The sequence below is a fragment of the Thermobia domestica genome, chromosome 10 (genome assembly GCF_964235325.1).
Source record: "Thermobia domestica chromosome 10, izTheDome1.hap1.1, whole genome shotgun sequence".
NCBI classification, from domain to species: domain Eukaryota; kingdom Metazoa; phylum Arthropoda; class Insecta; order Zygentoma; family Lepismatidae; genus Thermobia; species Thermobia domestica.
Window position 1 is genome coordinate 229997910 of NC_137463.1, and position 130374 is coordinate 230128283.

The 130374-nt window shown below is 35.0% G+C and overlaps 2 protein-coding genes across 2 annotated transcripts; both read left to right on the top strand.

Moving 5' to 3' along the window:
- The first annotated feature begins 3384 nt into the window (after positions 1-3384).
- On the top strand, positions 3385-58270 carry LOC145661831 (vesicular glutamate transporter 3-like). The gene is made up of 8 exons (XM_081727169.1): positions 3385-3403; positions 13915-14144; positions 47828-47912; positions 48230-48450; positions 50244-50390; positions 51669-51801; positions 55148-55233; positions 57719-58270. Exons 1-8 carry the CDS (start codon positions 3385-3387, stop codon positions 58268-58270), a joined length of 1473 nt encoding a protein of 490 aa, XP_081583295.1.
- Positions 58271-69615: 11345 nt separating this feature from the next.
- On the top strand, positions 69616-120664 carry LOC145663048 (sialin-like). The gene is made up of 10 exons (XM_081729206.1): positions 69616-69803; positions 82975-83204; positions 95028-95258; positions 100821-100905; positions 101102-101322; positions 106819-106965; positions 110070-110202; positions 112541-112696; positions 114917-115002; positions 119194-120664. The coding sequence occupies exons 1-10, from the start codon at positions 69776-69778 to the stop codon at positions 119704-119706; spliced, it is 1830 nt and encodes a 609-aa protein (XP_081585332.1). The 5' UTR covers positions 69616-69775; the 3' UTR covers positions 119707-120664.
- The last annotated feature ends 9710 nt before the right edge of the window (positions 120665-130374 follow it).

Genomic DNA, 130374 nt, shown 5'->3' on the forward strand with positions numbered 1-130374 from the left:
GCAACTGTCAAGCATAAGTAATGGAATTATGTACATGGGAGAAACTTGTAACAGATTTTCCGAAGATATTCATAACGGGTAATGGTAGACTCTGTTAGTTTAATCATTTGTTCTTCTATATAGTTTTGTTTGTCCCGCATTTTTTGAGAGTGGTCTTCTTCTCGCTTCTCATTTTAACATAAGTTTCAGTCTGAACACCTTTCAATGTTTCTATCAGGTGGAAAATGTTTGGATGGGGCGAGTAAAATTGAGTGTTCAGTTTAGAGTGAAATGCTTCGCAACAGTTAGTAGTTCGTTCAGAACTACTATTAAAGTCGGCCCATATTATGGGTGGGAAGTCGCTGTTTGCAAGAATGTAGTCTCAAGTAAATAATAAAAAAATTCATCCAGTTTTTTATGTGTAGGTTTGCGGGGCATTAGATCTTCTACGAAGCAGTCTTCAATTTGATCTGGTGGGAGAAGAGGCAGTCCAAACAAGGTTTTGAGAAGTGCTCCTAGTTCAGAGTCTTTTGATTTAAAATCATTTGACAGTCCCAAGGATTGAATTTTTCTCCACCGTGGCGGACCGAGATGTAATCTGCAGCCCTTAATAGTCGTTTGGGGCCAAACGTAAACAATTGCTTGGTGGATTGCGGTCTCAAAGTCAACGTATATAATGTCTGGATTGGTGAACTGGTTCCCGCAAGTGAGTAGCGACACCTGCAGGAACTGTGTGTAAGCAGCCTGGGAATCAACACGGACAGTGAGGGTTCGTAGTGTTGGGAATCAACTCGGATGTTATCGTTAGACAAACTTTTCGAATGCGGGAATCAATTCGTACACGACCAAAACCCCAATGGACGCAAAACGGCAGCAGCAGTTGAACAGCACTGCCAGTGTCGTTGGAGCTTTTTGATTGGCAATTACTTGTTAATATTGTGCTTGTGTGTTGATGTTGAGTTGGGGAAGTGCTCGAAATTGTATGGAGTCTGACTCCGCAACTGTCGCTTTAGAAATAAATAAACATTTCGTAAATATTATTCTAACAAATTGTAGTTACATTCTGGTTCACTATTCTTTACTTAATTTTTGAAGAAATAAACTGATTATATAAAATAAAATAACTGACTGTTAATGAAAAATAGGGATGGATTCTCGCGTCCTAATTTGAGTTGAAAAGAAGTTAGGACTAGTGTCACAAAATTTCCGGAAATTTTGAACTACCAGAATTTTTGTTCATTTTTTTTCGGGAAAATTAGAAAAGTTGAGAAAAATGTTTTGTTTGTATATTATTTGTCTCTATATACCCTACCTTTAATGAACTTTAAAATTTAATATTTCCTGCTTCAAATACGACTATTATGATAGATACAATACTCTTAGTCAATAATAATGAAGCTGAATGGAGAAAGAGAGATCTTGATTTGACTTTCAAATCTACGAGTAAAACTACTGACTTACTCACTGGATCACTTACTGTTAGGAGTAGAGCCTTGAAATTTTGTAGAAATAATCTTGTATCCTGGATTCCAAATAAGATGGAAGTTTTTTTAAAAAAAATGTCCCCACAGTCCTTTTTAAAAGACTGTATTCTGAGGGCTATGTATGAAATTATAGTATTTTTGTTTGAAATGAGAATACAGGATATAAATATAAGAATACAAGTACACTCTCGACTCCAGCGCCCTCCTCAAAGCACACTAACGACAAATAGTCAGCTCATTATTATTATTATTATTATTATTTAAATTTATTTAATAATAATGAAAGGTCAATATTTTAGTAGGTTACATTCAATGAGATGAAAATGAACGGTCAAATCAAGAAAGACGCAATATAGCGAATGTGAAGCTGGAAAATTTCGTCACTAGGCGCAATTTTGAGTTAATGGCTTAAGGTGGGAGAAATGGAGTACCAAGATTGCCAAATCTGTCTTTCAATCAAATTATTTTCATGTTCATGCAAAAAGTGCAACAATTGTGTTTCTTCTCTGTTTCCTATAGTAGCTAGTTTGGCAACTAGTCTAAATACGTGTGAGTTAGTCCTCTCTTGGGTAGTCCTCTAATTCAGCTGTCTTGAAGGCAAGATATTATGGTGGGGAATGGCCTATATTCTGAGAGTTGACATGCTATTCTGAAAGTAGTCTCGGGTTCCCGGTGGGAAAGAGCAAAAAAATTAATTTCACAATCATTCACATTTATTAACCATCTCTCTCTTTTAACACAAAGACATAATCCTGAGACATTTAACTAAAAAAAAAAAAAGTTTTTGAAAGTGGTCTTGCATGAAGGTTCCTGCCAATTGCTTACGTTTTCTACGGCCGTGATGTGCTTCGAAATAATAATCATAGGCCCTATCCTTTATAACCTTGTTATTTATAGTTGCCTGAGGCAAGAGCTTGTGTTGTTTCATCTCAAAAACGTGTCGTGAAAATGAAGTTGCTCTTTACGCTGGTACAGTGTGGGTGGCTAGCGCGGTCGTCGGAACACGTGGTCCAGAGCTCACTTGTGACTTAGAGGTTAGCGAACGCGTCTTTTGCGTAGGACATCTGGATTCGATTCCCGGTGGGAGCTCATGTAGCTCGGATCCCACGTTAAACTGTAAGTCCATGTCTCATATAACGTCGCTGCTGAAAGGGACGCTAAACTCAAAATCAAACAAAATCAAATGCACGTGGTCGAGGGTTCGATTCCCGGTGAGGGAGCGTTGAAGTTTGAACACACGGCTCATGTAACCTCTATGTCGAAAAAGAATGCTAAAAATTCGAATAAACAGAGTGATGTCTAGTCTCGAAAAATGTATCTGTTTTCATTGGAACAGTTCTGTGTTGTTTCACATCTCATCACGAAAATTCTGTCTCGTCTCGTTTCATCTCGCCTCATATAAATCTACCGAAGATGAATCAGAACGTAAAACACGAAAACTCAACCGATTTCTTTTATTAGAAATATTCCATATGCACTAGTGTTGTTGCTGTTTCAGTGCATAAATATAATTCTTGACTCACATAAAGACTTCAACCAACCAGTCTTGCCACTTGGCTGAAGCCAAAACATCACAGCAGAAAAGCTTTCAGACGTAATCATTGTTTCTTCAATTCGATTAGCATAGACCTAGTTCCGCCGGGTTCAGTGTGTAGCAATTTTAGCCACCGCTAATACTATAATAGACCACTTAAATCTGTTGGCAATGCCTTTATGTCATTAGAATTTAACAAATCGATTCTATTAAAAGAGAAGACAGAGAACCGACCTTCAAATCCAATTGAAATATGGCATACAACCAAAAAAAATAAAACATTTGACGGCAGTGATCCAGTATTTGTACCCATAAGAATAATATGCGAGTGTGGAATGATATATGGCAGCAATTTTGTGGTGTGGTAACGTTTTATTTGTATAGAATATGCAGACACCAAGATGCGGTAAGTAAATACAATCTAACCATCAAACTTCTCGTAAGAAGGTGCATACTGTAGTTGTGTACGTGCACTGACCTCAAAGTGCATCAAACGTAGATTTGATGTACCAATAATGTCAATTAGTACACGTTGTGCACAAGAAAAGGAGAAAAAATTTCCATTCCGGTAGTATGACGAGTCTCGATAAAACCAACAAATATATGTAAACAAAATATTTTGATGCTTTAATCAACCAAGAGAAGCAGTTCTGTAGCAAATTTGGTACGCACTAAGAATACAGCAAAACGGGTCCTTCATCACTTTTCAAAATATGATGAGAATTAGTATATATTTGCATGCGTCTTTTGAAAGAGTTTCTCTCCTTTTGTTTCACTGCATTAATAATAATAATAATAATAATAATAATAATAATAATAATAATAATAATAATAATAATAATAATAATAATAATAATAATAATAATAATAATAGGATAAAGGCACCGAATATGGAATACTTTTTGTTTCTTCTTTATTTCTCAGAAATGCGTATTCCAGAATAAAAATATTATGCATCATACTACTTGTGGTACCTTTGCAAAACAAAATACAAGTATGAAAGTTTGTTCCTGATTAATGATTTTTTACAATATTACAAAATTGAAAGAAACTCAATTTCCCATATTAGGCACACCCCGCTCCTAATATGGAACACTACCTGTTCTTAAAATGGAATACTAGAACAAAACATGCTCATTTGTCTACAATGCGATGTTTGGATAATTCGAGGATGGGCACGATCCCTGCTCAGACCGCCTATCCTGGCGCCTGCCTTTGGTGAGGTTTTCCCTGCTTTCCCTCAGTATCATTAGGCGTATTCCGGGATGATACTTTTTTCTTAGGCCAGGGTCGAGTCCTTTCGAATTCATAGACTTAATTTAAAGGCCGATGTGATCTCGGAGTTCGCGGCCCGAATATTTCCTTTGTTCCTTTCCTTAAGCTAATAAATTTCTTTCTTCCTTTCTTTAAGAGTAGTAGTAGTAGTACTAGTAGTAGTAGTTATTATAATTAGGAATATTCCAAATTAGGATCCTGCTACTATTCCATATTGGGAAAATCACCATTTTGGATAGTTCTCTTCCTACACACGCTTACGTGATTCTCTGTGTACTGAATCTTTATGCCTTTATGGTACACTATATATGTAATCTAAATATCACAAACTCAACAATAATACATAACTCTTTGCGTACATTCAGCAGTATGGAAAGATACGTTCGAAAAACTCAAGTTCTTCGGAAAAATATTCTGCAACAAAAGAAAATGGCTTGTTATCGTTCGGCAGCAAACCACTCATGCGCAGATTAAGGCCGCCACGGTGTACAAGTTTACGTACAGTCCACTCAGTGGCAGAACATAGCAGACAAAATAATCTGGTATTTCATATTAGGAACGTATTCCATATATGGCGCACCCACCCTAATAATAATAATAATAATAATAATAATAATAATAATAATAATAATAATAATAATAATAATAATAATAGTGTGTTTATATAATATATGTTTAGAACAGGTTATTATCCACTCAGTTAAAGATAGTAGTCAGTGGCGGATCCAGGGGGTGATCGGGGCAATGGCCCCCCTCAGAAGAGATAACTTTTTTATTTTATATATATAAATAAAACCCATTCCAGAGTTTGAAGCTCTTAAAAGTAGCTCTAAGTAGCAGTATGACACCCCCCCCCCCAGAAACCGTTCCTGGATCCGCCCCTGATAGTAGTGATCATTCGCAAAACACAACGAAAGTTGAGTTAGTTTCAGATAAACTTTCACAGCTATAGGCTTCAAATTATAGACAAAAAGTTCGTTGCGCTCATCTCTGGCACGTGGGATCCCTGCTTCAATACCAGCTATGGCGAAGTGGGCTTTGTAATGGACAAACGCTGTGTGCATGGATTTCCTCGAGTTCTCCCGTTTTTTCTGAATTTCATTATTCAATTTATTAGAATCATTTACCTTCATCCTTACCATCTGCCTTAGCCTTGATGCATACCTAATCTTAGAATGTAAAACTAAAAAAAAAAAAAAAAATCATTAACCTCTTCACTTTGGGAGAGGGCAACATGATAGAAATAATACAAATCATTATTGCTATTATACCGGGTGGCGCACGAAAAACTGGCCCGCCACAGACAGGGAGACTGCGCATTATTCTATTGTCGCGACAATTTTTTTTTCAATCTTGTATTGTTGCGACAATGTGTGTTATCAGTTTTCAGTACGAAAGCCATGAAGACTTTGTTAAGACGCATGATATAAATCTCAGCGAGATGTATTCTCTACAAGAAAGAATCGCAATAGTGGTGACGTACGTGTCTACTGATTCATTTAAGGACAGGATTTGGTAAAGAAGTGGCGTACTACAGGTGCAGTGTGGAACCAAAAAAGGAATCAATCTCCTTCTGTTCGTACATCTGCTGTGATCGTGGATATTCAAGCACGAATGATCTAGAGTCCAAAGAAGTCAACAAGGAAGTTGTCGCAACAAGTGAACATTTCGCATAGGTCTTGTCAACGTATCTTAAAAGATCTACGGATGAAGCCGTACAAAATGACACGTGTCCAAGAACTGAAGGATAGAGATAAGCAAAAATGTGTGAATTACTGCACGTGGTTACTTGAAATGATTCATAATGGAATGTTGGACCCAATGCTGTATTTTATGAGTGACGAAGCCTGGTTCCATCTGACAGGACATGTAAACACTCAAAACAGCAGATACTGGTCAACAACCAATCCCCATAAGATTCATGGGGAACCTCTTAACGATCAGAAAATAGAAATCTTGTGTGCTGTCGGATTGTAGGTCCCATATTTTTTGAAACAACAGTAAACAGTGATGTGTATATGCGAATATTTGAGGAATTTTACGCGCAATTGACGGCCCATGAACGTTCCTATGCCTTCTTTGAGCACTTCACGCGAGTCGCTACCATGAATTTATGAAAAATTCACAGAAGCAAGGACTGTCAGCAAAGGATTGTGGCCACCGCGTTCGCCGGACCTGACCAGTTGTAACTTTTATCTGTGGGGTAATCTAAAAGGAAAAGTGTACACAAATAATCCCAAAACATTAGAAGACTTGAAGGACAATATTTGTAATGAGATTTTGGCAATTGATGCGCGGGCAGACTTGCACAAACTGTATAATAACCTGTTACAAAAATGCTCGCGCAAAAATGCATTGAAACACAAGGCGGTAATTTTTAGCAGTGGAGGCAGACCTATGGACCTTCGGTCTCGGAGGTCTTGGTAGGTGGCCATCTTATAGGTGGCATTTTTATTTTTTGTCAAAAAGTTGGGGGGGAAATGCCCCCATAACTCCGCCCATGCCTATAAGCATGTCTGTAGTGTCCCCAATCATTGTGATGTAATGTCGATTAGTTCTTTTTTTTTTGCCAAAAGATACAAACTATAGAAATAGTCAGTGAAAGAGATTTAATTTTGAAAATCCACTGTAATTAACATCTTTTGTTCTGGGAAATATAATTTAAGTTCAGAAACGCTCAAACCTATCGAACATTAGAATCTCAAAGTTGCATCAACAATCCATTTAAGTTCTATTCTGTTCAGCCTTATCAGGTATTTAATTATTACAGTTACAGTCTTATAGTCAAGTCGATTTTATCACTAGAATTGTTATTTTGTTATAGTTTTAGTAGTTACGATATGAACTGTTACCCAAAGGGCTAGGACATAATAGCCTCGTCTAAGTTGTACAGTTTGCCCTAAGATATTGTAATAAATAGCGTTTGTTGATGACACGAGACAGACACGTACGCAGGAATTTATTTCGAGAGGAATCCAAAATTTTTGAGAGATTCAAATTCAATATGAAGATAAATTATATGAAAAGTTGTAAAATTATCCCTAAAATTAGGGTAAATTGACAGAAATGTCAGTATTTCGGGCGAGGCGGGTTCGGATCCAAAGGATCCTCCTCTGTGCGCTTCCCTGGGGACAGATATATTTAAATTGTTCGGAGTAACCTAAAAATCACACCAAACTTTAAAAAAATGTTTAAAAGTAAAGTTGTTAAGAAAACTAAAAGTGAAAAAATTGAGAGTTTTGAACTCATATATTCATCTGGCTGTCATCTTGTCCTCGTTCCTCCATTTAACAATTACATAACTTTATTCCTGGAAATGTGAAAATTTTGCAAGTACTTTAAAATAGTAAATAACATTTTGGAAGAGGATCTTAAGTCCGAAACCCCCCTTAAATACGTCACTACTGCCATTGTTGATTTCTTTTTATGATTATTCAGGGGTGCCCACAAGGGGAGGCTATGACGCAAAATGCATCATTGAAATATTTGGGGGGGTTAAAAATCTATATAAATATGTTTGAGGAGGTGTAAAAATTAATCGAAAAGATTTTTTTTCATGGAAGAACACCTATGGATAGACAACTGCAAGGGGGGGTGCGTCATGGACATAAGGGGGGGGCACCACTGGATTATTCACTGGGAAATTCAGTACATGGCGGATTAAAATTAGTCATGCGAAAATACTGAAACCTACATCGATTATGAATGAGATATGGTACTGAAAAAGATTGCCTAAAATCATTACTGGTTACTGCATATAATAACGGAAGATTTGTGGCATATTGCATTATTCTCTCGCGACATTGGATGCTCATCTTCGATAGAATGCAGTCAAAGTGATGCGAATGTGGACTCGAAGGCTCCAGGAAGGCAATACACAATACATGGAGAATCTCAACAGCCACGTCATACCACACGGTTTTGGAAAATCTCACAGCGACATCCTGAACCCCGACGCACGAATTCGGGGTTTCAGTGCAAACAAAGAACACTTCCACGTCGTCTAACGTGGCGGAGTATATTTGCATGGCCCCATTACTGTTGCTTCTTTGGCTTCGCACCATAGTCGTATGTGGCTCCGATGGTACCGTGAACGTCGTTCATAGAGAGTTAAATGACACATCCTTTCCCATGTTCTGAGTTTGTTTGGTTGTACCATAGCAACAAACTGGGTGACGCCCGTATTTTACTTCACCAATAGGTCTAGAACAGGACGATATGGTATGGAATGCTACTGGATTTATGTAATGCGCATTGACATTCCTTTTACAATCCAACGGTACATCAATGAAAATTCGAGTTCGATGTTGGACTCTTGACTTGAAGTCAAGAATGAAACCACGTTGCAATAAAGTAATGCCGTACGACCATATCTGACGCAACGTTCTACATTTCCTGGACGGATTTGATTTTATTTTGCTTCATTGACTTGCTCTTTACTAATTGAATACGTTCAGTTCATGATTGTATATACAATGCCTCATATACCAGACTTCTCTCCCCTACAGTTGATAAGCTTTGGTAACATGTCGCAGACGTATAGTTTGCTATACCTGAGGAGAATACCCAAGGTTTCATTCTCTCCATGCCTCGTTTTGTCTCAAGTCAGTTCTACCGGTAATGTTACACATCATACCTCACTTTAGAATTGTAACTTGAGCTACCTATCTGCCACACTTCGGGTTACTACCGTTATCCTTTCTTGGTGCTGCACTTTTAATGTTGAATTATGTATTTTACTGTACATAACTTCAAAAATCTCAACAAACAACGATATAGCACTATAAAAATGATAAAATGTCATGGCTTGCGCCAACTGCGTCCCTTCCTATTGCCAGACGCCCCTCTCTTCTTGCGACAGCGCCCTTTTAAACACTCCAATTAGTTTCCCGTCTTCTCTAGGAGTAAATCCACTAGATGCGATAATCATCAAAAACTACCAATTATAGAACAATCTCATTTAAATCTATGATAGAATAAGGAAAGAGATGTAATTGAACTATACTAAGTATCTCAAGAATTAACTATTCTCCTGAATTACCTCGATTCCTCTTCCTCTCCCTCCTTAACCTTCCTCTGTACTATCAAGACAGTACTCACTATGAATTTATAAAATGATCTATCGTCATTACCATTACTCTTGTGGACCTCCTTCTTTTTTCCTTTAACTCATCGAGAAACAGGTTTTCGCATTTCGACTCGCTTATTTAGAAATATACTAAAATGTCTAGGGGAAATTTATCTATTTATCCTATTAATCTTAAGCTCTTGGGAACGATTTTTAGAAACAGAAATCATAGAACACCTTTTTGATTTACTAGTTTATTTACTAATTAAAAGAGTGTTTAGGATTATGAACTTCTCTAAGATAACTCTTAATTGTTCCTGACTAGAATTCTCAAATTAATCTTTATCTCTAATTTATTTATAAGACACTAAATTGGGGTGGGGCTATGCAGTTACTAACCCGCGTTCTCTTCCAAGCTGTTAACACACTCCTGAATTAGTTTCTATCAGCACTGCTAGTCACTTATAGAGTGCTTCACCTAAAACCCTGTTGTGGAACTCATCGGATCTAGATTCCGTTTCACTTAAGGAAAACTAGCTATTTATTCAGGTGAGGTGTAGGCTAGGAAAGGTACATTTTGGAACCATACATTGAATCCCAGGGAGAATTCTTAACTAAGGAATTATTCTCCATCAGCTTCGTTTGTTTCGAGACTATGTCTCAATAACATAAATTCGCGAATATACCTAAGTAAAATTCTTACTCTTAATTCAAAACGAGCACTCGCTGTGTGCTCTATGGAACATCACTTATGTTTAATTTCCACTAAATCCCCTCTCTTGGGAATCGAGAAATTTAATATTAATTACTCCCTAGCTAAAATTTATCTAAAACACTTCTAAAAAATTTCCGTCCCACATTTCGAACAAATTTAATATTACGAAACTCAACCTAACTAAAATAACCAGGAACTAACGGATTTATAACGAATTAGCTCACTAACTTTGTTTTTTTTTTAAATTGCAGCCTTGGTTCTCACTCAGAACCAATCCTTAACAGCACAAGATGTGCTAGGCATGTGTCATTTAGGTGTCCCAGCTACTTTTTAGCTACCCGACACTTGGCACATATGATATTCATGTGTTAAGTATGTACTTCAGCTACCTATAGTTTTAGGTACTTGTTACACCTAATTGATATTTGCAACTATGTACCACAAATATAGCATTCATATGCCTGCCTCAGTTTCGTACTCTAACAGTCATCTGTTTTTATCTCGTCACTTGGGACATATATCTGTCATGTTCTAGGTACGTCCTTTAGGTACATAGTGTTTCAGGTACCCTAACAGCACAAGATGTGCTAGGCATGCACCATTTAGGTGCTCTAAATTTAACCCCCACATTTCATGCATTTGTTGCTTCTTTTTCTAAGCGATTGTGTACTAGAAGCAATAAACACATCAACTTTATTAGATGGCAACTGTCGCCGATCATATGAAAGTGAATATGGAAGAACCATGAAATAAAGTAAATAGATACTCGTCATTTTGTTATAAAATTCATGGCGAGCAGATTTTATCTAATCCCAAACGGTTATCGTCGAATATACGCGGTTAAAGGAGTTCTCTGATTAGCCAAATTCAAAATATCTCAACAATTTATCCCTCTACAAGCGACGTTCTCTTCAGCGCCTCCGTGGCCAAGTCGGAAGAGCACGCGGCTAGTAATCCAAACGTTGGTAATCCAAGTGTTTTTTAGACTCGCCTTAATATAAACACATTACGCATATAAGCGATTTAACATATTTTTGGGGAGTAAGTTTGTGATTCATTGACGCTTGCGGTATGGGGAACATAACTAGAACATACTAGGCACGTTCTCCAGGTACATGTCAGGCATGTGTCTAGGGATGAACATAGATTGTGACTATCACTTGCCATCCATGCGATTTTTCTCTCAGAGGTACATAAGGCACATACTGGACACATTCCCATGTACCTGAGAGAACATGATAAGCATATGCTTGCTATGTAATTGTGCTGTTAGGGTAGTATCATTTGAAAAAAATATAAGTTTATGTTGGATTGACAACACTGTTTACCTAATGGTACTATAATGTCAAAAGATGTCCCCCAGCTCATAACGGTATGTTACAACAGTACAACGTTTTTTGTGTATTAGTTTTAAAGATATCAGTGACGTCTTGTCGGGGGGGAGGGACGAGTGGGGGCCCGGAAGTAACTGGAGAAAAAGAAAAGTAATTCGGGAGGAAAAAGAAAAGTAATAAAAACTGCTTAAAATCAAGGAAAAGCAGAGTTTATATTTTAACGGTTTTTACGGTTGCGCCAATCATGGTGGTGCTTCGTGGCTGGTCTGTTGACTTCACTCATAGGTACGGGGGCACCGTGGTATATTCTCGCCCGGGGCACTGATTTTCCACGCACAACACTCTGTATCTTAATATAGTAAATGTTTTTTTTTTTTTTCATAATATATTGTTGAAGAGGGATTAAAATCTGGATCCCAGTCTGCGTATGCCACTGACACCATGTAAAGCATATTTATACTAAACTTGTTAAAAATAAACATCAACAATAATAGGAAAGAAAGTGAATGAAAGTTGCCTGTGGCGCATATATTAAAGGGTTTAATTCAGGAATGCAAATAACCACTCGCCCGGGACGAGTGGTTCGTCGTTGCGGGCGAGTATTTAATATCATACCGAAGGTAAGTAAATTATTTCTATTGTGGGATGTAGGCTAGTAGCTTTCTTCTTGGGCGAGTAAAATTTTGTTGTTTATTTGCATCCCTGGTTTAATTCATCATTCCCCTGTTAAAACTGAAAGAAAATACTCGATAACCTTATTTAGGTTGACCGGCCACCGGCTTCGAAAACAGGACTTTTGGCTAGGAAACAAGAATAATAACCAGTAGCTTACGCCTGTAATCTCAAACTACATCTACCTTTCAAAAACGACTTTTATGGAAGGAAATCTAATCTCTAGAGAATTTATAGCAGCGGTTAACTTTGTCCCATCGGACTTGATTGAAAATAATCTAAAGTTAATAATATTTATGTTAAATTTTTAACGAGCATGTAAAACTCATTCATTTTCTGCTAAATCACATTTTTGAAACCCAGAGTGATAAAAATAATTGTAGTAATATATTATTCTTATTAGTTACTTACTTTAGTTAAAACATTGCAATGTGACATAAGTCTTTTAAAATGTCTCTTTTTCTTCTGTGGGGACCAATATAATCCAAAAAATTAATTATTCCTTATATTTTTGAATACATCATAATGATAATTATACCAATTAAATGAAGGAGAAAGAGCATCACAAGATAATTTTATTAATTGTATATGTCCTAGAATTATAATTTATGGTCGACTTGCTATCTCCACGCATTTTTGTGTTTGTTCTAGTGTTTGTAATGAGATGAATGTTGCAAAGCTGCTTTGGGATTAGGAGGGGAAAAGTACAGAAAAAGAATTTAGGTCAACGTATTTTTACTCTTTAAACATTAAGATAGGGAATCACAATCGAGTTCTTTCCCAGCCAGGTTTTCTTTTTTCAGTAACATCGAAATACAATTTATCAATTTGATTACAGTTTTCAGTAACATAAATTCTCTTCCCATGTCAGAAATAATTGATTTAAATTGGACAACTTATACGGAAGTTATTCTCCAAAGAGCTAGAAGTACAAACTTTCGACTGCATTAATAGCCAATTATACCTTCCCCTAATGGTCTTGCCTTTGGCGCGATTAATCCATTGTTCGATTCCCGGTGGGGACATTCGGTCGAAAAAGTCTAACATCATTTTCAGGACAGTCATCCTGAGTGAGATTTTTCCTCATCCTCATTTGCGTTCCGCCATCTCACATAGTTCTCCTGTGCTGGCTTAACTGAGGTTGAAAAAACGGCCCTCGTACATGAGTAATGGAACTAAGTTAGCATTGAATTCCTCACCAGGAATCGAAATATGCGCATATAAAACATGTGAAATAATCACACACAATTTCATCAAGAAGGGGGCCGTTCAAGCTCCCAAGTTTCAATGTTTCAGGACTTTTGTATAGGCTCTACATATCTTAATATTGTATAAGGTATACTATCATAATACAGTAGTTTGTTCTAAAGCAGGGATGCAAATAACCACTCGCCCGGGGCGAGTGGTTCGTCGGTGCGGGCGAGTATTTAATATCATACCGAAGATATGTAAATGATTTCTATTGTGGGATGTGGGCCAGTAGCTTTTTTGTTGGGCTAGTACAATTTTGTTTCTTATTTGCATTCCTGTTCTAAAGGGAAGGTTCAAACTCAGAAACCTACCCTTTGCGTACACCACTAATCACGTGAATAGATAGAAATTCTTTGTGTTTTCTTCAATGATAAAGATAAAGATTGATGAAGTGCATTTTGGATTTACATTCGCTGAAGTGTGAATAACAATTGAAGTCAACTGTTTGAAGCTCAGACCATACTTGTAACACATACCGAACAATAGTAGTCCAATTCGATTGCTTCATTCGTATTCGTAAATCCTTTATATACGATTATTTTTAAATACTCAGTTATTATTATTCTATTTTGTAACAATCGATATTTCTCTCTTTATTGTAGAGTGGATTTCAGCGAAATCTGTTCTATGGATTTTAACATTTATCGGATTCATTGTCAACTACAATGTAAGAATAAACGTGAACATTGGAATTATTGCTATGGTTAAGAGACACCATGATGTTAATACAACGCATACGATTACGCAAAGTGAATGTTTTCAACCATTGGGAAAGGAATCTGCAAGTGGTATTGGAAACGACACACGAATTTTCATAGATGGACATGATGAGGTATGTAAACAAGTAATCTTTTAGAAAGTAGGTATATATTTTTTTTAAAAGAAAGATATAAATTCCACTATCATTCTAATCTAAAGGGTATAATGATTTAAACTAGGTAGGTGTTTCAAAAGGTTTATCATTGTTCTATTTGATTGATCCTATAGATATAAAAATTATGTACTAATAAGCCCTCAACTAAGGTTTGTGTCATCCGGGACAAACCCTAGTTGCAACCCTGTGTACTAAACATATAAAGGAATATTTTATTATGAAATTTCGAATCAAATAATTAGGACGGTTTGTTGTAGCTAGTAGTCCCGGTTTCTTTTTCACAATAAAATTAGTTACTCTTGACAAAGAAAAAAAAACTATAAAATAGAAAATGGTTTATTTTTGTCTTGATTCACATGTTTAGGATTAGGCTATAAGATGTTCTGCCTAAACATACTACATTGCAAATACATTAAAAGCTCTTTATTCGCGGGGTATATGTTCCATAAATATGCCGCGAATACAAAAACCGTGAATACGGAATGGTAATTTATATGGGATTATAGGGCATACGTTCCTAGGTGACAAAATAAAAAAAATACATATATAAAAAAATCAATTTACTGTAATTGAAGTTTTTGACCATATTGATTAATTATTTTCTTCAGGCTTAGGCAATGGTTTGAAGAATTTTGTAATTTTTTCTTGCTTGGCAGTTTTTAAAAGTTCCTTCAATTCAGGCTGATATTCAGCAGTGGCATTAGCAATTTGCCTCTTAAAAATAAGACTTCGTTCCATAGACGGATCAATTTTCATAAAGAAATCACAAAGCTCATTTGCCATTCTTAAACCTTCACTAAGGTTTTTCAAATTAAATGTCACGTTTCCAGTGCTTGTTGAAGCCTCTTCTTCAATGGGCTGTGAATTTACCATTTCCTCCAAGTCGGTTTCAGTCAAATCTTCATCTTGCGATTCAATCAATTCCTGAATGTCACTTGATTCTATCTGTTCGAACCCATCTCGTCCTATTCCATTCGCAATTTCGGCTATGTTTGCAGTCAAAGTTTTAATTTGCACACATTCTTCGTCATTTTCCGCAGTCAAAGCAGGCCACAGTTTTTTCCAGCATGACTTCAATGTGTGTGGCTTCAGTTCTTCCAATGATTCTTTTATGTTTACGATACATTTTGCTATGTCAAATTTCTTCCAGCATTCCATAATATTCATATCAGGATTACATTCCATCGATTTTGAAGGTTCGTCTAATGTAATAGAGCTTAAAGGCCTGGATTATTCCTTGATCCATAGGTTGAAGCAAAGCCGTCGTGTTGGGAGGTAAAAATGTCACTTTTATATTTGGATGCATAGTTTCAAGTTCGCGAGGATGACCTGGTGATTGTCCAAAACTAGAACTGCTTTAAAGTCTAAATTCTGTTTTTTTAAATAAGTTTCAACTTCAGAAACAAAACAATTCCGAAACCAGTCACAAAAAATAGCCTTTGTAACCCACGCTTTCTTATTAGCACGCCAAAACACTGGCAGCTCGTTCTTGTTTTGATTTTTTAAAGCCCGAGGATTTAATGATCTGTAAAGCATCAGTGGTTTAATGACACAATCTCCAGATAGTGTTGTAAATAGAAAAAAAAAACGGTTCGTATTTTTTCAGAAATGTACGTTTTTTTTAGAAAAAAAAACATTGCCTCTCGTTTTTTTTCTAAATTTCGTTTTTTTTTTCAAATAGTCATTTGTAATGCATCTTACGTCTATTTAAGTATGAAATATTTCTATGTAGGTGTAATCACCGTAAAATGCAACATAAATTAAACGCTAGATACTGATACGCTACAAATATTTTACAATTTACATGAATACCATACCTATTAACAATTCGGGTTTCAGCAGTTTTCATCAATATCAACTAAGAAATAAAAGTAGAAATGAAATTTTGTTTTTTCGTGAAAGCAGACCTTTACTAAGTACGAAAATAATGTCACGAACAGTATAAAATTCCAATAACTTGTCTAAAGGTAAAAACTAATACTAATTTGCCTAATAGTATTTTTCTAAATGTCATATATAAATAATTTGTCGACTAGATATATATGATATACAGAGCCGGCTCTACCATATATGCAGTGGCGTATTTACGATTTTGTTTCGGGAGGGGCTTTGCTAACTTTCGGGGGGGGCTTTGCCTGAAAATGTGAAAATTCTGCAAGATAGTTCATATACTTTACTATAGTAAGTACGATTTCGGGGGGGGGCTTAAGCCCGGAAGCCCTCCTAAATACGCCACTGTATATATGCAACACGTGCATTTGCGTGGAACGGCAAGCTTGGATGGTCCGGCAAAATCTGTCATAAGTATATTATTTAAATTAAATATTTCTTGTTGGAAACAGACTTCATGATGATGGTAATTACACTTACTAAGCTGACCTTCTATTTGAATACTACATTCATAAATTATGCTTAGGTTGCATTAGTTTAAGGCCACATGGACAATGCTAAAGCAAATGATCGAATAAATCCGAGCACAAATTCCTTGATTGTTCTCAAATGCAAGAATTCAATTCTCGAATAGTAGTGAATATCTGTTCCATTTTGTAGGTTATCAAAGTTTTGATATGAAAGTAGTCTTGTTTTTGTCAGAAGCAAGTTCCTTATCATTGAAGATAGAAATAAGTTTTTTAAAAAATGTTAGAAGATGTAGAAGAAAAATCAAGAAATAAAGATAAAAGAGATAGTTGCACTGGAATTGCAAACTGATACATTGAGATTGAAGCTCGATAGTGAAGTCTATAAAAAGGATTACCATCTTTCCTCTGCAGGTGTGTTTGTTTTATCTTTCACTATCATAATAGATTAACATTTAAAGAAAAAAAAACAGACACAACGGAATTGCATTTTTAGTAAGTATTTAAGCCTTTCTGAGTGCGACTGCATTTACCCTCACCTTTGTTGTTCATGCTGGAGTAGCATACTTAAAATTATGACTTCTAAGATTTGTTCTTTCTGGAGAAACGGGGAGGCGGCAAATTATGCCATTGCACGAGGCGACAAATTGACTAGGACCTGAATATAGGATGACTCAATTTGAAGTAATGCAGGGTGTTTCAAATTTAATATTAGGTTTTTGAAACTTTGTAGTATCTATTACAATTAACTTACAATTATAAATTTTATATAAATGAAAGAGCAACTCAAACAGTTTTGTACGCACGCATGCACATGATTTGTTTCTTCTGTCTGTCGTTAGAAAGAGCAAGTAGCAAAGATGGATACTAGAGAGCAGAAAGCTTTTTGTGTTTTAATAAAGACTGAACCTGTACAGTGCAACCGTCTGTGTGAAGAATATTAAGGAGACGCTTGCAACTACGTCTTTATTGTTTGCAGTTGCTACAGGTCTAAAACCTACAGACTACGGTTTACGTGCCAATTTCGCAAGTGAAATATTCCTGCATAACAATGAAGATTTTCTGGATCGTGTCGTCTACAGTGATAAATCGACTTTTCACCTAAGACCTAATGTGAACAATCATAATGTTTGCATCTGGCCGTCAGCAAATCCTCAGAAGATGGTACAATTGAAACGAAACTCCACTAAATTGAATGTGTTTTGTGCCATATGGCGGAAAGTTTATGGGCCTTTCTCGCCTATCGACTAGATGTGTGCCGTGTGATGAATGAATCTCACATTGAACACTTGTAGCAAAGACTGTTTGAGGTGCTCTTTTACTTCATGCATTGCTCATAATTGTACCTAAAATGTAATAAGTACTACGAACCCCAAAATTTATTTTGAAACACCCTACATTTCTCACCAACAGTGTTGGAACTAAGATGTAAAAAGGAGAGAAAATTTTCCTTATAAAGTTATTGTTTACAACGATATTATTATTAGTCGAGACTATGACTACAACAACAACACGAGTTAGTAGTCAAAAAAATGTAATCAATTGTGTACTCGGTGGGCCAGGTGGCCAAAGTGGCACACACAGGTGTGTCACTTGTTTAATCCGCTCCAGTGTGGACACTAATTAAGATATCGGGATATTATTCTTGCAAAATATGGTTGGACTATAGTTTATCATATTAATTTCTTTTTCTTCTGGTGTCGAATTTCACCCCAGTAAAAAATTCGAGAATTTTCTAATTTCGAATTTCCTTTACTTTTTTTTTCCTTGTAGCTTCCTTCGTTGTAGAAAGACATCCTTAAGACTTGCCAGGTAGATACCTCGGATGGATACCTAACTGTTGACATCAATTGGACGGGCCTGCGCGTAGTGTTGCCAATTAGGGAATTTAAAATTCTCCTATATTTGGGCAAAAAATTAGAAATTTTTGTTTATAAATCCGTAGCTATACGTCCGAGTGCAAGTCAACTTACGCCAATCGAACATTTGTCCTTACTTAACAAACGAAAGTACAGATCGTTACAATGGGGTAATTAGGGGACGCACGTAAAATTCGTATTTAGGTTCTAGCCCTTGATTTTTCTAGTTTTTCCTTACTTTTCTGTTTACCGTAATATATTTTTGGTAATTAGAAGCTTTGTTCCTTAAATATTCCCATAATACTTGTAGGATATATTAGTGGTGTACCAATGTTTAATTTAAGATAGTTTGCGTCTGTCTGGTTGCAGTGTTGCCAGCTACAGAATATTTTAATTCCAGATTTTATGGGGAAATTTTGGAAAAATTATATGTTTTGTCTCTATTATTTCCCTCTTGTTGGCTATATCGGAACAAACGTACCAGTATCTGAAAGTCTCGTCTTTGCTCTACACAACGCACTATAGAAAGTTTCAATAATATGAATAGGGGAAGTACAGTTGAGGTTTACAGTGGACCTTGTTCTCTAATTGGAAAGATAACTGATTTTTTTTAAGGTAGAATGAGATATTTTTTATTGACATGCTTAATTTATTAGATATCGTCACAAAACTTGTAGGATATATTAGAGGGATACCAAAGCTTATTTTAAGATAGTTTGTGTGTGTCTGATAGTAGTGTTGCTAGCTACAAAAAAATTTAATTCCAGATTTTAGGGGCAAATTTTGGAAGAAATTCCATTTTTTATTTCTATTATTTCCTTCTTGTTGGCTACATTCGAACAAACGTACCAGTGTCTAACAGCCTCATCCTTAGCCTACACAGCGAACCATAAAAAGTTTCACTAGGATAATTAGAGGAAGTACAGTTGAGGTTTATAATAAACCATGTTCTGGAAATGGTAAGAAAATGGTGAATTTCTGAGGTAGAATGAGATTTTTTTTTTTAATTTCATGCTTACTTTGTTATATATCGCCATGATACTTGTAGGATATATTCTTCGAGTACTACGGTTTATTTTCAAATAGCTTTTGTCTGTCTGATGGCAGCGTTTCCAGCCAAAACAATTAATTCCCGCTATTAGGTGAAAAATTCGGAAAATTTTCCTTTTCCCCTCTATTATTAGCCTCTTACTGGCTACATTGAAACAAACGTACCACTACCTGAAAGCTTCCTCTTTGCCCTACAGAACGCACCATAAAAAGTTTCAATAGGATAATTAGAGAAGCTGTACCCCGGCATATTTGATTTTTGCCTCTGAGGCGTAAAAAGTGTCAAAATTTCATGTGTATGACAGAATTTTTTCTTTCTCCCTTTGGATAGAAGCCAGCGACTTCAGAATTTCACTGCATCTTGTCAACACACCAAAGATTTGTTTAGGTGACTTGAACTCATATAGCAGCAGTGGTGCTAGATACAAAAAATTTTTGAATTTCGGTTGGGGAATTTTTTGTAAATTTTCACTCCTACATTTCCCTCAATAATTTCCCACCCGTAGGTAACACTGCAATGCAACTTACACCAAAAAATAGCCACATCCATTTTCTTAAAAACAAGGCCTTAACCATATCAATCGAATGAATAGTTTTTGAGCAATAAGTCACTAACTGGAAATGTAGGAAAACGCCAAAAATGACCTGGGACCGAAAGGAATAATCACACAATTTTGCTCGTATAGGTTCAAAGAAGCAAACGATTTGTAAGTTACGAGGGCTTCGACTCAAGTTCTGTTGATTATTTCAATAATCTGCAACATAAATCAATAAATAGTAGTTGCCAGAAAAAAAACAGACTTTTGAAAAAAAACATGAAAAAGAACGATGTTTTTTATTGAAAAAAAACTTCACAGAAAAAAAACCGTTTTTTTACAACACTGTCTCCAGATGCATTAGAACATAGCAGCAGTGTAACTCTATCCTTTGCTGCCTTAAATCCAGGAGCAGACTTTTCGCTTTTAGAAATGAATGTTTTGTTTGGCATTCTCTTCCAAAACAGTGCAGTTTCGTCTGCATTAAATACTTGCTCAGGTTTGTATCCTCCATCAGCTACTAAGTTTGCAAATTCTTCTGGATATCGTTCTGCTGCAGCAGTGTCTGCAGATGCAGCTTCTCCAACGATTTTAATGTTATACAATGATTGTCCCACCTTAAATTTATTGAACCAACCTTCCGATGCTTGAAATCCTCCATCTGTACATTCACCACTACAACTACCATCAGGTTCTTTAAAATGAGCGTAAAGACGCTTTGCCTTCTCCCGGACCATTGGACCACTCAGGGGCACCCTTTTTTGGTTGTGGTCTTCGATCCATAATGACAACGCCACTTCCATTTTTTCTATTGCTGGATCACGAACAATTTTCGCTGACAGTGAAGTTGAAGCTACAGACGACCTTATATTATCTTCGGATTTTTTTATCGATCGTACAGTCGATTCGTTGACATTGAATGAGCGTGATATGGATGCAAACGACTCTCCAAGACGTAAACGATCAAACATTTGTATTTTCACTTTAAGCGGTAACACAGATTTTGTTCGTGTCGAAACTCGTTTCTCATTTTTTTTAGTTGACATTACGTACTGTATAAATTAGAAAGACAGCGGTAGAGACGTGTTACTCAATCACAATTTTTGTAACGAATGGAAAGACGAAACAATAAAACACGCAAAGCGGCTCTTACCAAAGGACGGAACGTCTAATAATGTGGCGGCATTTAAAAATATACTTTATTCATTGAGTAATAAGGTTGCTTTCATTCTGTTTGTTTACATTCTTAAAAACACCGATCGCGGCGAAGGCGACTTATGTCAAAGTCCGAACCAATACAGCGGTGGTATCATTTAACAACATACTTTAGGCAAAGTTGTAATAAGGTCTATTTTACATTTTATTAGTCCATTTGACGGCGTTTACTAAGAATATTGGGTTGGATACCTATTGGAATCCTTTTTATTATTATGTATGTACGTACTGATTAGATCCGCGAATATAGGAATTGGGTAGCATTTTTTAAATCCGCGAATAGTGAGAACGCGAATGAAGGAAGCGCGAATAAGGAGCTTTTACTGTAATTATAGAAAGTTATTAATTAATACGAGGTAGGATCAGAAACTAATGTTACAAGGCCGATATTTCTGGAGTTTCGTCTATTATAAGGAAATGAGAAGCATCCGGTAATTTTAATACATGTAGTTAGGAAACTGTGAAGAGTTTCAGCCACCCGCCACCTGCGGCGCTAGGTGTAGGTAAAGAAATGGCGACTCATTTGGAAAACTGGCCTCGCGAAGCCCGCTCAGTTATTCGATTTATGTGGGTGAAAATGCAACCGCGGCTGAAATTCACCGGTAGATGGTAGATAGAGGTTTATGGAGGCTGTGTCTCTGTAACATGTAGCAGAGTAGTGTCAAAATTTTGCGGCTGGTAGAGAAAACGTCACCGACGAGGAGCCCAGAAGACCCCTCGTGTTAAAGCAATTTCACTGGGACATCATCGACCATCCTCCTTACAGCCCGAACCTCGCTCCAAGTGACTTTCAAGTGTTCCGACACTTGAAGGAACACCTAGGAGGCCGTTTCTTCACTTCAGACGAGGAAGTTAAATACTTCGCGAGACTATGTCGAAAAATAACTCAATGTATCTTTCATTGGTGGCTGTATTGGTAGTATGAAATAATATATAAACGTTTCACTGCAGGTTGTAATCTTACTTTCTGATTACTCCTCGTACAATAAGAGAAATAAAGGTTACAAATAGGTATTTGAGCTCGCCCTTAAGATGAGTTCAGAGTAGCTCTAACCACCAACAGAGGGCAGTACGTATCCCCTATCTTCTCAATATTTACTTTGCACGAATGTGATGATCAGGGATGTGCCTCGGGAAGGGGGGGGGGGCGACGGCCCTGGGCGCCGAAGTAAGAGGGCGAAAAAACAGGAGAAAAGGAGACAAAAGAAAGGAAAAATTACTTGGAATTTTGTATGGGGTCGCCGTCGTATATTCTCGCCCCGAGCACTGATTTTCTACGGCACGGCACTGGTGATGATACAACAATTGAATCAACTACAAGAGATGAATATTCAAACTTGTTTCAAAAACAATTTGAATCACTAATTAGAGAAAAAAATCCGTGCACTTTCGAGATATTTTGTTTCTTCCATTGTTAGGAGAGTTTTGTTGTTTAAAGCATGCTTCTGAAGAGAAAAATTAAGTGCTCTGCACAACGAAAATAACTAAATAAATAAATAAATGGAAAGTGCACGAATTATCCTCTGATTATCTATTCTACTTTTTTAAGACAAAGTTTGAATATTTAACTCTTCAATTTTATTACATTATTGTGAATAATGTTGCACTCTGGAAACAGAGTTGCCAGATTTTTTTAGAGAAGAAAAAGAAAGGCTGTACGACATTTTTAAAAAAAGAAAAGAAACACATGTGAATTTGCATTCACAATGGGTTTCAAAGAGGGCGTGCATGTGCATAGGAGTGTAGGATATATATATATATATATATATATATATATATATATATATATATATATATATATATATATATATATATATATATATATATATATATATATATATATATATATATCTTACGAGTGTTTTATAGTTCTTTATTTCTCACATTGGCCAGATGTGTATATACATTCAATTTATTATTAAAAAACATTGAAGTTTACTGTAAACAGTTAAAAATGTGCATATAATCCTTTAGTAAGATGTCTTGATAAACAATTGGCGATCACACATTATCTTATAGAAACAAATATTTTACAATTTATATACAACTCAATTTCACTTATTATTATTTAATGATTTGCTACTTCAAGCAGTATGACATTTTGTTCATGCTAATACCAATATAAAAAAATGTGCTAATTAAATTCAGAATCAATTTTCAACAGGCGCATTTCCTTTTATTCAAATGGTGGCGGTCAATACTTCAAATATGAAAGAAAGACAATACAATAGCACATGAAACAATTACAGTACATAGCAATTTTGAGACCCTTGTGAACCTGGCCCCCCCACCTCTCGGTACAAACGAATTCCGCATATCAATAAAAAGTACTTCGTTTGTACCGGTTTGTACCGCAAATATTTTTGTTTGTACTGTACTGCAGTATGAGAAATTAAGAAAACAAAGTGGGGGGGCCAACTTCACGCAGCCCCCCCACATTGTCCTAGGATCGATTTAATTGGCTCATTTGAAAGATTTTCGTTTGTACCGGATTGTACCGTAGTTTGTTTCGTTTGTACCGTTCTGGATTATGAAAAATTAACGAAACAAAATGGGGGCCCAGATCAAACAGGCCCCCAAATCACGACTTAATACACTGGGTACACATGATTTTTGTATGTCATACGAAAGTACTTGGTTAGTACAGGATTGTACCACAAAGAGTTTTATTTTAGCCGAAATAGATTATGAAAAATTAAGAAAACAAAATTGGGGGGGCTGTGTGAACCTGGCCCCCCCACCACGTAGTACAAACGATTTAGTTGGCATATTTGAAAGATTTTCGTTTGTACCGGATTGTACCGTAGTTTGTTTCGTTTGTACCGTTCTGGATTATGAAAAATTAACGAAACAAAATGGGGGCCCAGATCAAACAGGCCCCCAAATCACGACTTAATATACCAGGTACCCATGATTTTTGTATGTCATATGAAAGTTCTTGGTTAGTACATGATTGTACCACAAAGAGTTTATTTTAGCCGTAATAGATTATGAAAAATTAAGAAAACAAAATTGGGGGGCTGTGTGAACCTGGCCCCCCCACCACGTTGTACAAACGATTTAGTTGGCTCATTTGAAAGATTTTCGTTTGTACCGGATTGTACCGTAATTTGTTTCGTTTGTACCGTTCTGGATTATGAAAAATTAACGAAACAAAATGGGGGCCCAGGTCAAACAGGCCCCCAAATCACGACTTAATACACCGGGTACCCATGATTTTTGTATGTCATATGAAAGTACTTGGTTAGTACAGGATTGTACCACAAAGAGTTTTATTTTAGCCGTAATAGATTATGAAAAATTAAGAAAACAATATTGGGGGGCTGTGTGAACCTGGCCCCCCCACCACGTAGTACAAACGATTTAGTTGGCTCATTTGAAAGATTTTCGTTTGTACCGGATTGTACCGTAGTTTATTTCGTTTGTACCGTTCTGGATTATGAAAAATTAACGAAACAAAATGGGGGCCCAGATCAAACAGGCCCCCAAATCACGACTTAATACACCGGGTACCCATGATTTTTGTATGTCATATGAAAGTACTTGGTTAGTACAGGATTGTACCACAAAGAGTTTTATTTTAGCCGTAATAGATTATGAAAAATTAAGAAAACAAAATTGGGGGGATGTGTGAACCTGGCCCCCCCACCACGTAGTACAAACGATTTAGTTGGCTCATTTGAAAGATTTTCGTTTGTACCGGATTGTACCGTAGTTTGATTCGTTTGTACCGTTCTGGATTATGAAAAAATAACGAAACAAAATGGGGGCCCAGATCAAACAGGCCCCCAAATCACGACTTAATACACCGGGTACCCATGATTTTTGTATGTCATATGAAAGTACTTGGTTAGTACAGGATTGTACCACAAAGAGTTTTATTTTAGCCGTAATAGATTATGAAAAATTAAGAAAACAAAATTGGGGGGCTGTGTGAACCTGGCCCCCCACCACGTAGTACAAACGATTTAGTTGGCTCATTTGAAAGATTTTCGTTTGTACCGGATTGTACCGTAGTTTGTTTCGTTTGTACCGTTCTGGATTATGAAAAATTAACGAAACAAAATGGGGGCCCAGATCAAACAGGCCCCCAAATCACGACTTAATACACCGGGTACCCATGATTTTTGTATGTCATATGAAAGTACTTGGTTAGTACAGGATTGTACCACAAAGAGTTTTATTTTAGCCGTAATAGATTATGAAAAATTAAGAAAACAAAATTGGGGGGATGTGTGAACCTGGCCCCCCACCACGTAGTACAAACGATTTAGTTGGCTCATTTGAAAGATTTTCGTTTGTACCGGATTGTACCGTAGTTTGTTTCGTTTGTACCGTTCTGGATTATGAAAAATTAACGAAACAAAATGGGGGCCCAGGTCAAACAGGCCCCCAAATCACGTCTTAATACACCGGGTACCCATGATTTTTGTATGTCATATGAAAGTACTTGGTTAGTACATGATTGTACCACAAAGAGTTTTATTTTAGCCGTAATAGATTATGAAAAATTAAGAAAACAATATTGGGGGGCTGTGTGAACCTGGCCCCCCCACCACGTAGTACAAACGATTTAGTTGGCTCATTTGAAAGATTTTCGTTTGTACCGGATTGTACCGTAGTTTATTTCGTTTGTACCGTTCTGGATTATGAAAAATTAACGAAACAAAATGGGGGCCCAGATCAAACAGGCCCCCAAATCACGACTTAATACACCGGGTACCCATGATTTTTGTATGTCATATGAAAGTACTTGGTTAGTACAGGATTGTACCACAAAGAGTTTTATTTTAGCCGTAATAGATTATGAAAAATTAAGAAAACAAAATTGGGGGGATGTGTGAACCTGGCCCCCCCACCACGTAGTACAAACGATTTAGTTGGCTCATTTGAAAGATTTTCGTTTGTACCGGATTGTACCGTAGTTTGATTCGTTTGTACCGTTCTGGATTATGAAAAAATAACGAAACAAAATGGGGGCCCAGATCAAACAGGCCCCCAAATCACGACTTAATACACCGGGTACCCATGATTTTTGTATGTCATATGAAAGTACTTGGTTAGTACAGGATTGTACCACAAAGAGTTTTATTTTAGCCGTAATAGATTATGAAAAATTAAGAAAACAATATTGGGGGGCTGTGTGAACCTGGCCCCCCACCACGTAGTACAAACGATTTAGTTGGCTCATTTGAAAGATTTTCGTTTGTACCGGATTGTACCGTAGTTTGTTTCGTTTGTACCGTTCTGGATTATGAAAAATTAACGAAACAAAATGGGGGCCCAGATCAAACAGGCCCCCAAATCACGACTTAATACACCGGGTACCCATGATTTTTGTATGTCATATGAAAGTACTTGGTTAGTACAGGATTGTACCACAAAGAGTTTTATTTTAGCCGTAATAGATTATGAAAAATTAAGAAAACAAAATTGGGGGGATGTGTGAACCTGGCCCCCCCACCACGTAGTACAAACGATTTAGTTGGCTCATTTGAAAGATTTTCGTTTGTACCGGATTGTACCGTAGTTTGATTCGTTTGTACCGTTCTGGATTATGAAAAAATAACGAAACAAAATGGGGGCCCAGATCAAACAGGCCCCCAAATCACGACTTAATACACCGGGTACCCATGATTTTTGTATGTCATATGAAAGTACTTGGTTAGTACAGGATTGTACCACAAAGAGTTTTATTTTAGCCGTAATAGGTTATGAAAAATTAAGAAAACAAAATTGGGGGGCTGTGTGAACCTGGCCCCCCACCACGTAGTACAAACGATTTAGTTGGCTCATTTGAAAGATTTTCGTTTGTACCGGATTGTACCGTAGTTTGTTTCGTTTGTACCGTTCTGGATTATGAAAAATTAACGAAAGAAAATGGGGGCCCAGATCAAACAGGCCCCCAAATCACGACTTAATACACCGGGTACCCATGATTTTTGTATGTCATATGAAAGTTCTTGGTTAGTACATGATTGTACCACAAAGAGTTTATTTTAGCCGTAATAGATTATGAAAAATTAAGAAAACAAAATTGGGGGGCTGTGTGAACCTGGCCCCCCCACCACGTAGTACAAACGATTTAGTTGGCTCATTTGAAAGATTTTCGTTTGTACCGGATTGTACCGTAGTTTGATTCGTTTGTACCGTTCTGGATTATGAAAAATTAACGAAACAAAATGGGGGCCCAGATCAAACAGGCCCCCAAATCACGACTTAATACACCGGGTACCCATGATTTTTGTATGTCATATGAAAGTACTTGGTTAGTACATGATTGTACCACAAAGAGTTTATTTTAGCCGTAATAGATTATGAAAAATTAAGAAAACAAAATTGAGGGGGCTGTGTGAACCTGGCCCCCCGCCACGTTGTACAAACGATTTAGTTGGCTCATTTGAAAGATTTTCGTTTGTACCGGATTGTACCGTAGTTTGTTTCGTTTGTACCGTTCTGGATTATAAGAAATTAACGAAACAAAATGAGGCCCAGATCAAACAGGCCCCCAAATCACGACTTAATACACCGGGTACCCATGAATTTTGTATGTCATATGAAAGTACTTGATTAGTACAGGATTGTACCACAAAGAGTTTTATTTTAGCCGTAATAGATTATGAAAAATTAACAAAACAAAATTGGGGCGCTGTGTGAACCTGCCCCCCCACCACCACCACGTAGTACAAACGATTTAGTTGGCTCATTTGAAAGATTTTCGTTTGTACCGGATTGTACCGTAGTTTGTTTCGTTTGTACCGTTCTGGATTATGAAAAATTAACGAAACAAAATGAGGGCCCAGCTCAAGCAGGCTCTCAAATCACGACTTAATACACCAGATACACATGACCTCTGTATGTCATATTAAAGCCCTTGGATAGTACCGGATTCTACGGCAAAGAGTTTTATTTTAGCCGTAACAGGTTATGAAAAATTAAGGAAACAAAATTGGGGGGCTGTGTGAACCTGGCCCCCCCACCACGTAGTACAAACGATTTAGTTGAATCATTTGAAAGATTTTCGTTTGTACCGGATTGTACCGTAGTTTGTTTCGTTTTTCCCGCCGTAGATTATGTTAAATTAACGAAACAAACTGGGGTCCCAATTCAAGCAAACATTCTAATCAAGTTTTAAAACACAGGATACATATGACTTTCGAGAAATTTGAATTTGTCATGGCAGGTCAACCTGGCCCGCACATGTTTGTTTTCTTTCCAATTCGAATCAAAACGTCACCAAAAATTTGTACCCAATATGTATCAATTTATTGCATCAAAGTTAGAATTTGTACCGCCATCAATTTCGAGGAATTTGAATTTTTAATGGCGAGTCAGGCTGGGCTGGAGAACTTATTTTCCTTTTCAATTCGAAGCAAAAAACTACCAAAACTTGTACCCAATATGCACCAATCTGTATTACAAAAATTGAAAATTGTACCCCGAATATTTTTTGAGAAAATTGAACTTTTGTTGGGAAGTCAATCTGGACAGCACAAGTCATTTTCTTCTCAATTCCAACTAAACCGTTACCAAAATTTGTACCCAATATATACCAATTTGTAGCACCAAAATTATAATCTGTACTACCACCAATTTCGACAAACATGAATTTTTATTGGCGGATCAAACTGGCCCGCACAACTCTTTTTCCTTCGAATTTGAATCGAAACGGCACCAAAAATTTGTAACCAATATGTACTATTTTTTTTATTACGAAAATTACAATTTGATCCCCCATGAGTTTCGAGAAATATTAATTTTTGATGGTGAGTCAAACAGGCCCACTCAACAAATTTTTCTGTTCAATTCGAATGAAAATATCAAAAAAATTGTAAGAATTTTTACTCCCACCAATTTCTACAAATTTAAATTTTTGATGTGTCACGCTGGCCTGCACAACTTGTTTTTCTTTCCGATTCCAAGCAAGGCGTTACCAAAAATTTGTACGCAATTTGTACCACAAAATTTAGATTTGTACTCCCACCAATTTCGAGAATTGTGAATTTTAGACGGCGGATCGAAGTTACCCTCATAACTTATTTTTCTTTACAATTCGAATCAAAACGGGACCAAAAATTTGTACCAGATCTGTACCAATTCATACCACTAAAATTAGAATTAGCACCCGCATCAATATCTAGAAGTTTGAATTTTTGATGGAGGATCATGCTGGCTTGGGCAACTTATTTTTCTTTCAAATTCGAATCAACACGGTATCAAAAAATTGTAGCCAATATTTACGAATTTGCAGTATCAAAATTAGAATTTATATCCCCACCAATTTCGAGAAATACGAATTTAGATATGCGGGTTAGACTGATCCGCACAACTTATTTTTCTTTAAAATTTGAATCAAAACTGTACCAAACACCTGTACCCTATATGTAACGATTTGTACCGTCAAAATTATAATCTGTACCCTCACTAATTTCGACAAAAATGAAATTTTCATATATAACGGGTGAAGCAGAGCCGAACAACTCTTTTCCCTTCCAATTCGAATCAAAATGGCACTAAATGTTGGTACCTAATATGTACCAATTTGTACGACGACAATTAGAGTTATACTCCAACTAATTTCGAGAAATTTGAATTTTTGTGGAGGAAAATTTTCTCCTCCACTGCTTTTTTTCATTCTAGTTCGAATCGAAACGGTACCAAAAATTTGTACCCTATATGTAGAAATTTGTATCAACAAAATTAGAATTTCTACCCCCACTAATTTCGAGAAATTAGAATTCTTGATGGTGGACCAAATATTTGTACCCAATATGTACCAATTTATACCACCAAAATTAGAATTTGTACCTCCACCAATATCGAGAAATTTGAATTTATGTTGGCGGTTCAAGCTGCCTGCATAACTTGCTTATCTTTCCAATTCGAATCAGTACAGTATCAAAAATTTGTACTCAATATGTACCAATTTGTACCACCAAAATTAAATTTGTATCCCCAGTTATTTCGAGAAATTTGAATTATTGGTGGCAACGTCAAGCTGGTCCCCACAACTTATTTTCTTTTCAATTCGGATCGAAATGGTATCGAAAATATGTACCTAATATGTACCAATTTGTACCACAAAAATTAGAATTTGTGCAACTACCAATTTTGAGAAATTTGAATTCTCAATGATCGATCCAACTTGACGTCGAAACCTGGCTCGGCCAACACATTTCTTTTATTAATTCGAATCAAAATGTTACCAAAAATTTGTGCCAAATAGATATTAGTTTGCGCCATTTATAAACACCGAAGACAAAATTATTTTAATATTTTTCTACGGTGTACCAAATGTTAGAAAGAATAAAGGAAAGCATTATCACAAAACAACTTGGTTGGGGGAGAGAGAGTCAAACATCTACATATGTTGGGGACTCCAAAATATTTATGAGTGGGTGATTTTTTTCTCCAACCATTTGTGATCATGGATAATATTAATTTTTATTATAGAACTCATTCAGAGGATCAGTTCTGTGAAATCGTCTCTATCCACTCATATCTCCGTTTCGAAAACAGAGTCTAAGTTCTAATTTTGCTTATACAAATTTTTACAAATTCAGTTACCATCAATAATACACTCCAGAGTTGAAATGTTTAATGGAAATAGTAACAAATTCATTTGCGAAGTAGTGATGTCGAATTTTAAAAAAATCGTTTCTCTGGTTTACCTTGAGATCAAATAGATACACACATTTGAGTAAGCATTTCAGATTTATTGAATTGGTGCAGGTACAATGTAATATTTTTTTTGTTACAAATTGTCTAAAAAATTTGGACAAATTCATATGAATTCTGAATAAGCCTTTGGCCTGGAAGAGTTGACTTGGTGATAAATTGGCCCTTCGTTGAATAACAATTTCTAATCTTTATTCGTACATGATTTTGCTCATGCAAATCATAAGCAAATTTCCGTTCCGTTTTTATGAATTGCGGGGAAATTTGTTTGCACGTTCTCGTTCGAATCGAATACTATTTTGATTGAATACAAAAAAAAAAAAAAAAAAGGATTGCCATGCCCAGGAAGATTGCAATGAAAATTTAAATTTCTAGAAATTGGTAAGGTTGGAAATTCTAAATTTGAGAGTACAAACTGGTACATACTTGCCACAAACTTTTGGTAACATTTTAATCCGAATTCATAAACCAAATGTGTTGCGCGAGCCAAGTTTCGACGTTAAGTTGGCTCCAGCATTGAAAATTCAAATTTCTCCAAATCGGTGAGGGTACAAATTCTAATTTTATAGGTAGAAATTGATACATATCGAGTACACATTATTGGTACCGTTTTCATTCGAATTGCAAAGAAAAATAAGTTATACGGGCCAGTTTCACCCGCCACCAGAAATTATAATTTCTCGAAATTAGTAGGGGTACAAATTCTAATTGCAGCGGTACAAATTGGTACATATTTTGTTCAAATTTTTGGTGAGGTTTTGATTCGAATTTGAAACAAAAATAAGTTGGCCGGCCAGTTTGACCTGCAATTTAATTCATATTTCTTGAAATTGGTTGCTGTACAAATTCTAGTTTTGGTGATACAAGTTGTTACATATTGGCTACAAGTTTTTGGTACAGTTTTGATTCGAATTAGGAAGCAAAAAGTTTTGTGCTCGCCAGTTCAAGTCCCTCGAAAGTTCCTCAAGTTCCTCGAAATTGATGGGGCTAGAAATTCTAAGTTTTGTTGAAAAAGTTGAACATATAGGGTACAAATTTTTGAAAAATTTTGATTAAAATTGGAAAGAAAAATAAGTTGTGTGAGCAAGTTTGACCTGCCAACAAAATTCTGTCTGACGTGACTTGCCACGCTCCACGAAATTTCTTGGGATATAAATTCTAATTTTGGTGTTACAAATTGGTACACATTGGGTACAGAATTCTGGTACCGTTTTGATTTGAATTGGGAAGAAAAAGTGTGCAAGCCTACTTGACTCGCCATTAAAAATTCAATTCTCGCGAAATTGGTGAGGGTGCAAATCATAGTTTTGGAGGTACAAATTGGTATATATTGTTTACAAAGTTTTAATACAGTTTTCATTCAAATTTAAAAAAAAAAATGTGTTGTGTAGGCCAGTTGTGGTCATGCTGATCCACTGATCCTCCATTACATCCCAATTTTGTCGAAATAAGTAGTGTGTACAAATTCTAATTTTCATGGTACAAGTGGGCGCATAATGGGTACCGTTATGATTCAAATTTTTCGATACCGTTATGATTCGAATTTGAAAGAAAAATAAGTTGTGCAATCCAGTTTGACCCGCCATCAAAACTAAAATTTCTCGAAATTGGTGGAAGTACAAGTTCTAATTTGGTGGTACAAATTGGTAAGTATGGGGTACCAATTTATGGTGTCATTTTGATTCGAATTGGAAAGAAAAATAGTTGTGAGGCTCTGCTCCACCCGTTATCAAAAATCCAACCTTTTTCGAAATTGATGAGGGTACAAACTTTAATTTTGGCGTTACAAATTTGAACATATCGGGTAAAAATATTTGATACCGTTTTGATTTGAATTTTAATGAAAAATAAGTTGTGCGGGCCAGTTTAACCCACAAACCTAAATCTAAATCAAACTAAAACTCATTGTGTTACAATCCGCTACTAAAAAAGTACCTTCATATGACATACAAAACTCATGTGTACCCGGTGTATTAAGTCGTGATTTGAGGGCCTGTTTCATCTGAGCCTCCATTTTGTATCGTTAATTTTTCATAATCCAGGACGGTACAAACGAAACAAACTACGGTACAAACGAAAATCTTTCAAATGAGCCAACTAAATCGTTTGTACTACGTGGTGGGGGGGCCAGGTTCACACAGCCCCCCAATTTTGTTTTCTTAATTTTTCATAATCTATTACGGCTAAAATAAAACTCTTTGTGGTACAATCCTGTACTAACCAAGTACTTTCATATGACATACAAAAATCATGGGTACCTGGTATATTAAGTCGTGATTTGGGGGCCTGTTTGATCTGGGCCCCCATTTTGTTTCGTTAATTTTTCATAATCCAGAGCGGTACAAACGAAACAAACTATGGTACAATCCGGTACAAACGAAAATCTTTCAAATGAGCCAACTAAATCGTTTGTACTACGTGGTGGGGGGGCCAGGTTCACACAGCCCCCCCAATTTTGTTTTCTTAATTTTTCATAATCTATTACGGCTAAAATAAAACTCTTTGTGGTACAATTCGGTACTAACCAAGTACTTTCATATGACATACAAAAATCATGTGTACCAGGTGTATTAAGTCGTGATTTGGGGCCTGTTTGTTCTGGGCCCCCATTTTGTTTCGTTAATTTTTCATAATTCAGAACGGTACAAACGAAACAAACTACGGTACAATCCGGTACAAACGAAAATCTTTCAAATGAGCCAATTAAATCGATCCTAGGACAATGTGGGGGGGCTGCGTGAAGTTGGCCCCCCCACTTTGTTTTCTTAATTTCTCATACTGCAGTACAGTACAAACAAAAATATTTGCGGTACAAACCGGTACAAACGAAGTACTTTTTATTGATATGCGGAAATCGTTTGTACCGAGAGGTGGGGGGGCCAGGTTCACAAGGGTAATTTTGAGATTAAGGACAGTTAATAGCAATCTTTCATTGTTGTCGCTTTGGAAATGTTAAACATTCATTATATATTTTAAAGCAATTTAAACATAAGAATACTTATCATTTGTATTAAATTTACATTTGTAGCGTACAGGAACTTCATGTCTGGGCACACCAACATATAGCACCAAGAAAGGTGATTGTGAATGAATGCATTAATATACATCATAATGGTTTCACATAGTAACGTAGGATAATTTTAATTGGAAACTGAGGCAATTTAATAAATAATAATTCTAATAAAGCACAAGAAGTATATTACTATTCCTGGTGGAAGCTCATGTGATTCAAATCCTACGATAAGCTGTAGGTATTCGTCTTATGTAGCCTCGATGTTGATAGGAACGCTAAATTCAACAAGTATATTACACGAATCTTAATTGCCTTTTAATTGTATTTTAATGAAGACTGAATCTCTTAGCTGTCCCACTTCCGAATCATTTCTTATAATTTGAACAATTCTTGCAGGACATATCGCTTCCTTAGAGCGCAAAGGTTATAACTCCAATGTTTTTTTCGAAATTGAGTTTTTTATACTTATAGATGGCGCATCATGTGCTGTTTCACATGGCGACAAAGAAGCGTACGAAATTGTTATTATTTACAAGAAATAATGAGTGAAATATTGTCGTATGTCATATGTCCTCCTATGTCCATTGCCCATTATTTTTGCTCTTTTGTAAAATTTTTCAAAATTGGCCGTCGAACGTTTGCGCTCTAAGAACGCGATATGGAAATTCAGAACCACTAAGAGTTCTGGCTTTATTAATTCAGACATCACGATAACTTTTGTTCCTGACAATATCGGTCGAAACTACGATATGATCAAGCTGTGTTGATGGAAGAAAATTAAATTAATTTGTTGTGCTAAAACCAAAGTAATTTTAAACGAGGATAGGACATAGAAACTTAATTCTACCATTTTCTCTCTGAATACTAAGTTGCATCATTTCGTTGCATTGTTAAAAGTCTGTGAGAAAACATCTTAAAAGATTCCAGGACTATCTTAAAATATCTTAAAAGTATTAAGGATTGATATTACTTATAAAAGCAACTGAAAAGTGGCCAGGACTATAATTTCTTATAAAAGCATTTTAAAGTATCCAGTACTATAATTTCTTTAAAAAAATCATTTTAGAAGTGTTCAAGAACATCACTTCTTACAAAATCATCGTAAAAGTTTCCAAGACTATCACTTCTTATAAAAACATCTTTAAAGTATTAAGGATTGTTATTTCTTATAAAAACAACAAAAATGGTCAGGACTATCATTTCTTATAAAAACATTTTAAAGTATCCAGGACTACAATTTCTTTAAAAAAAATCATTTTAGAAATGTACAGAATAATGATTCCTTATATAAACATCTTAAAAGTTTCGAGGATTATCATTTCTTTAAAGCATTTTAAAAGTGTCCAGGATCATCATTTCTTATAAAAACATCTTGAAAGTATCAAGGGCAATTATTTCTTATGAAAACATCTTAAAGGTTTCAAGGACTATAAATTCTTATGAAAACATCTTAAAAGTGTTCGGGACTATAATTTCTTACAAGAACATTCTAAAAGTGCCTAGGACTATCAATTTTTATAATAATATGTTGAAAGTTTTCAGGACTATCATTTCTTATAAAACATTTTAAAAATGTTCAGTATTATTATTTCTTATAAAAACACGTTGAACGTGTTCAGGACTATCATTTCTTTTTTTAAAAAATCTTAAAAGTGATCACTACTATCATTTCTTATAAAGACATCTTAAAAGTGTCCAGGATTGTCATTTCTTATAAAAAGATCTTCAAATGTCCAGGGCCATCGTTTCTTACAAAAACATCTTGAAAGTATTAATTATTGTTATTTCTTTTAAAAACAACTGAAAAGTGCCCAGGACTATCATATTTTATAAAAGCATTTTGAAGTATCCAGGACTATAATTTCTTTAGAAAAAATCATTTTAGAAGTGTCCAGGACCATCATTTCTTATAAAACATCTTTAAAGTGTACAGGATTATTATTTCTTATAAAAACATTTTTAAAAAGTGACTAGGACTATCATTTCTTATAAAAGCATTTTAAAGTATGCAGGACTATAATTTCTTAGAAAGCATTTTAGAAGTGTCCAGGACCATCATTTCTTATAAAACGTCTTTAAAGTGTACAGGATTATTATTTCTTATAAAAACATTTTTAAAAAGTGACTAGGACTATCATTTCTTATAAAAGCATTTTAAAAGTGTCCAGAACTATACTTCTTAGAGAACATCTTGAAAGTGTTCAGGACTATCATTTCTTATAAAAAAAAATAAAAAATGTCCAGTATTATCATTTCTTATAAAACATGTTAAAAGTGACTAGGACTATCATTTGTTATAAAAGCATTTTAAGGTGTCCAAGACTATAATTTCTTAAAAAGCATTTTAGAAGTATCCAGGATCATAATTTCTTATGAAAACGTCTTAAAATTTTCCAGGACTATCATTTCTTATAAAAACATTTTAAAGTATCCAGGACTACAATTTCTTATGAAAACATCTTAAAAGTGTCCATAACTTTCATTTCTTATATAAATATATTTAAAGTGTTCAGAATTATTATTTCCGCTTGTGCATCACCATTTTGTTTTAACCAGCAACCATGTGTAACTTATATACGAGCCTCTGCAGTTTCGCAAGTGCAAATAATATATTTGGTTTGAATGAGATATTTTTGATTACAGTTTATGTTTGTTAAAACATACATTTAAATACATTATAGACCGAGGCTAAAGGAGACAGTGATGATGAGATGGATGATAACCTCCTGAGATCCGAGCATTTATTTGTCAAGAACTTTTGATGAAATTTTGAATATTGGGTAACAATAAACCCAATAGTACATATTTGGAAACCATTTTGTCATACTGCTTTACTGTTGGTCGGTAATGGGTCGTATTTTATGCAGTACTTTGGATCTCAAATAGCTATGTATTGCATACAATAAACAAGGAAAATTGTATATTCCCCATCGTAATATAAGCATAAAATATGTAAATCATTAAACTTGAAATTTACTTCACCATGTTTTATTTTCTGAGAAATTATTCAATCAATGTACCTGGATCAGATGCGTCCATAACCCCAATTGTCTTCTACCCGCCTTCAGCAGACAATAGAGCCACCTGTAGGTAAATACAAAAACCAGCTGCCTTTTGTGCAGTAATTTCGACATTTCCCGAACACAATAACCGAGATTCGGGCATGTTCTTAAATATTTGTAGCCATGACGGGCGTTCGAAAAATGTATTGTATTCAATACGCAGGGTCTCAGGAGGATAATAGTGGAATGAAGAAAATAGAGGAACAGAGAATTCTGAGATTTCACATGTTCCTTTGATGTGTTACCTCCATCTAGAAAGTTTATTACCCATATCTAGAAAGTTTATATTCATTAGGTACTATTAGAAGTAGCATTTCGTTTTGGGAACAAATTCACATCACATTGAAGTTAACGTTAACTGCCAATAGTGGGTTAAATTTAAGATCTTAGAAAAGTAGAGTAGGATTTTTACTTTAATTTCTCTTTCCAGTCTAGTCCTACGTCAAATATCCCATATCCCATAATTTTACGTTGCTCTTTAGTATCTCTCTGAGTAAATGATAATCATTTGACATAAAATAACCCAAAGAACTGAAGTGATCTCTCTTCCCTGTAACTCGCACACGGGGACATCGAATATTTTTCAGGCAAATTGACCTAATTTATAAAATTCACAGATTAGATTGAAACAATTAGATTGAGCATACTCATACACATCATTCTTGTAAACTACAGTAAATATATAAGAAAACTAATAAGGTAAAGAATTCTTATTATACTTGTTTGTGAGAATATAATATTTTTAAAAATATTTCTATGAATTTGTTGATTTTCAGTTGTTTGAGAGGAATAAAATTTTGATATAATCGATAATGCACTAATCAATATTGCAGGATAAATTTGACTGGGATGAGCATGTACAGGAAATGATTTTGGGAGCCTTCTTCTGGTGCTACTGGGTTAACCAAATTCCTGGAGGAGTTCTTGCACAAAAGTTTGGGACCAAACTCGTCTATGGATTAAGTAATTTAATTCCTTGTCTTTTGTCGTTTCTAATACCACCTGCAGCTCACTTTCACTACAGCATTGTTATTGTCTTGAGAGTGTTACAAGGATTAATAAATGCAAGTAATTTCTTACTTTTATAGTGTACAATAGAAAGCAGTTTATGCTATTATTATTGTTATCTCAGTGAACTTTGAAGTAATTTTAAACACAACAACGCACTGAGCAAAGCTAAGTACTAAACATATATATGAAGAAACACAATCATGCAACAGTTTCTACACATTAGCTGTGTTTTCATTAGACTTCCCTCCTTTTGGCTACTTGGAAGCTGGTCACCTCTTATATACTTTTCGAAGATCAACTTTTAATTGAACTTGGCCTCTTCATTAAAATGTAACATTTGTATTTTTCCACTCTCACTTGTCAAGTTACACATTTGTCCAACTAAAAATATACCTTTCTGCTGGATCATTGTTGTTCATTAATTATCGTTGTTTATGTTATCTTGTTAATTTGTTCTCTTCCTTTCTTCTTCTTTAAGTAAAATCCTCTTCTATTCTTTATTTATATTAAATCCTCCATTCCAATTCATCACCTTGTTTCCTGCCTCCATGATTTCCGTACCCTCTTTCCATTTTCTCATCAATGCCCTGTTCTCTGCTTCTATGACCTCTGCTCTTTCCCACCCTATCTTGTGGTTTGTTTCTTTCTGTAGAGACAGTAAATAAGAGGTGACCAACTCCCAAGTAGCCGGAACGAATGGAAATCTGTGTGTTGAAACTCTTACGTGATTGTGTTTTTCATATATTTTGTTTTTCATCACATAACCTTTCTCAGTATGTTGTGTTTAGATTTACATTTCCAGTCATGTGAATTTTGCAACAAATCTGACAATAAATTCACATATACAATAAAAAGCAGTATTAAACAATGGTAGAAACTAGGCCGGTATCAAGATAGATAAGAAAATCAGAAGTAAAATATTTAAAATAAGCTCTGCTATAGTGAATTAATATCCGAATGCACACACTCATTCATTTGTCATTTGTCTCTCACTTTCTCTTATTTTGTTTTCGTATTGGCTTGTTTGAATTGTGCTAGTGAATCCAATTATTAAGTAAACTAATTAAAGTGTGTTTATTTAACGTTTTTCTATTTATGAAAATGCTATCTTCTATACGTCAGTAATGTTATGCACATGTAAACACTTCTGCCTGCAGTAAAGCGCAAAAACCTACAGTGTGACGATAATTTCAACAACTGAAAATGGACACCTAAAAAAACTTTATTTCAGAATTAACCATTTCACCCTAAAACAGCAGTAAAGAATAAAATCTTAAACAAAACAGTGTTTACTGCTTAGTTGGAGACATAAAGCAGTGTTACACAGTACAGTTAAGTATTAAAATAAAACTTGATTGTACTGTTTTATAGTTACAAAAAATATTTGCCAAAATATTGTAATTTCCTATTAATAATTGAAAGTAAATTACTTATGTTGCTTACTCCAATCATACTTGTTTTATAAATAAGTTTCTATTGCATTCATAAGTCAGGTTCACTATAAGTAACTATGAAAGTCACTACAACTATACGCATGTACTTCCTAAAATTGAAGCACGTGAACAAAATACTAATAGTTGTTTAAGGTGGATCAAGAGGTGTTCTCTGTATTATGCTAAATACTGCTTGAATAATGCAGCATTGCCAAATAGTGTCGAGTGTTTACTGATTCCAGATAATAAAGGGAATAATCATGGAATTCTGCTTAGATACTTACTGGAAAAATTATTTTTCGACTCTTACCGCGATTTCTCTTCTCGAACTGCAACCCTAGAATCCAGGAATTTTCTTATTGTGACTACTACAGTAAACGTACAAAATTTGACATCAACGCATTATGGCGTTCTGCGCAAATTTCGTCTCAAAATCTATTTCCTTAAATGTAAATTAATATTTAAATAAAATATGAAACATAACACGAAAAACGGTCAAACAATATATCTATTTCGTAATAAGATCGTTACTTTAAAATACTTTACACATACAAATAAACATTTCGTAAAACTGAACACTTCTAATAAGATCTTACAGCAAGTGCCACCTTGTGTGCTCATTGTGAAACGAATCAAATATTTTCTTTTATTTGTTACATTTTTCGATATCAGGAGACACAACCAAATGAATCAGCGTCTTGTGATTGTAGCTGAAAGAGTACTCTATCTTATAGTACAATATTTATAATATGTAACGTTTCATTGCGCAGTAGTAAAGGGAATGAGCTAAAATATGCACTGACTTCCGGGTGGTGATCCACCTTAAATAATAGTTGTATTTTAATTTGAACTAAAAATAGTTTTAATATAGTCATTAAAATTAAATAATAATGTTATTTAAAAAGTAGTTCACAGGATACCAAAACAACATGACACATAATCAAATGCGTTGAGTTCGTTACTCTGGTCGCTGACTTAACTTAGATTTTGGGGGAATTGTTATTATGGCAATACTGTAATTTCTATGGACGGCAACACAGAAAATTCTTCAGGTTCATATTTTCTGTTTAGGATTTAGAGTTCTGGGCTTTCGGTATCCATAGTCACTTAGCCCGTCACGTTTGAGGGATGATGTTCCTCAGCGAGCACACTATCCGGGGAAAGGGAAGGAAGAAAGGATTGGGGAAGGAAGGAAGCGGCCAGGGACCTATAAGTTAGGTACCGCCCCAGCATTTGCCTGGTGCGAATGAGGAAAGCCTCATTCAGGATGGCTGCCCTAAAAAAGGTGTTTTATACTTTTTCGACCAAGTGCCCCCACCGGGAATCGAACCCGGGTCCTATATTTTCTGTTGTAGAATAACATTATCTATGATTGTGGTAAGTTAATTTCATTGTCCCCTTTTATTTATGAAACAAGCAAAAGAAAAATGGTAAATTTTCTATTATTTTTAGTATAATAGGCTCTTAATGTATAGCCCTAGTAGTGAACCTGTTCCTACTGTAAAGACATAAACTGGAAAATCTCTCTATATTGTCATTGCATGCTGACAGTAATAAGTACTCTGCTACTGTATATTAAAAGATTTTTCAAATTGTTAATCGCTTGAGCACAATTTATTGTTGTGCTAAAGTAAATTAAATTATGAAGATTATACATGTTGTAATAAGAAAAAATCGAGACAAAGTTTGTTATTCATTCAAAACAAATCAGGACAATATTTTTTGTGTTCTCAAAACGGGACAAACTCGATTAATCAGGACATGTGGTCACCTTATGACCGTGCAATAGTACAGTTTGTATGTGTGGAAGGTAAATAAGAATAAACGCCCAAATTTTGATAAAAAGAGGACCAATGAAAAGTGTATAACTTGTTTAACAACTACTTGAACGGTATATACGTAAGAAAGATCTATCCATACGAGAATACGAGTAGTAATATATTTCCAGCTCGATTACTACTATTAACAAGTTTTCAAATTATATTATTTGTGACTTTAGTAAACGAAGAGATTACCAAACAATTTCAGAAGTGAATTAGCTGTATGTCAGAAGAAATAACTTTTCATATTTCACAAACTTTACATGAATGGTGATGCTACTTTTTCAAAGTAAGCTCCTTATTTAACTGTGGGTATGACAAATACCATGCAAAATTACACGTATACGAATGAAAATTAAATTTATACAATATATAAATGTCTCTTTAAGCATCTTCTAAATATCTTTTGAGTGTTTTTCGTAGACGTCTTTGTGTCAAAATAGTGAACTATGTTTTCATGAATATCTTTGTTGAGATCTTTCGCATATAGTTCTACATTTTGGTCTTATTTTTTCAGGGTTTAGCTTGGCCAGCAATGGCTACAATGATTGGGCAGTGGATTCCACCAAATGACAGAAGCAAATTTGTTAACCAGACCTGTTTTTTGTACTAACCAGAAAAATCGAAGAATGTCCAATTTAGCTAACTCAGAATTTATACACCTTTATACTAGCTCAATGAACGAAAGAACAAATTTGGGTGTTCTACTTTTTTACACCAAACAAGGAAGAACCATTTTAACTTGCTGAGTATTTTATACCATTTTGTACTACTCAAATAAACGAAAGAAAAAGCGAAAAAAGACCTTTTTAACTAGCGCAAAATTTCTGTAACGCAAAAATTAATTTGGATGGAGTAACAAGAAAGAAAGCAATGTCATATTAACTATTTAAATAAACGAGGGGTTAAATTTAAGTGATCTATTCAATTTTGTACCAAGGAGAAATGCCATTTTTATCTAACTTAGAATTTCTAGTGCATGTTGTATTAAACAAAACGAAGGGCTAAATTTGAGAAAGCGAACATGAACCATTTTACTCAAATTGGATGGAGTATTTAGCTTTGTATGAACCTGAAAAAAAAGTAAAGAAGAGCCGTTTTAACTAACTCAGATCTTTATACCATTTTGTACTACTCCAATAAACGAAATTTTATTTTTGTACCAATCAGAAGGGTCATTTTAACTAGCCAAGTAGAAAAAAGGAAAGAATTAACACTTTGTACTAACCAGAAAAGGAGAAGAAGGATCAGCATTCTATACTTTTCGTGCCATTTATTGGGGTGTTCTATTTCTTTTTTACCAACGAGAACCATTTTTAACTGACTTAGAATTTTATACCTTTTTGAAAAATTTGTATCAAATCGAAAAAAGCAAGGAAATACCATTTTAAATAGCTCAGCATGTTATAGCTTTTTGTGTTTTTGGTCTACACAATTTCTTGACCATGTTGTACTATTTAAACAAACAAAGGAATAAATTTGTGTGACCTATTCACTTTTATAGCAAGCAGAAAAAGGTAAGAATAAATTTGAGTGGCTTAAGCAAAGAAGGTCAATGGTAACTAGCCTTTTTGTGCTATTAAATTTGAGTGACCTATTGAAGAATGAATAAATTTTGTTTGCAATTAAAAAGCGGAGAAGGTCTACTTTCTGTACCAACCATAGAAAAACAAATTTGTTTGACCTATTCACTTTTATAGCAAGCAGAAAAAGCACGAAAAAAGGGAAGAAGGTTCATTATAACAAGCTAGGTATTTTTATACCATTTTGTATTACGGGTGGTCTATTTCATTTTTGTAACAATCAGAAAAAAAGCTCAGAATGGTATACCTTTGTGGTGCTTCATTTTGTATTACTTTTGTGTCATCCAGAGAACAATTCAAATTGCCTCTCCCGTCACTAAGTAAGGCTTATAAAATATTTCAACGTAAGATTTAACAAACCAGAATTGCGTCATAATTGTGTAGAACAGACTCCATAGTAATTTGCGTACTAAAGAAAAAAAAGACGAAACATTATGCATGGCCATTTTTGATCACAGCAGAAGAAGAGATCATATCAAAGTAAGAAAGTTTTCAAAGTTCCATGTTGCTGCAGATATTTAAGCAACGTTACCTAACATTTGTATTGCTAAGGTATTGCCTATTGCTCGACGATTCAATTATTTTTAGACTTTCCTTCCTCGTCTAAGTAAAAAAGACAAATATATATTTTTGCATTTATGTATTTTATTATAATGGAATATAAGTTTATGGAGTATATTTGGAAAATAATACGACATACATCATGATGTTATATTGCCTTGAAATATATTATTAAACACGGAGAATGCATAGAATGCTTTTATTGTATGTATATATAATTATTTATTTGATTTGTTTTTGCTGAAGAGCAGAAAAATGACTAGCATGGAGATTGTTTATGTTTCACCTAGAGAAAAAGAAATTCAGCGTGAAAACGAAAAACCTATACTGTTAATTCACCCGTATGACCCTGATTTGCCACATGAATTATGTGATAAAGTGAGAATAATATATCCAACACAAGAAATAGAAGAAGTGTATTATTTTAGACGCTATAATAGATATAATGATGAAGAAATACTCCCGGAAAGTGATGATGACAGTATTTCAAATATTACCTGTTTTGGAGTGGAAGCTAATGAGTGCGAGTGTACTAGTGAAAGTATTAGTGATACATGTGTTATACAATTATTTAATGAGTACACACCAAATTCAGTATTATTATGTGAAGTATGTTCTAACCATAATGAAAATGAAAAAGATCAAAACTGTTTGCTGCAGTATGATTACGAATTATTACAAAAGGTGTGGACAATCTTGATTAAACGTGAAATGAGAGAGAAAATCTATAAACTCTATTTAAAGAAGCATTTTAAGGGTTGTAATATTAAGAACACTTATACTTTAGAAAAAAAATTAATCTGGTATATGAATACATTACAGAGTGTGATTATTATATCAAAGAAATAGTAAAAATGTTTTTAGAGAAAGATAAACAATTATTTAATTCTGTAAGTGAACACTGAGACACTGTATCATATACATTTGATTGTGAATGAATAGAAGAACTTGAACTGATAAATGGATCAATTTGTAGCATTGTAATATTAAGAATTTAATAGATTACAAACATTGGACTCTGGCAACTGATTTGTCAGGGAGAGGCAATTTAAATTGTTCTCTGGATGACACAAAAATAATACAAAATGTAGCACCACAAAGGTATACCATTCTGAGCTTTTCTTCTGATTGTTACAAAAATGAAATAGACCACCCGTAATACAAAATGGTATAAAAATACCTAGTTTGTTATAAGGAACCTTCTTCCCTTTTTTCGTGCTTTTTCTGTTTGCTATAAAAGTGAATAGGTCAAACAAATTTGTTTTTCTATGGTTGGTACAGAAAGTAGACCTTCTCCGCTTTTTAATTGCAAACAAAATTTATTCATTCTTCAATAGGTCACTCAAATTTAATAGCACAAAAAGGCTAGTTACCATTGACCTACTTTGCTTAAGCCACTCAAATTTATTCTTTCCTTTTTCTGCTTGCTATAAAAGTGAATAGGTCACACAAATTTATTCCTTTGTTTGTTTAAATAGTACAACATGGTCAAGAAATTTTGTAGACCAAAAACACAAAAAGCTATAACATGCTGAGCTATTTAAAATGGTATTTCCTTGCTTTTTCGATTTGATACAAATTTTTCAAAAAGGTATAAAATTCTAAGTCAGTTAAAAATGGTTCTCGTTGGTAAAAAAGAAATAGAACACCCCAATAAATGGCACGAAAAGTATAGAATGCTGATCCTTCTTCTCCTTTTCTGGTTAGTACAAAGTGTTAATTCTTTCCTTTTTTCTACTTGGCTAGTTAAAATGACCCTTCTGATTGGTACAAAAATAAAATTTCGTTTATTGGAGTAGTACAAAATGGTATAAAGATCTGAGTTAGTTAAAACGGTTCTTCTTTACTTTTTTTTCTGGTTCATACAAAGCTAAATACTCCATCCAAATTTGAGTAAAATGGTTTATGTTCGCTTTCTCAAATTTAGCCCTTCGTTTTGTTTAATACAACATGCACTAGAAATTCTAAGTTAGATAAAAATGGCATTTCTCCTTGGTACAAAATTGAATAGATCACTTAAATTTAACCCCTCGTTTATTTAAATAGTTAATATGACATTGCTTTCTTTCTTGTTACTCCATCCAAATTAATTTTTGCGTTACAGAAATTTTGCGCTAGTTAAAAAGGTCTTTTTTCGCTTTTTCTTTCGTTTATTTGAGTAGTACAAACTGGTATAAAATACTCAGCAAGTTAAAATGGTTCTTCCTTGTTTGGTGTAAAAAAGTAGAACACCCAAATTTGTTCTTTCGTTCATTGAGCTAGTATAAAGGTGTATAAATTCTGAGTTAGCTAAATTGGACATTCTTCGATTTTTCTGGTTAGTACAAAAAACAGGTCACTCAAATTTATCCCATCGTTTGTTTAAATAGTACAAAAAGGTACAGAAATTCTCAGTTAGTTAAAATGGGTCTTCTTCGCTTTTTCTGATTAGTACAATTTTGTTCTTTCGTGAAAATCCTTTGGTTGCTACAAAATTAAATAGCTCACTCATATTTATGCCTTCGTTTATTAGACTAGTTTAAAATGATATAAAATAATCCTTTTTTGCTTATTCCTTTGTTTGTTGAAATAATACAAAATGATATAAAATACTCAACTTCGGTTTTTCAAATTAAATAGCTCACTCAAATGCATTACTTCGTTTAATTGATTTTAGAGTTGACACAAATTATAATTCCTTTGTTTATTTGAATACTCCAAAATGGTGCAAAACTAAATACTCCATTGTTTATTTGAGTAGTAAAATTATATAAAATAGTCCTTCTTCGCCTTTTGCTGAGCCGTTTCTCATTGGTACAAAATTGAATAGGTCACTTAAATTTATTCTTTCGTATATTTAAATATTCAGCTAGTTCATTTTTTCTCGTTGGTATAAAAAGTAGAACATCGAAATTATTCTTTCGTTACAGAAATTATGAACTTGTTAAAATTGCTCTTCTTCGTTTTTTTCTGATTGATAAAAAAATAGAACATTCCAGTTGGTACAAAAGAAAATAGTCCACCTAAATTTTATTCATACTTCACTTCTTTTTTTCTAGTTGGTACAAAAAACTAAATACTCTATTCCTTCGTTTATTTGAATAATGGCCCTTCACTTTTTCCAGTTGGTACCTAAGGAAATAATCCAATCAAATTTTTCTGGTTCGTACAAAACTAAACACTCCATCCAAATTTGAGTATTACAAAAATGAAATGAAATTCTGAGTTAGTTTAAAAAAAATAGTCCTTCTTGCTACAAAATTGGAAAGCTCACTCAAGAGTACAAAATAGTATTGAACTTCTGAGCCGGTTAAATTTATCCGATTGTTTGTTTCTTTAAATAGTACAAAATGATTTAAAATACGCAATTATTTCTCGTTGGTGCAAAATTGAATAGGTCACTCAAATTCACCCCTTCGTTTGTTAAATATTAGAACATGGTCTAGAAAAAATGACATTTCTCATTGGTACAATATTCCTTCGTTTATTTAATTAGTACAAGAAGACATATAATTCTCATTAAAATGGCATTTCTCGTTGGTACAAAATTGGATAGGCCAAATTTATTCCTCCTTCACTTTCTCTGTTTTGTACAAAATTTATCCGTTGCTCCGTTTACAAGCTCTCGATGGTCATTATTTTGGAACTTGCAGTGATTGATGAACTATTACTAAATGTGGAAACACCACCTCAATATTTGGCTCCGTTTTCGAGTTTGACCTCGATGGTTGACACTTTTGAGACATGTGGTCTTTGGTGACCGATTACTAAATGTGGAAACAGCACCTCAATATTTTGCTCAGTTTTCGAGTCATTAGTTTTTAAGTATGTTGACCTTCGACCTCGATGATCAGTATTTTGGAACTTGTAGTAGTTGGTGGCCGATTACTAAATGTGGAAACAGCACCTCAATATGTGGCTCAGTTTTCGTGTTATTAGGTTTTAAGTATGTTGACCTTTGACCTCGATGATCATTATTTTGGGACTTGTAGTACCTTATGACCAATTGCTAAATGTGGAAACTCCACCTCAATATGTGGATCCATTTAAGAGTTATTTGGTTTTACCTTTTTTTGACCTGGTTTTTTTGGTTTTACCTTAATTTGAAAATTTTAAGTTTTCAAATTATATTATTTGTGACTTTAGTAAACGAAGAGATTACCAAACAATTTCAGAAGTGAATTAGCTGTATGTCAGAAGAAATAACTTTTCATATTTCACAAACTTTACATGAATGGTGATGCTACTTTTTCAAAGTAAGCTCCTTATTTAACTGTGGGTATGACAAATACCATGCAAAATTACACGTATACGAATGAAAATTAAATTTATACAATATATAAATGTCTCTTTAAGCATCTTCTAAATATCTTTTGAGTGTTTTTCGTAGACGTCTTTGTGTCAAAATAGTGAACTATGTTTTCATGAATATCTTTGTTGAGATCTTTCGCATATAGTTCTACATTTTGGTCTTATTTTTTCAGGGTTTAGCTTGGCCAGCAATGGCTACAATGATTGGGCAGTGGATTCCACCAAATGACAGAAGCAAATTTGTTACTGCATATCTTGGTAAAGTACATGTAGATAATTACATCAAAACTGGTTCTGTAAAAAGTTATGCAATATTTAGTTGATGTCATACCCAATTATTAAAATTAAGAGCATGTTAATGAATTATAATATGAAAAAACACAAATATTGAATTTTGATACTTTTATTTTTAATTGCTGAATGAGTGATTCTACAAGCATGATAATAAAGGAAAATTCATTTCGTGAATAAAACCTTGTACATATCTCAAACTTAACAATCTTAAAAGTTATTTATTCCATTTTTCTAGCATGTCTTCAAAAAAGTAATAAACTTCATTAGTATTTATATTTTAGGCAGTTCTATTGGCGCAGCCTTAACTTTTCCAATGTATGGATTCTTAATCCACTGGTTGGGTTGGCCAGCAGTTTTCCATGCAACGGGTATTTTGGGTGTTGTCTGGTTTATTTGCTGGTCGTTTTTGGTTTATGATTCTCCTGCACAGCACCCACGCATTTCGCCTAAGGAAAGGAAGAGTATCGAAAAAGCTTTAGCAGCAGTTGTGTCAGAGAAAAAGGTAAGATGGAATCTACCTCACTGTCCTTTCTATAAATTTTTAGTAACTAGAACCTGTTAAGAAATAGAATAAGACATAATACAAACATAGTAATTTTAGTAACAAGCATTCACCTTTTTCTTAGGTTAAATAAGGTTTGGATGCACGTTGCTAAATATATTTCAGAGTGTAAATGTAAAAGTGATTTGTGATAGAGTGCTTACTACATATATCTAGTTTTTCTCTCTTATAAGAATTTTATGAAAAGTAGATCGGTGACAGGACAGCAAATTTTCGTAGGTAAGAAAGTAATAGAATCAGGATGTCACTAAGATTCTGAACAAATGTTGGTGGGTCACCAATTAACATAATCCATTACTGTTCTTTAGCAAATACTTTTCAAAAGTTTTACAATTATTGGTGCACATAAAGTTTTTCTGTTCTCTTAACATGTAAATAATTTAACTGTTTAAAGTTTTTTATATAAACTTAATATTTTAGATACAAATAACTCTATAGGCTATAGAACCCGGAGGTTCAATGCCGCGTTCACAAAAGCTCTCCACTGACTTCTATCCTTAGCCAACTGAATTCAGTTTCTAATTTGTATTCCTATTTCTGCGAGATCCATCTTAATATTGTCCTCTCACCTGCATCTAGATCTTCCTAATTGTCCTTTTCCACTTTCAGTTAAAACTTTGAAAGCGTTCCTACATTCTGTCATTAAGAAAGTACATGACATGCCAACCTGAGCATCCTAGATTTGATGTCCCTAACAATGTTTGGTAAACTGTATAAATTATGTAGTTCCTTTTTTATGAATTTTCCGCCATTCCCAATTCTCGTTCCTCTTGAGTCCGAATAGTATAAGTAAATAAAACCCAGCAAAATATTACAAATGGCCTTATCTTGGCATAATCTCCAATTGATGTGTCTCCTTTGGTTCTTGCAAAACAAGAGTATGATTTTATTTGATATTACATTCAAGTATTGCTTTATCATTATGACATTCACTATTTTACTTAGGGCCTAAATTATTTACAGTTTTGACTACATACTCAATAGATTTCAGTTGTGTCTACTACTTGAGTCAATTGAAGCTATTAGTCATGTAAGGTTAAACCAAACTACGACTCTACTTAACCATTATTATAACCGAGTTTGTAATTTTTTACGTGCAGGTTCACAATAGTTCATGAAGATAATAATAAAAAATGTTAACTTTTCCAATTTTAAATAATTCTCTAAGAATTCTGGACTGTTAGTTTCTTGGCGTATGCTCAAATAATTGCGTATAGATTGACAATATATGTGCAAACTGATCTGCTATAAGAAGGATTTTGCATTTAAAAAAAACACGTACTATCCTGTGCTCGGGTACAGTAGAGTAGGTTCTAGGTTATTTTAGTGCTTGCATGTTGTACCTACAAGTATCTTAATATGGGTATGTCAGTAATACGAGTTTGTATAGCACTAGTGATCATTTCACACTAATAACGCTGCACTTATGAAGATGATACAGCTTTTGTACACTGTGTAGCAATACCTTGCCAGTAGAATTAATATCTAATATAGTCATCGTTCAAATTCGTTCACTTATCTTAACCGTTATATAGCATTTGCAATGGTTCCACAGTATCTGTAGTACAGTATGTAGAAATAGTAGGCCACCGGAAATTAATATCTAATACAATCCTTTTTCTAAACTATTACTTAATGTAAAAATAGGATGTTACGATGCAGGATAAACTATTGCTTAATGAAAACATTGAACGTTGTGATGAAATAACTACAAGCATTACTTACTTTTACAGCCACCTACACCCTGGAAGAGTATAATGACGTCATTACCAGTGTGGATGGCTATTTTGGCTCACTGGGGAACTATCTGGGGTTTCTTCACAATGCTTACTCAGGCTCCAACTTATTTCAAAACTATACATGGCTTTGACATTAAAATGGTAAGATGATTTGGAATCTCCAAAATATTACTATGTAATTCTAAAGAGCATCAGTCTTTACTCGTATAATAGTAATATGATTATTCGTTAATTATAAAGAGCAATGGTAGTACCGAGGATGAAAATAGTCAATTGTGTGCAGAAACGTAGACAGGAAGTGGGTCTTGGCGGTCCAAACCTCCCCCGAAATCCAACTTTTTTGTACATTTAGTATAAGTTTAGGGATGATTTTCATAACTTCTAATATAATTTATCATCATATTGGTTTTGGAACCTCCCAAAAGTTTTGGATCCTTCCGAAGGAGTACCAATTGACAGCAATATTTCGCTCAATTTCTAGTTTGAACCGTACTATTGTACGAAAAGATTATTCCTGTCTTTGTAGGTAAAGATTTAATATACTAAGAATTAAATCTTTACCTACCTCACAAAAAAAAAAGAAAAAAAAGAAAAAAAGAAAAGAATAAAGAAAACCGTCTAGTAACTTGAAGGCCTTCCATGTATCTTTTAGTATTTATCTCATCACAGCATGATTGTCCATAAACGACAGTATATTTTTCTGTGTACGTATTTTGTTTATTTATGGATAGTTTCAGAATCACCTAGTAATAGTCAGCAAGCAGTCAGTCAGCTACTTTCCCCTGCACACAGTAGCCATCTAGGTAAGAACAAATATTGACGACATAAGTTTTCTGAATCATTCCTCACATAATCATCTGTCAAATTACAAATCGAGGTTCCTCGTGGCGATATGAATAACAAATCTGCCTTCATTGATTGGTTACTGATGGGAGTTAATATGGTTCGGATTCCACGTTCAGCTGTAGGTCCACGTCTCATACAGCTTTGGTGCTGAAAGTAACTTTATGAACTTCAAAATTTCTCTTCATTCAATGAAAAACCTGTATTATGGATTTAACAATTCTCAATTCTCAACTCAAGCAGCAATGAAAGGCAAATAATAAATATAAAGATTACGCTAATGTGGGGACATGAGAGAAGAATGACAGGTTTAAAGCACTATAAATTAATGATGCCGAAAATTTTAGTGGGACGTACTTTATATCACGTTGCACTTTAAAGTAATGTTCCTGTGGAATTTAAAATCTCATTTAATGTTATCACTTTGTCCTCACATATCTAGGAACACTTTCATCAACCACACTATCAAAATGTTATTTTCAAATTACGTAAAAATACTTTCCTATATTTTATTTACGAAAGTAGTTAGCTTTATTAGTAAGAAATGTTGAATATTAAAAATGTTTTATGTTTTAGGTAGGAATTCTCTCTGGATTGCCTCACGGAATGAGGACAGCATTCGCTCTTACTATCTCTGTATTAGCTGATTATGCTCTGAAGCGTGAGCTAATGACAAGAACAAACGTTAGGAAAATTGCAACTTCAATATGTAAGTAACTAACATAGGTCAGTTACAATTGTGAAATAATTGACTTTTCAAACATTTAATTGAACTATAAATTAGCGATAATTTGTAAGAAACTTTTTAATACTACATATTTCAATATTTCACTTTTTTCAAATAACATAGGATGAAACTCACAATGCAGTTTTGATAAATCAAAGTTATCTATCGTGTTACTTTGTAGATTATTTACCTCTGTGCTGCTTGAAATAAAACCTTTTTATTTTAATGTTACAAAATCAGGTACCCTTGGACAAGGTTTATGTTTAGCCTTATTGGCAGTGACGGGATGTAACAGTACAGCTGCAGTTATTCTACTTACATTGGGAGTCATGCTAAGCGGATCAGTATCTTCTGGAGTACTGGCTACTTATGTAGATGTCAGCCCTAATTTTGCAGGTAAACATATTTTCAAAGCCTTAAGACTTTATAATAATTTTGCCAATGTTAAATGAAGAGCCCACAACAGCGGTGACAATAAAGTTGCTTCTTAAGTAACAGTAAAACTTCGAGCGTGTAACAGAAATAAGGGTTTTGATTCAACCTTACTTGAACGAAGGACTAAATACCACGTATTTTTCGGGAAAACCGACCAAAGAGTTCATGTCGAGTGTTGTAATGAACTAGGATGAAGGCCACCTCGTGGGCAGTGGGTAACATAAACGTTTAGACGAAGTAGTTCTGTAAAGCGTATGTTGTTGGGATTGGAATATGTAAAGATATATTAATACCTAGGTATATCAATTGTATGTATCTAGAATTGGAAATATCAATAATCAATCATAATAGAAGTTACAATTGTTTCTTACCTTTTAAACATATTAGTGTCACTGCAAAATGTTAGAAAGACTCTGATAAAGGATTCAGGAAACATTAAGTGTCCTCTATCAATAAATGAATATCAAGAAACTCATATCCAATTGTACCACGTCTGAAAGTACAATTTATATTCAGTTCGTCTGCCTGAACGACATCTAAATTCACTAACTAAATTCTAATAACCACGGCAGCTCGGTCACAAATTGTTTTATTGAAATAGTCATAGATCGTTAAAACAGGATAGATTAATTGTAATATGTACTAGGGTACACCTACTTAAAGAGTAATTCGACACATCATATTTTTTAAACAACTGATATATATAAACTTAGCTGAAATCAACTTAATAACTTGTAAAAACAAAAGAAGTCAAGTAGAGTTCATGTTCGAACCGATTGATTGAAATACAAATGAGATAATTCGACTACATCGAACGTAAGTATGAAAATAAGGTCTGTGTGGTTCATTTTCGTTAGAATTTGTCTACGTATCAAGCGTTCTGGACAGCCAGAACTAATTTTTTTTTTTCACGATCGGTTCTTAGAGAAATGCAATTGTTTTAAGAGCTATAATTTATGCATGTGTGGTCAGTCTCCCTTTTCCAAGATCCATTACGCTCTCTATCCTAAATTTGTCTGGTATGTTTCTCTCTAAAGCTGTGTGTGCTTTTATGGTTTTGTTCTCCAATAATCCCGCATCTCTTCCCTATCATGATAGACCTTAATTATTATTATTGTTGTTGTTCTTGTATAACTTATTATACAAGTTTAACTTCATCCTGTAAAAAAAGGTACTTGTTCAGAAATATTCAAAGAAGCGTCGTACCAGGACTGATAACTCGGCACGATCTCAGCAAAGTAAAATAGACATGAGGTTCGGAACATAGAATATAAGAATTTTTTATAGGGCAGGCGTATTAAAATCAGTTTAAAAATAAAAATAAATGTCCATTAAGCCTATCTCGTCACAGAAAGTATATCTATTTCTGGAAGAGCTCTCGTGAGCTACCCTGCAACCTAGTGTCTAAGGAAGAGTTCTTTACGTCAAGTTTTGAAAGAAAATTGTTTAATAAAATTCTCTCTCTCTTTCCTTTTCTTTGTAAAAAGGATCTAAGGCTTATGACAAGAAAACTAAGAAAGAAGGCTACCTCTCAATACAACTATCCTTTGGGTAGCTGAGGATTCCGTCTCTAGATCCCCATGTTTGCTCTGCCTATGCTTTGCACCTCCTAATCCCACATTTCTACCGAATTTCAAGTTTCTTTACGTATTTAAACCACCTAAAATATAAGATTTTGTATCCCATGAAAATGCCCATTTAAATAACATGGAGATTTTTGACATCCCCTTTAGACCCTCTAAAAATTAAAAATATTCAGTTTTTGCAATTTTCCTGTGGGTTACTCCCGGAAAGATACAATCATGTCAAATTTCTTCATTGTAGCCCTATACGAACTGCCTAAACATTTTGGGGTGTAGACGTTGTCCCATATAAATAACGTGGGAAAGATTTTTCAGTTTCCCGTAAAACACTTTAAAGTTTCATTTTTTTATTTTTGGTGATTTACTTAGGTAACGCTAGCGAAAACGTGCAATCATATGGAACTTCAAGTTCTTATCATACGGAAAAAGTCCATTTAGAAAACATGGGGAATTTCTTCATCCCCTTTTAGGCTCCTAAAACTTAAAAATATGCACTTTTGGCAGTTTTCCTGTGGGTTAGTCCCGAAAAGCTATAATCATGCCAAATTTCATTATTGTAGCCCTACACGAAGTGCCCAATAATTTTGGGGTGTAGAACATGTCTCATACTGGTATAAATAACATGGGGAAGATTTTTCAGTTCCCCATAGAACCACTCTAAAGTTGGAAATTTTTATTTTTGGTGATTTAGTTTGATAACGCTAACGAAAACGTACAAGCATACCGAATTTCAAGTTTTTATTCCAATTCCAATTACCTAAAATATGAGATTATGAGTATATATATATATATATATATATATATATATATATATATATATATATATATATATATATATATATATAAAGACCCGTTTAAATAGCATAGACAATTTCTTCGTCCCCCCTTTAGACCCCATAAAACTTTAAAATATTCACTTTTGGCAATTTTCCTGAGGTTAGTCCCGAAAGGGCACAATCATGTAAATTAACAACTTTCCTCGTCAAACAGAAGCAGTCGATATTTTATGTCAGTGAATTCATGTTGTTTTAGAATTTATACTCACATAAGTTACATTGTATTGAAAAGGAAGAATGATTTGAAATTCAATTGAACTAAAAGCCAAAGTCAGGGTATTTGTCTGTTGGGCCTAACTTTAAATTTATACAAATACTCTGCGAAAAGTTAATTAAGGAAATTACGTCCATACAAGGTTATATTTAGAGTTTCAGTTAATTTAAAGAAAACTGTATTTGATTGAAAATGAGTGCAATAGAAATTTACAGAATTAAACTGTGTTTCTTCCCTTTCCTTTTTATTTTAACTTACAGGTGTAGTAATGGGGTTCAGTGGACTGATCGTTGTTATTCCTGGATTTATATCTCCAATAATTGTGGGCTACTTAACATTTCAAGACGTAAGTGCAATACTTCTGACAACTAAATGCATTTGTTTTGTAAAGTAATTAACTACTGTTGTATTAACTTGGAGTGTAGTAGATAGTGTTACCATCTTTTAGTAAGTCTATTACGGGACACGATTATCAAATTTATGCGCATCACTGATCGCTCATACCTAAATTTATACACGGAATAAATTATTAAGAATAATAGAAAGAAATACATATATTAATGATTTAAAATTGCAATGACAATTTAAATCATAAACACACGACAGAAGACTCGTAGCGTCAACTTGTTGGCGGTTAGTTTAACAGAAGTTATGAATTATTGAATCGGTACAAACAAGAAATAACATCATTCGCGTTGATTTCACTGCTGTAAATACGAAAATTTTTAGGGATTGAATTGTAGTGATGTCTCGATAGTTGACACATCATGGGTCAAAATTTACAAATGTCAGTCGCATATCTTCTGAGTGTTTTGTGTAATTTGGCATTCGGTCTGCAAATTTTCTGGAAATTCGCAATGTCCGCCTAATTCGGGATAGGTGTAAACTTTAGCGGGATATAAGTGGAAGTTTAGAGTGCAGAATATAATAAATACGTCAAATACAATGTAACAAATGTATACAACGTAATACTAAATCAATAGCCTAATCCTATTTGTAAAACACAAACACATCAGTGGGTGACGCTAATTCTCAATATTAAACAGTCACACTAATATATCTCGCTAACAGACTTTTTGTATATTTAACACTATTGCAGGGGTGCGCGGTGGCTCAGTGGTAGAGATTTCATCTCCGGTGCTTGGGGCCCCTGGTTCGATCCCAGCTCGTGCCGTGTGGACTTTGTGGTGGACAAACACCGTTCTCGTGGGTTTTCTCGGGGTTATCCCGTTTCCTTCCACTTTCTTCATTCCACCATTTCACTCATCTCTCATAATCACCGTCTCCTTTAGCCTAACCGGCATAACCGTGGGACGTAAAACTTAAAGATTTCATTTTCATTTAACACTATTGCAACAGTAAAATTACAACTGCGTTGTTTCGTTATCTATCAGCTACCGACAATCAAGGCGAAATGGATCAACTACCAACAAGATATTTACAATTTGCCAAATACTCGGAAGCAAATGGTAAAACAATATCCCGGTACATCAACTATTTATTGCTTTCAGGAAGAGGGAAACTTTGTGTAATGTTCTTACCGAATTCGGTACAGAGAAAAAGTTAGATTAGCTACACAAAATGTGTTTACGCGAATCCCAAAGTAAAATACTGTAGGAAAATATTTGTCCACTAGCAGTCACATCGAGAATGGCCTGAAACATGGATATATGTTGTCGCCATTATTAATTAATTTTGTTCCATTATACGTAATAAGAAAAATCAAAGATAACGAGCAACCATCACCTAGAATTTAGTGTCACTCACCAGATTATAGCTCATGCTGATGATATAAATCTGATAGGGGATGATATGAGGGCGATCGAAAGAAATACAGAGGTTTTATTAAACGCGTGAAGAGACATAAGTTTAGAAGTAAATGAAAAAAGCATCTAAATACGTGAAAACTTGCAGTGATCTTAATACTGAAAATGGTGGATACGTTAAAATATCAAGTAATACTTTCGTCAAAGTGGATACTTTCAAATCTAGGATTAACATTAACAAACCAAAACTATATCCACGAAGAAATTAAATGTCGACTGAAAGCAGAGAATTCGTGTTATTATTCAGCCCAAATTCTTCTCATCGCGAATTCTGTAGAAAGATTTGAAGCTTAAAATATATAGAATGAAAATTATGCTTGTTCTGACGGAAGAATGCGGACTGAAAGTATTTGAGAGCAGGATCCTGAGCCGAATATTCGGAGCGAAGAGAAACGGAAGTGGGGAATTGAAGAAACTTCATAACGAGGAGGTGCAGAGTTTATATCGTTTACCTACCATTGTTAGGGACATGAAATCTATGAGGCTCAGGTATCAGATCATGTAACCGTTATGGAAGAAAGTAGTACGGTTTCAAACAGTTAACTGGGAATCCAATCAGAAAAAGCCCATTAGGAAGACGTAGGCGTAGACGATACCATAATATTACAGGAATACAAAGAAACAGGAATACAAAGTAGTAATTGGATGCAGCTGACTAAGGAAAGAAGTCGGTGTAGAGCTTTCGCTGATGTGGCATTGAACGTCCGGGTTCCATACGCTGTTCAGTTAGTTATTTAACTTTTAAGCTCTAGTTTATGGTGTAGGTTAAGGGACAAATTTCTTTAATATAAAAATTTTGAGAAAATCGTACTTTTAAACATGTAAATTATGTTTGAATAACTTTCTAATATTGTCCTATTTCTTTTCAAATACTTATTATAATATAATCTTCATATTGTAATATTTTCAGCATATTTGTGATAATACCAACACTTATTCTCTAATTTATCTTGTTGGTAATTATTTATTGTCTTAAATAACATTTTCTATTTATTTTAATTTCAGCAAACTGTAAGTCAATGGAATATAGTTTACATTATTTCTGCAATAATGTTGTTTGTAACTGGATTTCTCTACATATTGTATGGCACATCCGATCTTCAGCCTTGGAATTCTCCATCTCCTCAGAAGGAAAACGGGCAGATACACATTCCAGGAGCAGAGAACTTAGATAAAACTCTATCTACAGATGAGATGATAGCTAAAAGACTCGGTAGTACTCATACAGTGAACGCGCTCGTGAACTCAACAGATAAAACTTTACCTATTATAAAGAATGAAATTTTAGTAGCAGTTGCAAACCATGATGAAATAATTTCAAACGACGTAAGAGAATCGCCAAAGGAAAATACTTACGAAACAGATGAAGAAACTCCCGACGACAGAACAATTTCAGTGGATGATGTAAAGTTTGGTGAAAGTGCACTGCCAATAGAAAATATGATTAAAAACGAAATAAATTCGGAATTTGTAGAACTGAAATGTTCTAGTAATGGACGAAATTGTATTAAAGACAATGAGTTAGATCAAGGTAAAGGTAAAGAGAATCAAACGTAGTTGAACGGAACTAAACTATTTGTAAAGGGCAGCGACAGAAGAAACATAGCATACTTCACAACTAATTTGTACATAAAAAAAATATTTAGTATGTTATGCAATCCGTTCCCGGTGCGCATATCAAGTCAGTTACATTGCTATATTTTGTAATGCCAGTAACAATGGTATTCATGAAGAGAGTACATTAGTATGAACATACTTTGTTCTTTTTGACTGTTGTAGTTGAATAGTTGAATTATGATCGTTTCTAAGGCATTCACTCCCTTTATTGTTTACTATCAAAGTAAGTTTTAGTCTGAATGATTGATTGACAGTGTAAGTGCTAAAAGTCGTTCTTCCACAATGTTAGAGACACTTCAGAGATTAGATTAAGGCAAAGTGTATATAAAATATTTCTGAGGAATATTTTCTGAATTGAGTAACAGTACCAGATTTGTGTCAAGGTATGAAAATTAAAACAAAATACCACAGTTCAGATCTAAAGAATTTCCGGAAGATTCAGTATACAGATTTACATTTTTTTTTAAAAAAGTATGCCTTCTTTAAAAAATAACAAAAGTCAATTCCCAGTTCCCGCCACACTTTGTGGACAAATACTGTGTGCGTGGGTTTTCTCATGATTCTCCAGTTTCCTCCTACTTTCTTCATTCCACCATTTCATTCATTACTCATCATCACCGTCTCCTTTAGCCTAACCGACATAACCGCGGGACGTAAAACTCAAAGATTTCATTTCATTTTCAAATCGTATTACAAAGTGGAAAATAAAACATTTTTAATAAAAGCATGCTTTCTTTAAATAATTAAACAAAATAAAGTTAATTGTACTAAAAAGTAAAAAAGAAATACGTTGTTAAAAATTTAAAAATCTATTTATCTATGACTAAAAAGAAAAGTATGGGAAACGCTCACATGTCCAGTCAATTCACAAAATCTTCAATTCTCATGTAAATCAAGTGTTTGTCTGGTTTCCCATGCTCTTGTTTTTAATCACGCATAAATAGTTTTTCTGAAAGTAATTTTCTCGAAGACACGACCATTTCTTTTATTATCATTTGATTTATTTGTTTGTTATTTTTTTTAAAAAAATATATATAGTTTATTTTAAATTGTTTTGGTTCAATTTGAAAAAATGAAAAATGAAATCTTTGAGTTTTACGTCCCACGGTTATGCCGGTTAGGCTAAAGGAGACGGTGATGATGAGTAATGAATGAAATGGTGGAATGAAGAAAGTGGGAGGAAACGGGAGAACCCCGGGAAAACCCACGCACGCGGTTGGTTCAATTTGAGTTTAGCGTTCTTTTGAGCAGCAGGGGTACATAAGACGTAGACCTACATTTTAATTTGGAACCCGAACCACATGAATTAACTTCGGCCCGCATCGAACTCGAATTACCGGCATATACGGTATTTTCTTTTGTTGTTGACTATAAAATAAGGGTAAGTATGTACTCTAACTGTTCAGGGAAATTTAAACACATTATTCCAAACAAAGAATTAAAAAAAATAAATAGGAATAGGTTTAAAATATGGCTGCAAGTTACAAATAACTTCTATTATGTACTCAATGAGAATTTAAAATGATTATGTTCACAACTCATATGTATTATTTTAGTTTCCGTTGTAAAAGGTTTGCTTTTAACAAACTTAAATCTGATTTAAACTACTCGCTGAGGAAAACAATGTGTTTAATGTAAAAATTATTAACGTGTAGCAATTTCACCAACTATACCCTTTAGTTTCATCAGACACTATCAATACACAGGTAATGATAGGTTATATATATTTGGTCTAGGAATTAATTCGTGCGGTTTTTAATAAAAATTGAAGCTTTATTTCAAAAACAAAGTAAATGAATACGTTAACAAAACTATTGTCCATCGCTAGCCACTACTTTCTCCCATCTTTCAGGCAATTTACGGATTCCGTGTCGAAAGAATTCCTCATCTTTTGACGCAATCTAATCAGAGATCCATTTTTCGATATTTTCTGAAGAAGTGAACCGCTGTCCAATCAAATCGTTATTCATGCAATCGATCAAGTAGTAGTCAGACGGAGCAGTGTCTGGTGAATATCGCGGGTGGAGTAACACTTTCCATCCGACATTTTCCAAATAGGTTTTGACCGGTTTTGCGACATGTGGTCGAGCGTTATCATCTTGATAAATACGTTTATTATGCCTGTTATTCCATTCTGGTCGTTTTCAGGCCAGAGCTTGCTTCAAACGCATTAATTGTTGTCGATAGCGGTGTCCATTAATAGTTTCACCAAGTTTCAGAAGTTCATAGTACACCACACGTTTGAAATCCCACCATATATACAGCATAACCTTTGCACAATGAATATCTCGTTTCGGTTGTGAAGGACCTGGTTCACCTTGCTTCACCCAGGCCTTTTTTCGTTTAGGATTCTCGTAATGAATCCACTTCTCATCACCAGTTACAATTTGATGCAAAAATCCCTTCCTTTTCTGTCTTTGAAGCAGCAATTCGCAAACGGTTTTTCTTCTTTCAACGTCTTTCTTTTCAATTCATGTGAAACCCAATAAGACATCTTTTGAATCATTCCTATGGCTTTGAGACGTTTGGAAACTGTTGTTTGCTCAACTCCAAATGCTTCTGCAAGTTCGTCCTGCGTTTGACACGAATCCTGATCAAGCAATGCTCTCAATTCTTCATCTTCAAATTCTTTTGGCTGTCCAAATTGCTTTTGGTCTTCCAAGCTGAAATCACCACCTTTAAACCGTGCAAACCACTTCTGACACGTTCGCTCAGCTAGAGCATGGTCACCAAACACTTCCACTAAAATATGATGACTTGCGGTAGCACTTTTCTTCATGTTAAAGCAATGAAGAATAACTCCCCGCAAAAACACTTTATCAGGCACAAAATGCGCCATTTTCAGTTGAAGAAAAAATGTTGTTGTTTCCGCTTCAAGCAACTGACATATACTAAACAAGATGCTCAATGACAGTAGTTTTCAACGCATGTTTGGATCAACGAAACTATGGGACAATAAGCTAGTTACGCCATCTTTTGTAAAACCGCACGAATTAATTCCTAGACCAAATATAAGACAGTGAACAGTTGATTGGCTGTAGTAGCCTATGGTAGCTAATCAGCATTCATTAATTGAGTTGATTTTGAGGAATTCAGGAATTTTTTAGCTTATATATATATACAGTGGCGTATTTATGATTTTGTTTCGGGAATGGCTATGCTAAACACATGAATAAGCACTTATATTTTTCCTTTTTGGTGCAGAAAAATTTTAATTAAGTAGTGCATATAACAAATTTGTTTCAGGGGGCTTGAGCCCGATAGCCCTCTTCCTAAATACGCCACTGTATATATATATATATATATATATATATATATATATATATATATATATATATATATATATATAGATAGATAGATAGATAGATAGATATAGATAGATATAGATATAATCTGTCACTACCTGTATTTTGACAGTGTTTAATGAATTCAAAGTGGATAGTTGGCGAAATTACTACACGTTAATATTTTTTACAATAAAGGTATTGTTTTGCTCAGCGAGTAGTTTAAATCAGATTCATTTCAGTTTATTTATTTATTTATTTGGTGAACATATGGCAAATGCTACAAAAAAAGCATAGTTCTATAATATTAATAGCGTTTAATAGAAAGAAGTTATCTAAAGATGGGACATACACCAATCGATACGTCTCATTAAGGTAAATAAAATTTTATGCGAGATTACGTTATCATGAGAAGAAAAAACAATTGTTTTGTAAACCTAAAAATTGATGTTTCCTCTTAATTACGAAATCTATTAAGATGAACCTGATACGGAAGATATTACTAATATACTAATAAAGCTCTTCATTATGGGACTAGCAAGTCAACAGTATACAGTAGGGTTACTAGTACAGCCAGGATTTCCATGCACAAACAAACCCCAAAATATGCATGCAAATATGCACGAAAATACTATTATGCACTAAAATATGCATGTAAAAATTTAACATATACACTGAAATATACACTTAAAAAATGTCAATTGCTTAGAAAAATATCTTATGATTTCTGTTGCAATGAACTATTAACATCTTCTTTAGGTTTTTTCTGTTAACCCTTTGTGTTAATCTCAGTAAGAAACGTTTTGCAGGTCGAAAAGTTACTTTCTACATCAGCAGAAGTCACTGGTGCAAGTGAAAACACCAAATGTCTTCTTGTGTTATGTTGTCTTCCAATTCTATGTTTTCACCATTAAGTACATTTGCAATGGCACAGATTGTTTTGTACCTGGGATTTTGCCTAATACTTACAAGTAAGGTTTCCCAGGTGATACACGCCGATTTTAATCAAACTTCACAGGTTTGTAGAACAGCAAAAAATAAGCGACACGTATTTTTTTTTATAGCGGCCCATATGCATATTTAGGCGGTATAATAGGGCTGTCAAATTGGGACAACAAAGCATACTTTATAGTACATATTCAACCAGAATGGTACTTCTTATTTGCTTACGCTATTCTTCGTTCTATTCCTAATAAACTTGGAGGAGTTATTGCTTTAGTAAATAGCGCGAAAACGAGAAGAGATAGCCAACTGTTGTAAACGAGCAAGTTGTCATGACACGATAAGCATTTCAATAACACATAGCGCTTCCACGGGGATAACCCACAACATCCGCAAATGGACCAATCAGGGATGAAAAACAGTCACAGAGCTTTATCTATTACGCGGAATCTAAATAACGTAGGTAAGAATAAAGAATGATAAAAAATAAGTGATACGTGTTTTTTTCGTTTTTGCAAGATGAGACAAAAAACGTAAATAGATGCATCGTTATCTCAATGTCGAAAGATTGGAGAACTGGGAATATGAAGATGTGAACGCCTGTATGAGAGGCAACCTGTCAATCAGTGTTGTAGAACTGGTTGCAGGTGACAGGTAGAATCCTGCTCGAGAGAGAAATACCAAACCTGGTCTTGTTGTTCAATGGTTTATATGTTATATCTATTAGTAGTTAGTGATTGCGAACAGTTCAATGCTCATAATCAGTAATTCAAACGCCGCCCAGCAGTAAACGAAATCAAGCCTTTCCTGTAAGAATCGGCCGTATAAGGTAGTAATACAAACATTGATATTGTTTTGCAACAAGCCCGTTGTAGGGATAAATACGCCCTTTGCGGGATACTAAACAACATGTTGAACACAATTGAACAGGTTGACAAAAATAGACAATTCATTGTCACATGCATATGAGCATGCATTTAAACCAAAACACATGAATATGTTACACAAGCACTATTTTCGGTAACATGCTGTATGTTGAACCATAGCCGGCTGCTATTTAACAGAATGTAGCGTAATGTCGAATATTGTATGGAACGAATATAAGCAATTGTAGTAAATCGTCATACAAATGATTCTTATTGAAATCGGACATGAGCCTAATAGAACTTCCGGTCACCAACTTGTGGAAGGTACGCAGGCTGAAACCATAATTTGATTATTTCTTTGGTTACTTTGCCGGATGTCGATGCACAAATCAGCAAGATTTCTGGTCGAAGCATTGTCTGTTGTACCCGTGGCCCGAACTTTCTCTGAGGTTCTTTCTAGACGATGAGCATAGGCGACAGTAGCTTTCCATTGGCAGATACGATTGGCTGTATCGTGTAACTGTGTGTCGTCGCAGACAGAGACTGCACATTTGCGTAGACCTGTTTCTCTCCACGCATTGCCAGACATCTATCCGAATGAAATTCCAAATTGAATCCACTCTGATCTGTATTATACACATTCTCCGCGCCATGAGAATTTATACATGAGCGAACACTTTGCACGAACCTATTAGCATTATCATGTATATCTTTGGATTGTTCTGCACTATTGTATGTGACATATTTTGTAATTTTCCGTGATATGATGTGATGAGCCTTTTAAACTGTCATAGTCATTTCTTTGACGCTTTAAGCCCGTCGAATCCCACAGTTTGACCAACGTCGTAAGTCTGTGTCATGAATTATAAGATTTTTGCATTTAGCAGTATGAAATTTCTCATATACGATTCCATCAATATGCGTCCCTTTCTCATAATTTGTTCCATCGTCATGCAACTGTCTTTCCCATTTATAGAGATCTTTCCTACTTTTGACAAACTTGAACCTATGTTTCACAGTTTCAAACGACAGTCGCCTCTTCTTTCCACTTTTCCAAAACTGAACTGCCTTCACTTTATATTCTGTGTCTACACTTCGCTGGTGCTCCCTTTCTCCGCAATACCGACATTGCATTGTGATAATCCTTCGTCTTCGTTGCTTTCTGTGATCTTCACTCGCGAGTGAAGAAGCGACGTCAGGTACATCATTATCAATAAATACCAGATCATCTTTAACGTCCACTTCGGTATTACAACCTTTCCAGAAACTTTCCAGGACATCAACAAGTATATCCTTTATTTCCATTTCATATTTTGTTTTTACAGTGTTAACACGTTTTGTTTCTTTGTGTGTGTCCATGAACATATCCAGCACATTGTGTGGATTTACATACATCATTTTCACAAAACTGCAAACAATAGCATACCATTTACACACACCTCATGCTGACTACTTCACAACACACGGGTTCATATGTTCAGGACTTCTACCGGTATCTTTACATGGCATATACACACAAACACACGTTTATCCACGTATAGGATGCACAAACGTTCGCCATCAACCGGTCGTCTATTAGTTTCAAAACACAACTGTGCCCCCACTTCCACACTGTAGGGCTTCCGTGTTTGACGTAGACATACACTCACAGGTAATACCCAGTTTTCGCCGCATTTCTGGTTCTGCTTCTTTACACTACAATGTCCTTGAGCCAATGTCTCTCTTCTGGCGTGTCTGCAACCAGTTCTACAACACTGATTGACGGGTTGCTTCTCATACAGGCGTTCACATCTTCATATTCCCAGTTCTCCAATCTTTCGACATTGAGATAACGATGCATCTATTTACTTTTTTTGTCTCATCTTGCAAAAACGAAAAAACACGTATCACTTATTTTTTTATCATTCTTTATTCTTACCTACGTTATTTGGATTCCGCGTAATAGATAAAGCTCTGTGACTGTTTTTCATCCCTGATTGGTCCATTTGCGGATGTTGTGGGTTATCCCCGTGGAAGCGCTATGTGTTATTGAAATGCTTATCGTGTCATGACAACTTGCTCGTTTACAACAGTTGGCTATCTCTTCTCGTTTTCGCGCTATTACATAAAGTATGCTTTGTTGTCCCAATTTGACAGCCCTATTATACCGCCTAAATATGCATATGGGCCGCTATAAAAAAATACGTGTCGCTTATTTTTTGCTGTTCTACAAACCTGTGAAGTTTGATTAAAATCGGCGTGTATCACCTGGGAAACCTTACTTGTTAGCAAAGTTTATCTGACGTTATTTTTGCAAGACCGTGAGTTGTTTCACTGGACAAAGTCTGTGATAATTCGCCCAACGAGAAGAGTGAATGCTGCAATGCATTCTTACGCGATTCCAAGTGTCTGCTAATTTCAGATATTCTCGAGAAGTGGTTGTGTATCTACTTAATTTTGTTCTCAATGTTAATTGTAGAGAAACATTTTTGAGACACATAAATAGCGACTGCATCATCGGAACTTAGTGAGTCTACAACTGTCTTCACTTGATTTAAGTTATCTACATAATACGGCACAGCTTCTAGCCACGAGTTCCACTGGTTGAGAAGGTACTGGAAATTTTTTCACAACTTTGCGAAAGATACGTACGCGCAATGGATCTTTCATTACATTTGATACAAGCGCGTCTATTACTAGATATTAGCATCTGATTGTTTCTGCTATGCAATGAATCCGTGTGCAAGACAAGTCTTGTGGACTAATTTAGGATAGAATACAACACTGTCTTCTATTGTTCTTTACAACATTTTATTGTACATCTGCATTTAGAAAGTGAGTCAGTTCACTTTAAATATAATCTATTTTCTTGTGATACACTCTCAAATATACTAGTGTGCAGCAATAAAATTCGGAAATATACAGTATCCTGCAAAGTTTACAAAAGATGCAAGCACATCGAAATTCAGTCAAAACATGCATTTATATGCACCAACACATGCATCTCAAACGAATCCTTGTAAGTCCATCGGAAAGAAGAAAACATTTACCATACGTTTCTGTATGTTACTATAAACATGCATTGTGGATATAAATCCGGGCTGTAGTTATTATATATAACTCAAAATTGTGGTAATAACTCTTAAACTTCTTAAACTTATATTTTGTTTAACTATAATGTTATACATATATGAAACAGGTATCAGTTGATAGGTCACATCGAGCTAAACAAAACGATATACTTGATAAATTCTGATGTGTAGTTTTCGAAAAAATACAATCTTTTGGTACCCAAAAGTATGTCATTCGTTGCTAATAATATATTATAATTTTTATTCACATAAAACATATTTTGTTTATTTATTTGTTTACTGTATATGAAAAAAAATACACTGTTTAGTAACGAATTCCATCTCTTGTTATTTGTCTTCTCCTAGTGCTATTAAATGGTACACATGCTTCTAACAGTAAAAGAGTCAATGGCGACAAGGTAATTTATTCCTTATTTTCTTTCACGTGATTTTCATCATGTAGAAATCTAGCTTTTTACACAGATGTAAAAAAAAAAAAAACTATTTTCCTTTTTTTTAAAAAAAAAAACTAAAACCATTCAAAAGCAGAATACTCAAAGGTACGGAGGGACAATCAAATGAAAACCAAATGCCCTCCATAAAACACATTCTTCGCAAAAGTTGAGAACACTGCTGTTACTTATCGATACTGCCATCTCTGGGGAGAAGAAATGCATAGTGATACCTCACGGGTTCACACAGTTGTTCGTTTATTGTCCTATAGGTGAGCGTAGTGAAAAATGTGTTCGTCCAGCATAGAAATGGAAGCAAGTAAAGAAGAGCAGAGAGATGTGGTTCATTTTTTGGTGGCTATGGGTGTTCGAACACACGGAACTTATCGTCACATATCTGCTATGTATGCGAACACTGCATGTCACTGACAAGTGTGCAGGAGTGGCATAAGAGATTCCGGGAAATATGCATATCACTAAAAGACGATTCGCGCCCAGGACAAGCCTATCGAGCCATCACCCCTGACGTGATTGTGCTGATTAACGAACACCCTTAGCCACCAAAAAATGAACCACACCGCTGTGCTCTTCTTTGCTTGCCTCCATTTCTATGCAGGACAAACACACTTTTCACTAATCTCCGAGTTAGGAGTTAGTTGTTACAGAACAATAAACTAAGAATTGTGTGTGTCTGTGAGTTGTCATTATGCATTTCTCCTCCCGAGAGATGGCAGTATCGATAAGTAACAGCAGTGTTCTCAACTTTTGCGAAGAATGTGTTTTATGGAGAGTGTTCGGTTTTCACTTGACTGCCCCTCGTAGAATAGAAACATTTTTTTTCAAACTTGCTAGTTACATTAACTGAACTCTGAACTTTCAGAGATCACATTGATAACAGAAACTGTGGGAAAGAACATGTATGGCGTGTAGCCAATACTTCTTATTGTTTCACCATCGTGTACGGAGCAGATAAAGTATTAAAAGTTGAAACCGAGAAACATACCCTCCCTCAAAAATCTACCTCTTATTAATTTTTTCACGAGAAATAGCTTGTATCATATAAAATTATAGAGATGATAATAAATAATTACTTGTGAAATATGGGGACACAGTGGCATACTGGTAGAGCGTTTACCTGTCGTGCGTGGGGTTACAGGTTCGTTCCTGGCCAAGTAAGTTTGCGGTGGAGAACATCGTGTCCCTTGCGTTTTCTCGGGGTATACCCGTTATCTCCCACATTCTCATTCCACCAATTATATCATAATTCTCCTGCCTTAATAATCTGTCTCCCTTAACTTAATGGGCATAATCGCGGGACGTTAAACTGAAAGATTTCATTTCAGTTTCATTTATGAAATATGAACATATTCGAATGAGTCTTTCTGAGGAAACGTCCAGAAAGAACTCAGCCCAAAAAATAAAGTTCCCAGTCGTAGATTTATTTTCATGAAATTGTCTTGTGGTTGTTAATGAAACATTTATGTGTAAAATATGAGCAAAATTGGATGAATCGATTTTGAGAACATTATCACAAAAGAACTTATCTTCAACAGTAAACTATGTCTTCTGGACTTTTTTTTTTTTTTTTTTTTTTTTTTTTTAGAAAGGTGACACACTATATTATAGGATTGTTGATGAAATGTTGATTTACGAAGAATGAACAAAAGAATTACAACCATTTTCAAAGTTTTTTCTTTCATCGTCCAGTAGACTACTTAATTTATGAAGCAAAAGAAAATTCCAAAGAATATTTCTGAAGAATCATATAAAAATTCTGAATTTAAAATTTGGACTAAGTGGAATAGCTTCTAGGCGAGTATATAGGCTTATATACGGAGTAACAAATAAACAGACGAAAGAATATCAAAATATTTTTTTCGGTATGTATGGCCCATGAAATACAAGGAGCAGTCAAGAACTTAGCAGAATGTTGTAATTTTAAAATTTGTGATGCAATCTCAATGAATCGTGTACAGAACATTCCTTAGGTTGCGTAATTATGAAACTCACAAGTGTGAACAGGTTCATAACAGGGTGTGTACGAGTAACGTAGCTGAACGGGGAATTGTGTGGTAATCAGTTGGCAAAATGTCACAGATCGAGCAACGCACAAACGTCAAGTTCATGTGCAAATTGGAAAAAATCTGATCCAGACACTTTTATAGCCTTAAAAATAGTTTAGCATCATCTGATGTTTGGCTCTTCCCAAAGCTAAAAATGGACCTTTTTCGTTTCACCAACGTAGAAGAGAGAAAAACCAACGCAGTGGCTGAACTTCTTAAGATACTAAAGGAGGACTTTCGTCGGGGTTTCCACCAATCGCAGGAACGGTGGGACTAGTGTGTGTGTTTCGAAGGTGCCGATTTTGAAGGTGGTTAAGTAATGTGTACTAACATAAAGGTAATAAAGAACTACAACAGAATTTTTTGACTGCCACTCGTATGTAAATCTGTTTAAGTCTCGAACTAGTTATTTTTACTTTACGATTACTGTACTGTATCCTTCCCTTTCGTAGCTTGAAAGTAAAATGACGTAATACATAATTGCTAACTTTGGAGAATATGCTGAAAGTGAATTGCATAATTATGCAAGTCAGAGGTACTTATAAATTATAGTAAATTTACACAGTTATCTTGACATATTTAGTTTGCTCTGGGATTTTCATGAATGGGTGTCAGTAAGTGGCTTCTAAGTCACAATGGAAAGAAAAAATCTCTCCTTGTGTTTTTCTGTTTCTTTCACAATCAAGATGTACTGATGTTTCCTGTTTTCCTGTACTTTCCCTTAATTCTAAATAATACATAATTTTTCGGTATATTAATTATATTGGAATGTCAATTAACTAATTATAATGGGTTCGACATCAAAATATTTGTCAGGTAAGTGCTGTAGTTCCTTCTTTCGATCACTGCAACTAAAATAAGTCATATAAACTTAATTTGATTATCAACTGTAGTTCAAAACTACTGCAAAGATATAGAAACTGTTCATATTTGGTATAATGGGAAACACATTAACAAAATGCAACTTGCCTGATAATGTTCTACTATATACAATGCAGTTTTTATTCGTAGTAGAAATCAGGAATTGAGGTATATGAGTATTGAGAATAGTGAACCATTCTTCATGCAGTGCAACATTAAGTTGCATTTTCTCATGTACGAGGAACTACATAACTACGTAGTTCGAAAAACGAGAAACTACATAATTTATACAGTTTACCAAACATTGTTAGGATCATTAAATCTAGAAGGCTCAGGTGGGTAGGTCGTGTAGCCAGAATGGAAGAAAGTAGGAATGCTTCCAAAGTTTTAACTAGAAATCCAATCGGAAGACGACCATTAGGAAGGGCTAAGCGCAAATGGGTAGACAATATTAAGATGCATCTCGCAGAAAAGGAATACAAAGTAGAAACTGTATCCAATTGGCTAAGGACAGAAGTCAGTGAAGAGCTTTTGTGAACGTGTTATTGAACCTCCGGGTTAGTTAGTTAGTTAGATGTCGCGTTGAATTTTATCCTGATGCTCCTCAAACCATTCCCGAACAGGGTCATTTATGTGTATTGGCGCATTGCTGTCTTGAAAGATTGCATTGCTGTTAGGAAACAACATCTGTATCCTAGGATTCATCTTGTTACCTAAAATATCCCTAGAATGACTAGCAGTAATTCGTTTCTTGAGAGTAATAATTAGAGCAACGGAATACCATGAAACAGTGACCCACACCTGCATAGAACAGCCACCATATTTAACGGTAGGAACTCCACATATTCAGTATTAAGAGTAAAATCCATTCCTTCATGAAGGAAGATAATTCCTAAGGGATTTTTTTATGTATGTGATATGATCTAATATTGTCTGAAGCAGTAAAGTTAAATGCATAGCATAATACACTATAAACGTCATAAGATGCAAAAATCTCTTCTCGTTTTCGTAGACCAAATTGGTGACACCCTACTTTCTCCTTATTTTGGTGCACCTAAAGCACAATTGATAGACAATTGAAGCGGCACATCCTAGTGAAAGACTAGGTATAGATAAAGCAATCAACTCTTTGGAGCTAACACTGAAATGACTAAGTGAAACAGAACTCCTAATTTGGTCATCATATTATGCAAAACTTCGTCCAAACAATTATCCTTTTATATGTATCTTTTAACATTTACATTAGCAAAATTCATACACACAGGCATTATAGAACATAGAATCTCGCTACCCTTACTACTACTACTACTACTACTACTACTACTACTACTACTACTACTAATAATAATAATAATAATAATAATAATAATAATAATAATAATAATAATAATTGTAATGTCAATAAAAAGTTGCATAAGAATAGAATATAGATCCATCTTTATGCTTAAGAAGTAAATTTACAGATGTTCTCTACTTTTTGGGCTAATTTTTATTATTATTTACCAGTTTCCACCTACCTAGGTATATTACAACGTAACTTTTCAATACAGCGCCAATTTAATTGTATGCGTTTGTCCATAGCAAAAGTAACTTCTAAATAGTCAAATCATACTAACCGAATTTGAATGAGATCACTAGAAAACGTGTCAGAACTTTAAAAACGTTCCTCGTACATTAGGAAGTGTTGGTGATATCAGATGTTCTATTTTTGATCAATGAAGTAACTGTTTTACTTCGTCGTACTTTGAAGCGACCATACACAAAGTCACTTGCAGTTGAAGCATACTGATTTGCTGATACATGCATCAGCGTTCCCAACCCAGCAAACCAATATATCACTCACAAACGATCGAAAATTTCAGCATATTTCATTTCTAATTACTAATTTAAATTATCTATTTTCTTTTAATCTATCTGCAAATCAGTAACTGAGTTGAAAATTTAGGAGCTTTTTAATTAACGAAATTTTCATGATATTGTTTAAATCCACTGCACCCACTTACATTTTATTTATTTATTTTTTTTAAAAAAAATTAGAAACCATACATCCTTTCTGCCAATAAATATTTAAGGTTTTGTTTGTGAATAAGTTCAAGTACTTTGTTTAGAAAATATTCATCCTTGGTGTCGGGAAGTTTATTGACTAGAAAAGCTTCTACCCTCGCACCAAAACAGCTTTGTTCTAGAGACTAGGGTTTCGATAGACTAGGGTTCTAGAGACTAGAGACACTAGGGTTTCGATAGTCCAACTTTTCTACCCCTACACTCAACAAGAATGGTTCTCAAAGAAGCAACAATATTTGTGCGTAACGTGAAAATCTCGGGATCATCATCTGCAACTGTATGTTAAAATTAGTGAATATTGGCAATGTGAAATTGTATGAAGAGCATTTTATAAAGATTTTTTAGTCTCTGAAATATGTTTCTACAGACAATAGCATATTTGATACGACTACTAGCGTAAATGTTAGAAAATGTATTTTTTTTTTAATTCATTAGTAGATCAGTAGATAAGTTGAAAATTCAGATCTACTGAAAAATCAGTAGAATTGATAACTCTAGCATGTACTCCTATGTAATGTAGTTCGACACTAGAAGTATAATTTTACTTTAACAATCGTATGAAACTAAGACATATAATGAGAGATATTAACAAGACACATTAAGTAACAAAACTATATGCATACTTTATGAAATATTAAAAGCATCGGGTATAAGTACTTTTAGAATGTTGGGTTTCTTTGTGAAGCAAGTTCAACTTAGGGTTGCCAACCGTCCGGTATTTTACCGGACAGTTCGGTTTATGACCTCCTTGTCCGGTGTCCGGTCCGACCTCAAAACCAGGCGTTAATTTTTCTCTTACTTGTCCTCTTTTCTATTCTATTCAGATTAGAAAGGAAAAATGAAATGAAATCTTTCAGTTTTACGTCCCACGTTTATGTCGGTTAGGCTAAAGGAAACGGTGATGATGAATGAAATGGTGGAATGAAGAAAGTGGGAGGAAACGGTAGAACCCCGAGGAAAGACACGGACACTGTGTTTGTCCACTACAAAGTTCACTTGGCGGGGGCTGGGATCAAACCCGGGACTCCAAGCAAGAGAGATGAACGCTCTACCACTGAGCCATCGCGGACCCTGACAAAAGGAATCGTTTGTCGATTAACATGGTTAAAGCAGACGTTATAATTCGCTTTGATATCGATCTGTTGTGCACGGAATTTGCTGAAGAGTTGACAGCAGGGAAGTTTACTGAACTTAAAAAAAAAAAAAAAAAAAATACTAAAGGTCAACAAAAGCACATTTTCAAGAGCGCAGCTTGCACTGCTTCATACTCAACTACATTTTCCAATTAAATAATGCACCCAGATCCAGTAAAAGTATGTGAACATTATGAGGCATCACCAGCCCTAGCGAAGCTGGTGACTTATTTTTCAAATATATTTTGTGCATGCCATAATTATATGCCAATTATATTTGCTTTTCTGTTTTAAATACGATGTATTATTGATGGCAGACTACAACAATTACATGTGCCAACTCAACCAAATCTGGAATAAGTAAGTTGAATAAATGCTTCAAAGTAACTAAAGCTGTTAAATTCGAACTCCAAATCACTGAACTTTATGTGATGTAACCACATTCAGATTGTTCACATTTTTGACAAACGATAATGTCACAATCTTAAGAGTATACGTACTCTAAGAGGGTGTCCGGTATTTCCATTTTCAAAAGTTGGCAACCCTGTGTTCTGTTTTTAATCGGAAAGATGGCTGATTCCTGTTTCCACGAGTGTTGTGGTGAAACAGAATTCAAGAGAAGCCTTTACAATTTTATTAGCAAAGTATTGACACACTCAAATATAAAAACAACATTGCACGATGATAAAACACTTGAGGTACAAATATATACACAAATTTACTAACTAAATATGCAGCTGGTAAAAGAAAATACCGAAACCTTTCTTTTCAAGCAAACGAACATAACTATTGAATTTGTAAGTGTAAAATTAACTAAACAAATTTTATATCATATCTGGATGCGCAACATGGATGTCAAGATATGTTAATGGTAAAAGTACAATGACAGTTACATTTACACTTACATTTTTTACATGCAACAATTCTCGGAAATAATTTCTTCTTTGACAATTAAGGCCTGTTTTATATTTCTCGCAAAAATTTATTGTTTTGTATTTCTGAAATATAAGTACTATTTCGAATCTCCTAAGCATTGGTATTCTTTATAGCTTTTCCCCAAGATTATCGATTTTATCTTTTCTCCACTGTTGTTTCAAGTTTCAACATAGAATTTACGTAGTTTCGAAATAAAGTATGAATGCTTCTCTCTTCGTATGCATGTGTTCAGGTACGTAGCCAAGGGGGAGTCCGAGGGGTCCGGACCCTTCCTTCGAGACCAGAAATGAAAAAAAAATAAGGAAGGAAAATGAAATGTGAAAAAGAAAAATCAGCGTTAAAAATAATAATAAAGAAAACTACAGGAAGCTTTTGGTTACTCTTGCTTATGAGGAGATTTGTATTACTTGCAATACATGGTGGCAAGGTGAGCGAGATATCCTGGAAGAGTCAGGGAATTTGAAATTTCTAGAAAAGTTACAGAATTCTCAGAATTTCTGCTACTAGTCAGGGAGATTTCAAGCTTCTGAAAGCATAGTGCCGTTGAGTAACACTGTGGACATTTTAATCATAATTTTTTCGTCATCGCATCCTTGCAGAATCAAACATGTTATTTCAAAAACAATTTTCTACTGCTCCTTTAACCTGTCATTTGGAACCGACAGTAGTTGACAGAATAATAAAAACAAAAATTTATTTGGAAAAGGAGTTCTATTAGCATTTGATTCAACAGAAAAAGGAACGCAGATATTGTAAAATATTTTACAATACATTATTGAGTATGTACTTTTTATAATAGTGAATATGTACTTTTCATAATAGTTGTCATAATGAAAGGAAAATTGTTATATTTGAATAAAAAGAGGAAGGACGTAAATATTGTAAAATCTTTTTCAATACTTTTTTATTCTTTTATTACTCGAGATTTCTTCATAGTTTGTTATTAAAATACTTACCAACATAACCTCATTTATTGTTCTAACAAACCAATATATGTTAATAGTAAAATAGTTTACATTGATCAAGCTCCTGGGCCTTCAGAATTTCATATCATCCCCCCCCCCTTTCCCGTTACGAAATCCTGGCTAAACAAACCAATATATGTTCCAGTAAAATAGTTTAGAATGATCGATCCCCTGGTGTGATGATCACAGTATTTCATGTCACGGACAACCCCTTCACGAAATCCTGGCGACGTGCCTGATGTGTTGCTGGGTAGGGGAGGAGGTACTTTTGTTTCGGTGTAACATACCTTAATTACTAATGAACTAATCGTGCTAGAAACAGTACAAAACCCCAGATAATAATTTTCTTATAAACAAATACTTGAAAACAAATTTAACGGATCATTTTTTAAAAAAGAAAAGTTGCCTCAAATGTTCTATGTCTTACAAAAGTGCCATGTCTCGCGTTACTTTTTTCACTCAAATGTGAAGTGTACGGAACATGTAATGTTAAATTTGATAGAAACATGGGTGGTGTGTCTAATGCTCTTAACAATTGATCTTTTTGGTTGTCAGATTGAACTAAAGGTAAGCCAGGAGACCAGCAGTATTTTAGTAATTCAAAACACAAATTTGAAACTGAAAACATCATCTGTATGTTATTCTTACCCTTACCTTTACCACTTATAACTACTAAATACTAGTAGTACTATTAGTAAGACTACCATATTTCAGAGCGTAAAATTGGGACATTTTTTCTGAAACTTTCCAACTACATATTACATTTTATACAGCATGTTCCGTTCAAATCTCCCTAATTTCATTTAATTACTGTAAACGAAATACAAATATGTAAATAGAGAAATAACTGTAACATCAAATTATCTTCAAGTTTTGTTTTCATGGCTTAAAATTGTCCGTTTGGTCACTACGTAGCGCCACGGTCACATAAATAAAAATGACTATTCAACAACGCGCACAGGCAGTGGTGAAACTGTAGCATGCTGAGGCGAAATCTGATTTCAACTCAACGAAATTCGAAATGAGTGTACAGGATAGTTGCACAAATGAATAACTTCCCAGAGCTACGAAACCTTGTATGATACGATTGCAACAGTACATGTCCAGGAGGCATGTTGGACAGAACATGGTAAGAAGTTGAATACAGACTGGATATTATTCATGCTACCAATGGGGCATATTAGTCCGTGTCAGGTGTGGAAAATAGAATTTCTGATATTTTCTTGATTTCTCTGATATTTCATTGCCTTATCGTTCATACTGCCTTTTCAACGATTAATTGAAATACGGAGCTTTGATCGGAACACCCTGTATATATATATATATATGGTGCTAACACTGATTTCAGTTGAAAAGAAGTAGTCACAAGACTATTATAAAACTTTCATTATACTAAATACTCGTTCGCCATGTGAATTACTGACTTGTATAGCGATAACATACTGCATATACTGCATTATTTTGAACAAGTTTAGTGATTCTGCTTCATCGAAAAACGCATACCATAATTTACAACGATTATTATTATTCGTCCAATCAAATGTTGGTATAGATATCCATCCTCGATTAAATTCCATCTTCGCATCTGTAAAATCATGAAATGAAAATAGTACTAGTACTAAGCAATAACACAGGTTCAACAATGAAACTAATTTAAACTAGCCTTTTGATACAAGAAGAAATATTCCTTGTAGATAACTAACAACAAGTCAGGGGCGGATCCAGGACGGACTTCTTGGGGAAAGGGCTGTGGATTGTAATACTGCTACTTAAGCTACTTTTAACAGTTCCAAACTCTGGGATGGGTTTTATTTATATATAAAATAAGAAAGTTTCCTGTTCTGCGGGGAAGGCGACCACCCCGATCGCCCGCCCTGGATCCGCCCCTGCAAGAAGTAAGTAAGTATAGCATATAAGGTATGAATAGCATAAATAAATAATTATAGGTAACACTGTTCAACAACGAAAATGTAAATTGAACAAAATCAGCTAATTCTTATTGATTTTGTGGTGGTGATCACGAATTTGAAAGTTATTTTCGAATATTAGCTCTACTTTTCGTTTTACAGGCATGTTTAATAATAACGCTTTAAAAATAAATATATTCGCTTCGTTTGGGGTAAAATGTTACACTGATCCGGCAACACTGGAGAAACTATATGAACGCTTGGTTTCATTGTGTTCCTTATCTCAGTAGTGTTCTGCTATTGTTAGAAAAACAGGTTTAGTGCAGTTATCAGCGTTTTGGGTGTGACGTTTGTGTAGTGCAGGACATAAAAATACAACTACAAGTACGCAAAAATACTGGTATTTCGAATGTATATTTTTAAATAGTTGTCGGAACTATTTCAAGTGACATTTTGAGGATTTCAATAAACAAAAATGCCGCAAATTGTGTAAACAGTGCGGATAGCTTCTGCTACGTGTGTGGGGAAGTGACATTTTTCTCTAGGGATGGTATCGAGACGAGACGAGACGAGACTTTGTACAGTCTCGGTCTCGTCTCGGTTTAAAAATAGCTGTCTCGGTCTCGGTCTCGTCTCGAGTCAAAAATCGCGGTCTCGGTCTCGGTCTCGTCTCGGTCAACAAATGCTAGTCTCGATCTCGGTCTCGGTCTCGAGGGCCAAATTTCGGTCTCGTCTCGGTCTCGTCTCGAAAGTCTCGAAATAAAAAGGTGAAATTAAAATTGTAAAAGTATTATTATTGTAAAGTCTGTCGTTTCTGCTTCTTATTTTTGACCTTATTCTTGACTTAGAGTTATAGTATGTTGTACTTCTTCAGAGCTAATTTGCTAGTGCTGATGCCTTCCATGCGTGTGTTCTAGTTTCAATCACCAGTGGGTATATCATATCTGGGATAAAATTCTAATAGTAACCCATATTTCACTTTCAGCAAAAGACTTTCTTATATGACGTCAGTACTGCCTATACAATTAAACTCTATTAAATTAACTTCAGTACTATACAGTAGTTTATTTCCTTCCTTAGAATAAGAATTGTTCAATACATTCTAACGGATAACGCAACACATAGCAGCATGAATGTATTTAATCGTACCGAAATTGAAATTTTACAATTTCTCATTTATTATCCAATAATTCTGTTTTGACTGTCTTTTTAAAAACATAATATAACGTTCATTATCTGAACAAATAGGGTAAATTACTACTACAATATATTTTGTTTAAAATTGATCAAATGCTTTATTACCGTTTCACATCTACGTGTTTAATTGACACCTTATAACACGAAATTCCTGAACTTTGTGGTGGGAGCTACGGTACTCATCTTTGCTATGTGTGGCCTCGGGTTGCATCACGAAACAAGTTAGATTCAAAGTCAGATGTTTCGCATAGTTCGCGTCTAAATTTAAGTACATTCTGTTTCTTATACGAGTTCCTAAAGTTGTAATGCATTACATACGCATACGTATATCCACTGCCGTAACATAGAATAAGCTTATTCCTGAGCTCTTAGCGGTGCATGTGATCTTTATTCGAGAAAACCAATCGTGCGTTCATTACGTTGAAATTTTATATTGATTGAAAATTACTTGTGAAACATGAACATACATATTGTATAAGTATATAGGTAATTCGAGCTAGCTGTATCTATTTTCTCTCTCTCGCCAAAACAAGTGATTCTTAATATTCTAGTTTTCTTTTGTATTCATTTTCGTAGTTTTGCAGCAACATGAAGTATTAAATAGTCAAAAATATTTTTTTTTCGCTGTATGACTTTCGTTAAATTTTGGATCCAATTTTACCCTAACTTACCTAGTAAATTTATACAGTATATATATATAAGTACGGATGTATGTATATATATATATATTTGAACATTAGTGGTAGACAATGTTAAGTCACTTTTTGGTCAAATTGAGTTAGAATACGTTTTTTAATTGACTATGTTCTTTCTAGTGGTGTAATAATGTAAGTCTAAAGCCATCTTGCTACTTTGTAACTACTTAGTATAGTTTGAAAAACAGTATTATAGATCTTAGTTAAGGAACCGGTTTTTCGCTTCTCCTGTAAAATTACGAAATTATGACTTGGTTTAGTTTACCTCTGAGATCTCGATATAAAATCATCACCATCATCATAATCAAGCATTATCAATCCACTGCTGGATGAAGTCTTCCCAAGTTTTCTCTACAACTATCTATCTTGGGTAATTCTTTTCCAGGTTACTCCCCAGTGGTTCCTGATTTTGTTACGTGGTATCTAATCTAAAATTGTTTTCGTCTATCGATCATAATTTCGTCTTGCAATATGTCCATCACATTTTTCGGTCCATTTTAAACATCATTTCATTAGTACCAGTCATTAGTTGCCAAATAATTCCTTTCTATATATTTGGGCTACAAATAGTTCATATTCTCTACTTTTGGAGCACAGACACACGCTAATTTTTTATCTTCGGATCTGGCAACACTGACTCAATTATGTAAATCAACACAATGTAAGAATCCCCATTTGCTGTAATGGCTAGTACGCTTGATTTTGGTTCGCACGGTCCCGAGTTCGATTCCCGGTGGCGGTAATGTTCAACGACCGAAGTTTGTCGGATTCCACTATGATTAGTAACTCCACGTCTCCTTTAGCCGCCTTAGCATAATCGTGAGACGTTAAACTAAAACAAAACAAACCAAAAATCAACACAATATGTATTACTAACTGTAAGTCTTTGAATAATTGCATATAGCTATATGGTATGGATCGAGTTTGAGGTAGTCGGTGTCAAACTATAACAATGAAATGCAGTTAGGGTGTAATTAAAATTTTAATAAAGCAGTGTTTTAATCTAAAAAAATACACCAGGCTTAAGGCTTAGGGAGAACAACTAGTGCTACTGAAAAGTTATCAATTGCATTTAATTTCAAATACAATTTGCTTTTACATGTATTGCTGGAACGAAAACTTTGACATTAACATTATAAGTAGCCCAAAGACTATGAAAAACATCCAAACATACTTGTCACCCAAATTTCGTAACTCTTGGACTCTCGTCTGGTCCCCAGGCCGCACACAGGCAATCAGAAAGACAGGCACTCAGACACACAGACAAACAAACTCTTTCTTTTACTTATATTAGATATGATATACGGCGAGGATCCAAGGGGAGTATTAAAGGGGTTATACCTCCCCTTGATGCTCAGCTATACACTGTATAAAATGGGCTTCAATCCTACTTCTTTCTTTACACTGGATAAAAGTCAAACTATGGTTTAGCCCTTAGCCCCTCCCTCGATTATATCATATATATATATATATATATATATATTGAGAGAGAGACAGAGATGACTATACACATCAGCAGTGGATTTTGTTTCGGGAGAGGCTTCAGAACGAGTAAGAAATATTTGTATTGTACGTACAATGCGAAAAAAAATCACAAATCTATTTCGGGAGGGGCTTGAGTCCGATAGCCATCCCCTAAATACGCCACTGAACATTAGTCAACTGTTCCCATATTACCTAATACAGCAAGGAAAGAAATTTTGAGTAAAGGTCAATCTTAATAGTTGTCTATATCAATATTCGAGACGAGACCGAGACTTTCGAGACTGACCTAAGTCTCGTCTCGGTCTCGTCTCGATTTATAGAGCTCCGTCTCGGTCTCGGTCTCGTCTCGGTAAATAAAAGGCCGTCTCGGTCTCGGTCTCGTCTCGGTATATAAAAGGTCGTCTCGGTCTCGGTCTCGTCTCGATAATTCGAGACGATACCGAGACGAGACCGAGACTAGTCTCGGTCTCGGTACCATCCCTATTTTTCTCACAAAAGCAGACTATAACACCACTAATAAGAAAAGCCTATCAATATTTCTTTGGTTGTAAAATTGGAGATCAAGATAAATCTTGGGCACCCCACATTGTGTGTAACACTTGTGCCAACAATCTAAGAAATTGGATTAAAAGGGAAGGGGCGCTCAATGCCTTTTGCACTGCCCATGATTTGGAGGGAGCCAAGCGACCACATCAGAGACTGTTATTTTTGTATGGTTCCTTCCGTCAAGAAGGGAATTTCCACGAAGAAGAAGCGGGCCTTGATCTATCCTAACATTCCTTCTGCAATGCGCCCTGTTCTACATGGAGAAGGACTACCTGTTCCTGACCCACCTAAAGAATACGATCTTTTTTCTGATGATGATCAAGAAGTTGAAGCTCCTGAATCAAGTACTTCGAAGGACCCTACGTTTGTTGTAGAAGAACCTCCATGTGAACCACATAGACTTACTCAAGAGGAACTTAGTGATCTAATCAGACTTGGACCACTCGAAAAGCAAAGCCGAAATTTTAGCGTCACGCTTAAAGCAGTGGAATTTATTGCAGAAAAAAGTAAATATTTTAGTGCATCGGAATAGGGAGAAGATGTTCACTTCATATTTTACTATGGAAGACACACTTGTGGCATGTACAGATGTAAATGGTCTCATGAGGGTCTCTTAAAAACTTAAAATTAATTACGAACCTACGGAGTGGAGGCTCTTTATAGATTCGTCCAAGGTGAGTTTAAAGGCAGTGCTTTTACATATTGGAAATGAACTTCCTTCAATTCCTGTAGGTTACGCAGTTCATATGAAGGAATCTTATGAAAACTAGAACGTTTACTTCAAGCCATTAAATATTACGATTTTCAGTGGCTCATTTGTGGTGACCTTAAAGTAATAGCACTGTTGCTAGGTATGCAGTTAGGGTATACAAAGTATTGTTGCTTTATATGTGAATGGGACAGTAGAGATCGTGGATCTCATTACCGCAAAAGTGATTGGAGTATCAGAGAAACTCTTCAGCCGGGAGTGAAAAATGTTAAGCGTGAACCACTGGTAGATCGTAACTGAATTTTGCTTCCCCCTCTACATATTAAATTAAGTCTTACGAAAAGTTTTGTTAAGAGCATGAACCAAGAGAATGAGGCCTATAAATACCTAAGAGGACAATTCCCTCGATTAAGTGATGCCAAAGTTAAAGAGGGTGTTTTCATAGGACCACAGATTAGGCAACTATTAAAAGATCACAAGTTCGACGAAATTCTCCAAGGTGAGGAGAAAGCTGCGTGGGAAAGCTTGAAGAGTGTTTGTTCACAGTTCTTGGAAAGACACCGAGCAACAAATTACAAACAACTGGTAGCAAAGTTGTTATTTTGCTACGAAAATCTTGGTTGCAATATGTCTCTGAAACTCCACTTTCTTCATTCACATCTAGACTTCTTTCCCGAAGATTGTGGAGCAGTAAGTGACGAACATGGTGAGCGTTTCCATCAAGATATTGCAGCCATGGAGAAAAGATATGAGGGAAGATGGAGTTCTAACATATTGGCCGACTACTGTTGGACTATTGCAAGGGATGCTCCAGATGTAACCTACAAAAGGCAAGCCAAGCGAAGACGCTCAAAATAAAATAAACATAATAGTGTACAAGGGATCACTTGAAACTTTTGTCTACATTGCAGTGTAGTTCTTGCACAAAAAGGTATTTGTACATATTTTTCATGTTTTGATGTTAATACTGATTTTTATTACGGAATTGTTAATGTTTAACTTGACCACGGTTACTTTATTTTCTGTATCGCTGTGAAACTGGTATTTGCGCAATTTTGAAAAAGGAAGTACAAGGGTATAGAAAGCTATAGGTTAGGGTACTTCTTAACTCCCTAGCTTATCACATCACAGTGAAATAGATAAAAAAAAGTGAAATGTAGGTTTTTACAAGGATTTTGCTTAAATGTTCTATAAATATTAATACATTTGTATACATACAGCTACTGTTGTACAAGGGCGTTTTTTTTCACAACCTGAGCTAAGAAAATGTTTCTATTATCATTTCCTTTCATATTATGCTTAAATGAATGTAAAAATCGCAATTTCAAAGAATTTACATACTTTCGATCAAAATTTGTTGAACAGTGTAATCTAATATAATATTTCAGCCCATAGGTTCAGTTTGTAGAATGTATTACAAATCCGGATACCCCGAGCAGCGCCAGAAGATTTGACAACCATATTGATCTTTCTTTTTACTTTGTTATAGAGTGGATTTCAGCTCAATCCGTTCTATGGATTTTAACGTTTGTTGGATTCATTGTCAACTATAATGTACGAATAAATGTGAATATTGGAATAATTGCCATGATCAAGAGGCATCATGATGTTAACACCACGCATACAATTACTCGCAGTGAATGCTTCGAACCATTGTCGAATACATCTATAAATGGTATTGGTAACGACACTCAAAGTTTCGTTCATGAAGCTGAGGAGGTAATGTATAATGAATACATCAAGTTCCATACAATTAAAAAAAAAAATCTTATACCATTAACAATATTGTAATCTATTTATAGATTTGTTTTATCGATCTTCTAATATCTGACATATCATGGGTAGGGCAACCCAAAAGCATAAAAAGCATAACGGTAACAGTAATTTACACATATGGTTGGTACCTTGAACATGGTTGTGGTGTTCTAATGGTCCAGAAGAAACTAATTTTAAAAGCATAATAAAGCATAAATTTAGAAAATAAAGCATAATTTAAAACATATAGCACAATTCTTGGAAAATCTTGTTTAACTGCAAGTTTAACATACTGTATTAATATTTTTTAAGACCAATATTTACAATGCAAAATCATTGAGAACATAACAATGCAACAATGGGAAGATTATTTTTATTTCTGTAAACTTTTCGGTGTAATCCTTGGATGTGGAGAAAAGAAAAGAAAAGAAGAAGAAAACTTTCCGCCAACAGTGAATAGTACACAAGAACTCCGCATTATATTGTTATGTGTACCACTTGAACTTGAACACTTTCTGCACTTTTTGGTGACATTTTTTCCTTTTTCTTTCTGTATATATGCACCTCTAAGGCGCACACAAGTGAAAAAAAAAAAAAATGATTCGAGTAAAGCATGCAGTGTCTTTACAGTGCACTTGTAGATAGAAAGTTCATTAATACGAAAGAAACTGGTTGCATAAAATATTAATAAATAGATCAAGATATTTAGAATATTTAATGTATAGTAAATATTACACATTATAGGGGTAGTTGGGGTAAGCGGGACAGGGGTAAGTGGGGACAGGCGCTTTTTCTAAAATCTGGTAAGAAACATGAAAACAGTTCCTCTAAATTTGAAGAGTGTGGATATAGTGCCATTCGTCTGGTAGAGAGGTTTTAACTAATAGGAAGAGTATAAAAGAATAGGCCCATTTTGTAGCATGCGATCAACTTTCATAGATCTTGAAGCGTTTGACTATCCTGAGATAATTGTCACAGAAGCACTTGGGAAAAACATTGTACGGTTATGAAGAGATGATAAGGTACTTATAAAAGTTGAATTTACTGTGTTATGTTTCTCAGTATATGTACAATTGAGGTGTCCCCACTTACCCCACATTTTTGTACAGTGAGGTAAGTGGAGACACAAATTTTATTTCTATAGGGTAAGTTGATACACGGACACAAGTGCATGTATTTCGGATAATACATCGAAGATGATGAAGACATTTGCAATGCCTAGCTTAGAGCATGTGGAAGAAAATGAGTATTACGCAGCTGATTACGTGAAAAATTAGTCTATTGGCAGAGTCAAAGTCAGTTAGCAAAATGTGTATGAAATAAAGTTCCTTGAACGAATTGGCATGCAATCTCATTTTCCACTTCGAGAAGATGTAGATATTGGACACAAAAGGGCTATTTTCTATGGCCCTGTTAAGTTTGACAGTGTGAAGCCTTTCGTAATTAAGTCTTGTATTGTAGCTGATCTTGATAACACTATTGTTTCTTTAACCCGAAAAAGCCCACGCTAATTTTACCCTTAAAAGGCCTCTGAGGCTCCCTGCTGCATATACAAGCTACCTGAACTCACCGCGACCATTTGTATTTTCCGTCATTAATAGGAAAGGTTAGTCACTACTTTGCTATGAAATCGTTTGTCAATGGAATAAAAAATGAACAGTATGAAATAATTAGAAAAGTACATACTTCAACAGGAGCCTCAGAGGCATACCTTGGGCCTTTACGTTAGTATAAAAAACAACGCTATTTTTTCTGAGGTAAAGTAAAAAAAATGCTTAGGAAACGCAATCAGAGAGTGTATTTCAAAGAGATAGAAGAATTCTAGAGCGCAGGACAAGGGACGAAATATATATTAAAAATAATGGCATTAAAAATTGACCAGGGTGCTTCCCAGTGTGCGAATTAGATAATCTATATTGGGGGGGATAAAATTAGGCCAAAGGACATAGTCTGAAGGTTCAAATTTCAAAATGAGACAATACATGCCTTACCCCCCATATATATATATATATATATATATATATATATATATATATATATATATATATATATATATGTGTGTGTGTGTGTGTGTGTGTGTGTGCGCGTGTGTGACATCTGTAATAAATAAGAGATTTATTAATTTAATAAATCTACCGACAATAACTATGCACATATATATTGTCTGACATACACACACCCACTAAACCTTTCTGAACGTGTTTTAATGTTGTACTCACTCTTGTCCCCGTAGCTCTCTAAGGTTTATTTAGTTAATAATTTGGCTCGAGCGATAGCCATGATCACAAGCATATGTTAATTTTTCCACTCATATTGAAAGCTTCCACTTTGCATTAATACATACAGGTTGCGAAAAGAAACCTACTTCAGTCTTGTGAAAACCAGTAAAATTATCACTTAAACCGGACATTTTTTTTTAAAGAAAATCTAGATATTAGCCTATCAAATAAGAAATGGATTGTTGCTCCCCGATTTCTCACATCAAGGTCAAATCGAAACCCAAATATTTAAAATATCTCAATTCAAATTTCGAGATTGTGCTTCTACTTCCCGCTAAAGCTGTGCTCATCACGACTTTTTTTCTCCAAATATCGATTCCGTGATGGGCACGGAAAGTCAACACTTAAAAATTACTTTACTGTTAGGTTGAAGATGAGTTGATTCACTATGGGCTACGTTATTCAAATAAAGTAAAACATTACACTGAAGTTTTTCAGACATTAATTGCGTGGACAGCAAACTGTACAGCGAAAAGATGGAAAAATGAAGGGTTAACTTTTAAAAAACCCGCTCCAGTTGAAATGCTTATACAGACACGGACAATGACACGGAGAACCAGTCGTATTAACAAATGCTGAAACAAATTTTGAATTATTCGCTTATTCACCTAAAAATCACCTTCATTAACATGTCTGCTCACTAGTAGAGTATCCCCCAGCGTGTACGTTAACATATACTTACGAGAGAATACCTATATCTCAGATTTTGAGTACAGTTTGAAAAGTTCATTTCCGTAAACTGTAAAAGCAGTGATTACTATGCTAATTATCACAAATAAAATGCAACTTTTGAGTTGCATACACACAACCTACTACAGAATGAAGACCATGTGCTAACAAAGAGTACACTGAAAATGAAATAACATGTTATAACAAAAATTAAAATAAGATGATAATCGATACAAATATAGAGGATGAATATGACATATCCGAACTTCGCCAAGTATGGTAGAAGAAGCTATTTGTTTACTTCTTCTTGGCCAACCGCTAAGAACATTTATAAATCTATATGTGGCTTTGTTATACGCAATTAGTACATTCAAATTCGCAAACGATGACGCACTGAAGGGTACGAAGGTACAGTTGCAAGTAACAACTTTAGTCATAATAATATAGTTCTACTAAACAACGTTGAAAATAGTGGGTAATTAGGTGGTAAGTAGAAATGACCAAAACTGAACAGTTTACATCGATCATTTCGAAATACAGCTAGAAGATTAAATTTAGAAGAAATAACAAAAATCAGTGAAATTTGGAGTTATACTAAGCATAGTTTGAGGGGGAAAGCGAGCATCCCCGGTGGGGATACTTCAGCTGACTTCTTTGGGGGGGAACAAAATGTGATTGAGGGGGAAATCCCCCTCATCCCCCCCGGTAATTCGCACCCTGGTGCTTCCGAAGCACCTTTGGGCCTTTACGTCAATATAAAAAATAACTCTATTTTTTTCTGAAGTAAAATAAGAAAACGCATGAACAATTCAATCAGGGGGCATATTCCAAAGAGATAGGAGAATTCTAGAGCGGAAGACACGCGACGAAATATCTATTAAGAATAATTGCATTAAAAGTGGACCAGGGTGCCTCTGAGGCACCCCCTGGGATTTCTCGGATTAAGGTAAAACTGTAGACTACAAATCTAGTTCATGCAATTAATCTGTTGTGTAGACCCTTTTTGTATCCTATAAACTATAAGTAGATTAGTATTAGATGCCTTACAATGCTCAGTAACAGTCATCACTTTTTAAGGCAACGACCTTTGAATCTTCATAGGTTTCAGGGTGTAGGCTACATTTATTCTTATTTGTCCATCTTTGCAACTGTTAGGCACCAGTAGATTTGTTAGTATTTAGTATTTGGTTATCATAGTCCAGAGACGTTCCTCACCAGGAGCTTTTTTTTTATGTACTAGACTAACGCTTATTTTGTTTGTCTCCACTTTCCCCGTACCAAATATCAAGCCTCAGGGCGACCTGTAATCACACATTTTTCATTATTTCAATGTTTTTGGGATAAGTAAATGATGTCCAGCAAATATTTCTAATATCATGGTTTTCTAAACAAAATGAAACATATTTTTGAAATATTGACATTAGTTGTATCTTCTACATTTGCCACAGTACCGTTTTCAAAATGTTGTATTTCTGCCTAGAATTGCAGTAAAAACATGAAACTTGGACCTATCAGGTACATTGTCTCCACTTTTCCTTCTTTATTGCCCGTGTTAACATATGGGAGGGAACAGGGTTGTCCCTACTTTCCCCCAAAAAAGGGGTAAGTGGGGGACAGTTGTGAGACAAGTATTTACATTGCTTCAAAATGGACCCTATGGTTATGTAGTGTACAAACCAAAGTTCATATGACCATACTTTGAGTTTGATAATCCGAAAACTATTACTGGTACAGTAGTTGAAAGTTGAACATTGCAAAACGTGTCCCCACTTACCCCAACTACCCCTACATGATTAATGTAAAACAAGGATTGAAATTAAGAATAAAGCATAATAAAGCATAATTTGGAGAAAATAAAGCATAATTAAACAAAAAAATTAAAGCATAATCTGGATTGCTCTATTAATGGGTTAAATCATAACATTTCGGACCCAGGTGGCCAAAGTGGCACACACGGATGTGTCACTTTTTTAATCCACTCCTGTGTGGACACTAATTAAGATATCGGGATTTTTTGGCCAAATATGGTTGGACCATAGTTTATCATATCAAGTTTCTTTCTCTTCTGGTCTCGAATTTCCTTCTCAAATTTTAGCAAAAAGTAAAAAATTCGAGAATTTTCTAATTTTCTTTTTTTCTTTTTTCCTTGTAGCTTTCTTCGTTGTAGAGAGATCTACTTGAGACTTGACAGGTAGATACCTCGGATGGATTCCTAATTGTTAGCAATTGAACCGGCCAACGCGCAGTGTTGCTAACTAGGGAAATTAAAATTTCCCTAGATTTGGGCAAAAATCGAAATTTTTGTTTATAAATCCGTACCTATAAGTCTGAGCGCAAGTCAGCTTACTCCAGTCGAACATTGGTTCTGACTAAACAAAACCGGGACAAATCGTTACAATGGTGTAATTAAGGGGCGCACTAAAAATTCGTATTTGGGTTCTAACCCTTGATTTCTCAAGTTTTTTCCAACTTTTCTGTTTTTCGTAATCTGTTTTTTGTGATTAGAAGCTTTGCTTCTTAAATATTACCATGATACTTGTAGGATATATTAGTGGTGTTTATTTTCAGATAGTTTGCGTCTGTCTGGTGGCACTGTTTGCAGCAAAAAAAAAAAAAAATCACGATTTTAGGTGAAAAATTCGGAAAATTTCTTTTTTCCCTCTATTATTTCCCTCTTGCTGGCTAGATTGGAACAAACGTACCACTATCTGAACGCATCATAAAAAGTTTCAATAGGATAATTAGGGAAGCTGTAGTCCCAGCATATCTGTTCATTTTTGCTTCTGAAGCGTAAAAAATGTCAAAATTTTATGTGTATGATGACAGAGAATTTTTTCTTTCTCTCCTTGTATGGCAACAGAGACTTCAGGTTTTTACTATATCTTGTCAACACACCAAAAGTTTTTTTTTTAGGTGACTTGGGTTCATGTGGCAACAGTGATGCCAGCTTAAAAAATCTTGAAATTCGGTTAGGGAATTTTTTGTAAATTTTCAATCCTACATTTCCCTCAATAATTTCCCTCCCGTTAGCAAAATTGCAATATAACTTACACCAAACATAGCCACACCCATTTTCTAAAAAAAAAAACAAGTCCTTAACCATATCAATCGTAGTAAAAAGTCACTAACTGAAACTGTAGGAAAACACCAAAAATGCCCTGGGTCCGAAAGGGTTAATTAACGCAGGCCATCAGGCCATAATATAGCTAATGATGAAGGAAGTCTGCAGGATGAATGGCACTAAGATTTTTCTTCAGATGCAGTGAATTATTTCAACTCTGGTCTGAATAGGGTTACCAGATTTTCTTCTTCACCCAGACACGTCTTGGGACGGACTTTTAGGAAAAATCCTTCTTTTTTAAGAAAATATATACAACTGCTTCAAATTGAACATTTGGTTTTGAGTTTAGTGTCCCTATCAGCAGCGAGACTATATGAGACGTGAACTTACAGCTTAATGTGAGATCCGAATTTATATAAACTCCTGCTGGGAATGGAACCCGGGTCTACGCTACTTATATAGCCATGAGAGAGCTCAAGTTCAAGATTTGTAAAATAAATAAATAAATAAAAATAAATAAATGGGAACACATTGTAACATGAGCTCACGCCAAGTACGTTTTGTAGTGGACAAACACCGTGTACATGAGTTTTCTCGGAGTTCTTTCATTTCCTTCATTTTATGCCATCATTTCTTTTATTATTATAACCACCTCCGTTAGCCTAGGAGCAAGCAGTTGTAAGTGCATAATCAACGTTGTAAAGTACTATAATTGTGCCATTCAAAGGTGCCCGCTTTGACTTAACCTTACTCAACCTCATGCTCGGAACATCAATCCGACCTCATAATAACAAAATAATTTCTACATCACGCTCACCTCACGTTCACATCCTTTCGACCTCACGATCACATCATTCTGACACTATGTTCACTCAACCTCACATTTACATCACTTGGACATCACACTCACATCATTACGACATCACGTTCATTGTAACTAAAACATCATCTCGACATCACGCTCACTCAACCTCACGCTTCCTTCGTGAGGGTGAGATCGAACGAGCGTGAATGTTGAACTCATGAGTGCAGATTTCATGAATTCGGATACTTTTAGTACCATTAAGAGATTTGTAGAGTAATAATATAAATCCTTTTGTGAAATCTAAAACCATCCTAATTTTTAAAATCATTCATATAGTAACCCTACCTTCGATTAACTTGTGTCATGCCGTTTAGTTTACATGTTTAAGAAATTATTTCACAAGTACATAAATGCCATTCACTAATGCATAATTTAAGCTGGCAAGATCTACGAAAAGGATTATTAAAATCAGGGACAATTGGCAAGACTGGCAATATTTGATAATCCACTTAGATATTGTCATTTTTAGATCGTTATTCATGCCAGTGAGGAAGAAGTCTCAATTTCATCTTTTCAACATAACTGGATTCAGGGGCGGATCCAGGACCGACTTCTGGGGGGGAGGTGGGTTGTCATACTGCTACTATTATATATATATATATATATATATATATATATATATATATATATATATATATATAATAAGAAAGCTTCCCCGATCGCCCACCCTGGATCCGCCCCTGACTGGATTTTATTTATTTAGCTTTATTCTAAGTTTTATATTATCTTTTATCATTTAACAGGAACCACGATTAAGAGCAAATGAAACTATTTTACAAAATTTCAAAACCCTTACAAACGAAGACTCAACTATGGTGTTTTATTTAAGGTTAGTATATGACTGGCCTTAGAAAAGAGGATGTTTTCAGATTTCACAAAGACATTTCTATTACTCGACAAATTTATTTTTAACTGCATATTGAGAAACAGCAGTGTCATTTCAGACTTTGCTTGGTGATACAAAAAACTCCCGACGGATAGTTTTACGTTTATCATCAGTTTAAAAATATATATACTACTGGGGTCTATATCTCTAATTCAAGGGGTCTTACTCTTCCTGAAATAATATGCACGGCGAGAAAATGTAATTTACATAACTAAACTTTTAAAATACTGATTACGGAAATATGAACTTTCTTTCTCCACGGTTACAGCTAGACGCAAAATTTATCTTTTAAAAAATGTTCCTGGCTCGTAATTAGTTAATATAGTTTTCAGGTGTTCTCAAAATAGAGTTATAATACATCTTCTTTTACCCGGACATTTCCTTTTATTCAGACCGTAAAAGTGATCCAGGTAGATTTCTTTGAAGATGGAAACATTTCCTCTTACAATATACTGTATGTTGTATTACTTTCAAACTAAAAATATTGCAATAACATAAATTACGAAACTTGAAATTCAAACTGTACTGTGTACTTCCGAAAAGAGACTTTTCCTTAGAGGTAGGTTTTCCTCTTAAAAAAAGAAAAAGAAAAAAACAGGTATTGATTCCTTACACCAAGATAAAACAAAAAGTATAGACCAACCTGGGTGCACAATTGCTTCCTTTCTGAGTTATAGGCTAGCGAAAACATGAAAAAATTAACTTTAAAGGTCCATAGCTCCAACACTATGGGACCTACTGTGGTAGGGTGAAGACTTCACTTAGGAACTAATATATACGCTACCCAAAAATCCATGTTTCAGAAGCTACTAAGGTACTATTCCCGCAACAATTTTTATAGTGAGAGTTTGATTACGGGCAGATAACAATGTTTAACACCAAATTTCTTTCCCAAAAACTAATAGGCGATTCTGAAAGGCTTTGTCCCACTGAATTCGTAAATAATAATAGTTGTTACGTATCAGATCTCAATTTTTGGAAAACCCGGAAAATGTAATTACAAGTTTCTACATTTTGGGACTAATTTAGATTTGTTATTAAATATATTCTTTTTACAATAATAATAATTATATATACTGCACACAGCATGCGTTATTCATACATTGCAATATATAAAATACAAACGATCATTAATGGAAAATACATTATTTCCAGCCACCGCGGTAGACAAAAGTTGGAAAAAGGTTGCGGGAAAAAGTGGAAACTTTACCGTCGGAACTAACTTTTCCCACTTACACCTGGCAACATCGGACGGCGGTGAAACAACTGAACATCAATATTGTATCTTTACTTTCCTGCTTATTGGTGTGGTGAGCTGCATTTTCTCTTGACGTACTGTGCTAATAGAAGATAAACAACATTGAAACGTGTGCTCTTATGGCTCATAACTTGTGGATCTTTTGTTGTGAACTGGGTAACATTTGAAAACATTGTTGTGTTTTGTGTTTTATAGTGGTACAGTTCTGGAAATGCCTAGGAAGTGTAAATATCATTCTGACAACTTCTGTTATGTGTGTGGACGGATAACTCCTAAACCGAAGCTCACTAAGATAACGCCTCTTGTGAAAAACGCGTATGAATTGTAATTTTTCATCGAAAGTCGATGTAGACAAACAATGGGCACCGAAATTCTGTTGTAAATCCTGTGCAGTAAGTCTAAGTTGCTGGTTACGTGTTTCTAAAAAGTGTATGCTATTTTCTACACCAATGTTATGGTTTGAAACACATGATCATATACACGACTGTTACTTTTGTCTGTCAAATGTAAAGGGAACAACCTCCAAGGGTAAACGACCAGTACACTACCCAGATCTAAAATCAGCTAGAAGACTTATCCTACATGGATACTGAGTGTGAAGACCCTACATACAGTGCACGTACTAGAGAATCACATTTGATAACGCAAGAGGAACTGAATGATCTTATTAGAGACTTGAACCTACCCAAACAACAAGCTGAACTCTTAGCTTCAAGACTTCAAGGTTGGAACCTTCTTCAAAAGGAAACGAAAGTAGCATTTTACCATGATAGACAACATGACTTCCTCAAATTTTACAGCAGTAGTGATGATTACATATATTGTGCTGACGTGGAAAGACTGATACAGGCATTACAAATAAAGTATAAAGTCGATGAACAGCGTTTATTCTTTTACTCGTCAAAAGCAAGTATGAAGTGTGTTCTCCTCTACAACGGTAATACGTACCCTTCCATTCCAATTAGACATTTCGTTAATTTGAAGGAGACGTATCAAAATATGAAATTCCTTTTCGACAAAGTGAGGTATGCTGAGCATCAGTGAAACATATGTGGCAACTTGAAGGTGATTGGATTGGTGTTGGTTACAGTTGGGCTATACAAAGTATTGTTGTTTTCTGTGTGAGTGGGACAGTAGAACAAGGGATCTGCACTATACACAAAGAGAATGGCCTACTCGTACATCTCTCACTCCCGGAATTAAGAATGTGAAAGAGAAACCCCTTGTTGATCCCAATAAAACTTTTCTTCCTCCCCTGCACAAAAATTAGGCCTTATGAAGATGTTCGTGAAAGGGTTGGAAAAGGAAGGACAAGGATTTATGTAACTCCATGAAAAGTTCCCAAAAATATCAGATGCTAAACTAAAAGAAGATGTATTCATTGGACCCCAGAACGTCAATTAATGAAAGATGACATATTCGAATCAAAACTGACTGAGGTGGGACGCAAAACCTGGAATTCTTTTAAGATTGTCTCAGAAAACTTTCTGGGAAATAACAAAAGTGCGAACTATGTGCAACTAGTGGAGGATTTGTTGTCAAACCTGCACACTACAGGATGCAACATGTCACTGAAATTGCATTTTCTACACAGTCACCTGTCTTTCTTTTCCGAGAACCTAGGAACTGTGTCTGATGAGCACGGTGAGAGGTTTCACCAATCCATTCAGACCCTGGAGCCGCGGTACAAAGGAAAATATGATGTGTCAATGCTCGCAGATTTCTGCTGGAATTTGGCCCGTGACACGCTCCCCATGTCACATAAGAGGCAAGCTTCATAAGTGTTTGTTTTCGTTTGAGTACTAATGTATAAATGCAGCGACTTCAGTCGCGATTTTTCCTCACTTACACGTGGAAACTTTGTAGTTTTCATTGTTAGGGGCAAAGGAGTTTCTCGCAGTTTGACATACAAATTGTCGCATTTGTTTTTACAAATCTCGCATTTTGTCGCAAAGTAAATTAGTTTACAAGATTAAATATACAATATTATACAAACTCTAATACAGGCTTAATATAGGTACTTCATCAACTTGCGAAACACTCCTTACCCCTATTCATTGTTTGTCAGTCTATGAATGAAAATGTCACGAAATACAAAGATATACATTTTCGTTTATATTTCTGTGCCAGGTATATATATTTTTGAACGACGAGTTTTTACATCAAAGTCACAACATTTATTAAAATTCATACATTAAAAAAGCCTTTTAATCTTTATCTACAAACATATCAACAACCAGACCAGAGCATATCTGGCTCCGGATTCGTAATCAGAAGGTCAGAAACTATAAACAACACCTACTTTCATTCAGGAAAGAAAAAAGAAGTGAAAATTTGTAGGACAATGTAATTTGAAGTACTCACCAACTACCTCTATAAAAATTGTTACCTGAGTCCCTTATGATTCTGAAGCATGTATTTTTGGATAGCGTATATATTAGTACGAAATAAAGTTTTCACCCGACTACATAGCGCATATATTAGTTCTTAAGTGAAGTCTTCACCCGACTACAGTAGGTCCCATAGTGTTGGAGCTATGGATCTTTAAAGTTCATTTTTTCATGTTTTCGCTAGCCTATAGCCTATAACTCGGAAGGAAGTATTTGTGCACCCAGGTTGGTCTATACTTTTTGTCTTATCTTCAGGAATCACCTCCCAAACGTTGTCGGTGTTGTTTTGAAACACCTTGTATAACCCTTTTAGCATAGGTGTTAGATTCAAATTGTAGCTTATATTTTTATAGACCTAAGATTTAATACTGTATTTCAGGGTAAATTTGACTGGGATGAACATGTACAAGAGATGATACTGGGGGCTTTCTTTTGGTGTTATTGGGTTACTCAAATCCCAGGAGGAGTCCTTGCACAAAAGTTTGGGACCAAGCTCGTCTATGGATTAAGTAATTTAATACCATGCCTCATGTCATTTCTTATTCCACCTGCAGCTTACTTTCACTATAGCGTTGTTGTTATTTTACGAATTTTACAAGGATTGATAAATGTAAGTATAATTTTCTTTACAAAATCGTACAAACAAAAATGTAAATTTTGAAAAAAAAAACAAATTTTAAATTTATTTTGTAATTTTATGCATTAGTTGTTAATATTGTGCAAAAATCTCTCAACCACAAGGAGTAGATGACTAAAATGTTAATTCCAAGTAATTGGGGAAACATGCTTTATGCAATAAGTGACCAATGCAGCAAGGGCGTTTTCGAAAGAGTACAAAAACCAAGGATGTTAGACAAAAACACTTCTTTTTCTTTCTATCATTACCTCAATTGAAGTTTCAAATTTTCAGGTGCAGACCTAGGTTCCAACCACCTATATCACTACATAACGTCATTTGGTGATTGTTTTGTAGCGCTGTAATTTTAAGTGTAAACATTAATGGAAATGAAAAATGATGATGAAAGATGATGGATGAACTCATTTTCAATACTTGCAAAATGCTATACATCTATTAGAATTCACAACAAACGAAACTATGATAATGTATAATTAGTTTGTTATTACACTATTCTACAAAATTCAACTTCAAAAAATTTTTCTGCATGAAAGCAGGTGTTCTTTATAGTTTTCGAGCTGCTGAAAACGAATCTGATCTTAATTTTGGTCCTGCACCCTCAGATTTTGAAATAATGTCAATTATAGTAGATTTTGGTTAAAATTTTAAGGAATCGCAGAACTGAAGGTTTGAAGCCTCTCTACTCCTTTCCTAACTATCCCAGAATAACAAATGATACCTCTTTGGAAAGGGCATGGATCACACATTACATGAGCGGCTAAGAGGGCTAAGCGCTGCATCAAAGTTATGGTCCCGCATTAGATCTCTTATCTGGGTGTCGACAAACACACCAGCCTTCACTTTGTTAGCGCTGAGATTCGGAAATTTAGTGTCAAATACTAAAATCCAGCTCCACTCTTGTCCATTCCAACCACAAGAGATTTCATAGGCCAAGTTTTATATGGAGTGGAGGGAGATATATGTCTTCAGATTTAACTAGAGAGGGGTTGCAACATTCTTAACACCTACTTGCATTGTACTGCGTCGTGGTCATTCTTTCCTCTAGTAGTGACTATCTCGGGCTCGAGAGTCCCATTCGCATAAAAAACAGCAATGTTTTGTGTATCCATTCTGTAGTCCTGTAAGTATGCTATAACTTTGAAATCGGCAACAATGTGCTACTTAAGAACATTGTACGGAACTTTTTCTAATATAAGTTTCATTATGTCATACGTTTCTTTCACCTGTGTGTCATAAGCAATTGGTAAAGTTGGGAGGATATTGCCACTATGTATTAAAACTGCCTTAAGACTGCTCTTTGAGGAGTCTATAAAAAGTCTCCACTCCCGTGCAACATGTGTCGTACCAAGAACAGCAAACAAACCATTGACATCAGAATAAAAACAAAGTGTATCTTCCTGTTGAAAAAAAAAAAGTCTGAATGGTGCATGTCGTTTCCTGTATGAACAAACGGTAGCACTTACGTCAAGTAAATTCCATTGTTTAAGTCTGGATCCAAGAATTTCAGCCTGTCACTAGGTTAGTTTCAAATCTCGAACATGGTCATTTAAATCACTTTGTGTTACAAAATGTGGGTTGTTTCTCTCTTCAAATTCAAAATCTGACTCTGAGCTCTCCGATTCTGAAGAAGCTACGTTTGTTTTCTCCTCTTCCAGAGACCATGTTGCTGGAGGTACAGGAATTGGAACATTATTACCGTGTTTGACAGGTCTTATTGCAATCGAAATATTGTCAGGATTTTTTTTTTTGTCCTTCCCTTTCATGTCTTGAATGTATACAGCACAGAAGTAGCAGTCACTTACGTGGTTGGCGGCTCACGCCATATCTTTGGAACACCAAATGACATTTTATCTTGACGTTTGCTATTCAACCATCACCGGAAATGCCAAGCACACTTATTACATATTGTACTAAGTACCCACTGCCTATCTTCATCAATTTTGCTGTCGAAGTATAGAGTTCGTAAGCCTTTTTCGCCAAAAGTATTAATTTTTCTCTCTTAGCCTTAACTATGTATTCTCCATAGACATAACAAAAATTATCTGAGTGGGTAACACAATCTCGAGGCATTGTGACAGTCATAAAAACACTTACACGATAGGAAGACGTGTACAAACTCCCTGCCCCACGCTCAAACCTTCAGACAACTGAGCAACAGTAGAGTGCTGACTGGGAGGGAGGAAAAATACAATGTTGCCAGGCTTCAATAGGCCACCTTTTCCCCACAAATTGGAATATTGGATGTAATTCAAGAAATTCTGACCATGTTTCTTTTTGCTATAAAAAACGCTGAAATTTTTTAAAACAATCGTTGACAATTTACATGCATGGTAACTTCATTTAGCAAAATATTCTAAACTTCTGTTCAGGTAACATCTGTGAGTATTTTACCTGAATGTATTAGGTGTTCGTTACTGAGCTTATGTGTGAGTATCGCAAGTGTAAGTGTTGCAAACTTTTTTTCAATTTCTCCAAATATTAAATTTTCCTTCCTTTTTAAATTACTTTCCCACTGTTTTTACTCCCCTTGTGTTTCAGATATCTCTTTGAGTTTTTAATATAACACACCTGAATGTATAGGATATGGGTTACTGAGCTTACGTTTACGTACCGTTACTGTCAGTGTTGCAAACGTCTTTAAAATTCTTCAAAAACCCGTTTTCCCAGTTTTTTTCAATATTTTTCTTCTTCTTCTTCTACACATTGAGCGCGATGGGTAATAAATGCTTACCGTTGTAATGTGTGATCCATGCCCTTTCCAAAGAGGTATTATTTGTTATTCTGGGATAGTTAGAAAAGGAGTAGAGAGGCTTCAAACCTACAGTTCTGTGATTTCCTTAAAATGTTAACCAAAATCTACTATAATTGACATTATTTCAAAATCTGAGGGTGCAGGACCAAAATTAAGATCAGATTCGTTTTCAGCAGCTCGAAAACTATAAGGAACACTTTGTTTCATGAAAGAAAATTTTTCACTGTCGACCAGTGGTCCACGAGATCACTCAACTTTGATATTGATTATTTAAAGTAGGCATACACAATATGTCGGAAAAATAACGGAACTTCTTAAATTAAACAAAACAAATTAGGTATTTTACCAATTGTAGTTCTTTTTATTCAGAATATCCCTTCCGCATCAATACGTTCAACCAATGCTAGCTTAGAGATTTTAATGTCATTTCTCGGAATTGCCTCAATGACGCAGACTGGACATATGTAACATTGTCATAAAATGTTTCTTTTATGACTAGTTTTAATTTTAGGAATAGGAAATAGTCACACGGCAATAAATCAGGGGAATATGGAGAATGTAGAAGCACACAGATTTGCTTTTTATTCAAAAACTCACGAACTGTGACATTTCTGTGACATGGTGCATTGTCATGCAATAAAAATCAACTGCCTTGCGTTCGATACTATGGCCTTACGCGAACGATTCGCTTTCACAAACGCTCCATGTAGCGCTTTGGTGGTTTGTTTGCGGATCGTACTTGAAGAGCCAAGTAGCCCCGCGTAGCGTAGTCGCTAACGCTCTCGCCTTCGGTGCGAGCGGTCCCGGGTTCGATTCCCGGTGGGGACACTCGGTCGAAAAAGTGTAAAAACGCTTTTTCAGGCCAGCCACCCTGAATGAGGTTTTTCTGGGTTTTCCTCGTTCACACTATAGGTCCCAGGCCGCTTCCTTCCTTCCCTTTCCCTGGATTGTGTGCTCGCCGAGGGACGTCAAAACGTGAAGGATTAAATGGCCTTAGATGCCGAAAGCCCAGAAATCTAAATCCTAAATCGTTGAAGAACCAAGTGTCATCACCAGTTACAATTTGATTACAGGAGTGTTCTGTTCTGTCTGGCTGTTTTAATCAGGTCTTTGCAATATTCAACAAGGGCAAGTTTTTAGTCGTTAGGTGTGCGGAACACATTGAGCACAGACTTTGTTTCTTTAAATCCTTTGACAAAATTTCTTGAATCATGTCTTTAGTCGTATTTGATTCCTCCGCCGGTCCATTGTGGGCGATCATTTGACGCACTTGTCCCACCAACTCATCGCGATTTTTGTTTCTCGGTCTGCCCTGGCTTTGGGTGTTTTCCAAAGACTCACGACCGTCCCGGAATCACCTATACCATTCGAACACACGTGTACGAGATAAGCACTCATCACCATACATTTGTTTCATCATTTCCAATGTTTGTGTAAATGTTTTACCTAGCTTGAAACAAAATTTAATATTGGCTCTTTGCTCCATCGTGTTGTTGTGAGGTAATCATCGTGTGGTGAGGCGACACCAGATACGCTCACTTTTCTTTCTATAACTTGACACTCCGTTAATCGGTTCTCATGATTTTAGTCTCGTTTTGTTGAGCAAATATCCAGTTTTCTGAAGATGCGTTGCTTCAATAGATGGAGCTAGTGGTAAAAAAAAGTTCCGTTATTTTTTCAACATACTGTGTAATATCAAAATTTACCAACAGATGTAGTATGACGCAAAAAAGTACTAAGTAAATAATCTGAAATTAAACTTGATATTTTTGTTTGAGTAAAAAAAAATCCTAAAATCGTAAATTATTCTCGAAGTTGTTAAAATTACACTTGAAATTATAATAAAGAAAACATTAAATTTGATATTATGTACAAAAATAGACGTATGTCATTCTGTAATATATTAAACTTTGCATTTGACATGTTTCTAAGTTAAAAAAGAAATATTTTCGTTTACTACCTCAGAAAAGAATGAACTTATTCAATTAAGATTTGTCTACCTCTATAATTTCTCTGTCTCTCTCAGAAATTTATTGCAGAAATTTCAGTAGCAAATTTACATACTACTGTCTGGCTCAAACCTCTTGACGTTGCCCTCTTTTTTGCAATACCCGATGGAAGTTGCGCGAGGTTGTCTAATACTCATGGGAGCCGATCTTGGGGAGCCAAGGTAGCTCCCCCAAAGCTCATGTGGGTCCCCTTATTGTATTTAAGAATATACAACATTTCGCATAATTTGAATGCAATTTGTCTTAAAATCCTCATATAGGCCTTCTGCATCTGAATGGGTCCCACCAAATTTACAGAGAAATCGGCGCCCTTGATAATACTCGATAATTGGGAGAAATATTATTTATGCTCAAAAGTGTCTTTGTTAATAGAATGTTAGTGTATGTTTAGGAAAAACAGAAAATCGTTTCTGAGTAATTAGGGGAGAAAAACATGATTCTACGTACAGTGGTTCATTATCTATTGTAAGAGGGTTTCTTCATATATAAGTCAATCTAAACCAGTGTTTATTCTTTCGCCTTCTTGGTTTGAAGCATTTACTTCGTTCTCCCATCTTGTGTTTCACGAAAGAAATGTGTCACGTTATACTTGTACACGAAAGGAAATGAAATCACACTCCATTGGCTTTCGCCAAACGTCAAGAGATTTGAGCCGGACAGTAGATTTTTATGTACAGTGAACAACCCTGATTATATTCGAGTAGAAATATTTGCCTTTCTTACTTTCTAAACCGAAATGTGTTAAAAACATTCATTACTTTGACTTTGTTTCAGGGTTTAGCGTGGCCAGCAATGCACACAATGGTTGGGCAATGGATTCCACCAAATGACAGAAGCAAATTTGTAACAGCTTACCTTGGTAAGTGCATAAAATTTAGTTGTACCAAAAATTAATTCTAATGCAGAAAAATAATTTTAACACAAACTTATTAAAATACGGGTTTCATTGTAACATTTTGCTCCTTAAATGAATTTTAAAATTTACCTCACTAATTACATTTTCAGTGAACATGTCAAGTGCAATAAGAATAAACTCCATTTTTTTCTTTTTTAAGGGAGTTCTGTTGGTGCAGCCTTAACTTTTCCAATATATGGATTCCTAATTGACTGGCTGGGGTGGCCAGCGGTATTTCATGCTACGGGTATTTTGGGTCTCGTCTGGTTTATCTTCTGGTGGTTTTTGGTTTTTGACTCTCCTGCACAACATCCAAGGATATCAACTGACGAGAGGAATTACATCGAGAAAGCTTTGGGGGAAGCTGTGTCGGAGAAAAAGGTAATTTCCACGTAGACACTATTACTAACTTGGATTCTCTATTAAAGATTATAAGATGATCATTAAAATAACACTTAAAGATCACATTGGCTTGAATTAGTAGGAATTTTAAGAGTTTCAGCAATATTTATTCTTTATTACTGATATATGTTTTCATCATATAATAGTATTTTTTTTAAAAATGAGTTTTAATTTTTATCACACAGAAATCTTCTGATATTATATAATTATTATAATGTGCAAGATTATTTTTGTATTTAATTTGCTTTTTTCTTTTAAAAAAATCAAGTATAAGATCGTACGCGATCAATGAAACTCATTCGCCTCTGGCCAAAATTGGTATGCTGATAGATCTTGATAAGTTTAGTGTAAAACTCATTCGACCCTGACCAAACTTGGTACGCTAATAGATCTTGATGAGTTTAATATGAATCTCATTCGATCTTAATCAAACTTGGTACACTGATAGATTTTGATGAGCTTACATTAGTATAAAACTTGTTCGATCCTGACCAAAATTGGTATGCTGACAGATCTTGATAAGTTTAGTGAAGAACTCATTCGATCCTGACCAAACTTGGTACGCTGATAGACCTCGATGAGCTTAGTATGCACATGAAAGATTTTGGTGCGCAGACTTTGGCTCTCGAGTTAGGCACTATCAAATTTGGAACGTGGACTTATTGAAATTTTCGCAAAAAATGTTATTAATTTCTATGGTTGTAATTGTATGGTTGTAACTGTTAGAAGTGTGTGTATCGCTGTTAGAGGAAGACAAGATGTAATAGTTAAAGAGTGTATATGCTGAACACACATAAATATAATTATAAACAATCCGTTGCGTGGAACTATGGATTGTTATTGACAATTCGATTTTCTAAATTTTCTCAAACACTAAGGATAATAATATACTATTAAATATGAAGAGTACAGGGGAAAGAGGACGTAAGTCAGTTGTTTATTATTTTACACAATCGACCTCTTTTCCACTGATGCACCTACTTCTTCCCCTGTAGGCGAAATTTTTAGCATTAAATTTCTTAGTGACTAACTTTCTTCTTACTATAGGATTTAGTCCATGCAAACCACACTTTTCAGGCCATTCTGCTGTTAACTGATTTTTGACCATTTCTCGACTTATCTCCTTTTCTTCCTGTAGTCCTCATATGCCACTTTGTTAAGCTTGATGTGATCTTAATTGACTGATATATGTTTTCTCTGTGCACAGTATTTTAGTTAAATTTAAAAAAATAAACTTTAAGAGTTAATTATCTTTGAGTTACACGGTATATGCATCTCATTAACCGTGCTACGTACTGTCACCTCGCTAATGTAATAATGAATAACTTTATGAAAATATACTTTAATATTAGTCTCACCTCGTTAGGGGGCATGATTCTCCTTCAGTATCAAACCATTTAGGTTAACAAAATAATAGGCTTATCTCTCAATTTTCTTCCATAATTTTTACGCTGACCCGTATTATCTTGTTCTATTCAATGAAATTTATAGATTGACATGTATGTTTCATCTTTGGACTTGTTTTTTTTTTTTTCATTGAACGTCAAAAAAAAGTAACTGTTACTTTACTTTGAAAGTAACGCGTTACTAACGCGTTACTTTTAGGTCCGAAACTTTAAATATGTGAAAAAATATTACTTCAATTTTCCGTACTACTACTACTACCGCTATTATTATTATTATTATTATTATTATTATTATTAATTATAAAAACACTATATATAAACATGAAAGATAGGCGGTTTGTATTTGCATACTAAAAAACTAGTTGATTGCCAACCTCGGTAGTCGTGAAGTCTAGGAGCCAAGGACATTGTTCACGAGCTTCTGAATTTGGGTTGAGGGTCTAGGTTGAGTATTCGGACTTGAGCAAACACTGTTAAAAGTTATAGGGCACTGGCCAAATATCTTTACAACTGCTCGGCCCGGGTTTAGAATTGTCAACGACTCGAGCAGCTCGAATCACAGCTTATTCACTATCGACCCGAACCGAGAAGTGAGCCGAGCCAACAGCTCACCGAACCGACTCGGCTAGAGCCTTCGGCTCAGTTAATCCCAACCGAGCACATGGCTCATCCCTACCAAGCCAGCTCAAGCAGATGGTTCACCCCAAGCGAGCCATATTCTCAGTTGAGCCGAGCCGAGCTGAGCTTATTATTAAAAAATCTCTTGTGGTCTCGTATCGAGACGAGACGAGATGCGAGCAGTGTCCCCTCTCGTGAGCAACACTAAAAGTATTCCATGCTTAGCTTACATTTCTCATGGCTTTTGCTTTCCAGTGTAATCAGGCCACGATTTCAAGAGTTGAAACGAACGAACCATTTATCAAACTCGACTGGACTCGAAACTCGACGCGAAAAACTGAATAGGCTCGGAACTCGACTCGAGAATATTACCTCTGACTTGACTCGAAACTCGACTTGAATTCGAGTCTAGTCGAGTTTTAGCTTGACTCGTGCTCATCCTTGTGCGTTAGAAAAAATGGTTCCTTATTATTCTGCTAAACTAATTATGTAATAATAACAATGTTGTTATGCAAAATTAAAAATACAGAATATAGAGAAACATTACACTACAACTAATAAAATAAGAACACATGAACTGGGGATGAATCAAACGTTTGCCAGTAACTCTAAAATCGATACATGCTTTTTAAAGTTAGTTTCAAACTCGATAATCAACAGGACTCTAGGATAAGCAAACTGATCTGAAAGAACTCTTATATTACATACCATCAGCCAGGGTGCGAATTACCGGGGGGATGAGGGGGATTTCCCCCTTCAATCACATTTTGTTCCCCCCCAAAGAAGTCAGCTGAAGTATCCCCACCGGGGATGCTCGCTTTCCCCCTCAAACTATGCTTAGTATAACTCCAAATGTCACTGATTTTTCTTATTTCTTGTAAATTTAATTTTCTAGATGTATTTCGAAATGATCGATGTAAACTGTTCAGTTTTGGTCATTTCTACTTACCACCTAATTACCCACTATTTTCAACGTTGTTTAGTAGAACTATATTATTATGACTACGGTTGTTACTTGCAACTGTACCTTCGTACCCTTCAGTTCGTCATCGTTTGTGAATTTGAATGTACTAGTTGCGTATAACAAAGCCACATATAGATTTATAAATGTTCTTAGCGGTTGGCCAAGAAGAAGTAAACAAATAGCTTCTTCTACCATACTTGGCGAAGTTCGGATATGTCATATTCATCCTCTATATTTGTATCGATTATCATCTTATTTTAATTTTTGTTATAACATGTTATTTCATTTTCCAGTGTACTCTTTGTTAGCACATGGTCTTCATTCTCTAGTAGGTTGTGTGTATGCAACTCAAAAGTTGCATTTAATTTGTGATAATTAGCATAGTAATCACTGCTTTTACAGTTTACGGAAATGAACTTTTGAAACTGTACTCAAAATCTGAGATATAGGTACTCTCTCGTAAGTATATGTTAACGTACACGCTGGGGGATACGCTCCTAGTGAGCAGACATGTTAATGAAGGTGATTTTTAGGTGAATAAGCGAATAATTCAAGATTTGTTTCAGCATTTGTTAATACGACTGGTTCTCCGTGTCATTGTCCGTGTCTGTATAAGCATTTCAACTGGAGCGGTTTTTTTTTTTTTTTTTTTAAGTTAACCCTTCATTTTTCCATCTTTTCGCTGTACAGTTTGCTGTCCACGCAATTAATGTCTGAAAAACTTCAGTGTAATGTTTTACTTTATTTGAATAACGTAGCCCATAGTGAATCAACTCATCTGCAACCTAACAGTAAAGTAATTTTTAAGTGTTGACTTTCCGTGCCCATCACGGAATCGATATTTGGAGAAAAAAAAGTCGTGATGAGCACAGCTTTAGCGGGAAGTAGAAACACAAGCTCGAAATTTGAATTGAGATATTTTAAATATTTGGGCTTCGATTTGACCTTGATGTGAGAAATCGGGACCAGCAACAATCCATTTCTTATTTGATAGGCTAATATCTAGATTTTCTTTAAAAAAAAATGTCCGGTTTAACTGATAATTTTAGTGGTTTTCACAAGACTGAAGTAGGTTTATTTTCGCAACCTGTATGTATTAATGCAAAGTGGAAGCTTTCAATATGAGTGGAAAAATTAACATATGCTTGTGATCATGGCTATCGCTCGAGCCGAATTATTAACTAAATAAACCTTAGAGAGCTACGGGGACAAGAGTGAGTACAACATTAAAACACGTTCAGAAAGGTTTAGTGGGGTGTGTGTATGTCAGACAATATATATGTGCATAGTTATTGTCGGTAGATTTATTAAATTAATAAATCTCTTATTTATTACAGATGTCACACACACACACACACACACACACACACACACACACACACACACACACACACACACACACACACACACACACACACACACACACACACACACACTCATTTTGAAATTTGAACCTTCAGACTATGTCCTTTGGCCTAATTTTATCCCCCCCAATATAGATTATCTAATTCGCACACTGCCATCAGCAAACTATTTTCTAGTAATAAAGTAGGCCTGCTCGTCAGAACACAGTTTATTCATATTAACCTTTTCTGTATATCGTTAATTATGGCACCCTAGTTGTTGATAAATATTCTGTCCACCATCATCCTCAGCTATTAAGGAAAAAGTATTCTTTCAAATGTTCGAATGGTAAAAAATATTTTCGTTCTCCATCTTTATAAAAACAACACCAATCAAAGTAAAATAGACTACCATTGCACTCCTAGTTCACTCACTGAATGTATCTATTTGGAGCTGTCAAAATCTACGACAAAATCTTCCAGGTGCTTGCAATCAGTACACGTGATTTCCCTGAGGCTGGGTCCTCATCTCCCAAAAACAGCAAGTGGCACTATGAACTTATCTGTTTCTGTCGGTGACTGTCGGTCACTGGCATACGTAGCTAATGCCCCATTGTTTCATTATGAAAAATTCACTTACAGGAAAGAAACATTTGTTTCCGAAAAAAAATATACATATATTTTACCGAAATGTAACGCGAAAAAGGTAACGCAAACTAGGTACGTTACTTAAAAATTTGTAACGCGTTACCGTTACAGTTACTTTGGAAAAAATGTAACGCGTTACTAAGAAACGTTACTTAGAAAATAACGCGTTACAAGTAACGCGTTGCTTGCGTTACATTACTTCCCAAGACTAAGTTTAATGTCCCACGTTTATGCACCAAGGCTAAGGGAAACAATGATGATGAGATGGATGATTAATATGGAATGAAGTAAGTGATTGGCGGGAGCTAAATTCAGATGAGCGCTCTACCACTGAGCTCCCCACTGCTATGTTTAAAATCTGCTCTACTTGATTGATACCTAATTTACGTTATTTAAGGCGTCTGTGGATTTTGTTTCCAATTTTATTATATTAATTAGCATCAATTATATTTAAAGATTTGTGAGAAAATAACCTAAACTCGTATTATGTTTACAGCCACCTACACCATGGAAGAGTATAATGACGTCATTACCAGTGTGGATGGCTATTTTGGCTCATTGGGGTGCTATTTGGGGTTTCTTTACAATGCTTACTCAGGCTCCAACTTATTTCAAAACTATACATGGCTTTGACATCAAAATGGTAAGTTAAAATTAAACTTCTGACTTTAAAATACTTAGCCATAGATCTATATAAATAAGTCTAAAGACTCAGTGATATAATCATTCGTTGTATCCAGAAACAATGAACAAGAAAATTCAATTTCATAATGGTCTTCGGAATTTTAGATAGATTCTAAAATTTTTATAAACCTGAAAATTACGATTATTTAATTCATAGATATCCTAAAGAAAGGTACGTAAGCATCTGAACCATTCTAAGTTTCACCTGCTAAGCTATCCTTGCAATTAACATTGATTTATGAAGAAAAAAAAGGTGGTTTTTACTACAACTCAATTTGGGCCAGTTTGCTTTGACATTGTTATTGTTGATTTATCTTACTTTATTATTGTCAAGATTGACACATAATTGATGCAGCAACTAAAAGGTTATCAGATGACTACTACGACAGTCATGTCTTATAAGAGACGCTTAGGGGTGTGAGTCAAATATGATACGATTTAAATTCATTACTTCGTTTCATACTTCTGGGTACATAAATTCTACTTCTTCTGCGTTATCTCTTCAGATGGGCTGATGCTGCGAGATATTAGGAACCTAATAGAATTAATAGTATGTCGACAGTAGATCAGGATTAAGCTTCGTAAGTTAACATATGTACACTCATGTCCAAAATTATTGTCGCATTTTTATAAATATGTTATTCTAGGAATATAATTTAATAACGAATTCACCCGGAATTTCTTATAATGTTAGTATGCGTATAATCGGCAAAGACATGTATGTGGCAAATTTCATGTCAAAAGAGCATTAAATAAGAACAATAAGACGAAAATAAAACTTCCTTGTCCATTTAGCAACATTTTGTTTCACTCATTCTAATTTTTGAATTTATAATTTTTTCCTATGAAATTTACCACAAATATACATTCCCGATTATACATATAGTATCAGTATTAAAAGTACCCTGCAAAATCATTATCAAATTATATTCTTACAAGAAGACAATTATAGATATGCGATAATAATTTTGGACATGAGTGTACAATTGTTTAAGTTTATTGACATTTTGTAACTTGCTTCTAGGCTTCCGGCCGCTTGAACTATTGTCGATTATTTTTTTTATCTGCATAAAACCTTGTTCTTTCATTTGGTAATATAAAATAGGGATAATAGGCTATATCGTCTAACGTCGCAATATTAAGAAGTATATTAAGAGAAAAATACAATTATGTCAATTTATAAAGCAACTCCAAATTACGAAAGTATTGTGTTTGGAGCTTAATTCCTTTTTAGGAATGATGCGGGACCTCAACCGAAGGCGACATCGCCTACCACTTCGTCATAGGGAGTCAAAATAAGGATGCCTGATAACCTTTAGTTTGTGCGTCAAGTATGTAATCTGAAATCTGAAAACTCTGCAATGAAAATACTGCGACAAATAGCACCAAAAATCGAGTCCTGCAAATGCCGTACCTGTCGAAAACCGGATCTTATTAAATTTTCGGAAGTCGAAATTGTATTTTATTCCCAAATCATATGTTCATGAATGGTCTTATATATAATGACCATCAGTGGCGTATTTACGATTTTGTTTCGGGAGAGGCTTTGCTAACTTTCGGGGGGAAGGCTTTGCCTGAAAATGTGAAAATTCTGCAAGATATTTCATATACTTTACTATAGTAAATAAGATTTCGGGGGGAGGGCTTAAGCCCGGAAGCCCCCCCATAAATACGCCACTGAAGACCATTAACTCATAGAAAGTACAAAATAGTTCTATGAGATGATATTGTTTGTCAATGATCATGAATAATAGCGTACGGCTGCACAAACATTAATCAAGGATATAAGGTTATTTGTTGATTGTTACGCTACAGTAGGAATAGCTATAATAGTTGTAGACATTCTTGCCTCCAATCGTTGAAACCCTAGTTCTGATCCTATCTCACCTTCGTCCAGGGTTTTCCTCAGATTCACCAGGCAAATATCAGGATGAGTCCTTTAAACATAGACTGTACCCGACTTCTTCCACTTTATTTCTCTTTGTTGCTCTTTTAATTTATTGCTAATTATTGGAAACCTAAGCTGAATCTGGATGTTTGTTAAAGAAATGAATGAATGAATTAGTGATTTAGGATCAGGATAGGGTGTTTTTATCAGAAATAAAAGAACTACGAGGGATGTTCGGAAAGTAACCTCCGATTGGTTGAAAAACACCAAAGTATGTAAGAAGAATTTATTACAAGCATCTGAAAACTACTTCTTTGCTTCTTTCAACATAGTTTCCATAAATAATCAAGCACTTATCATATCTCTGTACTAGCTTAGAAATTCCATCAGCATAAAAAAAACTCCCGCATGTACCTTGATCCACAGTACTTCCTGTAGACTAACCTCTGTGTAACTATGCCATATAACACAGTCCTGGAAATTTGTGGAAATTCATTGGAAAGTTCCGAGATTGTGAAACGTCGATTTTCACAAACTTTTCCATCAATTTTCTGAACGAGTTCATCAGTAACCACTGATGGCTTGCCACTCCTCTCTTCGTCATGAACGTTTATTCGTCCACTTTTAAATGAACGAACCCATTTACGAACAACTCTTTTACTCATCACACTTGGTCCATATACGGCAAATGAATAGCTGCTGCCGAATCTTGTTTTGCCGCAAAAAAACGTATAACAGCTCGCATCTTGCACTTGACGGCGTTTTCTATTGCAACATACATTTTAAGATGCCACTTAAGTGGAACTAACGATCAGACAACCTTCACTCTACCACGGCTGGATGCAGACTGATCTACTGCGCACGTTTGTGCAAAAGATGGTAGCACTACCTCCGCTACTTCACACACAGTGACGAATCGAAGGTTACTTTCCGAACGCACCTTTTAATTCTGAATTTATAAAAGAGAATTCCGATTTGCTTGAGAAATGCTTTCGTGATAGTTTTCAACTGTCAACAGTTTAAAATCAAATGATTTTGATGTAGGTGTATGACGAATAAGCACTATGAAATGCACCAGCAGTTAAAAAATTTCTACCTACTGTATATTATGTAATATTAACAAAAATTACAAGTATTGGGTACAAAATGCTAAACATTTTGTATTATTTACTTAGACAGGAATTTTATCCGGAGTGCCCCACGGAATGAGAACAGCGTTTGCTCTCGTTGTATCTGTGATAGCTGATCATACTCTGAAGCGTAATCTGATGTCGAGAACAAAAGTTAGGAAAATTGCAACTGCAATATGTAAGTAATCAGAGCTATTTATTTTAAGCATAAATAAAACTGAAGAATCGAACTTCTTAAAACGAAATGAACATTCTTGATTGGATAATAAATTAATTTGTTGTTTTTTAGAGATCACTGTGATGGGTTTTAAAATTCACACTGTTTTTACAACAATCTTAAATTTCACCTCTTCTATATAACTACCTAACCGCATCGAAGCATTTCTAGATATGTTGGTTAACATCATGATCTAAGTTATATTACATTATTCAATTGTATGTTAGGTACTGCAAGATTGTTGCGATTCACCCCACAAAATGGTATCCAACAGATATTGTTTCGTGGTAGAAGAGGTAATAAATTTTAAGATAATCGCACACAGCACTAAAATTCTGATATATAGCAGCCTTGATCTAAACTAACTAACTCTATGACCCATGGAACCCGGAGGTTCAATGCCAAGTTCACAAATGCACCCCACCGATTTTTGTCCTTAGCCAACTGGATCCAGTATTTACTTTATATTCCTATTTCTGAGAGATCCATCTTAATGTTGTCCTGCTATCTGCACCTAGGTCTTCCTAATGGTCGTTTCCCGATTGTATTTCCAGTTAAAACTTTGAAAATGTTCCTACTTTCTTCCATTCTGGCTACATGACCTGCCCACCTGAGCCTCGTAGACTTGATGATTCTAAAAATTTTTGGTAAATCGTATAAATTATGTAGTTCCTCGTTATGAAGTTTCCGCCATTCCCCATTCCCGTCCCTCTGGGTGTAAATATTTGTCTTATGATCTTGCTCTCAAATACTTTCAGTTTACGTTCTTTCCTCAAAGTAAGCGACCATGTTTCGCAACCATACAGGACAACATGCATGATTATCATTTTATATACCATATTTTACGGACTGTAAGACGCACCTTAATTTTTAAGCATTCTTATAAAAATAACATTTTTACCATTTTTATTATTAGATTGGAAAGACAGACATTAAAAAAATCTTAGTTTATAAAACAGAACTGAGTTTTAAAATCCCTGAAAATCATCATCTGAACTTTCTTCTTCCTCCTCCTCCTCCTCCTCCTCTTCGTCGTCATCGTTGTCCTCTTCATATATGAGATAGTCTTCACTGCCATCGAGAGCATTACTTATGCCGCACTTCTTGAAAGATTATTAATTTTGAATATAAGGCGCACCTGAATTTTGGAATTAATCTTTCGAGGAAAAAAGTGCGTCTTATATAGTCCGTAAAATACGGTATTTTAAGTTCCAAGTTCCTCGACGACGAAAGATTTTGAACTTAACTATAACACAAATTCCCTGCCTGCAACTTTGATCGAACTACAAATACATATAAACTACAAGTTTATATAGAGAGGGCTTAAAATAATGGAAATATCTGTAGTTTGCGACATATAAGATTAGTAAGGTGGTGACACTGAGAATGTATGTGCCTGGATGTTGTTAGTGGTGTGTTATAATACGCCAGGCACATACAGCGAAGACATGTGTTGAAGTGGGCATGGTAATGATACAAAATGGGAGATTTCTCTGAGTTTTAAATAGAAAATCGCGGATAGCAGCCTTTCTACTTCAAGTGTGTCCCTGCTGGCGCTGCTGTCGATGTGTGTTTTCCCCTAACTCCCTCAAAAGAGGAGCGACAAAATGCTGTGGCCGATATCCTTCAATGGTTGCATGCGGACAGGGTTGCCACATTGAATTACTTCACGGGCTTCGCTGGGCACTGTCTTGTAAGCCATTCTAAGTAGCCTGCGATCTTCACTCGCCAAGATCAAAAGACTTAATGACAAATTGGTAATATACAAGAGGTAATTCACTTCTTTTCTCAAAACAAAGGGAAGGTTTCCTCCATAAGAGGACGGCGGGGATGGGGCCGAAGTATGTTTTACATATTTTCCGAGGGCACATTTGAAATAGAAATGCTCTAGCTGATGCACATGTATCTAAGATGACCAGTGTGTCGCGAGGAACAGTGTTCAAGGTGATGAATAGTAATACTTATTTTTTGCTTTTAAGTTCCTTATTATTATTATTATTATTATTATTATTATTATTATTATTATTATTATTATTATTATTATTATTATTTTCTGCTTTTAGCGCTTTTGTTATTCTCTGCCTTCTATTGTGTTTTTTGAAGTCGATTCCTATAGATGATGCTTATACTATTATTACATTATTAAAATTGCACAAAGAAAATATAAAATATTCATAAAGTATGTTCAGTTTTATAGCTGTGTAACAAAGTATGTTTACCTTGTATACTATTTCAAGATTGTCAAATCAAACATTATATTTTACTTCATTAAAACTTATAAAGTATGTTCGAAATCCAGGTACCCTTGGGCAAGGTTTGTGTTGTGCCTTATTAACAGTGACAGGATGCAACAGTACTGCTGCAGTTATTCTACTTGCATTGGGAGTCATGTTTACTGGCTCAGTATCTTCCGGAATATTGGCTACTTATGTTGATGTTAGTCCAAATTTTGCAGGTAAATAAAGTTTTTAACTCTTTACCGATCAGAAACTTTTTCACTTTTTATTACTTTTTCAAAAAAACTAATATTAGCTCAAATTAACCCAGAGCATTCTATAAGTAAACGATTGAAACTGTTTATGTCTTTGGTGGAGTTTAAATGCCTATATGTTGTATTTCACTGAATTAATCTGATTATTTTCGATCTGTAAAAATATATTGGAAAGATAGGAGAAACACGTTGTCATATTTGGTGAATGACGCTCTTTACACACACACACGAGCGCGCATGAAAATGAATATGTAAATGTATGTACAAATGTTATTTCAATATACTAAAATCACTCCGTTGAGAAGAATTTAGATCCTAGCCATTCTCGAGTTTCAAATATCTCTTGTCATTATGTTTTCTGGGTCGAATATTGTAATTTATATGAAGTCCTCCATTACAGAACGTAAACTGTAGTTCTAAAATGTGTCATTATTTGATAAACATTTTGATGAGTTGTAAAAAAGAGTTGAAATTTGATGTATATGTGTGAGATATATTACGTAATATAAAGTATGATATCCTAAGTTTTCCTGGATTAGGAATATAAAAATATCTTTAAAAAGTACATGTTCACCGAATGCCGTACGAGTCTACTTTGCAAATTCACTTCTACAAGATTCGTTCAAACTTAAGAAGCTTTAACATTATTTTGCTAAACCATTAATATTATATTCCAAGCTGATAGGAGTAATATATGCTAATTAGTTTAAGCATCTTTCGAACGAATGACGAGAAATTCTATGTTCTTGTTGGTATAACTCTGAACTGGTGCTTCCTAACACATTTTGAAGTGGAAAAGTTGCCATCGCAAGAATATTTTGGGAACAGCTTCCCATTGCCTGCTTACACATTTTTAAGGGACTAACATGTGTTTGATGTTAGCACCACCAACCGTGATGAGGTTGTACTCTTCCAAGAGATGATGATTAACAATATATGTTGTGAAATAACTAGTATTTGTCAATATCAGAGAGGACTCACATTACGATTTTATGTTACATTACACGTTTACCCATATTTGGAGCCACATTTTCCTTAGATTTAACACATTCTCTTTTGTATTGTACATTTTTGTTGGTTGAATCAGAGAAACTACTTGTTTGTACTTTTTAAATTTTTTTGTGTTGCAGATAAGAAATTATATATACAGGGTGGAGCAGAGGAGACGCATGTTTTCTTTAAACCGCTAGTACTCGGCGACGAGTAGGAGTATTAATTTTTAGCAACCGTTGGCAGACAGTTCAGACAATGAAGTTTCAGTCGCTATGGAGTGTTGGAGCGTAGAGCAGTTCTGTACATTAACATAACCATCCAGATGAAAATGAACTTCATCATTCATGAATACTGGGACATCTGCATCTTCCGTAAGAATAGCGTCCATTATGCCACATAATTCTCTGCACTGCACAAAATCCGTTTTACTTAGCTGCTGGACAATCATTATTTTGTATGGGTGAAATTTGAGATAATCACGTAAGATGCGATGAAGCGAACGACGTGACATACCCAGCGATACAGCCTGTCACCTAGCGGATCGTTTTGGACTAGCAAGAACTGTCCTTTCCACTCCGTCTATGTATTCCGGGGTTCGAACTGAACGGAGGGGGGCAGGAGGTTTCTTTTTCATCACAGATCCAGTACTTCTGAACGCTGCATCCCATCGAAGTATAGTGTTTCGATCTGGGACTGTACCTTGACGTTTGACATTAAACCTTCAATGGAAAAGGCCTTGAACCGTGACCACAGAATCATTGTTTCTAAAGAACTGCTCGAACGCGAACACACGATGCTCTACGCTCTATAGCGGCTGAAACTGCATTGTCGGAGCTGCCTGCCAACGGTCGCTCGAAATCAATACCCCTACTCGTCGCTGAGTACTAGCGGTTAAAAAAAATGCGTTTCTTCTGCTCCACCCTGTATTTCCAAACTTATAGTGACAAATGATAATTGTTAAACTATATTAACGATAATGTCATAGTAATTTCAGACCATGTGTGAGAACGAAGCCAAATCACAATTAGACGATAAAATCAACCTAATCTTTAATGAATAACCTAATCTGTATTAAAAATTGAAATAGTAAAGATATTTTGATCATTCAAATTTAGTTTTCCAATTACACTTTACAAACATTTATTTCTGAGCTCATGTAAAAATAATTATTTCACAAACTTTTATTTGCAGGTGTAGTAATGGGTTTCAGTGGACTGATTGTTGTGGTGCCTGGATTTATATCACCAATAATTGTGGGTTACTTAACATTTCAAGATGTACGTATTATTTTTTTAAAATTCTTTTAGTGTTTTACTCATAATTTATATCAAACAACTATAAATTCTGTTTAAATGCATCAGGGCCGTGCCGTGGAAAATCAGCGCCCGGGGCGAGAGCATACGACGGGGCCCCCATACATATATTCCAAGCAATTTTTCCTATCTTTTTCCCTTTGTTCGCCCCCTTACTTCAACGCCCGGGGCCGTCGCCCCCACCCCAAGGCACGGCCCTGATGTATTTAAGCAAAATGAAGGTTTATATCCTTTTCGTGATTTCTATATTATATTTATGAACTTAAAATAATTTGGGCTACCGAGAAGCCGATATTAATATCTTGTACGTGGTCGCGGCTTCAATACCTGTAATTTAAACAGCTATAGATCGCATGTCACCTATTCAAAGCTGAAAAACATGTTAAATTCTATGTTCGTAAAATGTACATGAAAAGAACGTGAAATGTTATAAATTTGAGAATGCTTTTTATTTTTACATAATGAAAGTAAAGGGAAGTAATAAAAATTCTTAATTTGAATTTTACTCCAGTCTTTGAGGGGACAGACTACTAAATATTTTTTAAAAGCTAACAATTTTTCTTTTGCCCCTTTTTCGTAAGTGAAAAGAGATGATGAAATGTAACTTATCACAATAATACATAGTGCTATTCTTCACCCGAAAATACGAATCAGAAGAATTTTCAGTATTGCCATTCATAGATATTACAGTGTGAACAGAATTTGAATTACCCAAAAATCTAGGTTAAGGCAGCGACTAGAAAAATGAACTCAACGGTAATTGATGACTTATCATATTGTCTTGGTTCCTTCTTAACTACTTTTTAAACAATATTTGTATTCATTTTGTAACAACTTATTTACTTTGTAATAATTTATGTACGTTATTACAAAATAAACACAAATATTATTTGAAAAGTAGTTAACAAGGAACCAAAACAGCATGATAAGTCATCAATTACCGTTGAGTTTATTTTTCTAGTCGCTGCCTTAACCTAGATTTTTGGGTAATTCAAATTCTGGTCACACTGTTATTTTGTATGGATGGCAACACTGAAAATTCTTCTGAAAATTCGTATTTTCGGGTGAAGAATAACATTATCTATTATTGTGATAAGTTACACTTCATTATCTCTTTTCACTTACGAAAAAGGGGCAAAAGAAAAATTGTTAGCTTTTGAAAAATATTTACTAGTCTGTCCCCTTAAGACACTCGGGGCCGCGATGGCTCAGTAATAGAGATTTCATCTCTGGTGCTTGGGATCCCTGGTTCGATCCCAGCTTGCGCCAATTGGTCTCTCGAATTTCTCGAAGTTCTCCCGTTTCCTCCCACTTTCTTCATTCCACCATCTCATTCATCCTTATCATCACCTTCTCCTTTAGCCTAGCCGACATAAGTGTGGGACGTAAATCCTAAAGATTTCATTTCATTTCTTTCCCACATAACGATTTTTGAACTAGATTTCCAGTAGCTCGTTCTCAATTAATCCTTTATTGATTGCTCGGAAGAAATGACAATGAGTGTTATAGAACTTCGAAAATTGTATACAGACTTCAAGACCAGTATGTTTATTATGTATATACATAGAAAATAGAGTTGGTCGAAGTGGATAGAGCATCTAGTGTAATACTTTAATATATGAATGAACCCTTATAGTTTTGAAAGAAACATTTGCTTTGTGAAGTTATTATACATTAAATTGGACTCCATTCAGTATTTACTAAGTAAGTTTTCAATGAAATTTTTTTACATTGAGTTATTATAATGGAATATTTAGCAAGTACTTATTTTATGTCAAGCTATTAACATAAGTTATTAATAAATAGTCAAATAAAATGTTGATATTTAATTCTTGTTGTGATAAATTCAGAGAATTGAATAAAAAATTGATAAGTTGTTTAATTTTTAAGAGACGCTCTAATAGAAAAGAAGTCAGTGAAAATTAATATTAAAGGTTACGATAATCAAGATTACAATCATCTTAATATTAGGAATATTTTAATTGTTATTATGGAATTTACCACATGAGCGGATTTCAAGGCGGAAGTTAAATAGTACGGGTACTAGAAGGAAATTAATTCGAACTATCTACTCCATGTAAATGCATATAAATATATGCACTGAATAGATATGAAATGAAATCTTTAAGTTTTACGTCCCACGTTTATGCCGGTTAGGCTAATGGAAACGGTGATGATGAGAGATGAGTGAAATGGTGGAATTAAGAAAGTGGGAGGAAACGGGAGAACCCCGAGAAAACCCACGAGCACGGTGTTTGTCCACCACAAAGTCCACACGGAGCAAGTTGGGATCGAATCAGGAACCCCAAGCACTGGAGGTGAACGTTCTGCCACTGAGCCACCGCGCCCCCTCACTCAATAGATAGTAGATAGTATATACACAAGAGAGAGAGAGAGAGAGAGAGAGAGAGAGTCATCAATGAATCAAATAACTTTCTCATTGGAATATAGTAAATTTAGGTATAACAAAAAGAAAACTGCTTCATAATATGTTCTTATTTCTGAAAACATGAAGGAATTGTTTCCGGAATATCGTTCCTATATGCATGAAAAAGAAAGTTAGCAATCATGTATGGACACTAAACTTCAAGTCTAGATTTAAAAGAGTGGATGAATCGATGAAACGTTATAATGGCAAAAGTATGGAAAAGTACATGCGTCATGTCACATGTTAAAAAATATTGTTCAAACACGACAAATATGTAACGATACAACAAAACAGAAGTCCATTACAGAACGAGTGTTTCCTGTGTAATATCTCACAAACACACTCATACCACATTCATCGTAATCGCAAGCATTTTGATACCCTCAAAGCATGACTGTACAGCGGTGGACACTTCTAAATGGTACACCTTAGCCGTAAATCTCCATATGGCTGTACCATTTAGAAGTGTCCACCGCTGTACAATTACAACAATAATTTTGAAGTATCATGCACTAGTTTGTAAAGAGCAAATAGCAGGATACTAATCTATTTCATCTTATTAACTATATATCCTACATAAAATTCCCACTTGCCAGCAGTATAGGCAGGTATATGCATTCCAGTTTCATGTACTCTGTTCTCCGTCTATGCAGTAGATGATTCTAATGTGGAGGGACATTTGGAGAGGAATAATGGGATGTGCTGCTAGTGGTTACAAGGGTTTGACGTGGTTCTCAACTCCTCCTTTTAATTTAGGCTCGAACTTCGCAAGTCAATTTACCTGTATAAAACAAAACGTCCCTCCAAAAAAGCATACCCCACTCGACTATTCAATCCGTGAGGTTTCCTTAGGTAGTTTGTGTAAGCAGTGAGATCTAATTCGGAAATTCATATTTTGACTAGAGATTGTATGACGTGAATACATTATAGCGTCCGATTACACATTTTATGTCAAAGTTCACGTACGGAAATATTTATTTCCTTATAAATACCGTAAATAGCTCTCTATAGCCATTTTTACACATTTATTTGTCAAAACATGTTCAAATATGGTTATTCATTATTCCAACCAATTACCACAGGAGCGATAGTACACGGTTGATCCTGTCATTAAATTGTCAAACCTCGAATATGATAAAGAGAAAAATATCCCACATTTGAATATATTTATGCTACTGCGGAATTTATTGTTATATAAAAATATATTCTTGCAGAGATAGATAAACTGCCTCTGCCTCCCCAGAACTTTAAAAAAAAATAGTATATGCAAATTAAAGGTTTAAAACTTGAGGAGGCATCCCCGCATCGTGGGATGTCCGGGACCGCTGTCACTGTCAAAATGAATATATTCAGCTGGGATATATCATTAAATTAGTTTTGAAGTTTTTAGAAAGAGGAAGCAGAAAAGTGACATAAAATAATTCAAAATAAAATATTTCCACAAAAAATTCATATCTGTATTATATTTAATATATTCTACATTTGATAATAACATCTTGTTTACATCGCTACTTACAATATTCTGCTAATAATTGTCAATAGATGTGAAATTACTGTAAATTACAAGGTCAGTAATACATTTCTGATGTCCGATGCAGTGTTTCACATAATCCTAACGTTGTTAATTAAAGATATAAGGTGTAATTATAAAACTATTGGAAGGTCAAGCATAACTAGTTTTATACATAAGTCCCACTAATTTATTTATTTATTTATCTTAATTTCAGCAAACTGTAAGTCAATGGAATATTGTATTTATTATTTCTGCTGTAATGTTGATCATTCCTGGAATTCTTTACATACTGTACGGTACCTCTGATCTCCAACCTTGGAATTCTCCCATCCCTGAAAAGGCAAATGGGGAGCTACAAGCTCCAGAAGCACAGACATTATTAGAAACTAAACCGACTGAAGATATTGAAAAACCTGATGAAGTATTGGGTGATACTCATGCTATAAACACAGTTGTGAACTCGACAAATGAAATTTTGCCCTCAGTGAATTGTGATACTCCCATAGTAGAGAATAATGATGTAAAAGAAATAAGTGAAGTAGATGAAGGTACTGATGAAATAGATAAAGGACAATCAAAAGACATAAATGAGTCACTAAACGAAGTTACTGATGTAATGGATGAAGGAGAATCAGTGAAAACAACGAACTCTTCCGGAAATATGACTGCTTTAGTAGATGATGCAGCAATTAATTCAACAAGTGAAATGCCTAAGAGAACACCGTAACTAGACGGGACAAATCAGAGTTTGAACGTGAAAAACTGTAAGACGTGAAGGAATCTGTTGATCCACTTTGTCAAAGAGAACGAGTTGGATGAAGGTGATCAAAACCAAATACAGTTGTGAATTCGTAATCTAAGAGAAAATATTCTAGAGTTGAAATTATTTGAAGAAATTATCAATCTAGTATAGAGTTCAGGAAATGCAACAGAAAGTTTAGATTAATTTAACAACATATTCACAAGTCATATTCAGGTTTAAACGAGACAGTACTTTGTAATCTCTTTGAACTTTTTTGGTTTTCTAATCGATGTAAGGAAATTCAATTCAATTTGCAATTGACTAAAATCTCCAAATCAATTAAGAAGTATAATATTGTATTAACATATTTTATCTATTTACTTCATGGACTTATCTACTATATTTATTGTTGTACATGAGGGAAAATGTTAACTTGAATATACATATAAATAATACACTTTAATTCATCTTGTGTAAATCCTTGCGTAAAATCATGAAACTGTGCAATAAACTATTTTATGTAATATAGCAATGCATTTAAATATCAGTGATAATTACAGAATTGTCAAATGAACTCGTTGTTGACTTGTGATAGTTACATACTACTTTATATACTTTATCAACGTGCTGCGCTGGGTTGGTTTATGTATTTCTAACTCAAAATCAACTTTCACGAGGGCAAAAATTAAAAGACCTGTTTTGTCATAACAAAGTATGGCAACTGACCCATATCGAAACCTTTTCGCTTGATGGAATGACATATTTATGTAAGGTGAAGTTATTGTAGTAAAATATGGTAAAATAGGGAGTGTGCAGTGTTTACATTTTAAGAATAATGATGAACTTCGTAGTAAATATCTGTGAAACTTTGAGGACTTGTATAATAAATACCATTAATTGCTATTAATCATCAAAATGTAAGACCTCATAGTAAACATGCTCATTCTAACATTTGTTGTGTTCTTTCATACGACAATATTTCAAAGTGTATTTGATTATTGATATTGTGTTTAAACTCACTTGTTGTTACTTACAAGGGACATCACCCAATTGTCCGGCTCCGATTTCAATGAAATTTTTATTGCGGATAGAGGACATGTATTCATTACTTGTGATGACAGAAATTTTTGCCATGGTGCATGTATTCTATTTTTTAATAATTTTTAAAAGTTGTGATGTGATTAATAGAGATTACTGCAGAAGTCCCTTATTACCCTTTGTAAGCGGAGTGTTAATGAAAGAACAACCATGTAGATACGTATAGGGTCTGGGGGGAAGTCGTATGGTACGTATGACCTTGACGGCAGCCATCTTGAAATCCGCCATTTTGAATTAAGGTCAAGTTTTTTAAATGGGAATAGGGTAATATGATACATAATTTCGGGCTAGAATTTAATCAGGGAGACAATGGTGAAGTTACTTTTAAGATACGCTCATTTGCTGAAAAGTTACAGGCATATTAATTGTTTATACTTACTATCTGCGTAAGTCCCCTATCTCCGCTTCTAACCCGCGTATTAATGACAATAAGTGGATAAAGCTTTCGGTAATACATATTATGCCTAGAGGAAAGTGATACGATAAGGGTATCATTGACGGCAGCCATCTTGAAATCCGCCATTTTGAATTAAAGTGAAGTTTTGAAAACTGAAAACCATAGCATGTGGCACCAAAGTTTAATAGTAAATTTTCCCCAAAAGCCAATGGTATGCTTATTTTTGTTCTATAGTTAACCAGTATGAATTTATGACTCTTCTAATGTGCACCAAACGTCCATTATTCGATCTTTCAAATTGGCAACACTCCTAATTTTCACCGCATGTTTTAAGATTCCAACTGGCACTTTGCAATTGTTTCCATGACTCATGTTTTCTAAATTTATTACATTTTTTAAGAGTTGCGATTTGTCAGTTCATGAATAGTGTTGGGATAAGCATCCAGCAATCTTTCTGAATTTTGAAGACTTGCCATGTAATTATTAATTTCATAGGCAATGTAATTATTTATTTCCTATACCTGCCCTTCAGAAACTCATTTACTGACATGAATCATCGCATAATGAAAAAACTCCAACCTTGCATTCAGGTAATACCGGAGACGTAGCTTGTAATGGATAGTAGTTGAGACGAGAAATAAGTTGAAAATTCACTTCAAAAAAGGAAACAAAATATGATTTTTGTGTAAACCAATGATCTTTTGTTTTGTTTTACAGGGTGTCCGAGAAGTCCTTCCCTGATTACAGAAATTGATAACTCAGGCTAGAAATACGATAGAAATATGAAACTGGTGTTGAATTGTTTACAAACTATAAAAGTTTTGGTCACATCAGTACACTTCCACATGAGCACCCTTGGTAGCACGTAGCACATCTAGGCGATATTCAATTTCCATCCACACATTCGATCGTGCAATAACGCGCACCAAACATTCACCTTTGGACTGCCTCTGGTGAACTCCCTGACCTCTCTGGGGGGTTCTGAACCCCAAATGCGTACATTATGGCGATTCACTACTCCACTGACAAAGAATGTCTCTTCGTCGGAAAAGGCAATTCGTCTGAGATAACCATTATCGTCCTCAATACGTGATAGCATTTCGACCGCAAAGTCATATCGACGTGTACCGTCGTCGGGCAACAAGGCCTGAACGAGTTGCACTTTGTAAGCACGAAACAATAAACGTTTGTGTAAAATGTCATGGATAGAGCTTTTTGGCATCTGTAATTCACGTGAGGCCCTGCGCACCGATTTCTTAGGACTTCTAAGAAAAGACTGCCTCCACCGTGTCTGCTGAGGTTCTTGGTCGACCAGATCTCGGAAGGTCAGCAACCGACTCTGTGTTCTTGAACTTCTCATACCAGGCTTTAATGCTCTTGACATCAGGTGGAGTCCTCCCAAATGTTGTCTGGAACTGTCTCTGCACCGTGGTTGGTGATCGTGTCTCATGGTACCACAGGACACACTGTGCCTTCTCCTGGTTGGTTGGCATGGCTTCTTGGGCTTCTTACTTACGTACTACAAACCTAAAACAAACAAAATTGAGACTTGGTAAAACAGAACAAACCTAACACAGACAAAAACTTTTATAGTTTGTAAACAATTCAACACCAGTTTCATACTTCTATCTTATTTCTAGCCTGAGTTATCAATTTCTGTAATCAGCGACGGACTTCTCGGACACCCTGTATATTTATTTGTTTATTGTATATTTATTTATTTATTTATTTTCTATGGCAATATTTTAACTAGTCAGACAAAAAAAAGTCATTCGTTTTCTAGCGATTGTTGTGGAAGGTTCATATTTGTAAGATTTATAATCAGTATTGATCGGGAACTCGATTAAGTTACACCTCTTTATAAACAAGTTACCTGTTTTCATATTTTGTTCACGGTACAAACAGCGTGTTGGGAACAGTCAAATTATGACTCTTTGATATTTACTATCATTGCTGCTGTTCCTTTAAATTTGTAAAGTTGTATTTATTAAAAAAAAAAAAAAAAAACTGTTTGTCGTTTGCGCAACATGTAGGCTTAATTTTGAGTTCGTGTTACATCAATTTCTTATAATTTCATTTGTATCTCTTTACATCACATAGGTCCATAGGTTCCTCATGTACTCTGGGTTAAAATAAATAATTACACTGCCTAGGAAATTAATAATTACATGACAAGTCTTCAAAATTCAGAAAGATTGCTGGATGCTTATCCCAACACTATTCATGAACTCATAGATCACAACTCTTGAAAAAAAAATGTAATAAATTTAGAAAACATGAGACATGGCAACAATTGCAAAGTGCCAGTTGGAATCTTAAAACATGTGATGAAAATTAGGAGTGTTGCCAATTTGAAAGATCGAATAATGGTCGTTTGGTGCACATTCAAGGTGACCAGAAATTTTACTTGAAAAAACGAGACGCATACGAATCGGAGACATCGAGGGGGGTTAAATATCTGAATTTCAGATTGCATTTTGGGACTGAGTAGTGTTTTTAATTTACAAAATACACAGGTAAAAGTGATAACACAGAGTTTCTAACTTAAGTACTACCCAATAATAATTTTAACTAGGCTACTTGAACACTCAGAATACCCACTCAATTCCTACTTGAACCACAGAACACTCAATTCCCACTTGAACATTCAGAAGTACACCTTCCCAATGAGTGTTGGTAGAGTGTAGAATTTGCATTGAATATTTATATTTAGAATAATAATTACGGGACACTTGGGTCATTTTTGCTTAAAAACGGGACATTTAGGCGTCCCATTTGAGAATCAGAAAAAAACGGGATAACGGTTCCAAAAAAGGGACTGTCCCGGCTAAAACGGGACGTCTGGTCACCTTGTGCACATTAGAAGAGTCATAAATTCATACTGGTTAACTATAGAACAAAAATAAGCATACCATTGGCTTTTGGGGAAAATTTACTATTAAACTTTGGTGCCACATGCTATGGTTTTCAGTTTTCAAAACTTCACTTTAATTCAAAATGGCGGATTTCAAGATGGCTGCCGTCAATGATACCCTTATCGTATCACTTTCCTTTAGGCATAATATGTATTACCGAAAGCTTTATCCACTTATTATTATTAATACGCGGGTTAGAAGCGGAAGTAAGGGACTTACGCAGATAGTAAGTATAAACAATTAATATGCCTGTAAGTTTTCACCAAATGAGCGCATCTTAAAAGTAACTTCATCATTGTCTTCCTGATTAAATTCTAGCCCGAAATTATGTATCATATTACCCTATTCCCATTTAAAAAACTTGACCTTAATTCAAAATGGCGGATTTCAAGATGGCTGCCGTCAAGGTCATACATACCATACGACTTCCCCCCAGACCCTATACGTATCTACATGGTTGTTCTTTCATTAACACTCCGCTTACAAAGGGTAGAAAGGGACTTCTGCAGTAATCTCTTTTAACCACATCACAACCTTTAAAAATTATTAAAAAATAGAATACATGCACCATGGCAAAAATTTCTGTTATCACAAGTAATGAATGCATGTCCTCTATCAGCAACAAAAATATCATTGAAATCGGATCCGGACAATGTCCCTTGTTAGTATTGTTCGTTACTCTCATTTCCAGCGCTGTTTTTCTATTTACCAACATTTAGAAGTATTGGTTTTTTAAAGAATTAAGTATGATTCTCCCCGTTTTACAATAAATTATGTTTTGGACCAGGTCCTTAGGAAATTTATCCTGCCTCTAACTATGAAGCCACACTGTAAAAATTACACACATGAAATTTATTATTTATCAAGACATATGTTTATCCATTGGTCTGCAAATGATGTCTGGTATCTAATCAGAATGAGACCCACACGCTAAGAATGAGTGGAAGATATGTGGAATCGGCCGAACTAGGCATCTAATTCCCCACCTGTACCTTACAGTGGTGCAGACTGGAAACTTTCTTTCTACGGTGTAACTTGCAGGTTTCTCTAATGATGAGAGGACGGACAGGAAGAGCTATTACCAACATTAATGCGAAGCACGGTGACTTGGATCAAATACCCTCAACTTCTTTTAGCAATCATAACAGTATACAATAATTCAAGACCCTCATTCTCCAGAAACTGAATTGTGTCTGGGTAAGCAAGGTTCAGAATCACATGCAGGCAGATGGTGCTACGAATGTCCGGAGCTATGGACTAGGTTGCTGCTTAAAACTGACCACGGCTACGTATAATTAATGCAAGATCTCTCACATCAGAAGCAAGATTCCAGGAGTTATAAGAAGAGGTAAGAAAATCAACTGGGATATACCGTCACACTAAGCAAAGTAAGAAGAAACGGAGAAGAACTAATCGAATTTAAGAGTGGACCTATTCTATCACAAAAGATCAGAATGTGGCAAGGTCGGCGATATTGGATATCTTCTCTACGACAAACTGAAAAACAATGTCCTGCAGATCGATAGCACCTCTAGTCGAGTAACAAGGTTTGTTGTTAAACTCTCAAAGAAACATGCTGCAGGTGATGATAGTGCATGATCACACAAGCCATTCAGAAGAGAAAGTGGAAGTATTCTACGAGTATAATAAAACACATACACCAAAAATTATTATAGCGTCACCGCCAGAAATGTGGGCCAGCTTATCAGTAATAGTCAGCTAGAGTACTTCACAGGCTTTCTTAACACGAAGTTTAGCATTGTATTTCAGTACATAGAGGTGACGCGAATTGCAGGTTAGGCAGATAAGAAAGAAGTAGTATTTTTTTCTTTAGTTACACAGTATTGAAATACTGATAAAATTTTCTACGAAAAACTAACTTAAACTTCCTGACGCTACAGATGGGAAAGACTATGAACAGCCAGATGGCTCACGTTTAACGGGGTGATAAGTGGCTAGCGCACCGGCTCCCAGCTCATTATTTTTAGCTCTCTGGATCGGACTTCGAAACCTCTTAATGCAGGTAGCTTTCCAATTGTCTCCTGATGCTGGGACAATACCAGAAAATTTTAGTGCTTCCAGCGAGAATAGAACCAAAGATCATGCACACCGAGATCGCGCTCTACGACAATGTAAGCTAAAGCGGAGCTAAATGGTAATAATAAAATTTAAACGTTTCCTTTATTTTTCGTGTTCCCTATTCGCACCCGCAGATAGTAAATTTTGATCCCTAATGGAAAAGATTAAGAATACAGTACAAATATAAGTAATCTCCTGAAATCTTGTGTACGGGAAGTAAGTTTCTCTTTAAACATGTTTGTGTAAAGCTTGTTTCTTGTGGCAAATTATCTTTGTAAAAAAATCGTAACATATCTACATAAAAGAGCCACAAATGGAACATCTACGTGAATTCAAAATCCATATCGTTATGACTTGTAGTAAAGAGGGAAAGACTTGACCCGAATTAGCGTCCTGCCTTCGCCATTCATACTGATTAATCATTAACTTTGTAACTTTCATTTACCTAACTGGATAAACATAGTTGCTATTTTATTAGCCTACTATACTATTGCATACTTGTCTAAGAGTAGTCTTATTTTTTTCCTTCAGTTTCTTCTACTTTTTTACCGTTTTAACTTCTGAGCAACGAGAGAAGAGAAGAAAGTATGGGATCGTGAAAAATAATCGATATCGAGATTTTAGCGGATTTACGTGCCGAAAAACAGATTTTTGGGTATCTGTCCGTCTGTCCGTTCGTTCTGATGTAAAGACGTTCACTCGCTTAGTGGCCATACCACTGAACGTATCGAGGCCAAATTTAAGCTTTTATAAAATTCCCTAGGTTGTTTCTGGAATTTTCTTGCTATCCCTACAAGTAAGAAGAGCTTACTGAAGGGTGAAAATTAAAATTTGCGATTTTCTCAAAAAGGCCCTACGATTTCGTTCATATTTAATAAATCAATGTTCCACTAACAACTCTATACTATGCCATAAGTTGCTTGGACATTTCGCACGTAAACTGTAATTGTTAGGGATAGTTGTAATACAAGCAGACAAGAAGTGTCCCAGAGATTATATATGAACGTCATGCCGTAACATCCCCCTCTACCAATATTTAACGGTATTAAGAATTAAGATTACATACATAGTTGTTAATGAAAAAGTATATAATGCCAAAAATAATATATAAAACACTGCAACGAGGATAGAACACACAGAAAAGAGATCCAAACATTGCCACGACTGAGAACTGGGACAAAATATAATCCAGAGGAAAATCGAGGCAAAAGGCTCCAAATCGGGATTATACCAGTCAAAACGAGACGAATGGTAATCTTCAGTTCAGTGCATATACTCTATTGGGATTGCGGCAGGCAATAGTGCCCACTCGTATGCCCCAAGTCCCTTTGTTAAGTGTCCGTTCCTCTTGATCAGTGTTTATTCCAAACATATTTTTGTGGGGAGGCACTGTCCCCCGGAGCTCTGAGAGTGCCCCCCGGAGATCAAACGGATACACCTATAATATAATAATAAATAGAATAATACCAGCATTGCCCCTCCGAATACTAAGTGTGCCCTCCTTAACAATTTTCCTGAAAGAAACACTGTTCTTGATACAACTAGAATGCTTCTCAGTGGTTCACGTTCTTTGTCTTGAGCAAGCAATTAAAATCTAAATTCATCAATACAAATTCTCGGGTTCGACTCCTCTTGGAAGAGAATTGAAACTAAATACATTAAGCTGGTTCCAATTTCACTATTAAACTGTAGGTCCGTATCTCATATAGCTTCGGTTCTGAAAAGAAACCTACACTTCAACAAACAATAACAACAAATCAGCAGGACATGACGATTTTTTAGGGAAAATAAGAGAAAACGGACAATGCTTAGCAGAAGGGATCCAGCTACCCAGCTATTTTTTTCTAAAATATGTTACAATTTCAGTAGTTTCCGTTCACATTAGGTTAGTTTAGGTTAGTTTCAGTAAGGTTAGGTTACTTTATGTTAGATTATATTAGTGTGGGGTCCGGCATAATTTTCGAAAAAATGATAGAATTTCGCTTATTTCTATTAGGTTAGTTGAGGTTAATCCAGATTAGTTTAAGTTACTTTAGTTTAAGTTAGTTTAGATTTGGTTAGGTTATGTTAGACCTAAGTATTTGCATATTCCACTTCTCCCGTAAATTTTGCATTTTTACGTACTTCTGAACCCCGTCTGCTAAACATTTACCGAGAAAACATACATTTATACCCACTATATGGATGCTGAGCTATTTTCAATCTAAAAGCAAATGTATTAATAGTATGTACTGACCTGTCTTCCCAGAAGGCCATGTTTCTTCCAAAAACCCAAGGAACCAGGAACACTTTCTTCTAATAATAATAATTCACCATATTCATGTTTTCGTATAAGATAATATGCAACTTGTTTTTCCGTGTTCTCTTATGAGGATTATAAAATGGCGCAGGTTACAGCCAATAGGTCCCATGCAAATCTTAATTGCAATGAATTATTAATTGTTTTAAATAAATATCAAATTATGAAGAAGCATAAATTCCTAGACCATAATGACCACAATATAACTTTCAAATATAAAAATACATGAATATTAATTACAATAAGTAAGCACTGATAAAATCATTAAAGTTTACAAACGCCAAACGTTATCTTCCATAGTAACGATATAAAATTTGTAAAATTGTTCAGTTGAATTTGCTATGATTAGGTCTAATGATTGTTTGAAAAATACCATAGTTGCTTCAACAATTCATTGTTGAATATGAAATATTCATAACTAAATACAGCGTTTTGGTTTAACCTAGTAGACATAGTGAAATGGAATTTCTAGTTTTCAGATCATCGGTTATACGTTAGTCGAATGATCCTTGCTTAATTAAAAGAAGCTGAACGATTTATGAAAGTGAAATACCATTAAATAATTGTTGAAACTAGGATGTGGGAGGAAACGGGGAAACTTAGGGTCATGATATTGTCCACCACAAAACCTCACATGTCCTCACGTGAACCAGGCAACCCTCGCACCAAGGGCTCCGATTTCTCTGTAACTTTGGAGCCCATCCAGATGTATGTTTGGTTACAGACAAGGGTCTAAGAAGGCATATACATTATTAGGATTAGGATACTGTATACATTGTTAGGATACTGTATTAGGATTTTAAGACAAATTGAATTCAAATTATGACAAATATTGTATATTCATAAAAAATACATTAACAATACATATAACAATAAAAATACATATAAACAATACATATTCATAAAAATACATGGGGCCCTCATGAGAATTGGGGGCGCCATCGACCCCTCCAGGATCGGCGCCCTTGTCTCGCACCACAGGTGAGCGCTCTATCTTTAAGCAACCGTGCCCTCAAGTAGACCTAACTATGCTAGAAAAACTAAAATGTAATTGCGTTTGAAGTCGATGCCTTTATAAGCAAAATTAACACATCTCAAATGAAATAGTCCTTTGAAACAAATTTTAACGATGGAATGAAGAAAATAAAGTAAACATTTTGTGTTTCCTGATGTTTGAAATCGAGTGCCAAATTATTAGTTTCTTCCAGATGACAAAGATCGTAGTTGTTATCCTTCGCTCCATCCACTGTCAGTGAAATCTGATTCGACTGTGAAAGCTTATTCTGCGGCTCCAAACATAAATTAAAAACTTACTACAGTAGCAGAGGAATTGATGTGACTTTAAAAAAAATCATTTCAGTATCGAGGTTATTGAGACACATACACAGATATTAATATGAGATCGATTCACATGAGATCTTGCCGAGAATCTAACCGGGGTATCTTGAACGGAAAATGTATTTAGCAACCATGGCAGTAGGGTTGTCCACAAGATAAAAGTTAAGGCTGGCACATGCCCAAAAGGTGTCGTAAAATTGATGTCTGATCTTGGTAAGTCGCAAACTGTTTTTTATTGGAAGATGTCCGTCCCCTTTCGCATCTCATCAAGAAAACCGTGTTGATCCCTCAAGAAAAATATGTAGCTTTTTTCTGTGAGCTTCATACCTGAATACTTCGATAGACCTTGTAGTTATCTTTGAGTACAATCCTTTGACATACACAGACGCACAAAAGAAGAAAAAATATAGATTTAGTGAGAAGACAGAAAAAAGGAAAGAATTGTGTTTGTTAGAATTACATTTTGCAGCCTCGTACATATGTACTTTTCATGTGTATGACGGTATTTTATCGTTGCCGAGTCACAT

Excerpts from the sequence above, each read along its gene's own strand:
- LOC145663048 (XM_081729206.1), top strand. The coding sequence starts at position 69,776 with ATGGGTTCGACATCAAAATATTTGTCAG. Across the intron at positions 69,804-82,974 it reads GACATCAAAATATTTGTCAG|AGTGGATTTCAGCTCAATCC; the intron begins GTAAGTGCTGTA and ends ACTTTGTTATAG. Across the intron at positions 100,906-101,101 it reads ATTTGTAACAGCTTACCTTG|GGAGTTCTGTTGGTGCAGCC; the intron begins GTAAGTGCATAA and ends TTCTTTTTTAAG.
- LOC145661831 (XM_081727169.1), top strand. Across the intron at positions 47,913-48,229 it reads ATTTGTTACTGCATATCTTG|GCAGTTCTATTGGCGCAGCC; the intron begins GTAAAGTACATG and ends TTTATATTTTAG. Across the intron at positions 55,234-57,718 it reads GCTACTTAACATTTCAAGAC|CAAACTGTAAGTCAATGGAA; the intron begins GTAAGTGCAATA and ends TTTTAATTTCAG.